Genomic DNA, 131,463 nt, shown 5'->3' with positions numbered 1-131,463 from the left:
GTTGTAGCACATGGGCTTAGTTGCTCTGAGAGATATGGGGTCTTCCCAGGCCAGGGCTCGGACCCGTGTCCCCTGCACTGGCAGGTGGATTCTTAACCACTGCGCCACCAGGGAAGTCCCCCAGCCTAATCTTGAAGACATCTGTCTTGTAGCGCTTCATCCCGTTAGGTGGCTCTAGGTGGTTTGCTGTAGGCTGCGACACAGCTGTCATCCTGGGACACTTTTCACCTCTCTCCCCCGCTCCTATTCCTGAGCCCTGTTTCCTCTTTCTTGGATTATTCCTTCATCTTATTGGAGCCTCTCCTCCAACAGCTTCCTGGGAAAGTGTGTCAGGGTGATAATTTTTTTGCGACTTCATATACCTGAAAATGGCTTTTACCCTAACTGGACTGATAGTTTGGCGAGGTACAGAATTCTAGGTTTTCAATCATCTTTCCTCAGACTTTTTCTTAAATTTCGTTATCAGTCTCTTTTGATAATAGTTTTTCAATAAACTGTATTAAGACTAATAGCATGCTTTTCCATGGAAGGCTTGCTTTTTTAAAAATTGTGCTGTAATTGACATATAACATTGTGTTAGTTTTAGGCGTACAGCATAATGATTTTTTATAAGCATATTTCCTCAGAATTTTGAAGGCATTGCTTTATTGTCTTCTAGTTTTCAATGATGTTGTTGAAAAGTCTGAAGTCACTCTGATTTCCTGTTCTTTCTTTCTATAAACTTGCAGGATCTTTGCTTTGGCTTCTGCATTCTGAAATTTCAAGATTATCTGTCTTCATATGGGTTTATTTTAATTCAATGTATTCAATGACACATGGGGCCTCCCCACCTAGAAATTTAGTTTCTTCAATTCTGGCAATTTTTCTAGAGGTTTATTTTATTTTATTTTGATAATTTCTTCCTGTCTAGTTTATTGATGTTGGATCAATCTCCTAAACGGATCCTTGAATTTTCTTTTTCTTTTTTCTTTTTTTACTGATGTATAGTTGATTTACAATGGTGTGCCAATCTCTGCTGTACAGCAAAGTGACTCAATTATACATATATATACATCTTTTTTTAAATATTCTTTTCCATTATGATCTATCCCAGGAGATTGGACATAGTTCCTTGTGCTATACAGTAGGACCTTGTTGTTTATCTATTCTAGATGTTATTGCATTTGCATCTACCAACTCCAAACTCCCAGTCCATCCCTTCCTCCCCCCACCCCGCCACCCCTCGGCAACCACAAGTCTGATCTCTATGTCTGTGAGTCTGTTTCTGTTTCGTAGATAGGTTCATTTGTGCCATATTGAATTTTCTCATTATTTTGTGTCTTTGTCATTTGTTCTACTATCCAGGAGCTTTTTTTCACCTTTACTTTCCAACGCTTCTACTGAATTTTTCATTTTCAGTACCATAGTTTTAATTTTTAAGAGATTTTTTTGTTGTTGTTCTCTGAATGTTCCTTTTACATGGTATTTTTTATTTATTTCAAGGATGAAATATCAATCTTATCTATCCTGAAATATCAATCTTATCTTATCTAACTAACAATATTAATTTTTTCTCTAAGATTTTCTTCTGCTCCTGCTTCTCCCAAGGTCATTATTTGTTTCTCTTTGTTGCTTTGGTTTCTGTCTCTTATGGTCAAAGGCTGGTGTGACCTTCAGCTCTCCATTTATATGTCAGTATCCGAAGGTCTTTCTCTTGAGCCATCGGTTAATCCAGAAAGGACTCCACCGATCATCAGTGGGGGTGTGGGAGTGGGAACAGAGGTCATAATCTTAGCTTCTAGCACTAAGAAATGTGAATGAAGGGAGAGGGGCCGCTGGAGGTTTCGCTGGCTCTGTTAAGCCCCCGCCCTCTGCTGTGTTACATCCTCTGGCCCCGAGTTCCTCTTGCTCAAGCTCTTCAGAGAGTCAGCATCACATCTTCACCCTCGACTGGAGGAGGGACCGTCATCTTGTTCAGGGTGAAGAAGGGGAGCTAAGAATCTGTTTCTTTATCAACTTAATTTTAATTAGGCAAAATACACTTAACAAAAAATTTATCATCTTAACCACCTTAACCAGCATACAGTTCAGTAGTGAAAAGTCCATTCACACTGTTGTGCAACCCATGTCAGCTTTCTACTGAGCTCCCCCATTGCTAGTTTAGGTCTTAGCTTTCTTTGGTCTGCTGTGAGTCACTTGCTGTGGTCCAGCTGCTTTTCAATTTCAAAACATTTTGTTATCATTTTCTCCTTTTTGTCTTCTTTATCCATGAGGGTTCATATCTTAAAAGAAATTTTTAAACTCTTTTTTCAGTGGGGTTTCAGGAAGCAGAAGAGGTAAAGGTGAGTGTACCTCCATACTTAGTCTCTAAATTGTGTTACTTCTGAGTGATATAATTTCTGATTATTTTTCCCCTTGTGGGTAAGCAGCTTTCAATTTTTAAAAAAGTGTTATTTCCTCAATGTAAAAATATACATGATTATGAAAAACAGTTTAGCAGTTCCTCAAAAAGTTAAACAGAGTTATTGTATCACCTAGCAATTCCACTCCCAGGTGTATACCCAAGAGAATTATAAACATATGTCCAGGGAATTCCCTGGCGGTCCAGTGGTTAGGACTCCGCATGCACTTTCACTGCCAAGGGCCCGGGTTCAATCCCTGGTCAAGAATCTAGGATCCCGCAAGCAAATAAAAAATAAAAAGAAATAAACATATGTCCACACCAAAACGTATACATGAACGTTCATTGCAGCATTATTCATAATAGCCAAAAAGTGGAAACAATTCAAATGTTCATCAGCAGATGAGTGGATAAACAAAGTGTGGTTTATCTATACAGTGGAATATCATTCAGCCATAAAAATGAAGTACTCACACACACAACACAGATGAACGCTAAAAACACTGTGCTAAGTGAAAGAATCCAGACACAAAAAGGTTATGTACTGTATGAGTCCATTTATATGAATATGCTAGAAACCACCAAACTGTACACTTCAAGATGGTGAATTTTGTGGTATAGGAATTACATCTCAATTTTTTTTTTCCGGGCCGCGCTGCGAGGCTTGTGGGATCTTAGTTCCCCGACCAGGGATCAAACCCATGCCCCCTGCAGTGGAAACGAGGAGCCCTAACCACTTACCAGGGACAAAAAAATTTAAAGTAAGAGACCTAAAAATTTAATAGGATATCAAATTCTCTTTTTGTTATGGATTGTGGAGAGGCGGAATGTGAAGATCAAGATCTACCTTGTGGGCTAAACCTCTGACGCTCACACAATATTTAACACACAGCTGGGATTGGCCATGATGCTGAGAAAGGAAGAAACTCTGGTGACAGCAGAGGAATACAGCAGCAAGATCACAAACAAATGAAAAGCCAGGATTCCGAGTCTCAACTCTGTCCCTGAGTCTTTTTTTCTTATCTGTAAAGTGAGAAGTTTGGATTAAATCCTGAGCCCTACCCAGATAAGATTTAGCAGCTCTGGGTTGAGGCCCAGAAATCTGATTTTTTAAAAGTTCCCACGTGATTCTGATGCTTGTCTAGGTTCAGAAACCTCTTTTGAGAGAATGAAGTATTCCAATGGTAAAAAAAAAAAAAAAATTATGTCAAACTGTGTATAGTCTGAGACTCTTGAACTTCAGAAATTCTTTGTATGAAAGGTCAACAGATTAAAAAGGTCAGACCCCCCGATCGTATGCTAAGTATATTTGCCAATAGGAAACTTGTAACAAATATAGTTATTCTAGAGCAGAACCAGGTATCAAGCCCATCCATTTGGGACCCTATTCGAAGCGGGTAAGTTATATATGTAGCTCATTCCCACGCTCCATTCTTTTAAGCCTCCCTGGCCTTTACCTGTCCTGTCCCCCTTTGCCTGAATACCCTTCCAATCTTTCTGGACAATTCTTATGCGCCCTCCAAGACTCAGTGCAAATTTCCTTTCCTTCAGAAAGCCTCCTTGACCTCTCTTATTGAGCTAATTCCCCATTCTGTGTGTTCCCTTAGTGTTCTGTATGCCCACCTGCCATCATTGTATATGAGCTATAACAAATTACCTCAAAACACAGTGGCTTGAAACAATTATAGTTTATTATCTCCCAGTGTCTGTGGGTCAGGAATTCAGGACATGGCTTGTCTCTGCCCCACAGTGTTTGGGGCCTCAGCTGGAAGACCAGAAGCCTGGAGGGCTGAAGTCACCTGCAGGCTTGACTGAGGCTGGAGAATTCATTTCCCAGATGGGTCATGGCCCATGGCAGGCGAGTTGGTGCTAGCTATTGGCAGAGGTCTCAGATCCTCCCTGTACGGGCCTCTCTGCAGGCTGCTTGGATGGCCCCGGATAGGGCAGCTGGCTTCCCCCAGAATGGGTGATGCACGAGACAGCAAGGAAGCCCAGAGTCTTTTATGACCCAGACTCAGAAGTCACATACTATCTTTCCATCACATTCTATCTGTTGGGAGTGAGTCCCTAAGGCTAGCAAACATTCAAGGGGAGGGGAATTAGATTCTACTTTTTGGAGGGAGGAGCATCACAGAATATGTGGACATATTTTAGGACCACCACAACCATTTTGCATTACATAATATTTAATTACATGTTTCTCTGTGGGCACCCCCATAACAGGGCTCTGACACAGGGCCTGGCACCAAGGGAGCACTCGAAAAAGATATTTAGCTATTGCTTGGATATCAGAGAATTTAATCACCCTGGTGACGGAGCAGTTGAACCTTCTCTGGCTTCTGAGAATGGACTCAAGAAACTTGGATTCAGTGGTCCAGGCTGTCTGACGTGTCCTCCAAGTGCCCTCAACACTCTCCTAGCAAATCCCTCAGGCTTGGTTAGGATATTTCAAGGTTTAGGGTGGGATATTAGTACAATGCTGTAGAGCTTAAAATATAACATACATGTTCTAGAGACACAGTAATCTCAACCTGCCCAAACTGTGTGCCTCTCTCCCAAACCTGCCGCACCCCTCGTGTCATCATTCCAGTGAAGGACACCAAAAGCCTGGGCACCATCCTGTATTCCCACCTCTGCTTTTTCCCCCACAACCACTCAGATGTTAAGTCCTACAATGAGGGGCAAGGACCCAGGGGGAAACACTCAGTTACTGCAGGGGGGTGTTTGGATCCACATGTACACTGAGTATTGTCTATGGATTGGATAAATGATATCTCATTTACACATAGTTTTAAATTTAAATAACATGTTAAAGTACAAATTCACCTTGAAGTATTCCTGAATTCAGAGCAGTCTTTGGTAATACGGATTTTTTTCCATCAACAGGTATCTTCATGGGGATCCGTGAAACTTTTTGGTGTTAAAGAGAGATCCCTAAAATTAGTTCCACAGATATACTTGTACCTGTGAAAAATGTAAATAAATTATGGAATAACCATACAATGGAATACTAGATAGCCATGAAAAAGAATGAAGAAGTGCTTTAGGAACTGATATGGAATGACCTCCAAGATATATTGTTAACTGGAAAAAGCAAGTTGCAAAAGCAGTGGGCTACAAGTTGTATACATGCCTGTAACAGCAATGGGGACTCTGGTACACATGGTTTCCCCCAGAGAAGAAAGATGGGAGCAGAGCTGTAGACCACACAGTCTGGAGATGAGGACTAAGCAGAGACATTTTTCACAATATACCCTCAGCATCTTTTGTATTTTGAATGGTGTGACCGTATTGCTTTTCCTCTTTTTTAAAAAAAATATTTATTTATTTATTTATTTGGCTGCACCGGGTCTTAGTTGCAGCATGTGGGATCTTTAGTTGTGGCATGAGGGATCCAGTTCTCTGACCAGGGATCGAACCGGGCCCCCTGCATTGGGAGCATGGAGTCTTAGCCACTGGACCACCAGGGAAGTCCCTTGCTTATTTTTCAAAACCAAATTGAATTGAAATTTTAAGAAAGGAGAGTCCTCCAAATAGGTTGGCATCGATGGATTTAGATTCCATCTCCTTAACGTCACTCACAGGCATCCAAACTTCTCTCACAGAATCCTTGAGCAGCTCCTCACTGCTTTTTGCATCAATTTCAAATTCATCAACACAGCATTCACAGCCCTTGTGATCTGGTCCTTTTCAGCTCTCTCTCTCTGCCTTCTCTTCCAAAATCTCTGGTTCAGAACTGTGAGAAATAAATGTCTGTCGTTTATAAGTCTCCCCAGTTCAAGATATCCTGTTATAACAGCACGAACAGACTAAGACACCTCCCGTTCAATCCATCTTCTAAACCACCACCATAGTTTCCTTCCTAAAACTCAGACCTAACTGTGTCACTTACTTTCTCAAAATCTTTCAGATAATCTGAAGCCAGTTTACCTCTGGTTCAGGACTGCTGGCCTCCTTCCAACTCCCCGAGGGGGCTGGGTCTCTCATACCTCCATGCCCTTGTCACGTTTCCTCTACTTGGACCCCCCTTCCTCCCCTAACCTCTGGGGGCTCATCTCCACCTACATTCCAGGAGCCAACCCATGTGTTACCTCTTCTAGGAAGTACTTCCTGCCCCCTCTCCAAGGTGAGTTAGACAACCCTTCTCATTCATTCAGCCTTCTGTAAAGATTTCTTGTCACCAGTAGGCTAGGACCCCTACTAGGTGCTGTAGGTACGGAAATTAAAAACATAGCCCTTATAGAGATTATCATACTAAGTGAAGTAAGTCAGAAAGAGAAAGGCAGATACCATATGATATCACTTATATGTGGAATCTAAAATACGGCACAAATGAACCTATCTACAAAACAGAAACAGACTCACAGACATAGAGATCAGGCTTGTGGTTGCCAAGGGGGAGGGGGGAAGGGAGAGGGATGGAGTGGGAGTCTGGGGTTGGTAGATGCAAACTATTACATTTAGAATGAATAGACAACAAGGTCCTACTGTATAGCACAGGGAACTGTATCCCATCTCCTGGTATAAACCATAATGGAAAAGAATATTAAAAAAAGGAATGTGTATATGTATATAACTGAGTCATTTTGCTGTACAGCAGAGATTGGCACACCATTGTAAATCAACTATACTTCAATAATAATAATAATAATTTTAAAAAACATCGGCCTTACTCTTAAGAAAATAGCAGATTAGTGGCAAAGTATCCATTAGGATTAAGTCAATGCCTCCTCACCAAGTTCGCAGCCCTTGGACTGGGAAGTCAACTTGAGTATGGAATTTTCAGTCTTTCAGCTGACGGAACAGTTTCTGCCCTCCTCCCCTGTCCTCCTAAGACACGGTGCTCACAGCCAGAGTCTTATCGCCTGGTAATACAGAACTCAATTGTCTCCTTTATCTCCTCTACCAGATTGTGTGCTCCAAGAGCGGGGAGTAAAATGAAAAAAAAAAAAAAAAAGTTACATGAAGGTGGCGTAATTATAACCAGGCCTTGAAGAATGGAGAGAATTTCCACCCTTGCTGTAGATGTGGAAGCAGAAGAACATTCCTACTTGAGGGAACAGGGTGAGCAGAGGAGGGATGTGCCAACATCAAAGAAGTCACGTAGCTCCCTGTGGCTGTAATGAAAGACGCGTGTGTGTGTGTGTGTGCACACACACACACTCACACACACACTCGTGCACGGTGGGGGAGGGGAGGTTGTGGGAGAGCTGCGTGAGATAAACTGGGTACAGATTACTTGAAAGATTTTGAGAAAGTGATATAGTTAGATTTGAGTTTTAGGAAGGAAACTCTGGTTTAGAAGATGGATTGAATGGGGAGGGGGTATCCCTTAAGGTCTGTCCCTTATATTATAACAGAATCCCATAGTGAGGAAATTTATTTCTCACATTTCAGGAGACTGGAAGTCCAAGATCAAGGTGCTGGCAGATTCAGTGTCAGGTGAGGGTCTGCTTCCTGGCTCGTAGACAGCTGTCTTCTCACTGTGTCCTCATAGAAGGGGCAAGGGAGTTCTCCGGGGTCTCTCTTATAAGGGAACTATCACATTGATGAGGGCTCATGCCAAAAGGGCCCACTTCCCAAAGGCCCCGTCTCCAAGTACTATCACACTGCGGGTTAGGATTTCACTGTATGAATACTGGGGGGACACGACATCCAGTCAATTGCAGGGGGAGAGGGAGGCAACAGGGAGATCTGTTAGGAGCCAGCAGGACATGATAACTAATTGAATGTGGAGAGTGAACAAGATTCTTACTGGACCAGTTCCTCTTCTCAGTCCCCACGTGCATCAAATCACCACGTGACTGTAGCACGTTCATTGCTAAGGCCTCACTCAGTCTTCCCCATCCTGGTCTCTTGCCTGGGGCAGGCTGTAAATCTTCATGATACCTTGCAGTTACACTGCTCCCAACCGCTAAAGAAAAGCAGCCTTGCTCTATTTATTTTTGTAGGTATACATCTCAATCGTTTTTAGGGTATTCACAAAGTTGGGCAACCATCAGTTTTAGAACATTTTTATAATCCCCCAAAGAAACCCCATACCCTTATCTGTCACTCCTCAATGCCCCCATCCCCTCCCAGTTCTGTACAACCACTAATTCACTTTATGTCTCTATACACTTGTTTATTCTGACATGTCATATAAATGAAATCATACAACGTGTGGTCTTTTTTGTGTCTGGCTTTTTTCTCTTAGCATAATGTTTTCAAGCATCATCCATGTGGTAGCGTGTATCAGTACTTCATTCCTTTTTATTGTCAAATAATATTTCATTGTTTGGCTGTCCCACATTTTGTTTATCCATTCATCAGTTGATGGACATCTGGATTGTTTCCACTTTTTGACTGTTGTAACTCTTTGACTAACTTCCAGACTCTTTTCCAAAGCATTTTACATTCCCATCAGCAGTGTATGAGAGTTCCAATTTCTCTACATCCATACTGATGTAGAGATACTGATACTTCTATCTTTTTTTACTATAGCCATCCTACTGGGTGTGAAATGGTATCTCATTGATTTGCAGTTTTAATTTGCATTTCCCTAATGACTAATGATGTTGAGCATGTTTTCGTGTGCTTATTGGCCATTTGTACATCTTCTTTAGGGAAATGTCTTTTCAGGTCCTTTTCCCATTTTTAATTAGGTTATTAGTCTTATTAACATTGAGTTGTAATAGTTCTTTATATATTCTAGATACAAATCTTTTATCCTTTGCAAAACATATGATTTGCAAAAATATTCTCTCATTCTATCCTGTATGTTGTCTTTTTGCCTTTTGATGATGTCCTTTGAAACACAGAAGTTTTTAATTTTGATGAAGTCTAATTTGTTTATTTTTTCTTAGGTTGTTTATGTTTGTGGTGTCATATCTAAGAAATTTTGCCAAATACAAGGTCACAAAGATTTATGCCTATATTTTCTTCTAAGAGTTTTACAGCTTTAGCTTTTACATTTCTGTCTTTGCTCCATTTCGAATTAATTTTTGTATACAGTATGAGTTAGGAGTCCAACTTCATTCTTTTCCATGTAGTTATCCAGTTGTCCCATTAGTGTTTTTTGAAAAGTCTATTCTTTCCCCATATAGTTTTCTTGGCACCCTTATCAAAAATCAATTTACCAAAAATATAAGGTTTATTTCTGGACTTTCAATTCTGTTCCATTGAACTATATGTCTAATCCTTATGTTAGTACCACATTGTATTCGTTACGGTAGCTTTGTCACAATTTTTTTTTTTTTTTTTTATGTTTTAGGCCACACCATGCAGTATGTGGGATCTTAGTTCCCCAACCAGGGATTGAACCCGTGTCCCCTGCATTGGGAGCATGGAGTCTTAACCACTGGACCGCCAGGAAAGTCCCTGTCACAATTTTTGAAATCAGAAAGTGTGAGTCTTCCAACTCTGTTCTTCTTTTCCAAGATTGTTTTGGCTCTTCTGAGTCCCTTGAATTTCCATATGAATTTTAGAATCAGTTTGTCAAATTCTGCAAAGAAGCTACCTGGAATTTTGATAGGGATTGTATTGAATCTGAAGATCAATTTGGGAAGTATTGCCATCTTAATATTAAGTCTTCCAACCCATGAATAGAGAATGTCTTTCCACTTATTTCATTCTTTTTAAAATTTCTTTCAACAATGTTTTGTAAGTTTCAGAGTATATGAAACTTACACTTCTTTTGTTAAATTTATTCCTAAGTATTTTATTCTTTTTGATGTTATTGTAAATTGAGTTGTTTTCTTAATTTCACTTTCAGACTGTTCATTGCTATTGTATATAAATAGTTCTTTATATAGTCTAGATTTTTGTTTATTGGTCTTGTATCCTGCAACCTTACTGAACTCATTTATTAGTTCTAATAGTTTTTTAGTGGATTCCTAAGGATTGTCGATATACAAGATTGTGCCATCTGTGAACAGAGATAGCTTTACTTCTTCTTTTCCAGTCTAGATGACTTTTATTTCACTTTCTTGCCCACTTGCCCTGGTTAGACCTCCAGTATAATGTTTAACAAAAGTGGTGAGACAGGACATCTTTGTTTTGTTCCTGATCTTAGGGGGAAGCATTCAGTCTTTCACTATTAAGCGTGATCCTAGCTGTAGGTTTTTTTGCAGATTTCCTTTATCAGATTGGAGAAGTTCCCTTCAATCCTAGTTTGTTTAGTGTTAATCATGAAGTTAATCAGTTAATCAGTTAATCAGTTAATCATGAAGGAGTGTTGGATTTTATGCTTTTCCTGCATCTATTGAGATGGTCATATTTTGGTTTTTGGTTTTTATCCTACTGATATGGTGTATTCCATTAATTGGTTTTTGGATGTTAAACTGATCTAGCATTCCAGAGATAAATCCCACTTAGCCATGCTGTATAATCCTTTTTATATGTTTCTGGATTTAGTTTGCTCATATTTTGTTGATGATTTTTGTGTCCATATTCATAGTGGTCTATAGTTTTCTTTTCTTTGATGTCTTTGCCTGGTTTTAGTATCAGGGTAATACTGGTCTCATGGAATGACTTGGAAAGTATCCCTTCCTATTCTATTTTTTTGAAGAGTCTGTGAATAATTGGTATTAATCCTCTTGTCTATATTGGTAGAATTCACCAGTGAGGACACAGGGACCTGGTCTTTTCTTTGTGTGTAGTTTGTTTGTTTTGTTTTGTAATTCAATCTCTTATTACAGGTCTACTGAGACACAGAAGAGACAGTAACCAGACCCCAGCCCAACCTCAGATTCTGGGTAGATTTCCAGTTCCAGCCCACCTATATCCTCACAGTATACCCAAACACTCTTTTTTTCCTAAAATTTTCAGAGTTAGCCCTATTTCTTGCAAACAAAATACCAAACTACTCTAACAAACATAGAAGTTTATTCCAGGAGTGGAGTTGCAAGCAACAGAATCTCAGAAGAGCTATGGAATCTTCTGTAGCAATACAGTGGAGAAAGAGACAGAGACGATTTCTACATCCCTGAATGGGAAGTTAGAAGTCCATAGATTAATAGAACAGTTAATGAAGTCTTGGTATTCAGATATTATGTCCACTGAAAGTAAAGCTTTGGTGGACGTTATTGCCATTCCTTTAAAGCACATTAGATCACCTAAAGTACTTTAAAAAGCATGGGTGGAGGCTTCCCTGGTGGCGCAGTCGTTGAGAATCTGCCTGCTAATGCAGCGGACACGGGTTCAAGCCCTGGTCTGGGAGGATCCCACATGCCGCGGAGTAACTAGGCCCGTGAGCCACAACTACTGAGCCTGCGTGTCTGGAGCCTGTGCTCCGCAACAAGAGAGGCCGCGATAGTGAGAGGCCCGCGCACCGCGATGAAGAGTGGCCCCTGCTTGCCACAACTAGAGAAAGCCCTCGCACAGAAACGAAGACCCAACACAGTCATAAATAAATAAATAAATAAATTTGATAAAATAGGGAGTGATTTAAAAAAAAAAAAAAAAGCATGGGTGCCTGGGCTACATCCATAGATATTCTGATTTAATTGTTCTGGGGCAGGGGCAGGGCATCAAGATTTTTCAGATCTCCCCAACTGATCCTAAAGTACATCAGAGTTTAAGAACAACAGCTTGAGAGACATTCTAAGGGAATAAGGACTGTAAGGACTGTAGGGACATTTTTCACAGCATTAGGTGATTTGAATCAAGAAGGAACAAATTTTAGACCCAGGGTACCTGGATAGAACCAGTTAACAATATTCAAGGCTATTTTGTGGCCCTATAACGAGAAACCATTTTACTATTGGAAACCACTGAAAATTAAATTTCGGTGAATTTTTATCATATTCTCCCTAAAGTGAATATTGATCATATTCTATTTTTCAGCTTGAGTGGCAGGTTTACCAGTGTTCATTTATTTTAATGCATCATAGATAATATGTGTAATATGTATTCTTTGCATATTTTCAAATATGTTATCATGAAATTTTCCTGCCAAATATTTTACAGTAAAAAAAGATATTGTAAATTGCCAAAGGACAGCGTTTGCTAAGTTCACAACTGTCCTGGGTTTCTATGGTTAAAATTAAGGTCTTGATTATCAAAGACTGAAATCCTGGCAGTTGGAATAGCAATATCTTGAGGGATGGAACTCCCCAGTCTCCTGGGCCCCTCCAAATAATTTCTACTGCATTCACCACGATTGCCAAGCAAATGTGATGAGTCACCTCTTAATGAGGAACATCTGGTCATAGGAGTTTGGAAATACTGTGAAACCAAGGATGGTGTGTAAAATCTGAGGAGGAAAAAGAGGAATTACAGGCAAAATGAATTGCAGAAATTTTCTAGGGAGTTGTTGCAGGAGTGACTATGTGGAATTGAATTCTAAGGGTTCATAATCAAGAAAGATGGAATAAAGGAGGCTAGACTATGACTTCATTCCCTTCCTGCCTCCTTCCTCCCTTTATTTCTCTGTCTCTGTCTCTGTTACCCTCCTCCCCACCCCGCCCCCATTTTCCTTCTCTTCCTACAAAGAGTTTGGCTGATGATACTTTGTTGAGCTGACTCTGAAGAGCTTGATGGTTCTTGGTACACCATCCTAGATGAAAAAAATACCAAGACTGAAGGAGAAGGAGTGACAGTATGTCACCAGTGACCTGCTGATGGCTACTTCCCTCCCTCCCCACAACACACAAACCTCGTCTTCTTCGGAAAAATTCACCACTGATGAAAACACTAATTAGTACAGCCTCTCTGTTGGGGGGGGTCAGGGTGGCGCACCAGAAAAGCCGTCCCAGCCAGGAACATGGAAGGACAGTGATTAACCACAATGAAAGCACTGAGAAAGCACCTCTTGCCTCATGGAGTCAATTTCCAAGATGCCATCTTTCCAGACACTCAAGAGAACAGAAGGATGTTTTCCAGCCTTTTCCAGTTTTCAAACTCTTCCCACGGGCAGCAACTGGCAACTTTCTCCAGGGACTGGGAGGTCCAAGAAGACAGTAGGACCATGACAGATTTATTGAGGCGTCGCCTTAGGAGCCTCTGGGGAAAGGCTTACAAAGAACCTGGAAGTCTGATGCCTGGGTGGAGGATTCGCTTTCTGTGCTGGAGACTCTTATTGATGGGCAGTCACTAAAAATGAACTCTTAATTTGCTTCATAGAACTCAATGGTTTATCATGCAGAGTGAATTCCATGCCGAGTCCCACTTGTGTGGGGTCTGCCTTTTCCATGTGTCACTTTTACAGCATCTACAGTAATGAAGCTTTCTCCCTGGGGAGAGCCAGCGTTGGGCTCTGTTTTGCATGATGCCTCCTTCTGGCCAGAAATCCCCACACTGCTAGCATCCAGGAGTCAGTGACTCAGGATCACAGGAGAAAAGAAGCATTAACAATGAACAACAGATCACTGCCTGGTTTATATTCTTAGACTATGGTGGCTGATCGCTTGATTTTACTAAGATAAACCATTAAGAGTCAAAACCATTGGAGTTTAATAAAGAGAATATATTTGCAAAAAAACAAAAAAGGGAGGCAGACTCAAAGGGAGCCAGGTGTAAAAAGCAAAGTGAGGGGCTTTCCTGGTGGTGCAGTGGTTAAGAATCCGCCTGCCAGTGCGGGGGACACGGGTTCGAGGCCTGGCGCAGGAAGATCCCACATGCCGCGGATCAACTAAGCCAGTGCGCCACAACTACTGAGCCCATGTGCCACAACTACTGAAGCCCGCGCACCTAGAGCCCATGCTCCGCAACAGGAGAAGCCACCGCAATGAGAAGCCCGTGCACCACAACGAAGAGTAGCCCCTGCTCGCCACAACTAGAGAAAGCCTGCGTGCAGCAACAAAGACCCAATGCAATCATAAATAAATAAATAAATAAATAAATAAATAAATAAATAAATAAATAAATAGCAAAGTGAGTGGACCAAGCCCGTGCACAGCAACGAAGACCCAACGCAGTCATGAATAAATAAATAAATAAATAGCAAAGTGAGCGGACCAACCAGTCTCTGTTCTCTGCTGAGGCCAGGCTGACCTTCTGCCTGTGGCCACACTCGTTGTTGATGGATTGAAATGCTCTCCTATCAGTTGGGAAATTGCAGCCTAGAGTCCCCTGATGCCTCAGCCCCATCTACCTGCCTCCAGGCCGCTGGACCTCCCTCTGATCCTGCTTCTAAAGGGTTAACACCCAGCACAGCTCTTGGCCTCCTGGAATCTATCTCCGTGCTAAAGTCAGTGTCTATTCTAATTGGCTGGTGGCCATGTGGTAACCAGCTGCTAAATATGTTGAATATCACCCCTAGCTGTGGCCACAAAAAAGGCCAAAGCCAAGTAGGTGTGGTACTTTCGGTGCAAGAAATGGCCTAACTCACTGAGTTGAGGTTTTGGCTTCTGCTTGAGGCATGGGCAGGAACAGGACAGATGGGCAGGTCTGGGTTCTGCTTGATTTGTACAGCAAAATAATTCCTTAGTTTAACAAACAAAGATGTAACTCAAGCCAGCACACTACACAGTCACATGCCTTCTGACCGTAAACATCCCTGAGTCAGTTATTGACCTAGAGCTTGGGAACCTTGGAGGAAGGCTGCTAAAGCATCATTCCATTCTCCAGGCTGGTTGGTACCAAAGGTTGACAGGACTTGAAAAATAATGGAGGGTTACCTCAAGCTTAATTAGGTGGGTACTTGATATATGATAAAAATTTTTTTTTCCTGATCTCTTTACCCATACCAGCAGAAGCTATTTCTCTTCCACTGGCAGGTAGAACAGCATATCTTCACAGGGACCTAGTCCACTTTACCAAAGAAGACCAACTACCGGGTTTGCCCAGGACTGTCTGAAAGTTCTGCATCCCAGGAAACCCCTGGGTCCCTAGCAAACAAGGATGCTTGATCACACTAATTTGCTCTTCCATGAATGTCACCTTAATCTGCTACATTGATGATATCATGCTGATTGGCCTGAGACATTACGAAGGAACAAGCATCTTTGTTGTCTTTTGAGACATGAATGTAATGGGGGTGTGAGGGAAAATTTGCAGAAATAAAAGGACCTACCACATCAGTGAAGTTCTTAGGAGGTCAAAGTATAAAGGAATCTCTCCTTCAAAATGAAGGGGCAGGGGGAGACCATGAAGGACAAGTTGCTACATTTTATACCCTTTCATCTAATAAGGAGTTTTAGAAGCAGCACATATCTCTATTTTAGCAGGGCTTTTTTTCATTGCAAGAAACAAAAGTTCACAAAGCTCAAGTAAGGGAAACATTGATGAGAGAGACGAAGTCTCCCAGATCTGAGGCTCTAGTGGGATCAGGCTTCATATAAATTGAAACCCAAGGAAGTGTGGAGTCCAGGAGAACTCTGGGAATAGGAATTTGTGGATTTTCTTCTATCCCAGATTGTTTGTGTGGCTTAGCCACTGTCTACCACTCCTGTTAGTGTTTGTCTCCTACCATCTGATTCCACATTTCTCACCTGAAGAGCCCGAGAAAGAGAATCTGATTACCTTTTCTTTTTAAAAATTTATGTTTTATGTTTAATAAAGTTTGGTGTGTACATAATTTAAAGAGTTAGATACTTCCAAAGGCTTGTTAGAAAAAAATGGAAGAATCCTTTCAACCCTTCTTTATTTCCAGCTCTTCGGAAGTAAGCACTTTTTCAGTTCTTTAGCTGATTATTTTGGTACTTGGTATTTATCTCCATATTTCCAAATAATATGGTTATATTTAGAATTCTCGATTTTTCCAGTTTTAACCATTATCTATTGACTTACCACTGTGGGACAATGAGATCTAGCTCTCTTCCATTACCCAGTCTCCACGCCCACCCACCCCCCACACACACCCACCCCCCACACACACCCCATGTCACCATGCTCCAAATATACATTTGTGATTTTAGTTAGAAAGATATTTAAGATTATAATTTTATAACTATGTAAATGCTATTCACAACTGAGCCATATGTTATAATGTTATTACTTTCCCACATGTTTTCCTTGGAGTTCACTGCCTTGGAGTTCATAATTGCCTCATCTTTTCGTTTGCCTAGTTTTCTAAGCATTTATTCCTAATTGAACCCCTGATACATAAATGTCTTCTCATTATATTCAAACATATGGAGTAGACTGTCACAGAAGTAAAGGTATGTTGCTGTGCCTGCCAGGTGAAGGTTAATTAAGGGGTCTTCTGTCAGTTTAATCTTCTTAAAGAAATCCCTACTAGAACCATCTGACCTTCTTTACTCTGGGCTGGCTGCCATTTAGGCCTGTAGCTCAGCTGTCATCTTGAAATCTCCTTTAATCAACACCCAGGGGAGTCCCTTTATCCTTCTGGTGTTGGACCCTCACTCATGGATCCCAAGTCTTCCTCCTTCTTGCTTTAGCCCTTCACTTTGGTCAGTTGACCCTCCACAGAACCCACGGATATGGAGGGCCAATTATACTATGCCATTTTATATAAGGAACTTGAGCATCATGGATTTTTGGTAGGGACGGTTCTGGACTGAATCCCCTGCAGATACTGAGGGACAACTGTATACCAGTAGCTTCTGAAAAAGAGTGCTCAGGAAATGTTCAAGACTGTGTAGCAGAGACTGCTACTTATTCCACACGTCTGTCTTCTATTTTTCCTTAGTAATAAAGTTTTTAGCTGGGCACAAGATCATCCAAAATCAAGTCTTTTTTTCTACATTTCCAGCCTCCCTTGCAGCTTCGTGTGGCCATGCGGCCAAATTCTGACCAATGGAATGTAAGCAGAAGTGTTATTCAGCAGCTTCTGAGAAACTTCCTAAAGACATAGCTGGCAAATGCCCCTTGCTCCTTCTTCATCATCCCTTTCTCCATCTGGTGGCTGGTACTCAGATGCTACCATCCTGGACCATGAGGATGAAGCCCACACTCTGGGCGTGGCAGAGTGAGGGCTGGAATGAACCTGAGTTGCTGAGAGTTTCATGGAACAGAGCCACTCTAGTGACCTGGATTTTTATGTGAGAAAGAAAGAAAATTGTAACTATTGTTTTGGGTTTTCTGTCGCTTGCATCCGAACCTTGAATTAATGAATATGCCTTTATTCCAGAGTAATTCATAATTGCAGGTTAGCTGTGTACGGAATTGCAGGTTGGAAATTATTTTCCGACAGAATTTTTAATGCATTGGTCCTTTGCCTTCTAGCTTCCAGAGTTGCTATTATAAATACTAATTTGGACCATTTGTTTGTAACCTTAGAAATATATATGTATTAAATACATATACTTAATCTCCACTATTTTCAGTTTCACAAGGATGAGCCTTGGTGAGGTTCTTGGTTTTTCTCAGTTGTGTTGGGACAATTGATAGGCCCTTTATATCTAGAAACTCATGCCCTTCTATTCTGGGAAATTTCTTAAATTTTTTCAGTTACACTTTTCCCTCTGTTTCTTTCTCTTCTCATATTTTTTCGTATTTTTAATTTCCAAAATTTCTTGTTCTCTGACTATTCTTTTTTAAAAAGCATCTTATTTTTGTTTCATGAAAGTAGTATCTTATCTCTCTAAGGATATTAATTATGGTGGGTTTTTTTGTAAAATCTTCTCTCTGCATTGTATCTGTTTCTTTCAGGTTGCTTATTTCTGTTTTTGGTTTTGTTTTTTTGTTTGTTTTTGTTTTTGTATCTATGCCTTTCATACAGGGGGTTTCCCTCAGAAATACTGGCGATCCTTAGCAGGGCACCACAGTGAGTACTAAAAGGTGACTGGCAGCTCTGTGTGCCTGGGTGGAGCTTTCTGCCTGTGGGGTTCACTGTAGGGCAATCCAGCTCAACCATTTCCATGGAGAAACTCCAAACTCAAAGTCTTTAAGTCTATTCTCTTCGGCTACTCATATTTCAGAAAATATTTCTTTTGGGCTAGTCATATTTCAAAATATACTTTTAAGCTTCTGCCTGGAGGATAAAGGCCGGCTACCAGCATTTTGGGAGCTGAGGTCAGGGGCGGAGGTGTGTTTGGTGTCCCAACATTTGGTGCACTAGCTTTCTTTAAATCCCCATATTTTCAATAAGGTACCTTCACCTTCAACTGGGCTTGGATCCCACAGTCCAGAAACCTTCTGTTTTACCTTCTCCAGGAATAAAGTTCCAGTGTTCTTTCGAGGTAGAGAAGGGGCAGTCACCTACCTGTGGGCCCTAAAGGGGAAGGGAACCTAGTTGTCTAATGTCTTTTTTTTAAATTGAGGTGAAATTCACATAACATACAACTAACCATTATAAAGTATACAATTCAGGGGCATTTAGTACATTCACAGTGTCTATCTAGTTTTAAAGCATTTTCATCAGCCCCAAAGAAAGCCTCACAGACCTTAAGCAATCACTCCTCATTCCCCTCTCCCCAGACCCAGGCAACCACCAACATGTTTTCTGTCTCTATGGATTTACCTATTCTGGATATTTCCTATAAATGGAATCATACAACTTGTGCCCTTTTGTATCTGAATTCTTTTACTTAGCATAATGTTTTTGAGATTTCTCTACACTGTCACATGTGACGGCACTTCATTCCTTTTTATGGCTGAACAATATTCCATCGTATGTATGTACCACAATTTCTTTATCCATTCAACCACTGATGGACATTTGGGTTGTTTCCACCTTTTGGCTATTGTGAATAATGCTGCTATGAACGTTTGTGTACAAGTATTTGTTTGAGTACCTGTTTTCAATCCTTTTGGGTGTATACAGGAATACCTCATTTTACCGCACTTCACAGATATGGGTTTTTTTTTTGTTTTGTTCTGTTTTGTTTTACAAATTGAAGGTTTGTGGTAACCCTGCACTGAGCAAGTCTATCTGCATCATTTTTCCAACAGCATTTGCTCACGTCATGTCTCTATGTCACAGTTTAGTAATTCTCGAAATATTTCAAGCTTTTTCATTATTATTATATCAGTTACAGTGATGTGTGATCAGTGATCTTTGATGTTACTATTGTAATTGTTTTAGGGCACCACAAACCGCGCTCATATAAGACAACAAACGTAAGCAATAAATATTGTGTGTGTTCTGACTTCTCCACTGACTGGCTATTCCCTCACCTTTCTCCCTCTTTTGGGGCCCCTCTATTCCCTAAGACAACAATATTGAAATTAGGCTAATTAATAACCCTACAATGGACTCTGAGTGCTCAAGTGAAAGGAAGAGTCACATGTCTCTCACTTTAAATCAAAAGCTAGAAATGATTAAGCTTAATGAGGAAGGCATGCTGAAAGTCAAGACAGACCAAAAGCTAGGTCTCTTGTATCAAACAGTTACCCAAGTTGTAACTGCAAAGGAAAAGTTCTGGAAGGAAATTAAAAGTGCTAGTTCAGTGAACACACGAATGATAAGAAAGCAAAACAGCCTTACTGCTGATATGGAGAAAGTTTTATGATCTGCATAGAAGATCAAACCAGCCACAACATTCCCTTAAGCCAAAGCCTAATTCAGAGCAAAGCCCCAACTCTCTTCAATTCTGTGAAGGTTGAGAAAGGCTAGGAAGCTGCAGAAGGAAAATCTGAAGCTAGCAGAGGTTGGTTCAGGACGTTGAAGGAAAAAAGTTGTCTCCATCGGCTTCCCTGGTGGCACAGTGGTTAAGAATCTGCCTGCCAATGCAGGGGACACAGGTTCGAGCCCTGGTCCGGGAAGATCCCACATGCCGCGGAGCAACTAAGCCCGTGCGCCACAACTACTGAGCCTATGCTCCGGAGCCCACAAGCCACACTACTGAGCCCACGTGCCACAACTACTAAAGCCCGCGCGCCTAGAGCCTGTGCTCCGCAACAAGAGAAGCCACTGCAGTGAGAAGCCCACGCACCACAACGAACAGTAGCCCCCACTCGCTGCGACTAGAGAAAGCCCACGTGCAGCAAAGAAGACCCAATGCAGCCAAAATAAATAAATAATAAAAATAAATAAAGAATTAGGCTAAATCTACTCTGCTCTATAAATGGAACAAAGCCTGCATGACAGCACATCTGTTTACAACATGGTTTACTGAATATTTAAGCCCACTCTTGAGAACTACTGCTCAGAAAAAAAGATTTCTTTCAAAATATTACTGCTCATGGACAATGTACCCAGTCACCCAAGAGCTCTGATGGAGATGGACCACAAGATTAATGTTTTCATGCCTGCTAACATAACATCCAGCCCATGGTTCAAGGAGTCATTTTGACTTTCAAGTCTTATTTTCTTCCCTTTGCTTTGTTTTTTTTTAAATTTTATTGACGTATAGTTGATTTACAACGTTGTGTTAGTTTCAGGGGTATAGCACAGTGATTCAGATATATATCCTCTTTTTCAGATTCTTTTCCCTTATAGGTTATTACAAAATATTGAGTATAGTTCCCTGTGCTATCCAGTAGGTCCTTGTTGGTTATTTATTTTATATATAATAGTAAAGTCTTATTATTTAAGAAATACATTTCTTAAGGTTATAGCTGTCACAGATAGTGATTCTTCTGATGGGTCTTGGCAGTCAATTGAAAACGTTCTGGAAAGGATTCACCATGAAGAACATTCATGATTCATTAGAAGAGGTCAAAATACCAACATTAACAGGAGTTTGGAAGAAGTTGATTCCAACCCTCATGGACGACTCAAGACGTCAGTGGAGGAAGCAACTGCAGATGTGGTGGAAAGAGCAAGAGAACTAGATTTAGAAGGGGAGCCTGAAGATGTGACCAAATTGCTACAATCTCATGATAAAACTTTCATGGATGCAGAGTTTTCTCTTCTGGATGAGCAAAGAAAGTGGTTTCTTGAGATGGAAACTACTCCTGGTACAGATGCTGTGAAGACTGTCGAAACGACAACAAAGGATTTAGAATATTACATAAACTTAGTTGATAAAGCAGCGGCAGGGTTTGAAAGGACTGACTCCAATTTTGAAAGAAGTTCTACTCTGGGTAAAATGCTATCAAACAGCATTGCAGGCTACAAAAAAAATCATTTGTGGAAGGAAGTGTCAATCAATGTGGCAAACGTCACTGCTGTCTTACTTTAAGTGACTGCCACGGCCACCCCAGCCTTCAGTAACCATCACCCTGATCAGTCAGCAGCCATCCACACTGAGGCAAGACCCTCCACCAGCAAAAAGATAATGACTTGCTGAGGGCCCAGATGGTGGTTAGCATTTTTAGCAATAAAGTTTGTTTGTTTTTTTAATAAATTTATTTATTTATTTATTTATTTATTTTTGGCTGTGTTGGGTCTTCGTTTCTGTGCGAGGGCTTTCTCTAGTTGCAGCGAGCGGGGGCCACTCTTCATCGCGGTGTGTGGGCCTCTCACTATCGCAGCCTCTCTTGTTGCGGAGCACAGGCTTCCGACGCGCAGGCTCAGTAGTTGTGGCTCACGGGCCCAGTTGCTCCGTGGCATGTGGGATCTTCCCAGACCAGGGCTCGAACCCGTGTCCCCTGCATTGGCAGGCAGATTCTCAACCACTGCGCCACCAGGGAAGCCCCCTAAAGTATTTTTTTTAAATGTTTCTCACCCCCTCTTTCTAAAAAAATATTTATTTATTTATTTGGCTGCACCAGGCGGGTCTTAGTTGCGGCACGTGGGATCTTTATTTGCAGCATGCAAACTCTTAGTTGTGTCATGTGGAATCTAGTTCCCTGACCAGGGATCGAACCCGGGCCCCCTGCATTGGGAGCGCAGAGTCTTAGCCACTGGACCACCAGGGAAGTCTCAGCAATAAAGTATTTTTAAATTAAAGTATATACATTGTTTTTTAGACATAATGCTATTGCACACTTAAGAGACTACAGTATAGTGTAAACATAACTTTTATATGCACTGGGAAACCAAAAAATTTGTGTGACTCACTTTACTGTGATATTCGCTTTATTTCGGTGGTCCAGAACCAAACCCACAATATCCCCAAGGTACGCCTGTACCTAGGAGTGGAACTACTGAGTCATATGGTAATTCTATATTTACCTTTGTGAGGAACTGTCAAACTGTTTTCCACAGTGGCTGCCCATCAGCAATGTACAAGGGTTCCAATTTCTACATATCCTCTCTGACAACTGTCACTTTTATTTTTCCTTTTTTTGAAAAATTATAGTCATCCTAGTGGGGGTGAAGTGGTTTTGATTTGCATTTCCTAATGACTAATGATATACTGACCATCTTTTCATGTGCTTATGGCTTTTCATATATCTTCTTTGGAGAAATGTCTAATCAAGTCCTTTGCCCATCTTTTTAATTGGGTGGTTTTTCTTTTTGTTGTTGAGTCTAATGCCTTTGTAAACTGACTTTCAATTAAATCTCACATCTTATTTTTAGTCTCTATATTAACCCCACTTCCAGAGGTACCTGCTGCCACCAGTTCCTGAAGGGTGCACTTGAAGTTGTGCCACAGCTTACTGGGGTTCTGTTTGTGGGGTTTTTTCCCATCTTATTTTCCCCCCTGTATTTCATTTTCAGTAGTTTCTATTGGTATGACTTCAAGTTCATAATCTTTTCTTCTGTAGTGTCTAGTCCACTGTTTACCCCATTCACCATACTTTTCATCTCAGACATTTTTGTCATTTCTAGAACTTAGATTTGGGCCTTTTTATATCCTCTTTATCTCCTCTTATCATGCTCATACTTTCCTCTACCTTCTTCAACATAAGATATATATATATATATATTTTTAATTTATTTATTTATTTATGGCTGTGTTGGGTCTTCATTTCTGTGCGAGGGCTTTCTCTAGTTGTGGCAAGCGGGGGCCACTCTTCATCGCGGTGCGCGGGCCTCTCACTATCGCGGCCTCTCTTGTTGCGGAGCACAGGCTCCAGACGCGCAGGCTCAGTAGTTGTGGCTCACGGGCCTAGTTGCTCCGCGGCATGTGGGATCTTCCCAGACCAGGGCTCGAACCCGTGTCCCCTGCATTGGCAGGCAGATTCTCAACCACTGCGCCGCCAGGGAAGCCCAAGATATATATTTTTAACAGCTGTTTTGCTGTCCTTGTCTACTAATTCTATCATCTGTGTCATTTCTGGGTCTGTCTCTATTGTTTGATTTTCTTGCATCACTATGGGTTGTTTTCCTGCTTTTTTGAATCACTGATTCTTTTTTTTTTTTCTTCCACGCTGCATGGCTTGTGGGACCTTAGTTCCCCGACCAGGGATCGAACCCGCACCCTTGGCAGTGAATGCGTGGAGTCCTAACCACTGGACCGCCAGAGAATTCACATCAGATTCTTTTTATATTAGATGCCAGACACTGTGAATTTTACATCTGGGTGCTGAATTTCTTTGTATTCCTTTAAATATTTTTGGCTTCTCTGTTGGGATGCAGCTAAGCTATTTGGAAATAGTTTGTAATTTTTTTTCAAGGCTTGCTTTTAAGTTTTGTCAGTGGGGACCAAAGCAGCCTTTAGTCTAGGGCTAATTTGGCTACAGTACTATTTAGCAAATACCTTTCGGAGTAATCTCAATGCCTTGTGTATTATGAGGTTTTCCATTCTGGGTGTTAGGAATGTGAAATATTCCTAGACTTGTGCGCTCTCTAGAAAGTGTTTCACCTGTTCCTTTCTGGGGGTTCATTATCCAGCCTTGAGTAGTTTCTTCATCCACATGTGATGATAAGTACTCAGCCAAAGACCCAAGAGGAACCCTCTGAAGATTTCAGGACCTCTTTCTCTGTCTCCGTGCAGCTCTCCTTCCAATACTTTGCCCTGTAAACTCAAGCTCTCTTGGCCTAAGCTCTATCTCCTCAACTCAGGGAACCCAGTGGGCTGTGTGTCAGGTCCCCCTTCTTGTACTGCAGCCTGGGAACTCTATCCAGACAGCAAGCTGGAGCAATGATAGGGCTGACCTCGTTCTTTTCCCTTTTCTCAGGTATCAATGTCCTGTGCTACCCACTGTCCAATATCTGAAAACAATTGTTTTAATACTTTGCCCTTTTTTTTTTTTTTTTTTTTTTTTTTCAATTTGGCTGCACCGCACGGCTTGAGGGATCTTAGTTCCCAGACCAGGGATTGAACCCGGACCCTCAGCAGTGAGAGTGCGGAGTCCTAACCACTGAACTGCCAGGGAATTCCCCTTTGCCCATCCTTAAGTCATTTAAAGTGGGAGGGTGAATGCAGTCCCTGTTACTCCATCATGGGCAGAGCTGAAATGTCCTTGCTTATCTCATTATGGCGGACAACGTTAAAGGCCACAGGTCATGGTATGATTTGTCTGTCTTAGGATCATGGGTCTTCCCACCTTTCCCATCAGTTGCGGTCAGTAACCCTAAGCACAAAATTCTACTGCTACAGTGGGCTGCCCACTCAGTGTGGGCCATGGGAAGACGGGGCTGATTTCCTTAGAAGAATCTGTGAGACCGGATGGGCCCATGGCCAACTTGTGTAGAGTGAGCCTGCTTAGGACTCCTTCTTTGACTCATTTACTGGTTGGCCTAAAAATATGTCCATTCGAGGGAGGAGAGGACAAAAAAGGAAGTTTTGAAACTAGTCCAGGCTGCAGAGCAAAATGCCCTTATGGCCTTGCCAACCATAGTGCTGGACATGTCTAGTCCACTGAACTTTGGCATGGCCAACAGAGCATCACAGTGGGGCTCCTGCGCGTTTGAAGCAAGATGACATTTCAGCAGATAACTATTCTCCTTTCAGGAAACATCTTCTATTGTGCTCCTGAAGTCTGGTGTAAATATCAGGGACAGAAATTTACCATGAAACCTGAACTGAGCATTGTTTATCCATCTCGCCTCAGAATGGGGCAACCCAGAGCTTTCCATAACTAAGTAGACTCCAGATTCTGAAGGCCTAAGTAAGTTACCTGAGACATTGTTTACATCTTTGTATGCTTCTCCCCTCCCCTGTCACATATGCTTTCACTTGGCCCATTTGGGAGGGAGTCCCCTATGACGAGGTAAACGAGGGTAAAAAGACTCTAGCCAGATTTACAGATGGTTCCTTGTAGTATGCTAGTACTACCTAGAAGTGAACTGGTTCAGCATTATTCAATCAAAAGCCTGTAGGAAGTTTCATTTTGAAGATGGTAGCATAAAGGCAGCATTTCCTCTCTACCTTCTTGCAACCATCCAAGAGCAATGGAGAGAATAAGAAACAAAAACACAAATTCCAATTTCAGCAAAACAATGAACTAGCTCCAGCTTCAAACCACAATTCCAATGGAATGGCTGCCAAAAGTAGTGGAGTTCTAGAGGAGGTGTGTGTGGAAGGAAGGGTAGCAAGGTCACTGCTACTGCAGATCTCAAAAAGAGCCAGGACAACACATTTCTCAAGGGTGAGGGGCATACCATGGCACGCAAAAGCCCTTGAGGGTCTGTCTCAGGTGTTTGAGATGGGGAACTGAGTAGGTCAGACAGGTGCTTCCTGGACCCAGTTTAACTCAGAGAAACAGAAGAGTTGGAGTGAATGACAATCAGACTGGCAAGTCCTGGCATGAGGCCCTCTTTCTCTCTCTCTCTCTCTCTCTCTGGGGTAGCAAGGTAAAAGAGGGACTTTACCGGACATCCCTGGTGGTCCAGTGGTTAAGACTCCGTGCTTCCACTGCAGGGGACGAGCGCTCGGATCCCTGGTCGGGGAACTAAGATCCAGCATGTCACATGGTGCAGCCAAAAAAAAAAAAAAAGGGAGAGAGAGAGAGAGACTTTACATTATGAAAAACTCTACAAGTAAGTAAACAGGGAGTTGGATGAAATCAACAGCATAATAAGGTAGGTCTGATACTATCAAACACACCTTAGTTTCAGGTACCCAGAGAAAATTCACAAAACTTGCCTATATATTAGGCTACAAAGAAAGCCTTGTTATGCTTGAAAAAATAGAACTAATACACATACGTCATTCTCTGATCACTGTGTAGTATCACTAAACATTAAGATTAAAACTAAGAGAAAAAAAATGTCCCTATCACCTGAATATGTTTTTATTGTTCTCTTTTAAAAGAACTTTTTTTTTTTTTTTTTCAGGCTGAAGGCAAAGGGAACATGAACCGGCTGGTGAAGAAGGGAGGTTATTCATACCAGCTACAGCTTTGTTGTAGAAAAGTTCTGTAGCTTCTACATATATTTCTTTAAAAGAAACTCTTGAGTCAGTAAAGAAGTACAAATCAAAATGCAGAATATTTAGAAAATAACAAAACCACAACCTTACAGAATCTATGAGATACAGCTAAAACAGTGCTTTTAAGAAAAAAATTTTTTTTTGGCCGCACCATGCAGCTTGCGGGATCGAACCTGGGCCCCCAAAGTGAAAGCGCCGAGTCCTAACCACTGGACCGCCAGGGAATTCCCTAAAACAGTGCTTATATGAAATGTTTTTAGCCTTAATTAATAAAAAATTAAAATAAAATAAGTAAGCATCCAACGCAAGAAATTAAGATCTTTAAGACGTTAACTGGTGTATGGGTCACCGTGGAGCCACGCCTCTCCATTGCCTGCTGGGCTGTGTGCCCCCTCCTCACTCTGCAGCCAGCAGTAAGCACGCCCCACCTCACATTCTGCCTATGGCCCACCTGCCAGCTCCCAGCCCTTCCCAAGGTACATCAAAGGACACTGGTAATACTTCGTGAAGACCCCTTTTAAAGCTTTACATGCTTTGCCCTAGTCCATGCTATTACGACTCCAATTAGCAAAGGAGAAGTACCAAACCACCAGAACCCAGGCAGACGGTCATAGCCAGGGCAACTACAGCTTTCTTGTAGAATTTCTTCTGACATTTCTCTCCTTAAAGAAGGAGAAAAGATATCCACTATTATTTAACTAGTTCTAGATGCTCAAACAACTAAATTACACAAGAGAAAGTAATTAGAGATTTTAAAAAATCAAAAGAAGTTAAAACTATCACTATTTGAATATCAGGTGATCTCTACCTAGAAACAATGAAGAAAATAACCGAAAAAAAAAAGTATTATAAACAGTAAGTGAAATCAGTAGGAGGTTGGATACAGTCCTGAGGCCCGAATGAAGCACGAGGTTTCTTGGGAAACCGTCAGGAATGTAGTGGCAGGTCATGTCTATCAGATCCCTTCTGTCACTGAGGGTGTGGTCATTTAAATATTCTGGAAGAAACACTTATTCTGTATTTGGGTTTTCTTTCCCAGCAGGTCATGCCTCTGACTATTTCACCAACCCTGGAATTACTGACTTTGCATAACACAGGGGGGTCCAGACAAAATGTCTCCAACCAGGAAACTCATTTCCCAGTGAGAGAAATAAGACAGTTGGCCAGCCATGGGCCATGATCATATTTCCCATCCACAAGAAGCAGCTGGTCCTATAGAACAATGAAATGGTGTTCTGAAAACAGATCTAGCAGTACCCAGGAGACTGCACCTGTGAGGCTGGGACACTTTCTTGTAGAAAATGATACGTGGAAAAAAAAGAAAATAAAAGAAAATGATATGTGATCTCACACAGTGACTGAAATGCAGTGTCAATTCTCCCTCAGCCGATATTAGAGGTTCAGAAACCAAGGGCTGGGGTCGGGGGTGGAAGGTGGCAGCTCTCACTATTACTTTGATCTCTAAAAATATTTCCTTTCCATCCCCCAAATCACTCATGTTCTGTGGATTTAACTGTCCAAGTGGGCGAGGTATTTTCGCCAGGGAACCCGATGAGGGTTCCACCTGGCCATCTGGGACTCCTCCCACGGCAGGCTAATGGCAGAAAAGGGTGTTCCCATGCTAGCTGTGCTCTGATTATACAGGGGAAATGGGGTTGTTACTCCCCGATAGGGTTTGGGAGGGGCAGAGGAGGTTGCCTCCTTGCACCGCCACACCCAGTGGCACAAATTAACCAAAAACGATCACAGCCCATATTAACGTTCTAATTTTCCTACCCCACGACTATCCTGTACACCAGGGTTTGTGGTAGCTAAGACTACCAATTTGTTCGAGGTTTCAGGATAGTAAGAAATAACCCTCGGCTAACGGGAAGTACAGGAGGAATGGGCAGCACTTGGAAACTGTGAACTCGAGAAGGAATGTTTAAAGTGGTCCGAGATGTCACAGCTGCATATCTGGATGTGACTTGGTGTCATCTTTTTTTCTGGGGGGCAGGGTGGGGGCAGCGTTTAAGTGCATTTGCGGCTGTGATAACTGGAGAGATGAAACCAAGTACACATCAGGGTGCCCAGAGCTTAGTTCTGGGCCCTCTTCTCTGTCTACATGCTGCACCTAAGCAACCTCACCCAGTCTCATGGCTTTAAATAGCTCCTGTACACTGATGACTCCTAAACCTACATTTCCACTTCTGGCCTCACCTGCAAATCCAAACTATATATCCACCTGTCTACTTGATCAACTACTTGGAGGCCTCACAAGTATCTCAAATCAACACATCCAAAGCAAAGCTACTGATTTCTGGCTATCAGCATCCCCTAACCTTCTTCTGCTACAGTCTCCTTTTTTTTTTTCAATAAATGGCACCATAAGCCACCCAGTTGCTCAAAACAAAAATCTAGAGCTGCCCTGTCCAATATGGTAGCCACTAACCACATGTAACTACTTCAATTTAAATTTTAATTAATTAAAATAAAGTAAAATAAAAATTTCAGGTTCTCAGCTTTATTAGCCACATTTCAAGTGCTCAATGGCCACACGTAGCTAGTAGCTACCATACTGGACAGTCAGATACAGAACATTTCCATCTTCACAGAGAGATCTATTGGACAGTGCTTCTCTAGAGAGGTTGCCATTGATTCCTCTTTCCCTCACCTCCCACACGTAATCCATTGACAAATCCTATGGATTTTACCTCCAAAACATTCCCTGAATCAATCCATTACTCTCCAACCTACTCCTACAACCCTAGTCTCTGCCACCATCACCTTTCACCCGGACTGCTGAACTCACTTCTTAATTGCCCTAGTTTCAATCATCCCCACTGTAACCATTTCCGCTATAGCAGACAGAATGATTTTTTTTGAAACTGAACATCAGATCATCTCTTGCTCCTGCTACAATCCTTCCAATGGTTTCTGTGGCAGAGGCTGTGGTTTTATCCTAATATCCTTTCTCCCCTTCCACTTCGGTAATAGAGCCTCTGAAGTTTAGGTGAGCACATGGAAGCCCAAAATAAAGAAAACATTTTCCAGAGTCCCTCCTTGCACTTAAGTGTGGTCATGTGACTGAATTCTGACCAGGGTGAGCCAATGAGGTTGTGTATGTCCTTAAAAAGAGCAGGTTCTTCCTGCTGCTGTAACAGACATGATGGCTGAAGCTGGAATAGACCATGAGGTGAACTTGGGAGGGGAGGTAACGCACTGTGGAGCAACAAGATAGAGGGAGTGTGGGTCCCTGACACAGTGGAGCAACCCACCAGCCCTGAAACACCTACCTAGACTTTTACATGGGAGAGAAATAAACTTCATCTTGTTTAAGCCCCAATTATGTGAGGTATTCTGTCATAGTGGGACTTAATTCTAATACAGCTTCCCATCACACTTAGAAGAAAATCCCAAATTCCTTACTAAAGTCTGGAAGGTTCTACATGATCAGGTCCCACTCCAGTATAATCCCCCCCATCCCCCCCCACACTCCCACCTGCTTTGTTCTTTGCTGCTTCCACACACCAAGCTTCCTCATGCTTTAGGGCCTTCGAACTTGCTTTTCCTTCTGCCTGGGTTGCTCCTTTTTTGTTACTCAGGTGTAAGCTTTAAATATCACTGCTTCAGAGACGGTCCCCTGACCAATCTGAAATACCCAACAAGTCACTCTCTTTTACAATACCTTACTTTGATTCTCTGCATAGAACTTATCAGAGCTGACGATTCTTTAATTTGTTTATTGTTTGCCTCTCCTACTAGAATGTAAATTCCATGAGGATAGGAATTTTGATTGGTTGGTTCACTGCTGTATTCCAAGTGTCTACAACAGTGCCTGAAACCTAGTAAACTACTCAGTAAGTGTTTGTCAAATGAATGCTCAAATACTGTTCCACGGATAGGGTGGTGGTTAAAAGCAGGGCTTCTCAAGTCAGACGTCCCAGATCAGAACCCTGGCTGGGCCACGAATCAGTCGTGTGACCTACCCAAGTTATATACCTAAGGCTCTCTGTAAAATGAGATTTCCTACAGCATAGGGTAGGAGTAAAAAATATATACATATATAGCGTTTATCAAGCACTCCCTCTCCTTCCCCCTTCCTTACTCTGAGAGCTCCCGTCTTTTCTCCCTCTCTTTGGCCCCTCACTTGGCCACTTCCCTTCGGCTTTGCGTTCCTCTCGGCACAGTCTAGCTGAAACTAGTCCTTTGAAATTTAGCGGGAATTAACATCATCCCTCAGGAGGACCAGAGCTGCGCACGCGCAGAACACCCACTCTTTCTCGTCAGCCATCTTTGCAGCCTCGACAGCCAATCAGAGTTATCGTCGGAGCCGAGTTCCGAAGACTCACCAATCAAGTGTGGGAGGCGGTCAGCCCTGGAGGCAGTGGCGAGAGGGGGCGGGAACAAGGAGAGAGCACGCACAGTTCTCGCAGTCAGGGTCTCAGCGGCCCAATCCAAGAGGCCTGAGGTCTGAAGGCAGTGGGGCGTGGCGTTGGCAGCTCCCGCAACTCAAGGCCGTCCAATGCCGGGCCAATCAGAGTGAGGAGATGGAGGAGACTAGCCAATCAGCGTGCAGGACAGGCGAAGCAGGGGGTTGAGGAGTCTCGCGCGGTTGCCGCCGGCTCCCTAGCTTCTGTCAGGGGAGCCGGGCGTGCGGGGGCGGCTGAGGAGGCGGGAAGGCGGCAGTGGTTGAAGGGGCGATTGCTGACTTGCGGGGAGGAGGTCCGAGGGGTTGAGCAGCCATGGTGATGGCAGCGAAGAAGGGCCCAGGGCCGGGTGGCGGGGTCGGCGGGGGAAAGGCGGAGGCGGAGGCGGCCTCGGAGGTGTGGTGTCGCCGGGTGCGGGAGCTGGGAGGCTGCAGCCAGGCCGGGAACCGCCACTGCTTCGAGTGCGCCCAGCGCGGGGTCACCTACGTGGATATCACCGTGGGCAGCTTCGTCTGCACCACCTGCTCCGGCCTCCTGTGAGTGGACCGGCGCGGGGGGAGGACCGGGAAGGAGCGGCGGAGAGTTGGCGTTGAGGACAGCGGGGACCCGGGGCGAAGGGACAGAGCCGAGGTCGGGGGCGGCGGGGAGGCCTGGGACGCGCCGGATGTGCCGAGAGGGTCGTCTGCTGCAGAGGTGTCACGGGGAAGGCGAAGGGTCAGGGGCGACAAGAAACGATTGGAGTCGCGATGCAGGGGAAAGGAAAGACAGCGTGAGAACTGGAGAAACTCCCTAAAGGAGGCGAGGCGATCCGAAAGTGGGGAGAATTGAAGGAAACTGGGGTCGGGTGGGGGTTAGAGATTTAAGGGGCCAGAGAATGATAGACACCTTGAAAGGGAACTTCATGTAGGTGGAGGGCAAACAGGAAAGAGGCAGAGCAAGCTAGACTCAACATGAAGGGGTACCTTTCTTCCTTCTGGCTTGTGCCCATCCTGGATTGTGAGACGGAGAAACCAATTTAAAATAGGTAAGTTAACCCAGGTTGACAGCGCAACGATAATGGCAGGTAGAGAGCCACGTTCCAGTGCTCAGGAACAGATCCTAATCTTGCAGGGCTTTAGAATGCTACCCAGAGGGAGATTTCTTACAATTCTAAGAGATGAATGCTGATGGGTTGCCCTGTTAGAGAACTTAACTTTTCCAGAGGTTTGGGGATCTGGATGAGCCATCCTTAAGTGTAATAATTTACACCTTTAAGCTCCGTGTTGCCATGGCTTGCTCCTGGTAGTAACATCTGGCGACTCTTTCTAGATTTGGGGGGAGGGGGGTTGTTGAATAATCTGCAGTGCTACCTTGGCACTGGCACTGAATTTGGTCATGCCTGAGCTAATTTAGAGCCACAGATTTCTAGCCCAGATTTCTGGTTATACAGTAAGGTTCTTTTTTCCCCCTTAGGGAATTATCTGGTTAGATGCATGACTAACATTTGATACCAAGCCTGCATGTCTATCTTTATAAGTTTATCAGGGGCTTTATTTTGACTTTTTTAGTATTAATACATTAGTTTGGTTGGTTTCATTTTTAACTAGGAGCGCTTTCCTTGTTTCTTCTTACATCTTTAGGAGCTGAGGAGGGAGTGGTATTGTTCTTGCGTGACAGATGGGAGAACAGAAGCAAAGAGAGCTTTAGTAACTTATCCAGTGCCAGATGGGGGTTGCTGTTTTCAGCATTTGTTGTTCCATATTAGGTATGATCATGGCAGACCAGAAATGAGGGTCCAGGTCTCCTCATGCAGTTTAGGATTATTTCTCTATTCCATTCTTACTTCCTTAGCCAAACTTCTATGTTTTAATCAACCTTACTTGTGTGTTGTGAGGATAGATTTGACTTTGGTCTAAGTAAAAGCCTTGTGGCTCTTGGGATAGTGGTTTAGAACACAAACAGTAATGTGTCAGAAGTTGAGATAGAGGCTCAAAGGAAGTCAAAGGATAGAGACTCGAGACTGCGACAAGTACTTTGAGGAGAATAGGAGCAAAGTTTAGGAATATTTATAGTGCAGAGTACAAAGAGAGCAGATTCCTGAAGATCCTGTTATGAAAAGGCAAATCTGATTACAGAGTCTGGAGAGAAGTCAGAGGAAGCAGGGGGATAACACTGATGGCATATCAGAGTCTAGGTCCCAGGAAGAAAATGTCAGGAAACAGTGTTAACTCATTCCCCTAGTTAGCTGCCAAGGCATGAAAGCTAAAACGCTGAATAAATGGAAAGTGCTGACATCATTATCATTATTTTATAGATCTTGGTTTAAAGTATCCCATAGACAACACGTCCCTTCTATAATGAATATCCTTCAATCAGGACAGAAGGAGGGCCAAGGGATCTGGCTCACATTAAAAACCTGGTTTCTTTTGCTGGACAAGTTAACTCCTTAAACATCAGTGCACAATTTGCAGAACTTTACCACTTCCCCCTGTGGTCATTATTGTTGAGCTCACTGGTGAAAAGTCAAACACCTCTGATCTGGACAGACAGTGGGTGGGGCTGATGATGGCCTAAGGTTGCTTAATAGAGAAGTACCTCAAGAGGCCTGTCTCTGTGGCGCATGTACTTCCAACTAGGGGCTTAGCTCCTCAGGAGCTTAAGTTCCTATAGGACCAAGTGGTGGGAGTCTACCAGCCTCCCCCTTTTTTTTTAGTTTCAAAAGATTCTCGAAAGGACATTTTTGCTTAGTATTTTGGTATAGCATTATGAGAATCACTCGGAGTGATTCTCGAGGTGGTAGACGTTAGGGAACGCATTTTGGTGGTTGGGAAATCAGAAGCTAGGCCAACCGTTTGTTAGCAGGAAGTGAGGGTAGAGTGAAGGGTCAAGAAGCTGGACCAATAAATGAAGCTGAACTGAAGGCATGTTGAGATTATAAAGAGACAAATGTCAGAAGAAACTCTACAAGAAAGCTGTAGTTGCCCTGGCTGTGACCGTCTGCCTGGGTTCTGGTGGTTTGGTACTTCTCCTTTGCTAATTGGAGTCGTAATAGCATGGACTAGGGCAAAGCATGTAAAGTTTCAAAAGGGGTCTTCACGAAGTATTACCAGTGTCCTTTGATGTACCTTGGGAAGGGCTGGGAGCTGGCAGGTGGGCCATAGGCAGAATGTGAGGTGGGGCGTGCTTACTGCTGGCTGCAGAGTGAGGAGGGGGCACACAGCCCAGCAGGCAATGGAGAGGCGTGGCTCCACGGTGACCCATACACCAGTCAACGTCTTAAATCCACATGGTTGATTGCCCACAGATTTGGATTTTGTGGTGCTAGCGAAAATCGTAGTAGTAGGCCAATATCTTGCATCAGTCAACAGTCAACAAATGTTTGTTGAGTGTCTTTGAAGCCCCAGACACCGTTTTAGGCACTGGAGATGTGGTAATGAACAAAACTGACAAAGTCCAATCTTTGTGTAGCTTGCATCCTAGGGGAGGCCTTGGACTCTAAATAAATCATGAAATATATAATTGCAGGTAGTGATGAGTGCTATGAAGTAAACTAAAGTTCAGCATGGGCTAGAGAGTGATGAGAGCTCGTATTCAGCTATGATGATGAAAAGAGAAGAAATATTCTTTCTTAAAATAAAGAGGATATTGAAGGGGAGGAAATTGAAGTATCATACTTCACACCATAGCCAGAGAAAGGAGACAGAAGCTTGGCTTTCTTTTGAAAGCCAGTTTTCTGTTGAGTGTGTTACAAATATGTCAACCACTTAGGGGGCTGGAGTGTTCTGGGGCAGTGAGCAGAATTGCCAGGGTTCCCATCTGGCTGGATTGACTGATAATAACAAAGTTGACTGTTCCAGCCAAAGTTGAATTTCCCAAGATCTGAAGAAAAATTGAGATTTTAATAGTGGTGGGGAGGGGGTATGGCTCTGCCTTTAGCTCTGCATGTGCGAGCTCATTCTTGCTGTCTTTTTCAATGAGAATTTTTTTCTCAGCTCGAGCACAAACCCACAGTGTTGGTGTGAGGGCCTGAGAGAGAGGCTGCTAATTTCTGCCGTTTCTAAATTTACATACATGCTGCCACAGTGGTAGGTCCCAAATTTGACCTAGTTTTATTCATTTGGTTTTCTTCCAATACCTAATTTCCTTAACCTGGATAGAGATCCTTTTACTCTCCGCAATCTATTCATGCGCTTGTCTGTTCAGTTATACTTCTAACTCTTCGACTAGAAGACGAATCTGCCATTTGAAGCTAGGGCGGGTAAAAATTGCCACTGAAAAGGACTTCTTTCCAAAGCAGTGCCTCAGTGTTCCTTCTTGTTCTGGTTTGCTTGGATGCCTCAATGGATGAACCGCTTTTCTTTAAAAAGGAAATAGATGGCGAGGCCTGAGATCTCATTGGCATCCAGGCTAGGCACTATCTTTGACACCCAGTTTTTCAGCCAAGTACGTGACATGCTCCCCTGACCTGTCTGTTTGAGTCTATCCTTTAATCCTTCATCTTTCAGGTCTCAGTAGTGGCTATTTGTCTTTTCTACTTCTTTACAACTTTACTCTGACAGTGGGATTAAGTCAGGATTGAGGTGGACGGAGCCCTGGACTGGATGTCAAGAGATGTGCTTGACAGCTCTTTATTTGTGACACGTTGCTACCCTCCTGGTGCCTTAGTTTCCCTGTCTGGCTCGCTAGTAGCTGTTCCTAACTGAAATGCTTTTATCTCCATGGAAGGAAAGGTATAGTATGTTGTTCAGTAATTCAGTACTTTTCCATCTGTCTGGGCTGGAGAGGTAGACGTATGCCTTGCCCTTATTTTAGTCCTGTCCCTCCATCCCCTCGCACCTCACCTTTCTTTTTTAAAAAAATTATTTTATTTTTGGCTGCGTTGGGTCTTTGTTGCTGCGCGTGGGCTTTCTGTAGTTGCGGCGAGAGGGGGCTACTCTTCGTTGCGGCACGCAAGCTTCTTGTTATGGAGCACGGGCTCTAGGCGCATGGGCTTCAGTAGTTGAGGCACGAGGGCTCAGTAGTTGTGGCTCGTGGGCTCTAGAGCACAGGCTCAGTAGTTGTGGCACATGGGCTTAGTTGCACCATGGCACGTGGGATCTTCCCGGACCAGGGATCAAACCTGTCTCCCCTGCATTGGCAGGTGGATTCTTAACCACTGTGCTACCAGGGAAGTCCGCACCTCTCCTTTCATATTCACTTCTGCCAGGCAGAGATGGACAGAGTCTCTAAAATTACAGATTTAGGCATTTTATTGTATAGGGCCCTCGGACAACTTGAAAAGCTCCTAAGAAAATAATAAATTACCAAAGGGGTGAGAAGAAAGGGGGCAAAATGTGAGAGGATTGAGATTGAGCCTGAAGAGGAAGGTAGCTGGTAGTATCAGGATTCCACGTGTCTCTACATGAGGGCAGCTGTTTATTATTGTCACTGAGGAAGAACTTCAGGAAATGGGTCGAAGCAGGGGACTTTCAGTTAGGAAGGAATTCCCTAAAATTAGTGAAATTGACCCTGGAGCAGGGTAATGGGGAGCCTTCCTAAGAGGGACTCTTCTTGGTAATGTTTGGGTCCAAGATAAGTGCTAACCTGGTTTAGCTGAACCCTGCTCAGAGGCAGAGGAATGGAATCCCAGGGGCAAAGAAACACAATCTAGGGTGTATGAATTTGAACACAAATATTCAGAGGTCAGGAATGCCCGAGTCCAAATCTGGCACAAATGAAGGAACTTGGGTGCTGGGTGGAACTGTTTTTTTCCACTGTTGACCTGGCAGAACCCTTCTTATCTGAGCAGCTGAGCAGGTTTGAGGCTTCTGTGAAGCAAGATAGAAGCAAAACATGGGCCAGTTTGAGGGTGATGACCACAGAGAAACAAAAGATGTGGTATTTGCAGAAATAGTAGTATGCTTAATAGAAGCAAAGGGAGGGGAGCGAGGCAAAGAGGGAGGATTGGGCAGACTTTAGGATCTCTGCAAGTCGCTTCACTTGCCAAGTAATTCAGAGTGCTTCAGAGAGTGAGTCAGAGTACTTCAAGTGCCATTTAGGTGCCCTGTGAAAAAGAAACTGAAGTAGAAAAAGACATTATGACTGGGCTGAAGGCTTGAGCCCTAGTAATGTACTTGCCTTCAACTAGAAAAACTTGCCCTACTCTGGGCAAATACCTTTATCTCTATTTCCCCAGCTCCTCCTGGTTAGAAATAATAGAATAGATTTGCTGTGATAAGCAAAGAGCAGTGCCTCCTTCGAGCTCTCACTTCTTCTTGTTTTGGGGAGAACCTGAGAGTTATGTTGGGGAGACTGGCTGCAAGTTGGGGAGTTGGGTCTGTTTAATTCCAGGCCAGTGATTCCCATCTGGCCCAGTGCATGACCCTGCTTTGTACCCAGTAACACACAACACTCCTAGACCATTTGATTTCGGCTCCTGGAAGGAGAGGGGCTCTCATTTCTAAATTGCTTCTCTCGGCCAGCAGTGGCCTCTCTATGATTCAGAGACAAACGCTCTGACTCATAGGCCGTGTAACTAGGCCCTCTTCCTGGGCTGCAGTGTTGCCTTGTAGACTCTCCCTGCCCCCAAACCGTGGCTCTGGTTATACATGATCCAGTCTACAGACATCAAGGTCAGAGCAGTGCTTTTTGTACTGTGCTATGGAAACATCCTGTTCCACCAGATTCATTTGGCCCAAAGCACCTAAATCACTTCTTTTCTTTGCCTTTCCTTTATTCTATCTCCACCCCGCCTCAAAACCCCTCCAGTCCAAGCTCAGCCAGAGGAAGTTCTGTTGCTCTAAGCATCCCCTCTAGACTGATGAGAGGGTCAAGTTCCCCGCCCCCCCACCCCTCCCAAGGAAGCACACCTCCCTGTTTACACTTTGCTAACAGTTCCTGGTTGTCCTGTCAGGAAGTGCCAATGACCTTTTTGTGATAGGCTTAGAATCTGTTTTTCTAGTGTAAACATAATACATTTTACTTTTCCCATGACCATTTCTCTTCACTCACTGCTGCATCCTGGTGCCACATCCTCCCCCATCTGACTGTGTGCGCCTGCTGCATTGCGAAGTACCCTCTCCGGGCTCCTTGGCTCTTTCTTGGAAGCAAGTGATAGAGGACTAGGTCCTATAATTTTTGCATCCCCCACAGTGCCAACCACAATGCCTTGTGTTTTATTTAGCAAAGTAAATATTTGTCAGCGGGAGGTGATAGGGCGGCCCGGGATCATAGGAACAGAGGGGTCTGCTCTGGCTAGACCTCGGAAAGGCCTGGCATTCCCAGGGGGAAGGGCGCAGTGGTTAAGGCGAGAAAGGGCAAGGGAAAGAGTAGCAAAGTGGGATGTCTGGACTGCGGGATGTCTGGACTTCAGGAACAAAACAGAACCAAGCCACAGGTAGGAGAGGCTTTAGGAGAGAAAACTGGAATCTCTGAAATGCAATCAGAAGAGAGTCTTCAGGTCAAATCAGGTTTAAGAGCTATGGTTTGACACCGAGTTACAAAGCCTGGCTTTTGGTTTTCCTGGCTCTCATCTTTCCTCAAGGCGTCCGTCCTCTGATATTGCTTATCTTTTAAAGGGGTATTTTGAGACCCATCCAAGTCTAGTAGCAGAATTGCTGAAAACGCCCCCAGTTGTAGCCTCCAGTGTCCTTCCTGTCCTTGGTTAGAATCCCATAATCGGTAACTTGTCCAAAAGAGCAGCTGCCCTTCACTGTTTACCTTGTACTCTGTCTTCTGTCCATTCTCCCCGCCCAGGCTGCCTTCACTTATGCTAACCCACGCACTGCCGTTCTGCCAGGCTCGCCCGGGCACCTGTATTCAGTGTGTGCACCTGTTAAGCCTGGATGTGTGCTTTCTCCACCTTTCCCTAAGATTTCCATCTGGTAAATTTTGTTCGCTTTCCTGAGGGCGTCAGCCAGGACCGTATTCTAGAGTTACTTTTATTTTCACGTTTTGCTTTGCCCATTTTTTCCAGGGGAGTGAAAACCAGAAGACGCCTTACCAGTTGAGACTGTCTTTCTTGCATGTGCCCGTGGTCTTTCACTCCTGGCCCCAGGATCTAATTTATTTGTTTTGGTTCAGCCAGTTGTGTTTTCATGGGATGAGGGCCATAGGTTCAGACTAGAGTAAAACTGAAGGTAAGGAAAGGGGAACCTCTGAAAGCCCGCCTGGCTTGGCCCTAGGCTCCCGTTAGAGCACTCTGGAGGGCAGCTGAGTGGGGGCGAGGAAGCCTTCTCAGCTGTAATCTCCACAGGGCATCTGTGGGCAGAGCTGGACTCCCAGGGAGTTAACAGAACACACAGAGCTGGCACAAAAGCATCCCTACAGGGTATATGTTCCTGACTCATGCCCGTCTCATACTCATGATTGAACCTGACTTCCTCCTGCTTCTTTGAAAGATCTAGAAGTGAGAGAAAGTCTGGAATACTTCTTTTCCCAGAGATCACTTCCTAAAAAGAGGGGCCCGCTCCATCCCTCCACCACACCGCCCTCCTGTGTAGTCAAGAGGAGGAGCTGCCAGCCTAAGGACTCTTGTCTCCAGATCTTATCCGTGTTGGTATTATCTGGGATAGTCACAGGCCTTCATCTTTGCTTTCCCTCATGCGTGAGGGATTTGTGTCTCCATGGGCTCTGGGACCCTGAGGATGTGCTATAGGTCTCAAACAATGATGAGGCAGGAAACGGGAAGTGGCCCCTCAGCCTGAACACTCAGCTGCTGTGGTCTGAGCCGAGGTAGAGGAGGCTTCTGGATGGGCAGGCTCTACCTTCCTCTCCAGAATGACTGGAGTTCCCTGTCTCTCATGAGAAGCGTCCAGAACATTCTTGCCTCCCTTCTTTCCTTGAATTAGGAAGTAGCTTTAGTCAGAGAGTTTCATGTACGTGTGGTTTTATCCTTTCCCCCTCCCTCTCCTTCCATAAACAGACCTGCAGTGCTAGTGGCATTCTACTTCTCTTTTTTTCTATTTGTCTCCCACAGAAGAGGCCTGAACCCCCCTCATCGTGTCAAGTCCATCTCCATGACAACTTTCACTGAGCCTGAAGTAGTGTTCCTGCAATCCCGCGGAAACGAGGTGAGCCGTGAGCCACCCCAGACGGAAGGGTTCCAGGCTGCAATTGCCCTGTCTGTCGGCGGAGCGTTGCCTCAAGAGTATAGAAAAGCCCTACAGTTTTCTTTTTTGTTCGAGTTTCCCTTATTTTTTAGTACGTAAGGTATCTTAACTTATGTCCAGGTGTACATTTACGGAATCTTAGTTATAAAATTTGGGGTTGGTCCAGGCCCCTTGTTGGAAGAATCAGGGGAAGGAGCAAACTCTCTGTCGGGGGTGGCCCCTGGGCACTCGAGGGGGGAAGTGCTCCACAGTGATGAGCGTTCAGGGTTGACTGGGCCGGGCCCTCTGGGCAAGAGCCCCTGGAGCCAGCTCTGCTGACTGGAGCCTCGGCAACCGGGTCTAAGCCGTGTCATTTACTTGAAAGTGAGTTAAACCCCTTCTCCAGCTAAATCTGCTGGTGGGAAGATGCCAGCCTTGGTGTCAGCAGTACCTCTAGCTTATGGGTGATGGACTTACTTGGAGGGTGCGAACAAGGGCCTCTAGGGGGTGTTCTGGAAGCCACAGTTCTGAAAATTGCTCCTGACCCCACCCCCATCCAAATTTAGTCCCCCTTAGTTCTCATGGCCCTCTGTTTTCTTTCACAAGATGTGTCACAGTGTGTCATTATAAATGTATTTTTATTTATCTAAGGCATGACCTCCCCGTTAGATGATCCACTTTGCAAGAACAGGCATCATGTCTGTTTTGTAGGTGCACCCGGGTCCTCACATCGTGTCCGTGCACGATAAATGTCTATTGATGAATGAGCTGGAAATGGTATGACTCCCATTTCACGCTTTCTGCCCCATTTCCTCTGTCACCTGACTTCATTCCTTTAGGTTTGCAGGAAGATTTGGCTGGGTCTTTTCGATGCTCGGACATCTTTAATACCAGATTCCAGGGATCCTCAGAAGGTGAAGGAGTTTCTCCAGGAAAAATATGAGAAGAAGAGATGGTAAGGAGGAGGAGAGAGATTGCTCCGGAGATGTGTGTCCAAGACACACTTCATCGTACCGTCCAGTTTCCAGAGCTGAACTGGGGCTTCTCTCAAAGGCTAGACAAGGTTTGAGTCTGTTCCCCTCAGATTCAGTTAGGGCCGAATTCTGACTTCAAAATAATAAAGGTACAGGAAAGAACAACTTGCTCTTGGTCACTAACCTTGCAGATTTGATGTCCCCTCTTTTGGGGAGACAGTAGACTGGTTGGAGGGGAGAGCTAGGGCCCCCACTAGGGAGTTTGGGTACATTTTTATAGCTCAGCTGATCTCATTTATGGAGAGAGGTGGCTGGGAGCACATGTCCTCTAGCTTCATGCTTTTAACCCGTGATTCATATGTCCCCTGTTTTCCTGCTGAGGAAACAGCATCTCTGTCCTCTCTTGCCTTTTCTCTCCCCAGGTGTCACTTCCTATTGTTCGATTTCTGGGGCGGGGGAGGGTGTGCACGGTTGGGGGTAACTCTGGGGTGGAGAAGAGAATTCAGGGAGCAAGGAGACTGGTGTGGATAAAACAGAATTTTGGAGTCCCTTCGGTGGGGTGGGGGGTGTCCTCGGGATAAAGAAGATACATCCGGAGTAGAGACCACATCCACTGGAGTGGAAGGGGATTTGATCAGAAGGCGCAGCAGCTGGCAGGATAGATCGTGAGCGCTTAGAAGCTGAGGTGGCAGAGAAGGAGGAACCTGAAGACACTCCCAGGAGATAAAAGGGGGCCCTTGAGTAGGAAGTTGGAAAATAGGATCACCTGTTGCTCAGCATGATTGCAGGTGTTATTACTTGAAACCCAGATGGTTTGATGTGTCAGAAAGAGGAGGGAGAGATGAGGGGAAGACCGGCACAAGCCAGAGCCAACTGAACATCCCTGCAGGAAAAAAATGAGCATCTGACAGTAAAGGGGAAGCTAAAGTTAGCCAGAACTTTGCTAAGTTGCTAAATTCCCTTTAGTTCAAAAAAGAGAATCAGTAGGGAAAGTGAGAAAGGACTTTGACTGCTGTAACCTTTGTTTTCTCAAGCACCTAAGCTGAGCAAGGTCCAAGATTTCACCCCTATCCTCTTAGCCTAACTATTCTTTCTCCAAGGTATGTCCCCCCAGACCAAGTCAAAGGGCCCACTTATACCAAAGGCGGCGCCTCCACCCCCGTCCAGGGCTCCATTCCAGAAGGGAAGCCCTCGCGGACACTTCTGGGGGATCCTGTGCCGTCTCTCTCGGCTGCTGCCTCCACCTCCAGCCAGGTAACTCTCAGATGTGCCCTGCAACTTATTTTGGGATTTGGGAGACAGGGCTATCAGTTTCCTAAATCCAATCCCCTGAACTTAGCAGATGACGGTCCAAGAGGTGTGAGCAGGTTCTCAGCCCTGCTGTTCCCATGTCTTTCATCTCTCACCTTGGATCTGTATGTTTTGGAAGAAAGACCCCAACAGGAAGTGGTATTTAGGGAAGTCAGAGTATCAACTTCAAACGTGACCATTCCTCCAAGGAAAAACGGGGGCCAGGACACTGCTTCAGGCGCCTGGGAAAGATGAGGAGGGGCTGTTGGGTGACCTCCCTGTGTATCTCAGGGTTGCCTTGACTAACGTGCTCTAAAATATGTGGTTCCGGGAGCTGCTGCACTGAGAGGACAGAGGAATTAGGGATGAGAAGGGCTCAGGCACCTTCTGCCCGGGAACCCTCTCGGTTGAGGGTAGTTTCTGCCTCTCTTCTCTCTCCACTTTCCTATCTGGGGGCAGCCCGGGGAGCCATGCAAGGGCCTGGGTCATGGCTGGGATTCCGAGTGCTATATGTACTGCCTTCTCCTCCAAGTCTGTCAGTCAGTCTCAGCCCCGGACGTCCCAGCCCCGGAGCTCTCAGCCACCTCCCCCCTCCTCGGTCAAGAAAGCCAGTACTGACCTGCTGGCCGACATCGGCGGAGACCCCTTTGCTGCTCCCCAGGTGGCACCAGCTTTTGCTGCATTCCCAGCCTTTGGGGGTAAGTGGGACTTGGGAAGAGAACCTTCCTACAACATACGTCCCCATCACACAAGGAATTCACTCAGCCCTAGCTCTCTGCACAGGAATGAACGTGATGGTAATTCTGAAGTATCACGGCTGGGAGGGTGGGGGTCAGATGAGTACAGCTGGGATTACAGCCGGGATTAGTTTTGGGAGTTTGACCAGAAAGCATGGCAGTTGGGGGCTCCCAGCCCTCCCTCTTAGAGCACTGGAAAGAGCCTTTTTCTTAGTTTCTCTCTCTGCTAAAATGGGGCAAGGGGATTGTCACAGGTTCCACTTCCCCTGCCTTCTTCCCGAAGGTCAGCAGTAGCCAGTAGAGGGTGGAACAAAGTGATTATCTAGTTTCCCTTTTTCCTTTTTAAAGCCCTTCCCCCCAGCAAAATCTTTTTCCATGATTCCTCCCAAACTAGGCCCTGACAAAAATGTTAATGCCTCACGGAGTAAGGATAAAAAATGGGGAGTGAACTTGGAGGCCTCTGAGATGCCCTTTCCCCCTGCATGTGTCTGGCTCTCTGCCTCAGGCTCCTGCCAACTCCCTCTGAAGAGGACCCTGCAGGAAGGCAGATGTCCCATTGAGCGGCCCTTGGCCTTCAGAACTAGTCCGCGTGATAGGGATTACATATACATCATATATAAACATAACCTTTATATTCTCTCCACCTATAGGCCAGACGCCTTCCCATGGGGGCTTTGCCAACTTCGATGCCTTTGGCAGTAGCCCTGGCTCTTCTGCATTTGGAAGCATGCCTCCAGCCGGCCAAGCCCCGTTCCAGGCCCAGCCAGCACCCCCAGGTAAGCTCCGCCCCTCTGGCTTCCTTGCTTGCAACTGTGGCCCACTGTCCACATCCATACATCACCCTGCATTCACATCCGCACCCACCCAAAGTACCGCACAAAGAGGAGAAGCTCCAGGAAAGGAGGAGAGGAGTCTGATGAGGGTCTTGTCAGGAAGAAGGGGCTCTGTTCTCTTTCTTCATGTAAGGAAATGGCTAAAACTGCACCAGGACTTGTGCAGGCTGTGCACTAGGAGGTCGCTGACTGGGAAGTAATGGAGACCCGAGTCCTAGAAAACATGAGAAGGGACATGACCTTTCCCCGAGAGGGCCCCCAGGGCAAGGGCTGGGTCAGCGTCCTAGGTGGTCTCCAGAAGTCCTCAGGCATCCCTCTTAGAGCAGAAGCCTGCCAACTCTGCGTCGTGTTGTTCTGTGGGATGGAAGGAGAGTCTGAAGGCCCCTAAAGCACTCGGTCCCTCCCGAAGCTCCCAGACATCAATCAGGCTTCAGAGCTTTCGGGCCGCCTCCTTCCTTTGGACATCCTGCACACAGGAGGGCAGCCGGAGCGCTGTGAGGACAGATGTCTGGGGACGGCCAGTGACTGACACTCTCTCTCTCCTCCCAACCTACCTGCCCTTTCCCTGCCCCACCCTCACTGCCAGCCAGTCGGATGTTACCTGGAAGTCACAGCTTCGGTAAGTTATCCCTCCCACTGCAGAGCCGACCCGAGGCAGAAGCCTCTGTCTCGGGTCCTCTGACCCTAGAGTTTTGAGGTCTGGAAGGAACCCCTCAAATTTAGCCTTTAACAAAGGAGGCAGTTAGCAGTTTCCCTAGTCATGCAGCCCACAGCCCAGCAGAGCCCAGCCCACAGCGCAGACTTCCTGACTCTCTGCTCTGCCCACAGCGCCCCCGCCTCCCACTGTTGCTCTTGTCTTTAATTTTTTGCATGGAACAAGAAGAAACATTTTATACTGACGGAAGTTAAAATTCATGACAGAGTTCTCACATCGTGGAGTTAAAGTAACTGACAGAGTAGCCTTGAAATCCATAAAGCAAAAACTATTAGACAGAAAGAAAATCTGATAAACCAACAGATGGAGACTATAATTGATTCTCTCACAAGATTCATAGGTGGAGTAGATAGACAAGGAGGGAAGAGAGTTGACCATTTGAGGAACACTTTAACAAGTTTGACCTAAGAAGTATAAGTAGAACTTTGTAATAAAAATACAGAATATATATTTTTTTCAAACATATAACCCTTTTATAATTTGACCATGTGCTGGGAAACAAAATCTCCATAAATTCTAACAAGGAGAAATTGCATAGGTCATGTTATTCTATATGGTAAAAGATGTCCTAAAAAATGTCCCCACACAATGTTTCATGTCCTTAAAGGCATGAAGCAGATAAGGAGAAGATACTTACTTACAACATGGAAAACAGACAAAAAGCTAATAACCATAATGTGCCTTTTTAAACTCCTATTAATAAGAAAGACTAGAATAATTGACAAGGGATAGAAGCAGATAATACCCAGAAAAGACATGAAAATGTCCTCAACCTAACTAATCAGGGAAAACACAAATTAGAATAAGATAGTAATTTCGCACATTATATTCACAAAATTTTTAAAGATTAATAATGGCCAGTATTGTGTGGGGAAATAGGCCCTTTTGTATGCTCTTGGCAAACATGTATACTGGTACCCGAATATTCAATTTAGCAAGAGGGAACTATTCCCAGGAATGGGATCTGGAAAGGAAACAGCCTATTACAAGGTGGTTATAAATTGGTTGGTTCAGAAATGCATTCCTAGCGCAACTGATTAGTTTAAAGAGAGTGCTTAAAGTGCCAGGCTTTAAAGGAGAGAAGGGAGGCGTCAGCCCTGGAGCCATCCCAGGCTGAACCCAGGATGGACCGTTTGTCCAGTGTCTGCTCATCTCGAGAAGCAGACAGCCCACGGCCGGACCCAGAGCCCACCAGCGCTGACGGTGCTTGGGGAACACCCCCGTATCATCTCCATGAGGAAAGAAAGATCTCTGTTTTGCAGCTGAGGAAACTGGCTCAGCTTGGCCAAAATCAAATGTGTGATCAGTGGCAGATCCCATTCATTCCCAGCCACACCATGACCACGAGGGTGTTTCTGTGAGTGTGAACTGAGGAACCACTGGGGAGGAAGTAGGAAGATTTGGGTGAGAGGTGGATGTCTCTTCTGACAAGGCTGGTTGTATTGTCATATATCTGAGGGGGAGTATGGAGAAGGGGGGTTTCTGAAAGTGCACTTTCCCCTGAAACTGTTAGAAGGCAAGTCTACTAACCCAGCCGTGGGGAGTGAGGCTCTGGCAGTGGACAGGAAGCAAAGGAGCACAGGCATTGGGAGCGTCGGCCTCCTTTCCGAGGACGCGCGCTCCGTGCAGGGAGCCCAGCCGCCTGAGCCAGGGCCGGCTCTGCCCTCTAGCGCCGGCCAGGAGGCATGCAGCACTCTCTCCCCAGCCTCGGCGGAGAGCCTGGTCCTCACTGAGGGGCGCACCCTGACCCAAGGGCCCAGAGCAAGACCGAGGAGTCGGACCCCAGTGAGGACGGGGAGCTGTGTCCGCTGGGAAAGTCCACGTACCTCGAGTCCGTCGGGCAAAGCAAAGGCCCGGGGTCTGAGAAGCCGAAGATCCACCACTGCCCTGGTGGCTTCCCAGCCTTCCTCACAGCCTGTGGGTGGGAGAGGACTGAAGACCAGGGCTCGCAGTGGCTACAGCCTAGCACTGTCCCTCAGGAAAGCCCAGGGCTTGGGGAGGGAGAGGGGCTGAGGAGAGCACTGTCGCCTGAGTGCTGGCTCTCAAGAAGCAGCCCATCCCTGGAACCTCGCAGGCAGGCCCTGGGCACTCGGCTTCTACTCAGTTCCCTGTTGCTGAATATTTAGGATGTTCCAGTCTTCTGCTGTTAAACAGCGCTGCAGTTAATAACCCTGCTTCGGCATATTGGAAAGTTATATCTGTAAGGAAATTCTTGGCAGTGGAATTGGTCTAGCGGGGACCCAGTTGATAACAGAAATAAGCAAAAATACATCACTATAAATATGTCAAGTGCTAGGAAGGAAAAGAACAAGGTGCTAGGAGAGGAAAACCAGGATCAAACACTGGGGTCAGGAAGGCCCATGGAAGACATGGTTCTGTTAAGCCTGCAGGGTGAGTAGGAGTTAGCAGGCCAAGGCCATGGGCAAGGCCGCTTGTTCAAGGCAGCGTGGAAAGGCCAGAGCTGAGGGCTGTGGGTCGGGCCCTTTCCACTCATGCTTACCATCTGAGCCAGCCATCCTGTGTTTCCTTTGAGACCTTGTCTTGCTTCTCTGACCCTGGAAGTAGTATCTTACATCATAGGTATGATAATACCTCACATTTGTGTTATGCTTTATAGATTTCAAAACACTTTATCTCAGAGGGCCTTTATAGCCACCCTACAGGGGGCGGGGCTGGGGAGCAAGAACAAAAGTGGGCTCCGGAGAGTGAGTGAGATGGTTTGCTGACGTCACAGCGGTAGCAGGTGGCAGAGCCACAACTGGAATCCAGTTCTTCTCCCTCTGCCTGTTCAGCTGTTCATTCAGCAAACCCTTCTGGAGCACGGTCAGGAGGCGGGTGCTATGTAAAGCGTGTTTCCCTTCAGTAACAAAGAGTCTTCCAGCACTCAGAAGAATCAAGCTTTTCCCCATTTGTAGCCTCATTTTACCCTCACTGTAGCCCAGAGTAGTTGGCAGGACCCCACACTACAAATGAGACTTAGACACTCAGATAGAGAGGCTTTCTTAAAATGACAGGGCCTCAGGCCTCTTCCTGTGAGACCAGGTTGCTGATTGGACCCTAACCCTAACTCGCCCCAGGGCTGTCCTGTAAACTTCCCCTGTGAGGCTCTTCCTTGTTGACCATGAAGACCAGGGAGGGCAGGAGAGCCCTGCTGTCGGCCCTGCCCCGTGGGCAGTGCGTCCCAGCCCTGATCTGAGGTCGTGGTGTCAGGGGGCTCCCGAGAGGGGAGCAGGCAGCTCAATGGGAGTGGGAAGGGTGCTGGTGAGGCCGGAGATTTATGCTCAGCACCTCCAGTGCCATCTCCGCGTTCCCCGAGTCACCCAAGTGTCCCTGAGCCTTTCTGCCCTTCACAGCTCCTCCCCCACCCCTCTACCTGCCCCTTCATATGATTTATTCATAAATGGAAATGCTGGTTTAGGCAAAAGACAGACATTTCCATCTCTTAAGGAAAAAATGGGAAGTGTAAGCCAAACTAGAGCAGGAGGGACGGTGACCTGGACGAGGAGGAAGAACTGCTTTTCTCTCTGCGGTGGCGGTTTTGAGCGCTAGGGAGATTGAGAAGGGCTGAGTCTCACGTTGCCTAGAATTCTCGGTGGGAGACAAACCCTCCTGAACTGGGCGATCCGATCCGGGGGAAGAACGGGCTGCCTCAGAGGACCCCCCGTTGGTGCCATCCCTCCCCTCCCCCTCCACTGCACCCCTGCCTCCATCTCTCCTCCTGCCCTTTCCGTCCTGTCTCATGCCAGCACCCCCTGTTTTACATCCTGTGCCTGCCCAGGGAGCAGCCAGGGGACTCCATTTGCTGCCTCTCCTCTGGCACCTGCCAGTCAGCCCAACAGCCTTGCAGATATGGGCAGCCTCCTGGGACCCGGGGCATCAGCTGGAGGCATCCCTAGCAGGTAGGTCCAATGTTGGGGAGCTTGCCATCGGGCAGGAGAGCCGGCCAAGAAAGCCTGGCCTTGCTTATACCAGCCCACTTGGCTCCTCCCGTCCGGCAGGACAGAGTTTGCCATCTTCTAGTCCCTTGCCCAGCTTACCTCCTTGGTGCTAGATGATGTGCATGCCGACTTTTCTCCCCGTATCACAGCATCTTCAGGATGGCCAGCCAGGTCCCCACGCTCCAGTCGGCCACCACTGGCGGAGGCGGCAGCACAGGGCTCTCCTTTGGAGGTGAGTCTTGCGTGTAGAGACCCAGGGAGGGGATCTAAGGCCAAGAGGAAATTGGGGACTCTGGAGGGAGGGGGGAGTGGGGAGAGACGCACACCAGGATTTAGAGGAATGCTCAGTTATCACGATATTAACCAAATGAGAAAAAAATAACCAGCTCTTCATCTCCCCTCTACCCCATTCCACCCTGAGCAGCCTTCAACCCTTTCACCACACCTGCTGCTCACGCCCAGCTGCCTTCCACCAACCCTTTCCAGCCCAATGGCTTGGCCACAGGTAAGCCTCCCAGACTGTCCCCTGGCCCTGACTCTCCCTCGAGTCATCAGCCGAGGCCAGACCGGTTTAATTTCCAGTCCACCTAGTGGGCAAAAACTAGAGGTCCCCAAGTCACCGAATCAGAATTTCGGAGTTAGAAAAAACAGGCTGCCACTTCCCTGAGCCAGTTCTGAAGGGTTAATGCTGACTGGTGGTGGTGGTGATTCTTTTTTCTCCAACCCTCAGTTTCCCTCTGGGAGCCCAGCCTCCTTCCCTTCCGTGTCCCATCTGAAACCATGGCCCTGTTCCCTGCCCTCCTCAGCTGGAGTCCTGTGGTCTCCTGCCCCTCCCCAGCCGCTGCCTCTGCTTTTCTCTCTGCAAACTCACACTCATGCCCCCCTTCGTTTTTTTTTTTTGTTGTTTTTTTTGTTTTGTTTTTTGTTTTTTGGTTGTTCTCTAAAACCTTCAGGCCGGGAAGAGAGAGTACTATTCGCTACCAAGCTGACCCACGTGGCAGGCCCAACGCTTAAGGCTTTACATCCGTTATTTAATTTTCACAGCAGTCCGAGGAGATAGGCATGGTTCCCGTTTTAGAGATGAGAGAACTGAGGCAGAGAGGGCTGGTAATTTGCTTTGATTTATGCAGTTTAAGAGGTGGCAGAAAGCTGACCCCATGATCATAACTACCCTGCTGTCCAAGCCACAGGCCACAGGCCGGAGAGGGCAGGGTTGGCAGGACGCTTGGATGCTGAAGGGTTTCGTGCTCATTTCGGGTACTTCCACTGGGTACCTCTGGGTAGCGAAAAACTATATCCCATTTCTGTGTCTTGGAGGGACTTAGGAAGAACTGTTCTCCAGCCTACCTTCCAGAACCTCACCTACCTCATGTCCCTCCCTCCCTCCACAGGGCCAGGCTTTGGGATGAGCGGTGCTGGGCCTGGCTTCCCCCAGACAGTGCCACCCACCGGGGCTTTTTCCAGCCCCTTCCCCCCACCGCTCTTCCCCCCACCGACCTCAGTGACTCAGCAGCAGAATGGTAAGGGATTCAGACCACGCCCTCCCTTCTTACCCCATTCCCACCCCCAGGGACTCTGCTCTGTGTGTGTGTGTGTGAGTATTAGAAATATGTATTAGGGAGCCAGACATCTGAGCTAGTTCCCTTTTGGACCAGCAGGGGGAGACCAGGGAAGCAACAGACCTGCCTGTGTCCTCTGACTGTTCCACTGGTTTCTTCCCGACTTTGGGGAGGCCCCCGCTGGCTGCCCACCTTGGGATGTAACTGGGCCTGCCCTGCAGGGAGGCGGGCGAGCTGGGCAGCACCAGCCCCGAGGGGCAGGGCTCCCGTCAGCTGAGTTTTTGCTCTTCCTGCCAGGCTCTTCCTTCGGAGACCAGGGATCCGCCAAGCTGGGGCAGAGGCCACTGAGCCAGCCAGCTGGGATCTCCACCAACCCCTTCATGGTGAGTGGCGGGTGCAGGGCCCGGGCCTGGTGTGGGTGTGGCCTTTCACTCTGGGGGTTGGGACAGAATCCTTCCAGGAGAAGAGGGCAATGTGGGGCAGAACCACGCCCCTTCCTCGTGAAACTGCCTTGGCCCAGCCAGGGATGAGTGGGCTAGTTAAGGGGCCTCTGCGCTCCCCGCCCCTCCGCTTGCCTCCTAGCTCCCTCATTTTCCCTCTTCCCTCAGCACAGTAATTTTGAGGGAGAAAGGAATCCTGAGCTGCATTTCTTCTGTGGCCTCCAGCTTTTCCTCCCTAATCTAACAATTTGTGGTGATTGTTTCTTTCCAGACTGGATCCTCATCAAGCCCGTTTGCCTGCAACCCTCCGAACACCAACCCATTCTTGTAGCACTGTGTCCGGGGGGCTGCTCTCTGGGGCCCCTCTACTCCCCGGAGCTCCGATGACCACTTGCCTGTGGCATTTTTGCGGGTCTGAGACCAGATGGGTCTTGTTTCGCAGGGTAGGGGTCTGGGGATGGTGGAGGTGCTGATGCTTTGCTTGGGGCTTGCAGATAAAAGGGCAGCTTCCCGGGTCAGCCACCCCGAGGCTTCCTCCTTCCTCCTCCAGCCCCGACCCAGGCAGGGGGCCCGGGAGGTGAGCTGGCAGAGCCTGGCCTAGAGGAGCCTTGGTGTTTTATTTTTCAAATTACTAATTATGATGACAAGAGTCCTCCTCTCCTGCCCCCAGCGCTCCCTTCGCTCCGAACCCTGTGGGCAGAGGAAGCTGGGGCACAGGCTGAGCTGTGCTCCTTGTGGGAACAACTCCCCAGTGCCCCGCTGTCCAACACTGATCTCCTCAGGGGCGGAAGCGCAGTGGGGAAAGCAGGGCGGAGGTGGGGATGAGGCGTGCATGGTGTTGCCGTGGGATGGTGATCAGACAGGACGAGGAGGCCCTTGGGGGCCAGAGTGCCCTTGGTGCCCTGGCTTGGGACGGCACCCCTTTCTCCATGTTTTTGCTTCCCCAGCTCCCTCAGGATGAATAGTTTTACCTACATACTTATACATGCCCAACTTCCGTCAAGCACTTTAGTTAGCTGTGGTGTCATGTTTGGATACCAGTGTTTTATATTTATACATAGAGAATTTTCTAATATAGCCTATTATATATATATCTATATATATGCATACACACACGTATCCAGATGCAGCCATTCTTCCTCTCCCAGACAGCTCTTTCACACGGGGAATGGGATGAATCCCTATCTGTGCCTCGCAAAGCCGGCGCTCCAGGGGATGGTGGGGAAGGAGGCACACGTCTCGACCACCCTGAGCCTGGGCTTTTCCAGAGAAAGGCTTTGTGCAATTGGCTTTTCTTTTTCCTTTCTTTTTTCCACGTGCCTCCCCAGCTCTTCCCCCCCCGGCCCCAGATCTCTGCACCAAAGCTGTTGCAGGCAATGTTGGAAAAGAACTGCATTTGAAAGAAAAAAAATGGCTCTCGTGGTCTTGCTTTGGGCCAGCTTGAGGGGCCTCATGTCAGTCAACGTGACTGCTTGGGTCGGTGCCCATGCTGCTGTTCGCCAAGGACAGAGCCAGTCCCTGTCTGAACTGGAGTCCAGTCTTAGCAGTGGAGGGAGCGGGGGAGGGGGTGCAGAGGAGGAGCCGGCGTGGGGGTCGGGCAGGGCCTAGTCAGTCCGGCTCTCCCAGGTCAGCTGCCTCCTCAGCCCCTCGCCAGACCCTTGCCGCCTGGGGATGTTGTGTCAACAGTGTCTAGGCTGTGTGTGTGGTAACAAGACAGCCGGCTTGGGTTAGACACCTCACCTGGGGGAGGAGAGGCCCCGGACTCAGCCCTGCTGTGAGCGCTCTCCCTTTCCTACCGCTGCCTGGGAACTCTGGCCCTTCAGTTGTCCCTTCTTGGGATTTCTGAGTCTTTCCACCCAATGACCTTTAACAACCTGACAGCAAGGAGAGGCGGGGAGAGTCTTATCACTGATTTACTTTGAGGATTTTTCTGTAAATACCTTCAGCTGCTGCTCTTTGCCCAGCCAGGCGTGGCCTCCCCACCTTCCCAGGGCTCAGTCCCCATCCTGTCTTGTGTCTGTGTTCCCGTTCTCCAGCCTCTACCCTCCTTCCATCTCCTGGTGGCGCTCCCAGGGTGGACCACCATCTTTTTCTTCCCTGGGTATTCTCCTCTGTCACCCTTGATTATCTCTCTGTCTCTTCCCCATTCTCTGCTCAGAGCCAGGGACGGGAGGGAAGCTGGAATCTTCTGGTGGAGAAGGAGGGGGAGGAGGAGCGTTCTTTTTCCCCGGCTCCCCGGCGCCTCCTTTCCTAACCAAAAACACTGAGGTTTGGAGGTGAGATTTAAAGGACCAGGAGCTGCAGTGCTTCTTACTGTTTGAGTCACACTGCCGCTGTTTCCCAGGGATCTCCTTAACTGCGCAGTGCCTGGGCGCAGGACCTCCCTGCAGTCCCCACTCCACGCTTCCCAGTCACTCTGTCTGACATGGACCCCCGCCAGTTCACTGGCCAGGGCAGGATGACCAGTCAGAGAAGTTACGACGGGTCAGCGTCCAACTCCAGGGCAGAAAAATCAAGAGTTTGCAGGGCGTAGGCCGAGACCGGGATTGCAGCTGCCTGTCTCGGTGTGGAACAGCCTAGTGCTGCCTCCACCCGGCACCCTCTCTCCAGGCAGGCAGCAAAGATGGAAGAGTCCCTGGCCTCAGGAAATGTCTAAATGACTGCGCTGTGTTCCCCCGCCCCATCGCCCAGGGCCTCCCTGCAGGCCCTACCTGGTGGTTACAAATCTGGACCCACACCATGGGGCTGGAAGGACTCACCCAGACTGCCACCAGGCTTCTGACCGAGTGCTTATGTCCCCCTGGCCAATGCTGTGGCAGTGCTCTGCAGGCAACAGTCCTCTGGCTTGACCCCAGCCTTCAGCAGGTCACCGGCGGCTGCCTCTGCAGGTGAGGAAGCAGGAGCCAGTGCCCAGGACCTTTGTCAAGCTCTCCAATGGAGGAAGGGGGTGGCGCTGTCCCTGCATCCCCCTCCAGAGGAGTGAGAACCTGGACGGAGGAGAGAGGGGCACACGGGAAGAGCCTGGCCCTAGTGCCCCAGCCTCCTCCCTGGGGGCTCCCCTTTGGTAACAGGAGTCTTCCATAGGCACTTAGAATGTGGAGAGCCCATCCCACTGCTGCCCTGCGCCTGGCAGCGGGATGCACAGGTGGACCCCCTCAGGTTGGGGGAGGTGTTCTCACCCAACAGAGATGAAGTTCTGTTACTTCCTGTCCCGGGGGAGCAACATGAGTTACCAGGGCAACAGGCTCAAATCAATCTTGTCTGGGTAGAGCCAAGGGCAATGTTGTTGCCAGGGCAACTGATTAAGTCAGTCGTTCGGCTCCAGGCTTTTCCTGGTACCCAGCAGGCTAAATCACCTGGCATTGATTACCAACCCACTCGACCACGTTTGCTTGCCCAGGGCCCAGGTGCTCCGATCCCTGCTGCTTCCTGTTTTATCTTTACTCAGCACTTAGCGGTTCAATGACACAAGGCAGTCTGGAGCTGGTCTCTGTGACAGCGGCTGTGATTTCACAAGGACTGGGGCGCTCCAAGGTGGACTAGTTGGTGGGGAGCAGGAAGGAGCAGATATGAAGAGACCCTCCCGTGGGTAGCTTCAAATCAAACCTGGGGAGTAAGGCTGCAGGCAGGAGCACAGCAGGTATGTGGCCCCCATGGGTGCCCTGCTCCTCAAGGCAGCACCAAAACTAGGAAGGGGAAAGGCCTGCAGATGTGTTTTGTGTCCCTGCCACTTCTCCATGGCGCATATGTCGAGGCCACACTGGAGGCTATGACCTTGAATATACTCCTGGTGTCCACTTCAGGATCTCTCACATACCTGCCTCTCCCTGGCCAACACCCATCAACGGTGGAGGCTGCCGCTGGCCCGCGTGCACCACCTGAGCTGCCGCCACCTCTCTGGCACCTTGGAGAGGCTTTGGCTGACCTGGGTGGGGCGGGGGGTGAGGGCACCTGGAGCAGAACCTGGGCACTGCTGCCTGCTGGCCAGATGCCCATCCTCATGATGCCAGGTGGTGCCCTGCATCACACTTTCAGCATGACCCTTAAAGGGTGTTCAAGAATCTGAGCCTTCCTGCACACCGCACTGTTGGCTTATCCAGTATTCCAGCTCATAGACCAAACCCTTCCTCCCACGCCTGGGAAGTGGAGGAGCCGGGGTGGGAAGCCCAGCCCTCCCTACTCAGGCTTTCCTGGCCCTTGGACTAGCCGGAGAAAAAGAACCAGGTGGCCTTGCTTTAGTACTCCTGGTACAGCTCCTAACGCACCTGAAGGCACTCCTCCCCAAATACCGTCTTTAATAGGGGCCACAGCTGCCCTCTCCCAAACCCTCAGCTCCCCCACTGTAGGTATCCTACTTGCCATGACAGTGAAATCATAAGGTCCTCTAAGGCCCCCCACCCATGTGTCAACTACCGGTTTGTCTCGCAGAGTGTGCACTGACCGGCGCCATCGCCCCCAACGTGAGTCGGTGGTCCTTGGAAGGATCAGAAGTGGGGTGTAAAAATGTCTGAATCCCAACCCCATTTCAAGCCTCCCGGGATGCAAAGGGTACCTCCACCAGTGCCGAGAGTCTGCACTTCTGTGATCAGAGCCTTCAGCTGGGCAGGGTTATTTTTGAACAGAGGTGGTGAGGAGGGGCTGAGGGCAATGGTGCAGCAAGAAGGCAGTGCCCCTGAGAGATGGTCTCTCCCTTCACTGGCTCTCCTTCAGTGCCACTTGACTGGAACCCTGGTGGGTATGGTCTGTGCACAGGGACCGATCCAGAAGTTAACTTACCCCAAGACACCTCCTATGGCCCCAACCCCGCAGAGAAACTGAACCTCCAGCTCCTCCAAGATCAGCATAGGCCAGTGCTCCGTAGCCCTGGCTCCTGGGATTACTTGGGAAGGCAGAGAACAGAGCCATTCCTGGGTGGGAAGAGGGGACACCATTCCGAGTGGGGAGCGGCGGAAGCCGGAAGGGGGTGCCGCTGTAAGGGTGGCCCGGCTCAGCGGCCCGCTCACCTCCAGGGCTGCAGACGCCGCCAGCGCGGTCACCACAGACGTGGCTCCACGCACACTCGCCTCACCTCGCCGCTTTCTCGGCCGGCCGGCCGGCCGGCAGCTCAGACCAGTAGAGACGCCGCCCCACCCCCGCCCCTGCAAAAGCCCAGTCCCAGGACACGGGGTGGGGTGAGGCGGAGGCCGCCGCTCCTGGATTTCCCCACTCACATTCCACTCGCACCGCCCGGCGTCCGGCTCCGGGGCGCGCGAGGGTTAACCTTGCGGGGGTGGGGACTTTGGCGCGATCCGCGCTGGGAGGGAGGGGAGAGGACAGGAGACGAGGCGACAGGAGGCGCAGGGGTCAAGCCTCAGAGTCTGTCGGAGCCTCGGGTGTCTCAGGCCACCGGGCAGCCACTGGGGCACACGCTAAGGACCCCCTGCCCCAAACTTCAAGTCGGGAGCGGGGGGAGAGACGCTGGGCATCAAGACGGGTGGTCGCCTGTCAGGATGCCGCCCCCCTCCCCGGGGACCGCTACGTCTACCCCACCTCTGCCGTCCCAGCCCCTGCTCCGGACACTTTACTGCTTTGGGTCCGGGATGAAGCCCGGAGACCCCACGACGACCCCGGAGTTCGAGTCAGCCGACGTGGCCCTGGGTCCGCCGCGGCCCTGGGCCTGCCCGGCTGACGTGCGGCTCTGCGGCCACCTGCGGAAGCAGAAGTCCCAGCGCCGCCGCTTCTTTGTGCTCCGCGCCTATCCGCAGCGCCTCGAGTGTTACGAGAGCGAGAAGAAGTTCCGCGCCGGCCGAGCGCCGCCCAAGTTCAGCGTGAGCCTGGAGGGCGCGTGCACCATCAGTAAGCGCGTGGACGCGCGTCAGCGACACCTGATCGTCCTCTACACGCGCGACCGCAGCCTGGGCGTGGCGGCGGCCAGCGAGGCGGAGCAGCAGGCGTGGTACAGCGCCCTGCTCCAGGCGCGCGCCGCCGCCGCCGGTGAGGCCCGAGCCCCGGGCTGCCTGAGACTGAGCTGGCGGGGGTGGGGGGAGGGGCGGGGGGCCGGGGGCGCGGGGGGAGGGGGATGATCGTGGATTTGGTTTATCCGTAGTCTGTCCCTTCCCCAGGTCTCCGAAATCAAGTCCAAACGTGAAGGGTTTACACGTTTTCAGTCCCCGGGCCACAGTGACTCCAGCATGCCGGCCAGGGAGCCCCTGTGACCAGACCATTGTCTCTCCAGGTCCCGACTCCCACGAGGACCCCGGGGCCTGGATCCTCGCTCCGTTTCAGGACGTCTGGCCCGTGACGCTGCGGCCCAAGGGGCTGGGGCGGGCACGAGGCCTGGGCAGCGGCGGCTACTGCCTATGCCTGGGTTCCGGGGTACTGAGCCTGCTGCGGAAGCCCGGGGGCAGAAGCTCCGGGGCCTCCCGGGCATCTCCGCCGCCGGCCCTGCGCTTGTCCCTGCTCAGCGTGCGCCGCTGTGGCCATGCCGACGCTTTCTTCTTCCTGGAGCTTGGCCGCTCAGCACCCACGGGTCCCGGGGAGCTGTGGCTACAGGCGCCCGATGCCGTCGTGGCCCAAAGCATTCACGAGACTGTCCTGGCCGCCATGAAGCGAATCGGGGACAGTGGTGCCGGTGGCAGGGCTGAGCCACTGCCAAGAAAGCCCCCGACGAGCGCCTCCACACCCTCTGTCCCCCAATCTTATGAGACCCCAGCCTCTGCGGCCCAATCAAGCGGCCTGTACCGTCGGGGGCGCCTGAGTGAGAGAAGCGAGCAAGCAACCCTCAAGACCCTGGCCAGGCTGGGGGCGGCAGCCTCACACCCCGAGGGGTTGGCGCGGGGCGGGGTCTACATAACCAAGGGAGCCGGGAGTGACTACGAGCCCATGGGGGGCGGCCAAGCCAGCGGCTACGTGGTGATGGCGCCCCCGGGCCTTCCTGCCTCCGCCAAAGCCGCTTCCCGCCAGCCGCTCCAGGACGGAGGGGTCACTGAATATGTGTCCATGAGCCTCTGTGCACCACGGTCCTTTTCCTCGAGCTTCTTGCCTCTTCCCTACAGGCCTGGGGCCAGGGAGCCTGGAGCCGGGCTCCAAGGCCCTCGCCTCGGCGTGGGAGACGACTGGGGACCGGCAGGGGCTCAGCGCTGCTTGCAGCCACTGTCAGAGTTAGCCGGGGAGTACGTGTGCACGGCCGCCGACTACATAGGAATGGGCACTGACATCCCCGAGCCCCCGGACGGCGGCCTCAACTACATCGACCTGGACCTGGTCCCTCCCCTGGAGGTGCGAGGCGACGCCCCCGGGGCCAGGCACCGCCCACACAGCTACGCACACATCGAGTTCCAGAACCTCGGGCAGGCCCCGGTGAGGAGACCCCCGTGGCCCCTGGGTATAGCTGATGGATGGACAGACAGATGGGGGTGGAGGAAGAAAAAAAAGGGCAAAGTTAAGAATGCCTTCCCGCCCACCCCCCTGAACCCCACAAACCCCTTCCGCCCGATGGAGAGGCTCTACAGCCCAGATGTCCCCTAGGACGTGTGACCAGCAGAAGCGCTGAGCTGCCCCTTACGACGGGCTGCCCACTCCGCCCCTTCCAACTGTGGCGCCTGGGAAGTCTTCGGGAGGAGGTTCCCCAAGAAGTTGGATTCTTTTAAGGGAGAAAATTCTAGAACTCTTCCCCCCTTAAGACAAAACAAAACCCCTACAAATTTCTGGACCTTCTCAGCCAAAGCCCTGAGCCTCTGTTTCCCCACAGAGTTCCTGCAGCATCGCTCCAGAGTCTCAAGTCAGCCTTGGCTCCCCACCCTGCCTCCAACGATGACGACGATGAAGACAGAGATCTGCCCCTCCCCACCCCCACACACACCTGCTGTGCTTGCCTGGGGTCGGCTTAACTCCTGGGACCCCAGAGCAAGAAGGATGAGAGCAACAGGTATCTTACACTAGTGCCCTCCCAAAGTGATGACACCCCCTACCCCCTACTTTACCTCTCCCAACACCAGCTATGTGCTCACACAATTCTCCTTCTCCCCGGCCTGGCAGAACTGATGGAGTCCTTGCTTCTAATACACTTAATTAGTCTAGGAGACTATACTGTGCACCCCACCCCCATTAAAGTTTCCCTGCTGGGTCAGCCTGGAAAAGTCTTAAGTCCATGGATTCCCCTGCCCGACTGTAGAGGGAATGAGTAACAAGAATCTGAGGGGAGAGCAGCCAAAGCCGTGGTGGAAGAAGAGACCCCATCCCTGCCTCCACGCCCCACTCTGCTATCTGCCACAAGGAGCCTGTTCGCAAACCAATACTGTTTTATTGTCAACAGAACCTGCCTGGGGAAGTAGGGGGCCCACTCTCCCCAAGAGGGGCTATGGACCTTGGCTGTCTGGGGCCCGTGGGAGAGATGGGTCCGTGCAGTGAGAACAGCTCTGGCCACCACTGGCACCTGGGTGGTCAGAGGCAGGGTCTGGGGGGCCAGCAGGGGGCATGGGAGCCCCCGGGGAGCTGGGTCTTGGCTCCCCCTGGCTCATCTGCAGGAGGCCAGTGAGGGCGATCAGCTCAGGCCCACTGAGCCAGGCGGTGGAGCAGCCAGAGGATGGAGTGGGGAGGACCCTGGGAGACATGACTGGGGGTGGGAGCAGCAGCTTCAGAGAGCCCATCACCTGAGGAGAGAGGAGAGGCAAGTGGCTCCTCCCAAGCCCTGCGTGAAGGCTGGGGTGAGGCCAGGGCAGGAAGAGTGCTCACCTGCTGACGGGCCTGAGACACGTACAGGGGAGCACGCTGCCCACGGGGCAGCAGAGGGTCAGAAAGAAAGACATCTTCACAGCACATCACCGGGAACCCTGGGGAGGAGAAGTTGCTAGGGTGGCAAGCGCCGCACTGGTTCTCTGCGGAGCCTGAGGGGACCAAAGGCCGTACCTGCATCCCTGGGCGCCTGCTCTCCACTCTGATGCCCTGCTAGACTGGGCCTGAGGCCTCTGCCTGAGGCTGCCTCGTACAGAGGGCAGAATGAGGGATGGCGCAAGGTCCGGCCTGAGAACGAGGTGCCTGACTCACGGCTGAGCCCCTGTGGAGGGACAGGAAAGACTCCTGGAGCTTCAGCCGCCTCCCAAGGCATCCCTGCCCCACCCGAGGCTGGTGCCACAGGTACCCCCAACTCACCCACACCAGCGGAGGTCCCGGTTTAGCCTCACAGTTGGGGTTCCGTGGCGCCAGCAGGGTCATCCTTGACGGGGCCACCTCCCAGGTCATCTCGGGGGAGAGGGGAACTGGGGGGCGGGGTTGGACTTGAAGAGATTAAAATCGGCTCAGGAGTCGGTAAAAGGGTCTTGGGGGTAAAGACAGCAAGACCCTGTACCTACCTGGGGTTCCCGGGGACCGCTCGGCAGCCAGGCCTGGGGGCGGCCGAGGCAGCAGCTGCTCTTTCCGGGCCCAGGAAGGCCTTCGGGACCAGGGCTGAGGACTGGGAGAGGGCGGTACTGAGATGCTTCGGTCACAGCCTCCCGCAATCACCTCCCCGCTCCAAGTCTGAATACTTCCAAGGCAGGGCCAAGGGTGCCCGGTGCGGGGAGACTGATCATACCCTTTCTTCGCTAGGGACAACTGAGATCTTCTCACACTGTGGGCCCCCGTCGGGTTTCGCCCAAGTGCCGCCGGCAGAGCCCACCTGTCCTGTGGGGTTGTTCTTGGCTCCCGCAGCGCTTCCTCTCCAGAGTCCCAGGCCTGGCCGGGGTCGCTGCCCGCCGAGGGGCCTTGTTTCTCGGGCGCCTGCTCCTCGCCCGCGCCCCACCGCCGGGGGGTCCAGGGCAACATGCCGCGTCCAGGGGGAGGGCAGGTCAGGGCCCCGCGCCGCACGCCGGGTCCCTCCTGGCTCCCACTCGGGCGCAGCCTCCCTCAGTGGCCCGCGCTGCCCTGCGCGCCCAGCTTGCGGCCCACCTCGCAGGGCTTCGCGGCGCAGGCGTCCAGCGCGTTTCCGGGCCACGTGGCGCACGGTCCCGCCGGGATCCCGCGAGCGCCCCCTAGCGGCGCGGACGGCGGGGCCGCACGAAAGGGTGAAAACGGCCAGAGGGAACTGGGGCGCCCAGACGTGGAGGCTACCCCGTCCCCGGCACGCAGCGCTCTCGTTCGCAGACACACACACACACACACACACACACCCCTGAGGGGCAACCTAGAGGGCTTCCGGCTTCCATTTATTGCACGTGACACAACACCCAGCCCCCAGTCTCCCATCCCAGACCCTCGACCACGCCCAGAGGCGGCCTCGCGCCTTGCTGGGCCAGCCTGCTTCCAAGCTCCCAGGCAGACAGGTGCCCGAGGCACAGGGCCAGGCCCGAGGCCGCCCTCACCAGTCCTCGCTAGAGAGCAGAGCCCAGGCGTGGCTGTCTTCTCTGTTTCTGGGGTTCCCGCCGGGTCGGGCCCCTGCACCCTGACCTCAACCCCTAAGGCCGTTCCAGCAGTGCATGGATGACAGCAGCGATGTAGGGGAGGCCCCTTCCCGGGGCCCCCTCCTCTTCCAGGATGTGGTGGGGCTGGCACAGGGACTCCTAGGGGGAGGGGCCCAGATTAAGTTCCCCTTGTCACCTCCTCCTTTCAGCTGTAGGGTGGGAAACCACCCTAAAGGAGCCTGGGCAAAGGGAGCTGACAGGATGTAGCAGGCAAAGGTCAAGGGCACCCTGGACGTGGCTTGTGGACAAATGAGATGCAAGGAAGCTGCCAGAGGATAACAGAAGGGAGATGACACAGGGGGCCGCGACTCAGAGGAAAGGACAGACCTGCCATTTCCAGAGGGAAATGTTGGAGTAGGCAAGCTGGCACATAGAGCCCAGGGGACACAGCCAGGGATGGGCCCCCGGCACAGCAGGAGCAGACGCAAACACACACACACACACACACACACACACACACACACACACACACACACACACAGGCAGCCACGGTCTGTACAATTTATACAAGAGACGGAGACCCAGCCTGGGCCCCTGCATCCCCTACAAATATAGAGTTCTCTCTACAAAATATAGATAATTTAGCCCCCTATAGCAGCTGGGGGGGGGGGATGGTGCAAGAAGGAAGGTTAAGACCTACCCTCTAGGGAAGCAGAGGGCAGGGCAGGGAGAGGACTTAAAAGGCACCATCAGCACTGAGAGGGGAGGGGCTACAGGAGGGTGGCCAGAGGCTGGGGGCCCAGGGTCTGGGGGCACCAGAGTGGGGCCTCTGAGGTCAGTGTTTATGAGGGGAGGGGGGTTCACTAGTGTCTTTGGTAGGGGCTGAAGGCACCACCGGTGGGGAAGGGGGTTTGCACAGGAGTCTTATAAATAGAAGTAGGGCAAGGGGGTAGGGGTAGGGGTGACTTCAGGTCCTAGGAACCCAGGAGCCGAGTGTAGACGACACAGAGCAGCAGCATGAGGACCATGTAGAAGAGGATGAAGCCTCCCAGACCAGAGGGGGGCCAGAGGGGCGGGGGGGACCTGCCCCCCGCCCGCTTCACAGCCTCCAGGGTGGTCCACAGCCCCTGGGCAGTGCCCTGGAGGAGATCCGAGGGCGAGCACAGGTCAGCCTGGGAAGGGAGAGTAGGACAGATGGACAAGGACAAAGGACAAAAGACGTCAGCAGCAGCAGCAGCAAGACAATCCTTCCCACCCCCTGCCCTCACGTGCCAGGGCCAGAGCCACGCCAACATGCAGAGTGCAGGGAAGGGAGACATGCAGAGTGCAGGGAAGGGAGGCATGCAGGGGAGACATGCGGGACAGGGGCTGGCGGATGTGCTTCCTGCTGAGGAGCAGACACCCCCCCGTGAATGGAACCCTGCCATCCATGCAGGCTGCCCCACTGAGCCCAGGACACTGCACCCTTTGTAGGAGAGACCAGCCCTGGGCCCCTGAGGACACACCCCCATACCTCAGGAACCCCCATTTTTCGACAAGCTTCTAAGAAACTCTCCACATTCTTCCGAGACTTGAGGGCACTGAGTTTTGGCTGGGGGTGGGTAAGAAAGGAAAAAGAGAGTAAGGGGGAGGCCCCAGGAGTCCCCATCCCAACCCCTACTTCCTGCCTGGGCCCCAACTGACCACAGCAGGTGAGGGCACGTGAATGAAGGGCACGGAGCGGGGCCGCAGCTGGTTGGCCAGCTGACAGAGGATGACCCCACTGGCTAGAGCCTCTGCCAGGTCCTCGGGCAGGGGCCGCTGCAGCTGGGACTCAAGCACCTGGGAGGCAGGGGAAGGAGGGGGAGAAGTCAGGGTCTCCAGGGGAGGTACCAGGGTAGGCAAAGAGGCTGTTGAGGGAAGCCGGGAACCTCCAGGCGCCATGCGGAGCCCAGGCTCCACCCACGCAGATCCCACCTCTTATACCTGGCGCAGCTGAGCCATCACCTCCTTTTCGTCCAGAAGCTGGGGGGATCGCCGAGGTCTCAAGACAGAGTCCGGTGAGGAAGGGCCTGGAGACAGAGGAGGGTGTGGGGCCGCCTCCACTACGCACCATCGACTTTGTAGCCGGGTCGCAGGGTCTGGCACCCACATCGCCTGCCTCTGCGCTTATGGGATTTTCAACACAATGGGACAACTGACCAGAGAACTCCCAGGCCCGAAGGGACAGCCCCAGCGCCGGGGTTAGTGCTGGATTAGCACCGGGTTAGTACTGGGGAGGAGGGAAGACCCACCTGAGCTGCTCTGAGAGGAAGAACGGAAGAGGAAGCTGTTTGGTCTCTGAATGGAGCTGAGCGGCCGGGCTGCAGGTGCGCTCGCTGGGGGCCGGGGCCGGGGGCAGGAGAAGCATCCCTCAGTGTCCTACTCCTCCTCCTCAGGCCACCAGGTCTCAACCCCCCCCACCACCACCTACACAGGCCCGCACCCTCCTCCCAGCGCCGCCGTCCCACCTGGTCCCGCCGTAGGAAGGGGCTCCTGGGCGGTGGAGGCGGGGGTGGGAGCACCCTGCCCCCCCGGAGCTCCCAGCTGGGTGGCACTGGACTTGGGCGTGCCGCTGCGGAGAGACAGAAGGGGAATCGGGGGGATGCTCAGGGGAAGGGGGCGCAGGGCGGGGACCGAGGGAGGCGGAGTCCAGGAGGACACATACTTGTAGGTGGCCTGAGCGGACGAGGCGGCAGCACCCCCGCCAGGAGCCCTGACCCCCAGCTTCGGAAAACTAGAAAATGAAGGTGTGGGGTCAGCAGTGCCAGGCGGGGCTCCGCCAACCCCGAGAGGCAGGGAAGCTCAGGAGGCCTCACCGCCAGGGCAGCTGCTCCCACGCCCACACCTGTCCTTCCTTGGGGAACCCCACACGCCACTCTGCTGCTGCTGCCGCCGCTCGCGCTCCTGCCACAGCTGCAAGGTGTCTGGGCGCCGCCTCTCCTCCCCTGACGGCTCCTCCCGCCTGCGGGGCAGAGGCAGGATGACAGGTGGAGCAGGTCCGGAGGAGAGGGCAGAGGGCGGCGCGATGGAGTACAGGGAGGAGGCGCCGCCTCAGGTGGCTCCGGGTACCTGCTGCTTGGTGCCCTCTCCCCATCCCCTGCCACAGGGCTCGATTCTGGTGGCCGCTGCTCCTGAAGAAAGAACAGCAGAGGGGCTGAGGGGGTTCCCCGAGCCTGCACTGGCTCCCCTCCTCCAGCTCTCTCATGGTAGATGGACAGGCGACGCGGGCTCCCCTCACCTCGCCAGCACCTCGCTCTTCGTCCTCCCCAGGGACGTGGCTGTCGATGAAGTCAACCTGCTCAGGGTCTCCGTCAGCTGGAGAGAGCAGTGCGCATCAGCGAGCCAATGGGGGCGCTTAGGCCCTCGTCCATGCCCCCCTGGCCCCTAGCCCGTGACCCCACTACACACCAGAGCCATCCTCCCTCCGCTCCCTGGGTCCCCGAGGCTCCCGGGCCAGCTCTGAGATCCGGAACGACAACTCGGAAAATTCATCTGTTGACTGTAAATGCAGAAATGCAGATAGGAGACAGCCTCTCTGGAGTCGCGGGGCCCATGGGGTTCAGGGCCTCAGGCTCTGCTGCTGAGCCAGACCTTCCCCGCGAGAGATACTCGGGCGAGCGAAGGAAGAGGACTCCAGCCATCACCGGTCACTCTGAGCTTTAGAGGTAGCAGGCGAAGGGCCCCGGCTCAGAGGTTCTCCCCTGGGCCTGAGATCCCCCATGATCCTTGGAAAGGAGGCCCTTACCTCATTTCCAGACCACCTCTTGCTGCCACTGTCAACGCTGTGGAAGCCTGAGTCCAGCCCTCCGTCATACCGACGTCCCGGAAACAAGTCCTCAGCGGGGCTGGGGCCAGCCAGGGAGAGCTGGTCAGCCCCATTCTGGGCAGCAACCCCGTCAGCCGCCCTCTGGAAACCATGGGGTCCCTGGTGCTAGGAAGGGGTTTAAGTATCCAGGGGCTTCCTTCCTTCCCACTTGGAACTTACCAGGGGCTGAAACTCGGGGGGCGGGAAGGGGCCAGGTCCCCCAGTGCAGACCCCCCGCGCCGCCCAGCCTCTGTTGACAAATACTTGAAGATGTGAAGTTTCCCCTTCAGGCAGATCTAGGTGTGGAGGCGCATGGGGGGTAGTTAGGGGAAGAGAGGGGGGCCTCCCAGATCCTGCTTGGCTACCAAAGGGACCTATGCCCCCAACTCCTGCCCATTCTCGGGCCCGTCCTCACCTGGGCAGGCGGGCTTTGCAGGGGGTTGCTGTCCAGCAAAATGACCTGCAGGTGCCTGAGGCGGCAGAAGGAGACCGGGATGCGGGAGACACGGTTACAGGAGAAATCCAGGCGGACAAGAGGAAGGTCTCCCAGCTCTGGGGGTGGGTGAGGGAAGAGTTAGAAGCATGCCCCGGGGCGGGGCCTTGTGCTCACTTCCGCTGCCCCCTGCTCTGGCTGGTGGGTCACCCCTGGGGCCACCGCCTCTGCCCTGGTTGGCTGAGGGCGCTCCCCAGGAACCACCTCCCTGCTCCTCTTCCCGCTCAGACCAACTTCAGCTGCTGCCCACCCCACATGCTTCCCTCGTCTTCTCCTCCCACCCCACCGCCGCTTCCTCCTTCTCAAGTGTCCATCACAGGGCCCAAACCAAACTGTGCCACCGCGTTGCTCAAAAGCCTTCCAGGATCTGCAGCCGGGGCTGCTGCGGGTGAGCGGGCTGCACCCTGCACAAAGGCACGGGGAGAGGGGGCTGCGACCGTACAGCGCTCCACTAGCCAAGCCCTGGCCCACCCACAGGAGAGGGTACCCTTCTCCACTTCTCAGAAAGGCACAGCTGGATTAGTGGTGCCCCGGGACACAGAATAAGAATAAAAATCACTGCTCTGAAAAATTCACGCCAAGCTGGCAGGTAATCCCCGTTGTCAGTGTGACATGCTAGCTCAGAAGTGTTTCCTGCCGCTATCGAGGTTCGTCCGCTAAACTGCATCGTCGCTGTGTCCCAGAACACGGGCATTGGCAAGAACGGGGACCTGCCCTGGCCCCCGCTCAGGAATGAATACAGGTATTTCCAAAGAATGACCACAACCTCTTCAGTAGAAGGTAAACAGAATTCGGTGATTATGGGTAGGAAAACATGGTTCTCCATTCCAGAGAAGAATCGACCTTTAAAGGGCAGAATTAATATAGTTCTCAGTAGAGAACTCAAGGAACCTCCACAGGGAGCTCATTTTCTTGCCAGAAGTCTGGATGAAGCCTTAAAACTTATTGAGCAACCAGAATCAACAAATAAAGTGGACATGGTCTGGACAGTGGGAGGCAGTTCTGTTTATAAGGAAGCCATGAACAAGCCAGGCCATCTTAGACTATTTGTGACAAGGATCATGCAGGAATTTGAAAGTGACACATTTTTTTCCAGAAATTGATTTGGAAAAATATAAACTTATCCCAGAATATCCAGGTGTTCCTTCTGATGTCCAGGAGGAGAAAGGCATTAAGTACAAATTTGAAGTATATGAAAAAAACAATTAATGTGAAAGTGTTTTCTGATCTATTTCAAGCCTCCTCCTCCCCCCGAAAAAATTATGTATTTTTTGTTGTAGAGACTTTTGTTGACTTTAGATCTATGGATAATTATTTCTAAGCAAAGTACTTTTATTCCCCATTAATCTTAACTAGACTGTATCAGATACCATTTGTGAAACATTTCTTGCTGTAACTTCCTGAATTCCCATCAAGAGTCAAGAATAGGTGACCAGCACTTGCCTAGGGCGGAATATCTACCAAGACAGCCCAAAGTGGGAGAGTGCCCTGGCAGCATGAGTTGAAACCAGAGCCTATAGAGCTAGGAGCTAGGCAGATGGGTCCAAGGTCAGAAATGGATTATAAACAGAAGAGCTAGCATTCAGTTATTAAAATTAGATCAAAAGAGGGACTGTGAATTACTTTATATGACACTTCTGACAAAAATTCTCTTCACTCAGACCAGGAGTCAATAAGTTGAAAAATCCAGGATATTCCTCAGGGATAGTAAAGAGGCAGGTACAAGACTACCATTTCGGTGGTTAAAGGAGAAGGTCTGAGACCTTAAAAAACTTTGTTTCTGATCTTCAGTGAGATCGCGTGGGGTGTTCCAATGATAGAACAAGAACTGGCTGCTCTTTACAAAAAAGAATAATCTAAAATCAAGCATAATGGCTAAAATTAAAAATTCCAAGAGGTAATAAATTGAGAATGAATATTGCTAGAAACCAAAAATTAGCAAGTCAGAAACTAAACTTCACAGAATTAAAAAATGAAAATTAAAACATGTTTTACCCAACACGTTAGCAAAGATTTAGATTAAGTATCCAAAAAAAAAAATAGCATTTTCTGCCTTATAAATTGGTACAACCTTTTTAGAGTGTAAGTTAGCAACATCAATTAAAATTCAAAATATTCTGGGTTTGGACCCAGAACTTCCACTTCTAGAAATTAATCCTGAACAAAGATATGGACCCAAGAGTATCTGTTGCAACTTTTTTTTTCAAACTTGGAAACAGCCCAAATGTTGATTAATAAGAAATAACTAACCAATATGTCTATAAAATGTAACCTCTACAGCAGTTAAAAAGAATGAAGTACTGACAGGAAAATGCCAAAAATTGCTAAGTAAAAGAAGCAAATTGTGTATAATACTCAAAATGTTTAATAAATGTTCATGTGTGGGAAAAAGAAAAAAAAAAAAGAAAAAAATCACTGCTCTCTGGTCAAGCACCGTTCCCTGGTTAAGGAGTTCATGATCTGGCTCCGCCCATGTCTCGCACCTCGCTGCCCACCCTCACACCGTATCAGACAACCCTCCACCCCCTTTGCTCTGGGCCTCTCCACATGCTGTCTGCTCAGGTAGGAGAACCCCATTTTTCTGTCCATGCATCTTTCAAGGTTCAGCTCAAGGGTCATTTCTTCTATGAAATCTTTCTAAACACTAGGTTGGAATTTATTGCTCCTTCCTCTGGGCCCCCAGGGCATTTTGCTGGGGTCTCTTTTATGGCCCAGAGAGAGCCCTGATCAAATCCTTATTTGTACCCCTACTGTCTTAGAAGGAAAGAAGGAGTTGGGGGGAGCCTAGAGAAAATGGATGGCCACCTTACTCCCCTCTCTTGTTCTTCAAAACCATGGGTAGCATGGCCCCAGCCTTCCCACCTAGCCCTGGCTTGCCTTTCTAACCACATCTGTGCTGGACCTCCGTGTTTTACACACAGGGTTGCTTCTGCCTGGGTTGCAGAAGGATGGAGAACTCTCCTTCAAAGGTCAGCTCCTGCTGCACCTCTGGGCTGACTGAGGTCCCCCAGGTCCCTGCGCAGAGCCACACGGCTCCCTCTAGCCCCTGCAGCGCTAAGTTTCCTGTTCTAGCGCCTCCCTCTGCTTGTCTCTCCCCATTAAGCCATTAAATCTTAAGAGTTGGCCCCAGATCTGAGTGACATCACTCACATCTACCTGGTCCCCACCTAAAACACAGGCAACCCACACACACAACAATGCTGGCTGAATAAAGGAAGGTGTGCCTGCTTTGGAGCAAAGGCTATCAAGTGTCCGGTACATCACAATTAGCTCATTAAAATGGGGTTGCCTGAGCTCCAGCTCACTGGTTCAGAATCTCTGGGGAGGCAGCACAGGACCTCACCTGACTCAGGTTTTGAGAGCTTCGTGGGCGCTAAGTGGTGACACTGGGTGACCTTGAGGGCTCCTCTTGACCGTGAAATTCTACAGGGTGCCGATGCACTCACCACTCCCCTTCCTGTACCTTTCCCCACATTTGTCAAGTACAGCTAATAACCCATGCCTTGCCAGCCTCAGAGGGTTGCTGGTCAAGAGCAGAAAATAATTTACAGTGTGTCTCATACATTGCAAAACCCTGGGCAACTAAGGCATTATTTTTCCTTGAAGATTCCCTGTCTGTGACTCCTCCAAGGTAGATACACACACACACACACACACACACACACACACACACACACACACACACACACACACACACACACACACACACACACACACACACACCCTCACACCCCTCCAGTTCTTCCTTTTCCTCACCGTCAGGCAGGGTGCTGAGCTGGTTCCTCCGCACATTGAGATCCCGCAGGGAAGGGAGGCCACACAGCTCCGCGGGGAGAGACTGCAACTCATTGCTGCTCGCATCCTAGAACGAGGAAAGAAGTAGGGAAGGAGCCACTGACCCGGAGCGTCAGAAACTACCTCCCGGACCTGGCCGCCTGCTTTAGTCTTGGCTTTTCCCCTAGGGCGCATCCCTCCTTTCCCTGCCCTCCCCCGCCCCCCAAAGGCCCCTAGTGCCTGGCTCATCGGTCCCTCTTGTCACCCTGCTCCCCATCCTCACGAGCTGTCGCAGGCTTGCCAGGGCGCTGATGTCGGGAGGTAGGGCCCCCAGTTTATTGTTGCTGACAATGAGCACTCGCAGGGGCAGCTGGCAGATGTAGGGCGGCAGCGATGACAGCTGGTTTCGGCTGTGGGAGGGAGGAGGGCAGTGGGCTCACCCTCCAGGCATGGCCTCCCAGCGTCGCTGTCCTTTCAGGGTCACCGGGAGGGTCACTCAGGGTGCCATTCACTGGTACTTGGGGCCGAGAAGGACCACCCCCTACCCTCCGGTGGCCCTGCCTCCCTACCTGAGGTTGAGGTAGGTGAGAGCTGTGAGATTCCCCAAGGCTGGGTTCAGGCACCTCAGACAATTGTGGTAGAGGCTCAGACCCTCCAGGGACACCAGCTGGCACGCTGCCTCTGGCACCTCGGGGAACCGGTTCCGGGACAGGTCTAGGGGAAGCAAGTGTCAGGAGAGAGCTTGCAAAGACACAGCCCTGGACAGGAAGACCTTGAACTTCCCCAGAGCCAAGGAATTAGACCTATAAACCTGGACCCTCTAGAGCGAGAAGAAAGCCTTCCGTAACCTGGAGCCCATTCCAAGCATAGCCAGAGCGGCAAAGGGAAGGCAAAGGCCTTGGGGTCACTGGGCTGGAGAAGCCTAGACTTGGGGGAGGGGGGCGAGCCATGAACACCATCTTCAAACACACAAATGCAGGGCTATTCTGTAAGAGTGGCTAGATTCTGTAACTCTTGTGGTTCCTGTTGTTCTGTGATGCCTGGAGAGGTGGAAGGCAAAGGTCATAGGAGAAGGCTGGTGCTCCAAAGGAACTAGCAAGGTGATGGGCTGGGAGGTTCAAGGTAAGAATATGAACAACCCCTGGGGGACACGACCGAGAAAGCTCATCCCTCCTAGGCGCCCTGTCTCCCAACCTCTACCTATTTTCCACCAAGGGTTATTATAGCCTGGCTCTAGAGACCTGACACTGGCCACCAGTTTTTCACCAGCCCCTGGGATCAGCAAGCCAGGCCCAAGGGACTATGAAGTTACAGATTGCCAAGGACCTGGAGGGAAAGGCAAGTGGACCAAGCCGGAGGCGGGAGGTGGAGCCCCAGGCACACCGTCTTCAGAGCTGGCCTCCTTCCTGCTTCTACTTCCTCTCTCGCCGATCCCGGACTTCAGACCAGCTCCTCTACCTCGAGTCTTGGGCACGGGCGAGGAGTGGAGAGGGTGGAAAGGACGGGAGAGTCTACTACCATCCTTTTCTCTCAACCAGTGGCTTGCTAGACCAGCGCGAGGAGCCCGGCACGGGGCTTCTGCCTGGCTGGAGGCCCTCACTGCTTAGACGGCTACAAGCCCGGCTTTGTGCTCCCTCTGCGCAGCCGGTACTGCGAGGGGCCCAGGGCCTGCTGGGGAAGTCCCAGGGGACAGAACTTCGGGGAGCTTCTTAGAGGGCCCTCTCCACGGAGGGGCAAGCAAAAGCCGAGGGGAGGGGAAGCTGGGGTATATCCCCCAAGGAAATGAGTCTTGTGACAGGAAATGAAGTAGAAATAACCTGTCAGGTTCTGTCTCTGGGCCCTGTGTTTACCAGGGCAGACGACAGCCTGACGCCCCAGGAACCCTCTCTGCTCCCAACCCTGGCGTGCACAGAAAAAACACCTGTCACAGGAGAAGACAGTTGCAGAGAGGGTGGGAGGATGAGATGCAGTCCTCCCGCCCTCCCCCCCCACCTGCCCGCTTTCTCTGCATCCACAAATGTGTGTGCCGCACGCGCACGTGGATGAGGGGGGTGGAGGGCAGGTTCCGATGGGGCGAGCCAGGGAGCAGGGGCAGAAGCTCAGAGCGGGCGGAAGGGAGCGGAGCGGGGCTGGAGGAGCAGCGCACAGGAGGCACAGGATGTGGTCTGTGAAAGAATGAGCTGCACTTCTCTTTTGTGAGAGCAGCCCTTCCCCCCACCTCAGGATTCATCCTACTATCAGGGCCCCGGGACCGAGTCCAAGGGACATCAGGGACCTGCGCCACAGCACACGCGCAAGGAAAACGCTGGTTCAGAAAGAGCTGCGGAAGCAGGAGGAGAGGTTCCACATGATTCAGTCAGCAGAGCTTGAAGTTTTTAGTCTGTCAGGGTTGAAGGGCGAGGAAGTGTGGAGAGCAGGGTATGGGCAACAGACTGGGTTCCTGTCACTTCCTCTTTCCACCCCAAGCTACAGGCACCCTGCTTGGGGAGAGGGGCCGGAGGAGAGAGTTCTGGACGAGAGCGACCCACCTGGCCTAGAACTTGGGCCCTGAAAGGACTGAGGATTCCTGTGTGGAGAGCAGGGTAGAGAGGGGTTCTCAGGAAGCTGGGATTGTCCCGCTTTCCCAGGAGAACGGGCTTCACCCTGAGCCGGAATGCTGGGGGAGGAGGCGGAGAGGGGGTGGGAGCTGGGAGGGGGCCCGGGAGTTCTTGGGAGTTCTCCCCAGGCGTCCACTCACACAGACAGAGCCCTAAGGAAGTAAAGAATAACATTTGGTCTTTGTCAAAAAACAAGCAAGGGGGAGGGGAAAGGGAACAGACGGCAAGTGTCACACAGCTGCTGAGGTCAATCTGGAGCTGGGGGGTTAGGCGGCTCGGGGAGACTGAGAGGGACAGCAGTGGCTCCCGGGTGCCCTGAACTCACTGGCCGCAGAGTGGGCGAGTGAGTTTACCTAGCAACCCAAGACAAGTGGAGTGGTTTCAACTGGTTCTCTCCAGAACAGTCGAGGAAAGAGTGTGTGTCGGTGCCCACTAGGGTGTTTGCAGGTGAGCAGACACCTGCTGGGGGGCAATGCAGTCCCAGGGCACTGTCATCAGGGGGGCAACTCTCATCCAGCCCCAAGTCCCACCCTGGGCTCGGCTGGGGTGGGGCTTTGGGAATGCAGTCCTCCACCCCTCTCCCAATCCCCACCCCCCAGCTGCCAGCCCAAGGTCAGAGTTTGCCTCCTGAGCAGCTGAGGCCTGACTCACTTGTCACAGTGGAGTCCCTGCACCCTACCATCAACAGACACCAGGGTGGAGGGAGCATGATTAGAGGAATCCTATGGGTGGGGGACTAGGAAGGACAGTTGGACCGTCTCTAGCTTCCCAGCACTCCTAGCTGGGAGATAAGATTTCCTTCCTTTCAGCAACTGCCTCAAGTCCCTCCCCCCTGGGGAAAGCAGAAACTGAAATGGGAATTCTAGGGTCTCTGTGAGATCACAGGCTCCACAGTGATCTCACACACGCAAGAAGGAGGAGGAGTCGCAGATAAAGGAGTCAGGGATAATAGGAGGAAGAGCTCGCGGAGAAAAGAGTTGGGGGAGGTGGGAGATTTGCTTTTTTCCCACAGGCTGGCCGGGGGAAGAGTGGAGAGTCAGCGGCCTTAGGGGGCGGGACTACAAGCAAAGGAAACAGAAACTTGGGGCTGTCAGGGGCAAACGCATGGAAGCGGGGGGCCTGGGGCTGCTCTTATCTTGGTGGAACAGGGGAAAGAGTTGGAGACGAAGTGGAGAAAGAGAAAGGAGTCATTGGGCGGGCTCGTGGGGGCTGCTTTATGGAACGATCAGAACTGAGGTTGAAGAGGTCACGCAAATGAGCCAAGCAGGTGAGGGCCAGGACCATTCTACAGGTGAGCAGATATGCAAATAAAGAGAAGAAGGGCGGGGTAGGGGGGGCGCTCACGACGCTCGGCCAGAGACTTTTGAGTGTTCCGTGCAAACGAGAAAAGCGCTCATTGTCTAGTAGTTCTTAAAGTGGGGAGGGGGTGAGCAGACTTATGCAAATCAGCAGAATCTAGAACTCCGACGGCCAGGTGATGGGGCGGGCCAGATTCTAGGGCCCAGGAAGAAACAAGCGAGGGGCGGGGCTATGCAAATGAGGGTCCCGGCCGGGCTCGGAGCCGGGTGCACTCACCAGCCTGGGTGATGTCTGACAGGTCGTAGCTGCGGGCCGCGCCCCGGGGGAAGTGCTTCAAACGCCGGTTAGACAGGTTCAGGGTCCCGGTGGCCACGGCCTCCTCTAGGGCCCGCTCTGCACTGCGGCTCCCGGGCAGACCCGGAGACCCTGGAACGGAGGTCGTGGTCGCCGCCTCCTCACCCCCGGCGGCGAGAGAGGCCGCTACCGCCGCCGCCATCCGCTCCCGGCGGCTCCCGCTGCCTGACTGACGGGACCGGCAGTCCCTCCTTGCCCCTCCCCCTCCTCGGAGCCGCCGTAGTCGCTTCCAGGGGGAGGAAGCGGGCTCAGGGACCCGACGGACCAATCGGGATCCCGAGACTCGTCGGAAGTGGCTAATCAGAACCCGCCGGCGGGGTGGAAACTCCGGCGCTGGAGTGAGGCGAGAGAAGGGAGGGGGACTAGAATAGAGTGCTCGCCAACGGCCTACTCTCCAGGCCGGCCCGCCCCGCGCAACCGCATCCAATCACAAATCTCAGGAGTGGAGATGGAGCCAATCAGGTCCAATCAGGAGGAGGGGACGTCGGCCCTCCACTAGAAGGGCTAGAGGCCGAGAAACGCAGACCCTGGTCCTCTTCCAACGAAAACCAATCGCAAGCCAGATACAGGCGAGTGACGGTCAAGAAGGCCAATTAGACCCTCCGGAGGGAACCTGGCCCGGCCTCTTCTCTGAGGGACGGCTCTACCTACGAATACCATGGGCGAGAAGTTGGTCCCTTCGCTAAGGAGGAGGCGGGTGAGTTAGAACTTTGAGGTTGAGGTAAAGAATGTGAGTGCGGCACGCTGGGCTGGCTGGAAGCAGTGCAGGGACTGCAGTAGTGTGTGCGAGCTGGACGTGTTAGGGAGCGAGCCAGCTTTGAGGGCGCCAGGGTGACCGTGGGGATGGGGGGAGCGGGAGGCAAGGTGATGCCTGAGGCTAGTGTACAGGGGGTCGTTGCAGCCGAAGGGACCGTGGATGCCATTCTGGCTGCGGAGACCGAGGCCCCGCGACAATCTCCGGAGTCCGGGCGGACCGGTGGCTTCCCAGGGGCTGGAGAGGCCCAGCTCAACTCCTCGAGGGAGGGTTAAGGGAGACCGGGAAAGCCTCGAAAATACCGCCCGGCCTACACCCCTGCCCAAAGGAGCGCGCCTGGGCAAGAATTGTGATGATCAGACCTGGGGGGTTAGTCTAGAAGGGACCGCCTCACCTAGAAGAAGTCCTCCGTTTTACAGATGAGGAAACTGAGGCGGAGGGAAGTCGATGAGCTGTCAAGAGCAAACAGCGGGTTACTGACAGCTCGCACTAGAAGCCAGGCTTCCCCCTGCATCAGCTTTTGCGGTGGACTTTTTTCTGTTTGTACCCTATTCTTTGCCTCCCGAGGTGAAATGGAGTGGATCAACGGGACCCAGTTACAAGAGGAAGCTGCAGATACTTGTTCCGTCTGCTGAGAGATCTTAGTATCCTGTTAGGTGGCATAAGGACCTAATATAATCCACTTCATTGGTTAATAGTTGCCAAGCCACAAATAGCTGAAGGTTCTTTCCCATAAGTCACATCTCACACGTTGACATTCCGAGACATTTATCGAATTTTTAAAGTTCCATCCTACGTGTCCCAAACGAGCTGTTTACTAGTCCTTCTGAATAAGGGAGTTTGATTGGATGGTTGACCGTCTTTTAGCTAACACAGAAAACAGATGAGTCTATAATACGATGCAGCTGAGGGCTGTTGTCCAGGCCTGGATTCCTCAGAGTTCCTGGGAGAGCCAGCTACTCCTTGGATGGATTGGTGTAGATCCTCTGCCCCTACGTGGACAGACACAGCCCCAGCTCCTGCTGTTTCTCATCCGTGTCATCCCCCTCCCCCCATAAGAGTAAGTTAATAGCTTAGACTCCGGGAGATAACCTAAGCTTTCAGAGTAAATCCATCCCTTTCTTCCACCTTAAGAGGTTGCCCTTCATACATGCAGTCATGTTACTGTCCCAGGAAAGCAGTCTGCTTTTGGATGTGTTTTTCCTGAGTCTGTGCTCAGCTGTGCCCACTTTCATGTGATGCCTGCTTTCATGAGATAGATGGTCTAATTAGCAGGGTCACCTTGCCCCCTCACCTGTCAAACTGAGTTTATACTGTTTTTTTTTTTTTTTTTTTTTTTTTGAGTTTATATCCTTGAGCTACAAATCCCCTGGAGGCTCTGGCCTGCCGAGATGTGAAGAATTCACCAGTGTTTCTCTACACTTAGTGCTAAAAGGGTATCAAGTGGAAAAACCTCCTACTACTCCCTGAAAGTAAAGGCCTCGTCTACCAGTAGTTCACACTTTATTGCTCCTGTCCTGTGCATATCCCATGAGCCACTGGGTGGCTAGAACTGGGCTAGAACCAAGGAGCTAAGAGAGAAAATCCCGGGCAAGGTTGGGGGAAATAGGTCACAGTGGCTGGGTGGTGAGGTCACAGAGAGGTTTGTCTGACCCAGACTCCATGGGGGTGGGGCCTAGGAGGCAAAGGGGCCCCAGAGGTTCCCCAAGCCCAGGCAGGGGCCATGGTATGGGAAAAGCAGCAGGGACAAAGGCCAGGGAGCTGAGTACAAGGGGCCAAGGGGCCCGGAGAGATGAGGGCAGGAGCAGGGAGGGGGCAGTCAGAATGGTGAGGAGAAGCCGGAGACGGAAGCTGCAAAAAGTCACCGGGCTCTGCAGACTGGAGGAGGGGCTCAGGGTGAGGGGGCAGGAGGCGAAGCAAGGGAAGGGCAGCAAGATGGCAGCCAGAGATCAGGGGAGGGGTTATGTGGAGAAGTTGGACAGGGAACAAGGCAGACAGGGAAGGGTAAACCCACAGACCTAGAGAGAAAGATGGGAGGATTTGACAGCCCAGAGCCCCCAAGGTAGTGGTTAATAAGTAGTTAACAGAAGGAAGGCATGACCCTCATGGAACCCCTGTGCACCCAATTCTCCTTGAGTAGGTGAAGCGGAGCTGCCCTTCATGTGGCCCAGAGCCTGGGGGTGAAGAGAAGAAGAGGAGAGGAAAACCTACATCTGTTCAGTTGTTCCCCCCAGAGCTGGTGAGTCCTTGGGGGGGCAGGTTGGTGCTGAGAATAAAGGACTGGGGGCCGCTGAGGGGGCCCCATGACCCCTGCTTTCCCCCTCCTGCCCCCACAGGTGGACCACATCATCTCATTCCTCCCAGTCAGAGATGTAGTCTCTCTAGGCCAGACCTGCCACTACCTCCACGAAGTGTGTGACTCTGAGGGCGTGTGGAGACGCATGTGTCACCGGCTCAGTCCTCGCCTTCGAAAGCAGGGTTCTGGGGTCCGGCCCTGGAAGAGAGCTGCGATTCTGAACTGTACACCTTCCCGGGAACTTCTAGTTCTCTCTGCTTCTGTCCTACCTTATTCTGGGATCCCTCCTGCCCCATAAAGTTGCCTGATGACCTCAGTATTCCCAGCCAACCTTCCAGGGCCCCTTTCTCTGGAAGAAACTTGTTAGATTTAAACATACTCCAACAAGGACTTACTCCAAGTCTCTAGAGCTGCTCTCGGACAGACATTGTCACCCAGAGCCCCCATTCCTAGCATCCCTGCCAAGTTGCCCACCATATTCAAGCTCTTCCAAATCTTACCTTGAGACATCCTCCTCTCCCAAAACCTGGAGTTTTCCCTCCTCTAAACCAGGATTTTTCAACCTTGTCACTATTAAAACTTTGAGCCAAATAATTCTTTGCAGGGGGCAGGTGCTGTCCTTTGCATGGTAGGATGTTTAGCAACATCCCTGGCCTCTACCCACTAGATGCCAGTAGCACCTCCCCCAGTTCTGACAGCCAATGTCCCCGAGGGACAAAAATCACCCCCAGGTTGAGAAATATGCTCTAATCCCCTCCCTTCCCAGGGAGCCCCTATCCAATAACTTCATCTCACACAACGGAGATGAAGGGAGATGCAGATAGCAGATCCAGAGCTAGGGGTGTGGAAGGGTTACTGGCCTTTCCCAGTCATTCCTTTTCACACCTCTTTCTGCTTTTCTATGCATTCTTATATTTCCTTTGATGTCTCTGATGCAAGTTTGGACCAAAGAAGTGCTCACTTAGAAGCATGTGTGTAGCCCTGGGCTGAGGTGGGGCAGAGAACTTTAGTTCAGACATGGGGCATAATTTCAGGTATCTTCTGAGCTTTCCACGTGCCCTTTGGAAGGGGTCTTTCCCCAGGCCTGGGGATGGGGAGGAGCTAAACACCCATCCATTGAGAAATCTTGCTTGCCCACGCTCTGTTTCATGTCCCTTGTGCCTCCCCGACCCCTTAAACCTCCCTCTCCTTCCCTTCTGCAGACACGAAGGGCCTGTATTTCCAGGCATTTGGGGGCCGCCGCCGCTGTCTCAGCAAGACTGTAGCCCCTGTGCTGGCCCATGGCTACCGCCGCTTCTTGCCCACCAAGGACCACATCTTCATTCTTGACTACACGGGGACCCTCTTCTTCCTCAAAAATGCCCTGGTCTCCTCCACCCTTGGCCAGATCCAGTGGAAGCGGGCCTGCCGCTATGTTTTGTTGTGTCGCGGAGCCAAGGATGTGAGTACCAGGACCCCGGCAGCTGAGACCCCACCTCTTTTCCGGGAACGCAGGGCCCACACCAGTCCTGAGGCGGCGGCATCAGGACAGCCGCCCTCCGATACCAGGAACTGGAAACCAAGTTCGCTTTTCCCAGCCCTGGACCCAAGTATCTCATCTCCCACCCCAGGATCCAGCTGCCCCAGCCTCATCCCACTGCAAGGCTGGAGATCCCAGACACCTTCGTCTTTTCCTACAGTTTGCCTCGGACCCGAGAGGTGACACAGTTTACCGTAAATACCTCTACGTGTTGGCCACTCGGGAGCAGCCGGAAGTGGTGGGCACAACCCACAGCCAGTCCTGTGACTGTGTCGAGGTCTACCTGCAGTCCAACGGGCAGCGGGTCTTCAAGATGACCTTCCACCACTCCATGAGCTTCAAACAGATTGTGCTGGTTGGTCAGGAGACCCAGCGGGCCCTGCTGCTCCTCACAGGTGAGGCTTAGAGCAGTGGTTTGCAAATTGTTTCCTGCAGCTTCTTCAGGACCCGCGGCAGCGGGTGGGGAAGGAGGCCTCTCACACTGGCCTCTGCATGCCACCTCGTCCTGGTCTCAAACCAAATAGCGCTGCTTTGGTCTGTCTGTCTCCTAGTCTAGGATTCTGCATAATGTGTCAGAGGAATAAAGGGCCCTGCTGCAAAAAAAAAGTGGTTTGGAACCCACCCATCAGTAAATGCCTGACTTTTTTGTTTTGTTTTGTTTTGTTTGTCCTTGCCTCTCGGCTTATGGGATCTCAGTTCCCAGACCAGGGATTGAACCTGGGGCCACAGCAGTGAAAGCTCCGAGTCCTAACCACTGGACCGCCAGAGAGCTCCACTGATTTTTAAAATTCTAATCTCCCCAACCTCCATGCCAGGCACTGTACTTTATATGCCAAACTGCCCCTGTTTTCTGTGTTCACTATACGTGACCACACTCCCAAGCCCCCAAGCCTGAGATCTTCTGGACTTCTTCTTTTTGTTTTGGCCTCACCACGCAGCTTGTGGGGTCTTAGTTCCCCAACCAGGGATCGAACCCAGGCCCCCTGCAGTGGAAGCTTTGGACCGCCAGGGAATTCCCCCCTTCTGAACTTCTTAATGCTAGGCAGGGCCCTGAATCCCCAGACATCATTCTTCCCAACACTCAAATTGGATTCCACCAAATCCAACCGCTTGGTTTTCTCTGCACTCATCCCTCACACTGAAGAGCTCCCCTGGTTGATTTTCGGTGGTGAAGGCTGGAGGCTGGGGTACTTGAGGTCACTGCCCCCTTATTTCATCTCTACCCTTTTCCTTCCAGCCCCACTCTAGGGCAGCAGATGTCTCATCCTGTATGGCTTAGGGAGTCTCTTGGGAAGTGAATGTGGTTATTGGCGGGTCCCCTCCCCAACACGGTTGTCTGCCTCCCCGCCCCCTCCCCCAGAGGAAGGAAAGATCTACTCTTTGGTAGTGAATGAAACCCAGCTGGACCAGCCACGCTCCTATACAGTTCAGCTGGCCTTGAGGAAGGTGTCCCGTTGCCTCCCTCACCTGCGTGTGGCCTGCATGGCTTCCAACCAGAGCAGTACTCTCTACATTACGGGTAAGAACCACCTCCCTTCTTCTCCAGACCCCAGCCTTGGACAGACCTTCCAGATACAGAACCCTCCCTTATCCTTATTCCAGCTCTGTGGGGGACCCGTAGAGCATTTCTAGTGGGCGTGAGACTCCCCAGATCTTACATCTTTCATCCCGGGTAGGGCCCGATCCCTAGGAAATGGGTGCCCAAAGCTGCTGAGCTGAGGGCTCCCAACCCCCCAGACCAGGGGGGAGTGTATTTTGAGGTGCATACCCCAGGGGTGTATCGTGATCTCTTTGGGACCCTTCAAGCCTTTGACTCCACGGACCAGCAGATGCCGCTTGCGCTCTCACTGCCTGCCAAGGTAGGATCCTGGAGGGGTGGGGCAGACCAGAGGGGGCGGGAGCAGGAATCAGATGATTGATCAGGGAGGGACAAGGGACCCAGGGAGAGGGGTGACATAGAGGGCAAGACCAAAAGCGATCAGCTGGGTGTGGCAGGTTAGCAGTTGTGAGATTCTGGAGCTCAGAGTTCCCCTGGAGACAACTGAAGGCCCACTTCTCCTTTCTACCTTACCTCCTAGGTCCTATTCTGTGCTCTTGGCTACAATCACCTTGGCCTGGTGGATGAATTTGGCCGAATCTTTATGCAGGGAAATAACAGATATGGGCAGCTGGGAACCGGGGACAAAATGGACCGAGGGGAACCCACACAGGTGAGATTGCTTCCCAGCTACTCTCATCTTGCCCCCCTTCCTCTAATTCCCTGACCCCTGGATCTCTCCACATCTCTAATTTCCGTAGAATCCACTTTCTACTCCCTAGGATGTTAAGCCAACCAGTTTGTAATGCCTGTGCTACTGTATCTCACCCGGGGTTGGCACCACGAGGTGCATTCTGTGTGGCTCGTGCTATAAATGCAGTAGGAGTTTAGTGAAGCAGGGAGACCTGGGTGGGCTGAAGTAACTCCAAGAGGTGAGATGTAAGCAGGGCCTAGTGGGTTAGATAGGATTCAGGTGGGTACAGGGAAAGGCATCCTATGTAATGGGGATGGGGACGAAGCTTGCACATCCCTGGGACGGTGGAAGGCCCGGCCTGACTAGAGCAGGGTGTGTTTTGGAACTCGGTAGCTACGAGGTGGTATAGGTGTTTGCGAGCCTACAGAAGTATCGATTTGGGAAAGAGCCACTGCGGGTTCTGGAGCAGGAGAGGACAACCCCCTGGATGATGGAGAACGGGTCACGTGGCCAGAGGGCACAGTGAGAGGCCCACCGGGAGGCTGCTGAATGACACCAGCGTTTGAGACAAGGGACTGGGGCTGGTACAGTGGCAGCGGGAACAGAGAGGAATGGAGACGTGAGGTGTTGTGAAAGAAGATGAACAGCCTCTGGAAACTGACTAGATATGAGGACAGTGGGGTAGGACAAAGGTGGCTCTGGCAATAGACGGTATCACCAGTAAACATGCCAGTGGGCGAGGAATGCTGGTTTGAGGAGAGAATGTGAATTTAGGCTTTTTCTTTGTAGTGAGAGTAAAACACTAAAGTAGAAATGTCTAGCTCGATTCCAAGTTGGAACAAGGTTGAAATGACAAAAGTAGAGACAGAGGGGCAAAGCTGGGTGGTTGCCACGATTGTGGGTGGAGGGACTGAAAGAGCTATCTCTGAGAGAGACACACCCTCAAATGCCACATCTCACAGGCCACGGGCACAGAAAGTTTTACCCAGGAGGGGGTGATTAATGGTGACAGTGATAGTGTAGGAATATGCTCCCTGACATGGAAGGATGGCTATGCCATACTTTTCAGTGAAAAAAAAAAAAAAAAAGAAAAGAAATTCGTGAAATGGTTTACACAGCACAATCCCATTTTGGTTTAAAAATATACAACTTGCGTGTATAGATTTGCTGAGGCAACAGTGAGGAAGAATATCCAGCAAGATGCTAATAGTGGGTGGTGGGGCTTCCAGTGATTTTTAAATGAATTTTTGCTTGCCAATATTTTATAATTGTCCTGTAATGGCCGTGAAATTACTTATCTATGTCTTCAAAAGTAAAGCGCTCACAGTCTCAGGAGCAAGCGTGCAGGAGAGGCCCTGGGATTTGGCTGCTGGGAGGTCCAGTGACTTTGGAGAGAAGTCGTAGCGTAGTGGGGAGAGAAGCCAGATCACAGAGGGTTCAGGCGAGACTGGCTGTGGTGAGACCAAGAATGCGGTCCACTTCAGATTGATCACGTAGCCAGTCCTACTGCCTAAAAGACAGAGGTAGGAAGCAGCAGGAATCAGGTGGAAATGCTTTTCCAAAACAGAGTGGCCATTTTGAAAGATAAAGATATGACAGACGGAAAATGCTAGAGACGGAAGGAAGGACGGACTCAGTGGGAGGCAGGTCCTTCCAGGGGCCTAACCTGGAATTGCACAGGGACAGGGAGGAAGGCTCTTCCTCCCCCGAGGCTGGAAGGCAGGCCTGGGGGGTGAGACCAGGGAGCAGAAAGCAGGCCCTGGCCTCAGGCAAGAGGCCTGTTTCCAGGGAGCCCAGAGGAGGAACCAACAGCCATGCTAGCGCCCCTGTGGTCAGACTGGAGCTGCAGGAGAACCAAGGAGGAGTGATAGCTGCCCGTCTGCAGTCGGCAGGGAGGGCCTCCTTGGGGAGGGGGAGGGTACTCTGGGGCCCACCTCCTCCCTCCGCTAGCTTCCCTAGGGGAAGCTGTCACCCTTCTCCAACCCGGCCCCACCCCACCGTGCCTTGGTGTTCCCCACTTAGGGACCCTGCCCTGTGTTCTCAGGTACATTATCCGCAGCGCCCCGTCGCCCTGTGGTGTGGCCTCAACCACTCCCTGGTGCTGAGCCAGGGCTCAGACTTCAGCAAGGAGCTGCTGGGCTGTGGATGTGGGGCCGGAGGCCGCCTGCCAGGCTGGCCTAAGGGAAGTGCCTCCTTCGTTAAGCTCCACATCAAGGTCAGAGCAGGGTCCGGGGAGCGGGCAGCCAGGGAGGGCCAGAGCAGTAGAGCCCACAGGACTGTAGCTGGGGCTCCCACAGGGACCCAGGGACCCCGTGTCCCAGCACCACCCACCTCCCTTTCCTGCCACGTACCATGGCTCCTGGCTCTCTCCCTGAGCTGCCCCTGCTGGCCCGCTCCGACCTCACACAACCCTGGGGCTCAGCCAGCCAGCTCACTTGCTGGCTCAGGGCTGGTCTGAGCAGGAGGAACGCAACAGCTGGGGCTTCCTGGGAACCGCTTCCTGGGGCCCCACTCAGCCCCTCCCGCTCTGTCTCTCCTCCAAGGTCCCTTTGTGTGCCTGCTCCCTCTGTTCTACCAGGGAGTGCCTCTACGTGCTGTCCAGCCATGACATCGAGCACCATCCCGCCTACCGGGACCTACCAGCCAGCAGGGTGGCGGGGACCCCCGAGCCCAGCCTGGGGGCCGGAGCAGCCCAGGACCCTGGGGGGGCGGTGGCCCGGGCCTGTGAGCAGTACCTCAGCCAGATCCACAGTTGCCCCACGTTGCAGGACCGCATGGAAAAGATGAAGGAGGTCGTGGGCTGGATGCCCTTGATGGCTGCACAGAAGGATTTCTTCTGGGAGGCCCTGGACATGCTGCAGAGGGCTGCTGGAGGGGTTGGCCAAGGCCCCCCAACACCTGACAGCTGACCCCCCTCTCCTGGTCTCACCCCTGGAGGGAGGGTCTGGCCCTGGGCCAGGGGCTAAGGAGAGGTGGAATGACAGCAATGAATGCTGTGTGTGTGTGCGTGGGGAGGGGGATGCAGTGGGCTAGGGCCTGCTAGACATGCCAGGGTGGGCCAGGAACTGTTTTGTAAAATGTTCAGGGGGCTGCCCAGGAGGGGCCCCCAACCTGACTATCATGGACAAAAGATTTGATGGACAAATAGAATAAAGGCTGAAGTGAGGCCCGGTTTGTAACCCTGGGGCCTGGGAGGAACGTGGGGTGGGCAGGCAGAGTGGACGCAGCTCTGGCTGTCAGTTGCTGCAGAGCTGACAGCACCTGGATCCTTCAGCTTCCTTCTCCCGCCAACGCCAAGACCTGATGCCTACTTGGTTCCCCCACTTGGATCCTCTGTCCATCAGACTGAGGAAGGGGCTTCCTCTGACTTCAGGATGCTTCCTACCCATTTCCCTTCATCCCTGTGAAGCCAACCACCCCCACCCCAACCCCGCCCCTGCTCTCCTCCTCCTGTTTCCCTTCCAGATCTGATCTCACATGTTGTCCTTTCCCTTACTTTCTACTCCATCCTCCTCTTCCTCAATAAGGAAGACACTCCCTTTACCCACATAGCATGCCTCCCTGCCCCCATCCATACCTCCAAATATTTGGGAGAAGATGGGTGAGCAGACTTCTTCCTCTGTGGCCTAGTCTGGCCTGGGTATGGAGAGGACAGTAGACATTTGAAGTGGAAAATAAACTGGAGCAGGGGTGGTCAGGAAGTGGGTAAGTGATTAGAGGTTGGGAGTCCAGGGGAGGACTTCCTCTGGGTGCTGAGGAAGCAGGAATGGGGAGGATCACGGGTGGGCTGGAGAGTCCTCAGGAAGGACCCGAGGCTGTGTTGGAAGGATGCTCGGGCACTGGACAGAGTGGGCTTCCAGGTGACATTACTGGACTGCCTGGTCCAGTAATGCTCCCTCTGCCCTTCATTGCTCCACCCCCGCTCCCACACTGGGTCAGTATTTATGTGTCCTGGACCTAGAGAGGCCCCTGGAATCGCCACTGTCCCGGCTCTTCTCTCCCTGTCCCGCCTTCCCCGCCGCCCGCCCCACTGGCCAGTCCCCACGCCCACACGCCCAAGGCTGCCTCATCTGGCACTGATTATCCCCGCTGCTGCTGCTGCCGCTGCCGCTGCTACACTCAGCTGCTGCCTCTGTCTTGAGGACCCCAGCGCCTCTCCCTCGGGCCATGCTGCCTACTACCACAGCCTCCCTCTTGGGGCCCCTCCTCACTGCCTGGGCTCTGCTGCTGCCTTTCACCCAGGGCCAGAGCCCCAACTACACCAGGTAGGTCTCTCGGCACCTTCCAGATGGCTTGAGTGAACTTCAGATCCCTGATTCCTGGGGGGCTATGCCTGTGGATCTTGTAGATTCTTTTGCTAACACACCCCCCCCACCAGATCTCCCACAGCCCTCACCCTTCCCTGGCCCCCAAGTCCTCCTTCCCTGCTGCAAGACCACTGTCTCCTGCGGGTCACCACTGCTCCCCACTCCTCCACCCTCCGTCCTCTGCCCTTCAAGTCTCCCCACCTATCCAGACCCTTGGCCCGCCATGGAACCTGAGAGCACCAAGACCTTGAACTTGCCTGGTAGCTGGACATCTGGATTCCAGGAGGGAATTAGAGACTGTGGGGGGAAGAGGGGGCTGCAAGTGGGAGATGTGGGAGTCAGTCACCGCAGTAGTTAGCTGGAGCCGGAGCAGGGCAAAGGTTGGGAGCGCAGGGCCCTGGCCGCTACTTCTCCCTCATCTCCCCGCCCCCTCACCCCCCCCACCTCGAGGCTGTGTCCACATCTGGAAGTAGTTAGGCCGCTCCAGGCCCTGACTGCCAGGCAGGGCCAGGGGGGAGAATGACGGAGGGGAGCCGAGGAGGATTCCGGGAATTCCTGCTGGGGTGGGGGTGGGGACTCTGAGGGGCTGGAGGGACAGCCAAGTTGCTGGTCCCACTTTTTCCTGATTCTCTGCTGGAGTATTTCCCACCCCAGTCCCGTCCCGGCTGGCTGAGGCCGCCTCGGATCCTTTGGGCCTCCCTCCCTCATCCCCCTGGCTGCCCTCCTTGGCGCCCCCATGCTCATTGCCCTACCCCAGTCCCTGCACTACTCCCCCACCTAGGCCTGACCTCTCTTCTGTTCTCCAGACCTGTGTTCCTGTGTGGAGGGGATGTGACTGGGGAGTCGGGTTACCTGGCAAGCGAGGGTTTCCCTAACCTCTACCCCGCCAATAAGGAGTGCGTCTGGACGATAACGGTGAGAAGGCCCCTCTGGCCGCCGTCCCCTTGTCCAAGTCTCCCCGAGGCCTGGGTCCAGGCAGCCAGAAGCCAGACCGCTAAGGGAACCCCCCTCCCGGCATGCCCCGCCGCTTCTCCCTGGGGAAGTCCCAGCCCCCTCCCCTCTGGTCACTGACAGCATCAGGTGCCCACAGTAACACGTGGCAAGCATCCTCACACCTTAACTCCGTGCCTGCTTCTCCATTCCCAGCTTCATCCCCATCCCCTCTGGTCTCTCCACAGACCTCAGGTCTTGTCCCCTGCACAAGCCACAAGCCCTCTGCTCTGCATCCTGATGGGGCCCCCTCTGCTTCAGGCCCAGTTTCTGTAGGAAATGCTTGGGGAAAAAGAGGGGCCCTGTGCCTGGTTGTGTCCGGCCTGACTTTGCAGGTCCCCGACCCTGTCCCCACCATCAGGTCCCTGAGGGCCAGACTGTGTCCCTCTCCTTCCGAGTCTTTGACCTGGAGCTGCACCCCTCCTGCCGTTATGACGCTCTGGAGGTCTTTGCCGGGCCTGGAACCTCAGGCCAGCGGCTCGGACGCTTCTGCGGGACCTTCCGGCCAGTGCCCTTAGTCGCCCCCGGCAACCAGGTGACCCTGAGGATGACATCGGACGAGGGCACGGGAGGACGAGGCTTCCTGCTCTGGTACAGCGGGCGGGCCACCTCAGGCACTGGTGAGACCTCCCTCACCTCCGCCGTCCCCCTCTCCTGGCCCCGCCCCCGGCGCAGGCCCCACCCTAGCCTTAACCTCCACCCCAAGAGCCTGGGACCCCCATTATCTCCCTTACCCTTTTCCCTCACTAACCGCCCCTTCAGTCCCTCCTCCCCATCTTCTCTCCCCCCCTTCCCGCTCCCACCCACCCCCTCTTCCAGGCCCCCGCCCAGGCGCGAGGCGGAAATGGGTCACCGACCCGCGGGTGGAATGGGCGGCCTGGGGTTACTGGGACGGTGAGTAACTGCCCGCCCCCGTCCGCAATCGGGCTCCCTCAGACGGGCGCGAGGGGGCACCCCCGGGCTGGGGGATTAGGTTCCCCCGACCCGGAGCCCCCTACACCCAGCCCGGGGGCTCCCGATTGCGGTCCCATCACCCCCTCCTGGCGGCAGAAGTCTCCCCTAAAACGTTTAAGGAGGGACCTCCCCAAGGGGGCCTCGGGGCTGTGCCCCAATTTGAGAGCACCCTCACAACATGGGGACTCTCCAGCTGCGACGGGGACTTTTCTGCCGGGCCGGGGAGATGGGATCTTCCAGGGGAAGAGGAGCGATGTGGCCTCGCGATGTGGCTTCGCGATGTGGCCTCGGGTCAGGGGGAGGGGCAAGAAGGGAGCGTGTCCAGTCAATTCCTCCTCCCCCTACCACCGCCCGCCTGGGTGCCCGGCGGTCCAAGACTTTACCCCCCCGCGGTCCAAGACCTCCCGGAGCCCCGCTCCTCCGAGCCCCATCTCTGCTAACCTACCCCCCTTCTTCCTCCCTCTCTTCTCGCCCCATCATCCCGAGACCCAGACATCTGAGCTTTCTGCACGGGCTCCCAGCCTAGAGCTCTCCTCCAGCTGACCGAGGGTCTCCACCGCCCCCCACCCCCACTCCTCTCTCCCCTCCCCAGAGCACCAATTTTGCGGGGGGCGGCTGGAGAAGGCCCAGGGAACCCTGACCACGCCCAACTGGCCCGAGTCCGATTACCCCCCGGGCATCAGCTGTTCCTGGCACATCATCGCGCCCCCGGACCAGGTACTGACCCCCTGCCCGGGCTGCCCTCGGGGACCCAGGCGGCGTCCTCCAGTATGCAGCCTGCAAAGATTTATTGAACATCTACAATGTCCCGAGCACTGAGCTTGCCATGGTGGGGAGCAAAAACAGACCCAGACCTGCTTGCACCCAAACAAAAAATATCAAATTACGACTGTGACGAACCTTACGAGAGCGAGGTACCCGATGCTGATATATACACTGATTGGCGCGCGCACGCGTGCGTGTGTGCGTGTGTGTGTGTGTGTGTGTGTGTGTGGTGGCGGTGGAGGTGGATTCTGGGTCTGTTCCTGGAGAATGAGCCAGGACTTGACCTTGCGGACTACGGCGACCGAGGCCACTGCGGAGCCCCCGTGGATGTGTGTGCTCCTCCGAGCTGTGGTGTGAATGCATTAAGAGGGGGGCTGGAGGGCACGCGGGAGGTGAGCGAGGAGGCCGCGGCGAGCGTCCCGGAGGCGGCGGCCGGGCGGAGGAGGTGAGAGGCGAGAGCTCCGCTCCCTCGGCTGCCCGGGGTCCCGCCGCGCAGCCTCCGCCTCTGCCCCGCCGCCAGGTGATCTCACTGACCTTCGGGAAGTTTGACCTGGAGCCCGACTCCTACTGCCGCTACGATTCGGTCAGCGTGTTCAACGGCGCCGTGAGCGACGACGCCAAGCGGCTGGGGAAGTTCTGCGGCGACACAGCCCCGGGGTGAGGGGGCGGCACCTGGGTGGGTGACGGCGTCCGGGCGTCTCCGCCGCGCCTGGTGCGGGAGCGGGGGGACAGCGCTGCTGGTGGGAGGGGCGGGGTTGAGCTGAAGCCGCAGGAGGAGAACCTGCCGGCCCCAAACGGGTGGGCGGAGCGGGTAGCGGCCCAGGCAGAAAACGAGGCTTGACGCCAGGCCTGGGGTCCGTGGATGGAGAGGCGAGTGGGGCTTGCGAAATCGGGAAGCTAACGCAGACAACCGAGGGGCAGAGGTGAAAAGGCCGCCGGCCTGGGTAGGGGGCAGCATGCGCCGCCCGCCTGACACCTCCCCCAATGCCCCGCGCCCGCAGTCCCATCTCCTCCGAAGGGAACGAGCTCCTCGTCCAGTTCGTCTCGGACCTCAGCGTCACGGCCGACGGCTTCTCGGCCTCCTACAGGACCCTGCCGCGGGGCGCCACCGAAGGAGGGCCAGCCCGGAGCCCGGGGGAGGACGCCCGGCCGAGTCCCCCGCTCCTCGGCCCGGGCCCCAAGCCCGGAGCCGGGCCCAAAGTCAAGTCCGAAGTCCCACCTGAGGAGAAACCGAAGGCCGCGCCTAAGGCAGAGGCAACTCCGGTGGGCCCCGGTGAGTCTGGAAAGGCAGAGGAAGCGGACGCAGACTGATGGGAGTTGTATCCGAGTTCCTTACTGCGCTCATTCATTCATTCAATACAGCACCCACGGGTGCCACCTCTGTGCTAATGGCTGGTACTGGGTGCTGGGACACGAAGCCGGATAGAGCTCTGAACAAGTTCAAAGCAATGAGGCTTTTGTGGGGAAAGTGGTCCTTCCTACCTGCTGGGTAGGTTACTCTCCACAAACAGTGCCCCCCTCCCCCCCCCCCCACCAGATGCATCCAGTGTCTCCTGCCCAAAACAGTGCCGGCGGACAGGCACCTTGCAGAGCCACTTCTGTAACAGCGACCTGGGTAAGCAGCCCCATCCCCCAGCTCTGCCCTTCCAGCTCCGCTAACCTCCCCTCCTGTCCCCAAAGGCCCCCTCCTTCTGGTTCCAGCCCTGCCATGGCCTCCTGTCTCCTCACCTCTCCCTCTCTCTCCCACAGTGGTGACGGGAATGATGAAGTCCATGGTTCGGGGCCCAGGGGAGGGCCTCACAGTAACTGTCAATCTCACTGGTGTTTACAAAACCGGAGGCCTGGACCTGCCCTCTCCCCCCACTGACACCTCCCTGAAGTTTTATGTGCCCTGCAAGCAGTGCCCCCCCATGAAGAAAGGTAACAGAGATGTGGGAAAATGTAGAGGGGGACTTAGCCTCATGAAAATGATGGAGGCAGTAGAATCTGAGGGACTGGGATGAGGGGGTATATCTATAAGGTCTCAGTTACACAAACTCTCAATCCCTTCCTCCTCTTCCCTAGGAATCAGTTATCTGCTGATGGGCCAGGTGGAAGAAAACAGAGGTCCGATCCTTCCTCCAGAGAGCTTCGTGGTTCTCTACCGGCCCACCCAGCACCAGATCCTCACCAACCTCAGCAAGAGGTGCCCCTCCAAGACTGTTCAGGCTGCTGGATCCCAAGCCTGAGCCCAGGCCAGCCTCCGGACACTGGCCCTATGGACCCCTTTCTTATCCAAATAAATGTTTCTAGACTTGAGGAAGGGGTCACATCTCCATTTGTATGGTTTTGGTGCTCCTCTCGGGGATTTGTTTTTATTCATTCATTAAACTCAACAGTTACTATACAGAAGAATGTAAGTCGAATCTTGTCACCCCTTTGCTCAAAATTCTCAACACACACAGAAAATGGTAACTATGTGGAGGTGATGGATATGTAAATTAGCTTGATTGTGGTGATCTTTTCACAATGTCTACATATATCAAAACATCAAGTTGTACACCTTAAATATATACAATTTTTATATGTCAAAGATATCTCAATAAAGCTGTTTAAAAAAAAGAAATTAAGGGAATTCCCTGGCGGTCCAGCACTTTCCCTGCTGAAGGCCGGGGTTCAATCCCTGGTTGGGGAACTAAGATCCTGCAAGCTGCCTGGGGCAGCCAAAAAGAAAAAAAAAAAGAAGGAATTAAAACAACTCTTCCATAGTTTCCCATCAGTCTCAGCATAAAATCCGAAGTCCTACTGTGGGCTCTAAGGCTCTAGGTGATCTGTGTCCTCCCTCCCACTTCATCTCATCTCTGAATATTGTCTCCCTTACAATCTCTTCCATCACACTGGCTCCTTGGCCATTTCTAGTACACACCTGCTTCCGGGCTTTGTCTGCTGTTCCCTCTATCCGGAATTCTCTTCCACAGACATCTCCTGGCTCACTGCCTAACTTCAGTCAGATCTCAGCTCAGAAGTTCATCCAAGTCACTCATTCATTTGGGCATTCCAAATGGCAGGCACTGTTTTCGGTGCTGAAAATACAACAAAACAAAGTCGCTGCTCTTGTGGACAGGAGAGTGAATTCTACCTGAGCAGAGATAAACTACAATAAACATGATGTCAAGTAACTCTAGGAGTGCTCTGAAGAAAACAAAAGCATGATAAGAGGACAGGCAAAGGGAGATTCTACATTTGATAGGGTGCTTAGAGAAGGCTTTCAGGTAACTTTGTTTTGCTCCGCTGCTAACCAAATGCGTGAGATTCTTCACCTTGTCGAGGCTGTTTCCTCGTCTGTAAGGGGAGTTGAAGATTCTGAATACTGATTCCCTCTGCAAATATGAGTGATTTCAAATATGAGTTACGTGCAGGAAGGAATCAAGAGAAGTGCCCCGGGCTACGAACCGAGTCCATCTGGGAGCAACCTCCAACTCGTACTACAGAAAACGGCTTTCGTTGCTGCGGAAGCATCTAGGAGAACCTGGGACTGAAGTGGAGAAAGAGGGTTCCCTCGTGGGATGTGATTCTAGTGATTTGGACGGCCTCAGAGTGGGGAGAAAGGAACAAAGCCTGACGCCCATCCTCGCCCGGGCCCCTCCCCCCGACCTCGCCGCCCGACCTATTCCAGGATTAGCGTTCTAGCCAGAGACGCTCGTAAAGTTTTACGTCACTGGGATCAAGCCAATCACCTCTTTAGGCGCACCAATCGGGGTATACTTAGAGCTGAAACGAGGCCGTCCTGGCCAATGACAGAGGCCGTACGGCGGAAGAGCAGAAATGGTCTGCCGGGAAGATGGCAGCCCTGGTCCGGCCACAGGTTGATTGGCAGGTGCTGTGACCAGAGGTGAGCTTCGTAGCGCGAGCGGCCGTTCGGAGGCGGAAGCCTGAAGAAGCGCGGGCCAGAGCTCAGGGAGGGATCGGAGGCACAGATACAGGTCTCGGGAGAGCAGGAGACGGAAAGGGCAACTCCGGAAGAGGGCGCGGCGGCCAGCGGAATTGGGCCGAAGAGAGGAGCGGGTGCCCTGGGAGGCCCGGAAGGGGCGGGGCGGGGCGGGGCTTATGGAGATCGGGAACTGGGGCTGAAGACTAGGGCCAGGGCTGGGAGCCGGGAGGGGCTGGGTTTACGGGGTGGGCGTGACCCTCGAGGTAGGGCTTGGGGGCGGGGCCTAAAGGGACGTAAGGCACAGCTGTGGAGAGGAAGGGTTTGGGGGGCCTGCGCCTGGCCTGCGGGGCCCTCATCTAGCGGGATTCCGAGGCGGCGGCGGCATCAGTCCAGGCCCTGCCCTACGATCTCATCCCGTTCCCTTTCGCCCCTCTCGCCCCTCGGCTTTATACTCCAGGCCCTGTCCCCTGAGCTCTGCCCTCGGATGTTCCACCGCCCAGAGCTTGCATGCGCCGTGGGGCGCCCCAGGACCAGGAGCTGGTGGGTCCGGGGGCTCCTGGGCGGGGGTCCCGGGGCGCCCCTCCTCCCTCGGGACCTGTTGTCCCGGTCCTCGTCTTTCCCCCGGATCTAGTATTCAGGGCGGACCAGCGGAGTGGATCTCGGCAGCTGCTGACCCTCTATAACCCCACGGGAGCAGCGCTTCGCTTCCGAGGTGATGGGGATGGGCGCTTCGTGCTAGGGATTGGGGGCTGGCGGTAGAACATTGGGGAGCTGGGTGGGCTGGAGCAGTCAGATGAGTATGGTCGGATGTCCAGCCCTGGGGTAGAAGGCAGGGGGGACTCCATGGGCAGGGCTTGTGCAGGTTGTCTGAGGCAATAGTCGGTCTCTGTCTGTGTGCCTTTTCCCCTCAGTCCTGTGCACAGCACCTGCCAAATACACAGTGTTTGACGCGGAAGGATATGTGAAGCCTCAGTCCTGCATTGACATGTGAGTTGAGAGGGTGGGGAGGCTTATGAAAGCCAGGGGTCGCTGCCACCTTTCTCTGATTTACTGTGCCATGGCTTAAGCCTCAGACCAGGTCCTCTTCAACCTGTTTACCCCACCCTCTGTCTGTGTCCCTAAGGGAAAGTTTCCTGGGAGGGTGGGGCCTGGATCCTCTTGGATCACTGCCCCTCACTGCCCCTCAATGGGCCGCTCTCCTTTCTTGGGACCAGTGTGATTCGCCACGTGGCCCCCAATCCCAGCCACTATGACGTCCAGGACCGCTTCCGCATTGAGCTGTCTGAGGAGGGAACAGACGGCCGAGTGGTGGGGCGCAAGGACATCACCTCGGTTCTGAGGGCCCCAGCGTACCCCCTTGAGCTTCAGGGACAGCCTGACCCAACGCCGCACCCAGAGCCTCCTTCCTGGACAGCACCACCCACGGCTCAGCACTTCCCAGAGAGTGAGTTTAGGGATGGGTATTCTTGAGTTCTGTAAAGAGGGAGGACCTAGCATGACCCTAGAGATGAGCTCAATTGGAGTTGAAGAGGTCTTCCGGTTCAGTCTTTTTTTTTTTTTTTTTTTTTCGTTTTGGCTGTGCCTGGTGGCTTGCAGGATCTTAGTTCCCCAACCAGGGATCAAATCCAGGGTCCTGGCAGTGAAAGAGTGGAGTCCTAACCACTGGACCGCCAGGGAATTCCCTTCCGTTTCAGTCTTTTGCTTTTTGGTGGAAACATTTCTAGGAGTTGAGATTTTATATCAGGTTAGGGAAAAAGCAGACTTTGCAGTTTCCTTGGTTTCTGGCCTCCACTTAAAGAGAAAAATTCTTCCTTTAGCTCTGACTTCAGTACTTCCCATCATGTGTCAGCTCAGTTCAGTTCAATAAGAAACCGGGGGCTTCCCTGGTGGCAGTGGTTGAGAATCCGCCTACCAATGCAGGGGCCACGGGTTCGATCCCTTATCCGGGAAGATTCCCACACGCCACGGAGCAACTAAGCCCGTGCGCCACAACTACTGAGCCTGTGCTCTAGAGCCCGCGAACCACAGCTACTGAGCCCACGTGCCACAACTACTGAAGCGCGCGCACCTAGAGCCCGTGCTTCGCAACAAGAGAAGCCACCGCAATGAGTAGCCCCCGCTCACCGCAACTAGAGAAAGCCCTCACACAGCAACAAAGACCCGACGCAGCCAAAAATAAATAAATTTATAAAAAATAAATAATAAGAAACCGGGTTGAGCAATTATGTACCAAGTTGTGGGAGACAGAGGTCCCTGCCTGGCACACAGATACACAGGAGCCCGTAATCAAGGCAGAGTTGAGGAGAGAAAACGAATGATGAGGGACCAGAGGGGAGAGGGTTTCCTGAGGCTGTGGGGACGAAGGCTCCAAGGAGGAGAGGACACTTCCGGTGTCCAGCAGAAAGTGGGTACACCTTCCATCTTCAGCCTCCTCCCTGGAGGGCGTTGGGCTGGGCAGGAGTGGAGGCTAGAGCTCCTGATGGGCCTTGTTTCCCAGACCCCCTCCCGCACCTGGCCACCAGCTCCTTCCTCCTCTTCTTGCTGATGGGCACAGTCTCTGTGGCCTTCCTGCTGCTGCCGCTGCAGGATGAACTTGGCAGCCAGCTGCCCCAAATCCTTCACGTCTCCCTGGGACAGAAGTTGGTGGCAGCCTACGTCTTGGGTGAGCACGGTGGTGGTAGGGGATCCGGGCCCAGAGAGAGGGGAGTGGGGGCTGGAAAGAGGGCGTACAGAGCCGGCGGGCTACACATATGACCTTGCTCTTCCTCCCCTCTCCAGGCCTCCTGACCATGGTGTTCCTCCGGACCTGAGCTCCCTGCTCAACCTCCACGCCCCCTCCCCGGGCAGGGACGTGGACCTGGACGTGGACGTGAGACAGCCACTGTGATGCTCATAACCTTGCCTCAACTCCTACTTCCTTCTTCCTGCCCGTCCCCGTCCCCCCAAAACCCAGGGATTTGTATTCATTTTCCAAGCTGAATAAAATAAATTTGTAAAATTGAACTGAGAAATGTAAGGAACATGCCCCTTTCTTCCCACTTCTTTCCTCCAGTTCCCCCTACTCCCAGGGGACCTCGAACATCGGGGAGCGAAGAGACCCAGTGAGGATTTAGAAGACCCTGGTCTGAGGCCTGGTGCTGCACCGAAAAAAACTGTGTGACCTTGAGCAAGTCATTTAATTTCTCTGAGCTTCAGTTTCTGCCTCTAAAATGAGGGAATTGGGAAAGTTGATTCTTAAGATCCCCCTTAGCCCTAACCTAGGGATAGGATCCCACCCCGAAGCCAACATACCTTAAGCTAAAAAGAAACAAACCCCAATACCACCTACTCCCACCTGCTGTAGAACTCAGGTCCCGCCATCTTGAGCCATCAGAGCCTCTTGCCAGGGTTGCCTGGGGGCTTCCCCCCAACCTCCACCCCCAGAATCCTCTTCTGCCTTTTTGTCCCTTTACCTGCCTTTATTTTGTCTCTTCCTTTGACCTCAACCCCTGTGGGTCAGAAACACCAAGGTCTCTGACAAGATGGGGACAGATGGCACTGCCTGCCGTAACCTCAGCCTAACCAGGCAGGAGAAGTTAAGGCAAAGGAAAAGAATAGGCTCCCTGAAAGGCAGGCTTCCAGCCCTCCTTCAGATGTAAGGCGAGAGGGGAGGAAAGGAAGAAGGGAAGCCAATGACACTGGCAGTTTGTTGATGGGGAACAAAAATTAGCAAGATAACGTTAAGACAGACTCAGTCTGTTATGCTGCTGGAAGGTTATCAGTTGTTCCAGCTTTACTTTGGGGGCCTTGGGAGCTGCCCCTCTTCCCTGGGGACCTTGCCCTTCCCACACCCAGAACTGGCCCCGGCGACATGTGAGCCTGATCCTGTGCAGAGAATGGCAGCCTGTGTCTAGGTTGTGAGGAGGGCTCTCCCCGCAGCCCAGCAAACCCCTCACAAAACCATCCACACTGGGCTGTCTGTGCCCAGGACCCCACAAGGCATCTGAGGTATCGCACATTAATGATCTTGCGGATATCTGCTGGGAAAAGGCCTTGCTGCCAGGGGGATCAGGAGGCTTCCTGAGACAAAGCTATGAAGGGCAGCTACAGGGGTGGGAGGGGCTTGGGTCACAGACATTTTTTAAAGTAAATTTCTTAGAAAACAAGACTGAGCTGGCAGTAATTGGAGTGGGTGGGTGTTAGTTTCCTGTGGCTGCTGTAACAGGTTATCACAAACTAGTGGCTTAAAACAACATAAATTAATTCTCTTATGGTTTTGGGGGTCCGAACTCCAAAATAAGTCTTCTGGGGATGAAATCAAGGTGTCAGCAGGGCTGGTTCCTTCTGGAGGCACCTGGGGAGGATGTTCCTTGACTTTTCCAGTTTCTAAAGGCCATCTGCATTCCTTGCGTGTTGACCCCTTCCTCCATCTTTAAAGCCAAGAGTGGAAATAACAAATGATCACTGTTTTAAGTCACTAAAAAAAAAAAAAAAAAAAAAAAAAAAAGCCAGGAGTGTAGCATCTTCAAATCTCTGACTCTGACCCTTTGCTTCTGTTGTCACATCTCCCTTCTCTATCTCTGATCCTCCTGCCTCCTTTAATAAGTACCCTGAGGACTTCCCTGGTGGCGCAGTGGTTAAGAATCTGCCTGCCAATGCAGGGTTCGAGCCCTGGTCCGGGAAGATCTCACATGCCGCGGAGCAAGTAAGCCCGTGCGCCACAACTACTGAGCCTGCGCTCTAGAGCCCGTGAGCCACAACTACTGAGCCCACGCGCCACAACTACTGAAGCCCATGCGCCTAGAGCCTGTGCTCCACAACAAAGAGAACCAACCGCAATGAGAAGCCCGCGCACTGCAACGAAGAGTAGCCCCCGCTCGCCGCAAGTAGAGAAAGCCTGCACACAGCAACGAAGACTCAACGCAGCCAAAAATAAATAAATAAATAATAAAAATAAGGACCCTGGTGGTTACGTCTCCCACCCCCACCCCCAGCATAATCACCCTGTGTCACTTTGCTAAGGCTGCCACAGACTTGGTGGCTTAAAAAACAAATTAATTTTATCACAGTTCTGGAGGCTGGTGTCCAAGACAAGCCGCCGACAGGTTTGGTTTTTCCTGAAGCCTCTCTCCTTGGCTTGCAGGTGGCACCCTTCTCACTGTGTCCTCACATGGTCTTTCCCCTGTGCACGCACATCCCTGGTGTCTCTCTGTGCATCCAATTTCCTCTTCTTATAAGGACGTCAGTCAGATTGGATTAGGCCCATTCTGATGGCCTCATTTTAACTTAATCACTTCTTTTTTTTTTTTTATTTTTAATTTTGGCTGCGTTGGGTCTTTGTTGCTGCGTGCGGGCTTTCTCTAGTTGCGGCGAGCGGGGGCTACTCTTCGTTGCGGTGCGCGGTCTTCTCATTGCGGTGGCTTCTCTTGCTGCGGAGCACAGGCTCTAGGCGTGCAGGCTTCAGTAGTTGCAGCATGCGGGCTCAGTAGTTGTGGCACGCAGGCCCTAGAGCACATGGGCTTCAGTAGTTGTGGTGCGTGGGCTCAGTAGTTGTGGCGCATGGGCTTAGTTGCTCCGCAGCATGTGGGATCTTCCTGGACCAGGGCTCGAACACGTGTCCCCTGCATCGGCAGCCGCTGAGCCACCAGGGAAGTCCTTTAATCACCTTTTTAAAGGCCCTATCTCCAAACACAAACACATTCTGAGGTACTAGAGGTTAGGGTTTCAACATATGAATTTGGGGGGAAACAATTCAGCCCCAAACACTCCCCATCTCAAGATCCCTGACTTAATCACATCTGCAAAGCCCTTTTTGTCGTGTAAGGTAACGTTCATTCACAGATTCTGGGGATTAGGATGTGGACATCTTTGTCCAGAACTTTATTCTGTCTACTACAGGGAGCAAATGGACAAGGTGGAGAAGGGCTGAGAAACGACTTTGGGAAATTTGTTCTGGACAGTATGTCAGGGAAGTAAGGCGTTGAGGAGGCTTCTGACCCCAAGTCCAGGCTCCTGAGAACCCACCAAGTCAGACTCAGTGAGGTAAGGAGGAAGCAGTTTCATCTTGGAACCCAGGAGCATCCCAAGCCATAAACTAAGAAGCCTTCACTTCCCAGCATCTGAGGAGCAGGCTAGGACCTCTCACGCCATACTGGGAGCAAGAGAGGACCAGGAGCCTGAGAGGCAGACCCTAGGATTTACGCAGCTGACGGGAAGAACAAGGGCCATAGCCTCCTGAGACCATGATTAAAGGTAAAGTGGTGCCAGCAGCACCTGTAATTCCCTGCTCTCCTGCAGCTTCCACCTCAGTGGACAACAATTGGCCAAAGGGGACCCAGGAGGGGAGAGAGGTCCCAGGCTGGGCTAATATAATGGCTGTGTAATCACTGCAGTCTCACAGGGCTCTGTGCTCCAAATGGGGCCCTGTGCTTGGGGGTTAGTGCTCTGCAGTCTCTATCTTGAAATTCTTAATGATTTCACCTCTGAACTTATGTTTTGGAAGTGCAGCCCGATGAGACAGTGGAGCATGTGCTGGGGGTCCTGCCTCCCCTCGATGGGTTCTCACCTGTTGGCTCCCTGCCCCCACCCAACCACAGCTGCCACCCTCCTTCCCCAGTAGGGACCTGGGCGCAGGCACACGGAGGGTCCGGGTCTGGGTCTGGGTCAGGGTTGGGCACATGTGCTATCTGTAGCAAGTCATGGGGCAGAACCCTGCGTGCCTATGGGGATCTGCCCCAGAGTATTTCCTTGTCTCAGGGATCTGGACATTAAATAACAACTTAAAAACCACCATGAAAGGTTGAGAGACTGTGGAAGAAAGAAAAAAGCTTTGTTCTTGCTTTAAAAAAAAAAAATTTTTTTTTTTGTCTGCGCCTTATAACATGCGGGATCTTATTGAACCCACGCCCCCTGAACTGGGAGCGCAAAGTCTTAAGCACTGGACCACCAGGGAAATCTTGCTTTTTGGACAAGAGGCCTCACATTTTCATTTCGTACCAGGCCTTGCAAATTATGTAGCCGTCCCTGGTCCCAGGAGAAGGTGCAGAGCCAGCCCCCCACCCGTGGTGGTCTTTGGAGAAGGGCCCTCCTTATTTCCTCAGGCAGTTTCCTTAGTTCCTTAGGTAAAAGGGACAGCTCTTTTCCCCATGGAGACAGCATTCCCACTTGCATCCTCTCTGGCCCCTTCTGCCCAACCCTTCCCTAGCTCTCAAGGGAGGGATGACTGGGTGAGGTGAGGGTGAGGAAGACGCATAAAAGTGCCTGTAATCAACGGATGCCACAGGTGGTTTATTGAGGTTCAAACCCCAGCCCCTCCCGCTGCAGGACACAGGTTGGCCATAAAGTTGTGGTCCCAGCGGATCTTTGCCGCCAAGAAGGCTGGGCAGGTCCCAGGGCCTAGGAAACCTTCCAGAGTGGTCTCTAGCTGTAGTGGGGTGGACCCTGCTCCTGCAGAGGAAGGGGCTGTGATTGAGAGAGCAGACGCCGCTCCCTGATTAGCTGACAGTATGACCATCCCGTTACGGAAGGCACTGCTCACCTACTCCTACGTTGCAGGGCCTGGGGTGTGTGGGTGTCTGCGTCGGCGTCATTGCTGCGGCCCTTGGAGGTACGGTAAGGGCTAAAAATGAGTCAGCAACGGGAGGTGGTGCACAGGCATCTCGGTCACCCAGAGATCACCCGAGAGGAGAGCAGGCGCCCTTGGCAGGGGGCAGGGGCATGTGCCCCGCCCCCACCAGCCCACGGGCCTCACAAGTTGTTATCGATGTTCCAGACGTCCCCGCTCAGCGCGTTGGCTGCCCCCTGCAGCGTCCAGGTGAGCAGGGCCAGCTGGCGCCGGAAGCGGCTCTCCTGGAAGCCCAGGCCCCGCGCCACCTGGGCCTCCTCCCCAAGGGCCCCGGGGCCACTCGAGCGCAGCAGCCGCACGTGGTCCAGCAGGGCACCCAGCGTGTGGTCTCCGCGACCCAGGAAGATGTGGCGGAACGGTGAGTCGGCCGCCGACACGTACTGGGACAGGAAGTAGAACTCCACCTGCGCCGAGAAGGGGATCAGGTTGGAGCCCGGACAGCAGTTCCAGACCAACCTTGGGGCCTCATGCGCGCTTAATAAATATTGTTGAGCAGCTTGTTTAAGTCCCACCTCCCTTCGGCTACCCAATCAGGAATGGTCGTTCTGTGACGTCATCAGTAGTCAGGTAGGATGCGTCCTCCCACTGTGTTTTGGGTTGGATCCCTTTCTTTCTACCCCTTGAGCTTCAAAGCCTGCATCTTTCTTCCTCACGCATTCACTTCCCCGCCCAAAGCCTCAAAGAACCGCGTATCGTCCTGCTGTTCCTCACCTCCCCATACCCCAGTCATTCCTGCTCGCCTGCGTGAATGCCCACAACCCAGAGTCAAACGACAAGGGGACAGGCCAGCCCTAATGAAGTGCCTGACTCTGGGTCCTCACCCTCTTGACTCAGATGCTGTCGGTCTCTCCTGAGATGGCTGCGCTCCTAGCCCAGTTCTCCCACCTCTCCGGTTCCTTCTGCTCCCACCTGTGGGCAGCCCCAGGGTTCGACCTCTACTTTCTCCTCTTCTCATTACCTACAATCCAATGGTTTTCAACCCTGGCTGCACATTAGAATCACTTGAGGAAGATTTTAAAATTACCATTGCATGGGTGCCACCCCAGCAGAATCAGAATCTCTAGGGGTGGTCTCACACACTCATGTCTTCTTAAGTCCTCCACCTTTCACTCAGAGAGCTCATCCACGCCCCTGGCTTCAACTGGGACCTCATGGGGACAATTGCCAAGTCTACTCCACAAATCATCGCCTGGAATCCTGTCCCCCAGTCTGCTGGATCTCCCCACTGGGGTAGGGGGTACCCAGCCACAGCCTCACACACATGTGGACACCAACTTCTTCCAAAACCTGACCTGCGCACCCAATTTCCCTCATGAGCACCATGGCATAACCCAGGTGCCAGGCTCTCAACCTCAAAGGTGAATAAGAGTTGGGGACACAGGGTCAGACTTTGGTTTCCAGTTTCTCTTTGGGGTCAGACTGCCTGGTCCTTAATTTCAGCTTCACCACTTACTGTGTGATTTTGAATAAGTCGCTTAGCCTCTCTGAGCCTCAGTTACTGTGTACAATACTAGCAAACTCACAGGATTTGGCAGAGTCCTATGGGAGAAAGTGAAGTAAAGCCTTAGCACATGATAGCCCTCAATAAATGGCAGCTGCTATTATTATTCTCCTCCTCTTCCCTCAACACCCAGTCTGTCCATTTTTCCTTCCAAATGTCTCACATCAGTTCAATCCCCTCATCCAACCAGAGCTCAGCTATCACTAACTTCGTTCCCTCTTCAAGCCATTTACACTCTGGCCAAGTATTTCCTAAAATTCCACTTTGCCCACATCGCTGGCCTGCTCAAAAACCTTCCAAATTTCCTTGATGCCCAGACCCCCAAAACCCAAACATCCTTTATTTTTTGCCTTGACGTGTGGCATGCGGGGATCTTAGTTCCCTGACCAGGGATCGAACCCGTGCCCCCTGCAGTGGAAGCGAGGAGTCTTAACCACTGCACCACCAGGGAAGTCCCAGAACCCAAACTTCTTATACTGGCATTCAAGTCTCCCCATAGTTGATCCCTAACCCACTCCCCTCCGCTCCTCCACAGGGCTTCTGTTCTGGCTCTGCTGGTCTACACACTACTCCCGAGGAAAGCCAGGCCTGTTTCACTGCCATGCCCTTATTCTTGGTGTCTCCATCCTGAAACATGCTCTTTTTGCACCAGCCCAAGTTCTGTCTGTTCCTCAAGACCCACATTATAGTCTAAAGCAGGGGTCAGCAAACATTTTTTGGAAAAAGCCAGATCGTAACTATTTTAGGCTTTGCAGGCCACACTGTTTCTGTTGCAACTACTCAACTTTGCTGCTGTAGCACACAAGCAGCCACACACAATAGGAAAATCAACAAGCATGGCTGTGTTAAAATAAAACTTCATTTATGAAAACAGGTGGCAAGCCAAATTTGGCCTGCTGGCTAGTTTACCAACCCCTGGTTTAGAACCACAAAGTTCCCTGGGTCTGGCCCAGCCCTGTTTGAGGTTCTGAAGCCCTGCATCTTTTACTCTCCAGCCCTGAGTCTGAATCGTGTCCCTTACACACAGATGCCCTTTATCCCTTGGGGGGCACATTGCAACTTCAGGGGTAGGGTGAGGGGGGGTGTCTTTTTTGTGTCTGTAGAGTCTGGCACAGCGGGGGTTAAAGCAAGATCTGTGAATGAGAATGAATCGCCCATTCCAGGACAAAGGAGCCAGGACCAAAGAGCAAGATGGGTGGGTTTGCGAACAGAAAGACGGTATGAGTGATGCCAAGTGAAACAGGCAGGGACACAACAGGAAAAAGGAGGAGGGAGAAAGAACAAGACCTTGCAAGGGCCAGACATATCATCCCCAAACCGCGCATGTGTACACTGCGGGGTCCCGGTTCACCCCACACTCACTGAGGATGGCCCTGCTTATCATTTTGCCCTATAGACTTTTCCCCTCGCCTACAGTCCCTACCCACCCATTTCCAGAGATCAAAGGGCTGCAGGGTTGAGTTCTTGGGGTAAGGAAATGGAAGGAAGAGGATGGGTTGGAACTGGAGCTGGGGTGCAGGTTGCAAAGTATTCAAAGCTAAGCAGGAGGGAATAATAATCCTGTATAACTTTCACATGACACCTCCTCCAGGCAGCCTTTCTGGGTTTCATCCATCTCACCAGAAGTAAGACAGCTCTCTACGCTCTGAATTGTTTACACCATTTGCACCTCCCAAGCCATAATCCTGTGCCTCTTAGACCTTGGACCACCGTGGACATGCTTCTTCTCTCCAGAAGGGAGAGGAGGCGGTGGGGAACCGGAGGGGGCGCGGTTGTCCCAGTTCTGCCATGCGGTGGCCGGGCGACTGTGGCTAAGGGGCTGACCCTCCCTGTCTCATCACTTTGCGGGCCCGCCTCTGTGGTCCCTCCAGCTTGGCGGGTCTGTGAGCAAAGCACTGTGAGTCCAGGACTGGGAACGCCCCGAGGACAGGGACAAATGAAAGCGGAACGAGGGGAGGACAGCGCACTGGCGCAGGGCCGAGAGGAGGGGCCCCACGCCGCCGGAAGAAGGCGGGGCGGCGCCGCCGGCGGCGGCCGGGCTGGGCGGGGCCTCACCCGCATAATGCGCACGTTGTACATGCGCGTCAGTCTCTCGTCGCTCTCCTCCGAGCTGTAGATCTCCTTCCGCAGCTTCTCGGCCGCCCGGATGTAGTCCCCCCGTGCCGAGTACACCCACTGGAGGGTCAGCCCGCGGGCCTGAGGGCGAAGGCGCGGGCTGGGGCCGGCGGCAGGGGCCATGACCCTGGCCTAGGGTGGGGGTCCAGGTGCTGGGGGACGGAGCTGGGACCCCGGGCCTGGCAGGAGTGGGGAGGTATAGGGGGACAGAACGCTGGGGGCAGAATGAAGGGAGAGAGAAGACCTGTGCGGTTGGGCGGGTACCAGCCGGGTCCTAGGGGCTTAGTGACTGGGGCAGGAGTAAAGGGGCCAGGTTGCCAGAGGGGACCTAGACCAAGGGGAGAGGGGCCAGATCCCCTGGCCCGGGCAGCACTTTAATGGGATATAGCACCCCCCACCGCCAGAAGCCGGGAGCAGGTTTGGCGTCTTGGACCTTGAGGTCCCCAGAGAACTCATTGAGGCTGCCGATGTGCCTGAGGACCACATCCCCATAGCGGCCGAAGTCGAGGGGCAGCAGGTGATCGTGGCTGAGCCGGATAAGGAGCTGCCCGGCGAGCTGGGCCACAGCCTGGGCCACGGCAGGCAGGCGGCCCCGCAGTACCCTGTGCAGGTTCTCATAGGTGTCGTCCTTCGTGTGCAGGAACGGGTACACCGGGCCATCCTGCCGGGACAGGGCGGAGGCTGGCGCGCGGGCACGGTGCGAACAGGCCCAGGGGCTGCTGCTCTGGGGCGGGGCCCGGAAGTCTCACCTCCATGAAGGAGAACTCAACGGCAGGGACCCCCGCGAAGGCCGTGAAGGAATAGGCACTGCTGTCCATGGGTAGCGGCCGGATCCTGGGGATGGGCAGGTGGGAGCGCTGTGTGGGTTCAGGCTCTCCGCACATATCCCCCCCCCAGCTCTCTTCCCTCCCCTCCCTGCCCAGCTTACACCTCAGCTTCCCAGCTGTGATTGTTGAACACCACCTGCTCGAAGAGGGTCTGGCCACTGCGGTTAGGAGAGTCCACCTGGGCGCAGGGTGGGGGGCACCAGTCAGGCTCTGGCGGCCACCAGCTTCCCTTCATCCCCCACTCCTGGCCGGGCTCTTGCCTGCTTTAGGATGTTCTCGATGAGGCTGATCAGAAGGGGGCTGGCTTTGGCGTGGAACTTGTCATCCCCTGCGGAGAGGGATGCCGGGCTCAAGGCTTGGCCCGGAGGGCAGGGTGCACCAGAGGGGGCCCAGGTGGTGGCACTGCCCCCGCTCACCCAGCACTGCGTTGTCCAGGCTCACATAGACTACGGCTTTGAGGTGCAGCACGCTGAGGTAGCCCTGTGGGTGAGGGGTGTGGAGTATGAAATCCCCCTGCCTCTCCCCACTGCCTGACTACCTGCCCAGGACCCCAGGTTACCTCCAGCCACTCCATGGAGCCCACACTCCCAAAGTCACCACCATCCCAGCTGATGAAGAGAAGACTTCTGCGGGGCCGGAAGCCTGGGGGCAGTGGGGGGGGGGGGAAGGAGGGAGGATGGGCTTGGCTGGGGGCCAGGCAAAGACCCACCTCTTTGTCTTCCTCTGTCCTGGTCCCCTGGGGTCTCTCCTTCCCTCCCATCAAGCCCCCATCCCAGCCCATCTCACCTGGGTCTACCCTGACTCAGCTGTATCAGTGAGGGGGATTGCTTCCATAGCGAATCTCCTGCTTAATCTTCACTCAGACATGGACTATTAGTACTTTCATGTTTAAATGAGGAAATGGAGGTGAAGTGACTTGCCCAGGGCCACACAGCCAGGACGTGGAGGAGCCAGGTTTGGAGCCCAGGTCTCAGTGGCCACCCTCCTGCCTGTGCTCCTAACTGCCTCTCTGCCCTGTCCTAGCTCAGACCACAGCCCCAGCTGCCCGGCCCAGGCCCAGGCCCTGACCTTACCATTGCTCACCATGGAGGAAAAGGTCCGCACCAGCTCCAGCAGTATGGCGGTCCCCACAGCGGACTTGGCTGCTCCTGGGCCCCATGCATCCCTCTGGGCCCCAATGACAACATAGTGATCTGGGGGAGGGGATGTTGGGGCCCACCTCTTACATGGGCAGAACCCAGAGGCTTCTCCCTCGACCCTGGGAGGATCCATTTCTCCAGGACCCTCGCATCTCTGCAGCCCCTGCCCTGCAATCCCTGCTGCCCCTAAAGAGAGTTCCTCTCCTCCCCTTGGCCCTTCCTGGGTGGGCTGCTCTTTCATCACGTTGCCTGGGGTCATTCTGGGCTCCATTACCTCCCTGATTGGGGTGCCCCTCTGTTCACCAAGTCCTGACAGGTTTTAAATCTCTCTCTAACCCTTCCCACTCCCACTCCCACCACCAGCATCCTCATCGGAGCCTCATCACAGCCCTCCCTGTGCCTCTTCCTTCAGCGCTTCTAGGTACCACACTCTGGCTCAGGAACCCACTTTGGTTCCCCACTGTTATCCACAACAAGTTATGCTTGAAAGGCTCATCTATCTAGTCTGACCTCCCTTTCATGCTGTAACATCACCCAACTTACGCTTGCTCACCTCTGGTGCCAGGGACCTCACTACTGTGCAGAACTGCCCATTCTGTCTCTGGACAGCTTCAACCGTGAGATCTCCTCACTGCCACCCCCCTCAGCCCCAGCCCATCCCCAACTTGCCAGCCTCCCCCCCTGCTAACCCCAGCTCCCCCGCTGCAGGGTGTGGGTGATGCTGGATAAGCAAGCACACCTGGCTCTGAGCGGCCCTCGATGCAGCCAAAGATGTTGCTGATGGGGGTGGAGGCCCTGTGGTTGTTGACCCCTAGGTGCAGGCCTGGCCCAGGGCCCAGGCGATAAGGGGAGACTGGGAGGTGCCCCTGCCATTCCTGGGGGGCCACAGGGCCTTCAAGCTTCCTGGGGAAGGGGTAGAGCAGAAAGGGTTAGAAGTGGCAGAGAGTCCGAGGCTATAGAAGAGCCCAAAGCCCCCGCTTCACTCTTTCTCTCCCTCCCACCCTCTGGCTCCAGCTCTCTGCATCTGTACTCTGCCTGAGGGGCCAGTGCAGCCAGGGCTGCCTTGGACAGTTGTGCAGGTTGTGTCCTGCTCAAGAGTGCCCAGCAGAGGTGGGTGTGATATCCAGCTGGAGCTCCACTCACCAAATGGCAAGAGGCCGTGCCCACCCAGAAGAAACACCTTGTTCTAGTTCACCCAAAGGCACGTTATGGGCTAGCTGCAGCCTACCTCTCCCTGCCTCCTCCCCTCCTGGTCCCCACGTGGTCCCCACCTCAGTAGGAGGGAGGCAGTGTCCGCGCTGATGGGCTGGGCTGGGATGATAGGGAGGCCCGAGGACTGGACCGGAGGGAACTGGGTTTGATTGAAGGAAGGGAAGCCAGGTGTGTAGGGGTCTCCCGTTCCCAGGTGCACCTGTGGGGAGAGGGTTGCCCACGCTGAAACTGTGAGCCGGGCTCCCCAGAATAGGGCGCCAGCCTCATCCTAGGCAGGCTGTGCAGCCCTGGGACCACAGGAAGGCACTACTGGCTCCCCGAGACTCACATGTCCATACACAGCCCGGTGGCTGGACAGGCTGAGCTTGTGTGGGCCCTGGGAGAAGTCTGCCGGGTCCGGGTATATGAGCACTCCTTGGGCCCCAAAGTCCTGGGCACTGGCCACCTGGGGAAGGGAGGTGGCTAAAGGACCCCTTCTCCCAGAGAAAACGGATTTATAAAGGCTGAAGGAGCAAGTAAAAGTGGAATGGCACGGCCTCCGATCTGCAGCTGTGGATCCACAGAGAGGCTGTGGGCACCTCCTGGACCTCGCCTTCTGCCCTCCCGCAGTGCCTCGGCAGCCCCCAAACCTCACTGTACCCCACATTCCCTCCCGTTTCTGTTCCCCACCCCAACCTCCTGATTTTGTTCCCTGCCAACAGTTTCTTACGACCCATTTTGTTCTTCCCTTTCTCTCTCTGACCGCCTCCTAGACGCTGCCTATTTGCCGCCATCCGATCCCCGGACTCCCCAGCCGGCACCCTCCCCGCTCCGCCCCAACCCGCACCCAGGGACCCTCACCTTCTGGGCAAAGTTGATCACCCCCAAGCGCACCAGCAGGAGGCGCCCCTTCGGCTCCACGCCCCGGGCCCGCAGGTCCTGCAGGTCCTCCGGCCGCCCGTAGTGGGCGTACACCAGCTCTCCCTGGGGAGGGGAGGATGGGAAGGACGGTGAGGCGCGTCCCTGCTCCACCAGCGGGGAAAGGGCGCGCTGCCCCATCCTGGGGACCGGCACGAGGCGCTCACCGTGGCGTTGCCCGTGGCGCTGTAGGGGCAGTAAACGTCCGGGTCCTCCAGTGGCAGCTGCTCCCCGTGCTTCCCGGCGGCATCCACCCAGTGGAGGGCGTTGGGGTGAGCCCTGAGGAGCGGGGGTGGTGAGCGTCCCACCCACAGGCCGCCCACCCCTCCTCGCCCCCCACCCCCACCCCCTGCACTCACGGGTCCGGGAACTGCAGCCCCACGTAGTGCGTGTCCATCCACACGTGGTCCAGCTTCTGGCGCAAGAGCACCGCGCGGAGGTCCCGAACCAGGGCTGCCATCCCGGCCGAGCCGGCTACCCTTTCCCGAAGGCTGGTTTGCCTGCGCAGGGAGAGGGGGCATTGGGGTGCGGGAGGAGAGAGGGGCAGGGACTTCTGGGTACCTGGAGGAGAGGGCGGGAGTGGGGGAAGGATGCCAGAGGTGTGGGGTGGCCCCAGCCCCAGGCAGTGAGGAGCTCTTAAGGCTCTCCTGCCATCACTACCAGGGTTACGCTGGAGGGTCTCCAGGGCCTCCTTCTGCTTAAACCTCAGCTTCTGATAGCCAGGGGTCCTGTCCACCATCCCTTAGGTTCTTCACAGGTCAGGCCAAAGTCACCAATCTACCTACTGTCCCCTCCACACATACACACACTGGCCTGTGCTTTGCCCCAGGCATGAAAACACTTTTCTTCCAAAGGGCTATCTGGGCAGAGGTGAGGGGCCCTGCATCTCTCTCATCCTCCAGCTGGGCCTGATGGAGACACCTTACACCAAGGTTGCCGGTGGAATCTGGGGTCACTTGTCTGGTTGGAGACCTCACCTTGTCTTCTTCCATAGTCACCACCTAACTAGCCAGCCTGCTGTCCCTGGAACTCTCCCTGATCTTCCATCTCACCTGTGCCAGCATGGCCCCTGCATGGCCTCGCTCTCAACCAGCTCCACCTGTGCTCTTTCCATGGCAAACAAACTTCCCCCCTCAGCATCATCACCGAATACCCCTTCTACCTTTTGCCTCGGCAGAAACCTGGCTGTCCCTTGGGAGGCCAGGTCTCCTTCAGGACATGTGAAAAAGGCAGCTCAGGCTCTCATACCACCGAGGCCCAGAGAGGAGGTGTGCTTCTGGCTCCTCTGTTCACATTTCTGACCACGAAACTCTCTTCCTTCAAAGGCCGTGCCATCCAGCAGTCCCACCCTCTGTCCTTCCTCACTGCTGTTATCTTCTAGCCAATTGGTCACTTATCCACTTTCAGTGAAGACTTTGGCATCTGGCCAGCTACTTCCCTGGCCACATCCTGGATCTTGTCCCCAGAACGCCACCTCTGGAATACTGATCCAATTTACTGAACACCTACTAAGCGCTAGGCATGGTGGTAGGTGCTGGAGACTCCAAGATAAATAGGACACAGTTTATCATGTAAATCTTAAAAGTTCCAGAATCTCACTCTCTGACCGGAGCTTTTCAGGTTGGAACTCACTCCCTTAGGCTCACTATACCTGTTCTTCAACCCCATGGAGCACGCCACACTGTCCAATTTCTCCACGTCTATCAGCTCCTCCCTGGTTTCCCTTCCTTCCCCATCCAACCTAGAGTCATACATCACCTCATTGCCCGCTCCCTCTCACTGCTCCCGTCTTGCCTCCCTGCCCTTTGATGGCATCCACGGTGCCACACCCCACCTCCCTAGATCTGTCAAACCATCCACTTGCTCAGGCTGTACCCAGACTACTAAGTGTTGCTCAACGGAAAAAACAACAACAACAACAAAAAACACCATGCATGTAGGGACTTCCCTGGTGGCGCAGTGGTTGGGAATCCACCTGCCAGTGCAAGGGACATGGGTTCAAGCCCTGGTCCAGGAGGATCCCACATGCCGCAGAGCAACTGAGCCCACGCGCCACAGCTACTGAGCCCACATGCCACAACTACTGAAGCCCATGTGCCTAGAGCCCGTGCTCCACAACAAGAGAAGCCACTGCAATGAGAAGCCTGCGCACCACAACGAAGAGTAGCCCCCACTCGCTGCAACTAGAGAAAGCCCGCGCGCAGCAACGAAGACCCAACGCAGCCAAAAATAAATAAATTAATTAATTAAAAAACCAAACCAAAACAAAAAAACATGCATGTTGTTGATGCCACAGATTCAAGCAAAATGGATCCAGCAGTGTATCAACAAATAATAATACACTTCGATCAAGTTTATGTTCATCTCATGAAGACAAGGAAATCTGTTAATACAAATGACTACATAAACGTTAAAGAAGAAAAATCATGTGATCATCTCAATACATTCTGGAAAAATATTTGAAAAAAAAATTGATTCTTGTTCCTCCTTTCCTGATCATTAAAAAAAAAGTCTCAGTAAGTTAGGAATAGAAGGAAACTTCCTTAATTTGCTTTTAAAAACCTTACTGGGGGAATTCCCTGGCGGTCACTGCCAAGAGCCCGGGTTCAAAAAAAAAAAAAAAAAAAGCGACAGTGACAAAGTATTAGAAAAACATTCCTATGAAAGTTAGGAACTAGGCAAGGATATTTACTATCTCATTACCTAAATTCACGTCCTCTCCAATGCAATAAGAAATGAAAAAGACATAAAAGATATATGCATTGGAAAAGAAGCTACGCATCTCTCACTAAATATAGATTATATAATTTTCTACTTAGGAAACCCAGGAAAATCCACTGAAAAAATGATTCCTGACCTCTTCTCTGGACCTACCCGGGCAGCTCCGTCCCAGTAGGAAAAGGTGACCTCAGCAGGACAAAAGAAACGCTGGCCTGCTCACGCTGGGCTGGCAGACCCCACAGATTGGGGGATGGTCTTTGCCCACAAATGCATTTGCTTCTTTTTCTGATTCCCTAAGTCCCCCCTTCTCAGAGCCCCCAAGAGCTCCCCACTGCCACGGGTCAAAATCCAAGCTCCTCAATGTGGCACTCAAGACTTTTCTGGGTCTGTCCCACTTCATATGTGGATGCTGGACCCCTCTGTGCTCATTCAGTCAGCTCCCTCAGCTTCCAAATGTGTCATCTGCTGCCCTCCCTCCCCTCAGCTCCAAATGCCTGCTATCCTTCCCAGGACCACTGAACAGGGAGGCCAGGGCAGCAGGTGGAAGGACTCAGGGTCCCGGGTGAAGAGGAAGGGAGGCTGAGTCTGAGGGCCTGGAATGGGACCGGCTGATCCTCACCTGATGGTATCTTCCAGACGCCCCTCCCCCAGGTGCCGCAGAAACATGGCCTGGAGGTCGCTCCAGTACAATGTGCCCTGGTGGGAGTCCGGGCCCAGCTCATGGTTCACGTCCTCGCTGACCACCATCACGTCATCCCCACACGCCTGGCAGGACCCCCGGAAGACCACGTAGCCCAGGAGGAAGGCTGGTGGGTGGCAAGATGGAGATTCTCCTTGTGCCCCTCCCTGGACCCCAGATCTCCCCCCCAGCCCAGACCCTCCACTGGGGGTGGGGATGACTCTCACCCCCAGTGAAGATCAGTAGGGCTGTCAGGACCAGGTAGGGGGCGGCTCTTCGTCCGGCTGCTGCCCAGAGTCTGGGGTTTTGCCGAGCTGGTCGAGAGCCCAGGGGCTCGGGGCCCCTCAGCTCCATGGGGAAGATGTGGGCCGGTAGCTCGGTCCCCTCCTCCCTTTCTTCCTCTTCCTCCTCCAGGGGCCCCTGCTGGGTGCCCTCCACACGCTTGTAGATGGTCTGAGAGGGTCCTGGGGACAACCTTTGCTGTAGGGGCGTGGTGGACATGAAATCGGGGAAGGAGGCCTGGAGGATGGGGAGGAATCTGGCAATAACAGGGTCAGTGACTTTGGGGTGCCATGAGCACAAGGCAGGGGAGAGGGTCCCAAGAGGCACGCTGGAGGGGAGAGTAGGAGGTGGGAAGGGGAGGGGCCAGCCTTGGGGTTTGGGAGGGGACTGAGGACCTGGAGAGAAGGCCTAAGGGTCTCCCAACCCCACTCTATCTTACCGCTCTCTGGAGTAGACCCCAAAGCCGCTCCATGCTCGTGCCCCCTCCTGAGCCCTGCAGTCTGTCCCCCACCCCCAGTGATAAACCGTTTGTGGGAGCCCCAAGAGGCCCCTTATCAGCCCTGGCAGGCAGCCTGAGCCCAGGCCCTTCTCTGCCTCCCCCCGTCCCAGGGTGGGGGCACAGTCCGGGCTTCAGGTCAGCCTTCCAGACACGGCTCCCAGCCCAGGCTAGAGGATGAGGGGCTGTGCCCTCCCCTGCCAATCCCTCCGCAGTCCCACTCCTGCCCTCTTCTTGCAAAACAATCAATTTTTTGGCCTTGGGGCAGACTTTGGCCTCTAGTTCCCGTCAAGGCTGGGGGAGGAGGGCTGATGGCTGGGGAAGGCGGAGATATGGATGCCCCCTCCACCCTCCTGCTTCCTCCCCTCCCAATGTCCTTGGGGACTCCTTCGTAAGCTCCCCACCATGAACACCTCTGCCCCTTCCTCATCTGGCTTGCAGGCTCCCCAATACCCAAGCCCTGTATGTAACACATTAGCTGCCCTCCCAGTGGAATCCCTAGCTGAAGGGGCCACAGTGGTGTGACCTGGGGTTTGGCCTGGCCATGTGGGTGTCTGTCCCATTGGAATCAGGCTGCAAGGGGGGTCCAGGCTCCTGCTGGCTGCTGGGGAGGGAGGTGCATGGGTGGGAGCACATGGTCAGGCAGGACCGGTGAGTGCTCCAGGATGGGGATCCTGCCTGGAGTCAGGGATCTGTGGATCAAGGCCCACCAGGCATCAGTGGAAAGAGTCCTGGCCAAGGCATGGGCAGAGCTGGGTAACGTTGGACAAGTCATGGTCCTCCCTGGGCACCTGCGCCTCTTTGGTTACCAAAGGACTTGGACCACACGGATTTCTATCTCTTTGGGGTCTGGGGACCTCAGAACACAGGCACAAACTGCTAAGTTTTACCTGCAGTTTCAGGCAGGGGGCAAGGAGCTCTGGAATGGAAGGGCTCAAGGGCCCGGTGTCGGGGTCTTCCTGGGAGACCTCAGTTCCTACCCGAGTTGGGAGACAAGTTCTGAGCTGCTGGGGCGTACCGGTGCCACATTCCCTGTCCCACTCTTGTCACCGCCTAGCGCCCCGGAAAAGACAGCGCAGTCCCGTCTCACCTGAGCTGTGGGTCCAGGGGTGCTTAAGTGCGGCCTCCCGGGAGGCCCGAGGCCCCGCCCACCCAAGGTCCCACCTCCGGCCCCGCCTCTGGGGCGGCTCCTCGGCTCCGCCCCGCCCCTACCGCCGCATCCTCTCTCCTGCTCCCACTTCCCGCGGTAGCTCAGCTCCTCGCTGGGAGCCTAATTGAGCGACTTTCCCGGGTTCTCGCTGCGTGATCCTCCCTGGATTGCGGCCCCTTTGAAACCTGAGGCATCCGTGGCTCCTACGGCTCTGCCCCCGCCCGCAGACCTTGCCCTGGCGTCCACCGTGCGATTCCGAATGGGTATAGGTGTGGTCCTCCCTTCTCCTCTCTCCAGACCCCTGCCCCCACTGCCCACCCCCAAAGAGGCCAACTTTTTTTTTTTTTCTTAAAACATTTTTACTCCTTTCAACCCAGAAACGTCACAATCTAAGAGGACGAGTGGGGAAGGGAAGAAAAGCGGGCGCTGGGAGCGTTGGGGGCTTCGATCTGCGCTGGCGGAGCGGAGGTGGGGGAAACCATCTCCTTGCTTTCGCGTTCCCTCCCCCACCGCTGCAGGCGGGCCTGTGGATGGGGAGCGGGCGCCCTCAGGGGCACTTCCGCTCCACACACTGCTTCCCGCCCTCCTCATATTCCTGCTTGGAGATCCACATTTGCTGGAAAGTGCCCTGGGTCGAGGGGGCGACATCGGCGGTCAGGGAGGCCCTGGAGAGAGGGAGAAGCGCCTCCCCACACTCCTCCCGCGCAGGCTCGACCCCTCGGAACCGCCTCCTCTCAAGCCCAAAGCCCTCCCGCAGCCACCAACTTGCCCCATCTTCCTGTCCCCTCCTTCGTATTCAGAGGGCGAATGCCCGCTTCATATCGTTCAATCCACGATTCATTCATTCAACAAGTATTTATTGAGCACCAGTCTGCCCGGGGCCCAGGGCTGTTCTCGAGCTGGGAGGTGGAGCTTACAGCCCCAGGCCAGCCAACCGGCGCCCCAACACTCCACATCCCTTCTCCACCAGATACCCTATCACTCCATCAGGCCTTCCAAACACGCCAAGTCGCCCTCCTTCCCAAGAAAAATCTTTCCTCCTCCCTCCCCACCATTCCGACACCACCTAACATCAGGATATTAGGATGTCATCACTTTGGCGCCCCACCTCCACCCTCCCGCTGAAACAAGCGCCTTGAGGGTCTCCAGCCATGGCATTTCAGACTGCACCCTCTCTGTGGTTGTCCTGCCTCTGCCTGAAAGTTAGTGTGTGTGTCCCTGCTTCTGTCCCTTGGCGTGTCCAGGAAGAACACGCCTTCCTGGACCAGGTCATTCCCCTCCCTTCTGCTCACGTGCCAAAGCCCCACCCTTCCCACCATCTCTGGTTTCCAGTGCGAATCTCCGCGCTGAGTTCCAGACCCAAATACAGTAAGCCCCCTACATACCAACGAGTTTCCTTCTGAGAGCATGTTCTTAAGTCCAATTTGTTCCTAAGTCTAACAAAGTTAGCCTAGGTACCCAACTAACACAATCGGCTATATAGTACTGTACTTTAATAGGTTTATAATACTTTTCCCACAAGTATATTATGTCTGCTGAAATAAATATAGATACTAGGGATCCAAAGAAATCATAAAGACCACACATAATACTGAACGCAGTTTTAACAAATGTGGTCACAGTGAAGTAACTGGATTAAAAAGATGGTATCTGATTTTTATCTATCATTCCAATATCTATAATATCTAATGTACATTCCTATTCAAAATTCTTCAGAGTGAAATTATTTTATGGGCTTGAAATGTAAGTTTTAAAGAAATATTTTATTCTAAGGTTGCATATTCTAAGAAGTTCTGCACTAGTACCAATGAAATGAACACTTCTATTTTTTACTAGTACTGTACTACTGTACTCTATACAGTACTGTACAGTAAAGTACACAAAAGCACAATCACTTGTGGAGGATACACGCATGTGACAATGTACGCCAGACACGTGAACTATGTGATTGGACATGCGAACGCACATTCGCATCTTTGAAAGTTTGAAACCCGAAGGTTCATAAGTAGGGGACTTACTGTAGTCAGCTGTCTTTGGACACCTCCTCCTCAGTGTCCCCTGGGACCTCACCCTCAACATGTCCACAGCTGTGTTCACTATCTTCGCCCACACCTGCCCCAAACCTGCTTCTCTGGTCTTTCTCACCTTCTACAGTTGCCCTGTCCAAATCCAGTGGCCATTCGCTACATGGAACACTTGAAATGGAGCTATTGAGCACTTGAAATGTGGCTAGCCTGAAATGAGATATGCTCCACATGTCGAATATATACCGGATACGGAAGACTAAATCCAGAGAAAAGAATGTAGAACAATTTCATATTTATATTGGTGACATATTGAAATGATAATACTTTGGATATATTGGATTAAATACGATATATTCTTAAAACTTAATTTCACATGTTTCTTTGGACTCTTTTTAAATATGGCTACTAAAAAATTTTAAATGACATATGTGGCTCACATTACATTCCTCTTGGACAGAACTGCCAGGAGCTAGCATCCTGGGCCTCGTCCTTGACCCCGTTCCCTCTTACCTCGCGTGTCCAAACAGTGTCCACATTCTGTCAGTCAGACCTCTGATAAGCTTTCAATTCCACCCCCTGATATCCGCTCCGCCGTCAAACGCAGGTCACAGTGGAGACCACAGCAGCCCTCTCCACTCTCTGCTCTGCAGCCCAGGTGAGCTCACTCAACTCAGATCTCAACGCATCTGCCCACTGCCTTTGGCCTTGCCTGGCTCCCCCCAGGAGCCAAGCACCCTCTCTCCCACTTTGCCTCATAAGTTCTTACTCACTCTTTCATCTCAGCTTGAGTGCCCCTTAAGAGGCCCTTCCTGACCCCTGAACGAGATCAAGTCTTCCTTTGAAGGAACACCCCACACTTTGTGATGACCTCCTGTTTAATTGTCTCGGCTTCCAGACTGTTCCCATGCACAGAGGCGGGGACTAGGTCGGGCTGTCTGTCCACTTCAGGTGCACAGGAGGCCCTCAACAACTGTGTGACTGACACACGCTCAGCCCTGAGCTAACTTCAGGGGTTCAGTCTCCTGTCACTCTGACCATTGTTTCTGTCTCCTTGGGGGCACCCACTCTAGTGGATATCCTCCTTGTCCTGTCATGGCCCTGCTGTCCCCCTCTGTGTGGCTGACACCTGCCCCCCCAGATGCAGTTTGCATCTTCACCTCTCGCTCAGCGTCTTGCCTCTATCCCAGCAGCTGGTCCAGACTGAACTCCCCACCTACCGCCCCAGAACCAACCTGCCAGCCTCCTTCTGTTTGCCCCTTGCTCACCACCCCATCCCCACTGCTACCCATTCCATGACTCCAGGACAATAGGAAGAACCTCCTGGCAAGGTCCCCTCACATCCAGCTCATACCCTGATCCCCAAAGACTCATGTCTGACATAACCTTCCCAAACGTGCCTGTGGCCGTCACATCACCTTGCCCCAAACCTTCAGGGTCTCACCCTGGCACATAAGACCACCACAATCTCATCCCAGCCAACCTCTGCGGCTTCCTGTCCTCCACTCCTTGATTTGTGTCCTGATGTAGGATCCACCTTTCTGGGAGCACTGACTGCCCTTTCATAAATGTTTGTTGAATGAATGAATGAGGAGGCAGGCAAGGCGATGGGGGCTGTCTGGATCTGCCCTTCCCCACATTCAGCGCTAGGCCAGGCCCCTCCCCTCTCACCAGTGAGGCCAGGATGGAGCCCCCGATCCAGGGGCTGAACTTGCGCTCCATGGTGCTGTTGCTGGCGATGAGCTTCAGTCTCATGCTCTGGGGAGAAACAGGGGCTGTGGGAAGCAGACACCTGGCTTCTGGGAAGGGACAGGGCTGGGGGTAGGGAAGACTGGGAAGCCACAGCAGGAAGGGGCCACTCTGGTAGCCAGAACGTTTGCTTGATGTGTGGGAAGGAGGAAGGACTTGGTCCTGAAGGGCTGAGCCAGGACTGGAGTCCAGCGCCCTGGCCAGGGGTGGGTTCCTACCGGTGGAGTCTTCTGGGAAAGCTCTCGATTGAGCCTGTCAGTGAAGCCCTGGAGCAGCGTGTTCCCACCAGTGACAATGACACTGCCGTACAGGCCCTGAGAGCAGGGAGGAGGAGTGAGCAGTCACGGGACAGCCCCTCCCTCCCCCCCGCTTCTCCTGGGCCCCTCTGCCAAGACTCAGGCTTGGGCCTCACCGGGCGAATGTCAATGTCGCACATGCCGATGCTGGTGGTTACCACGTGGCCCACACCTAACATGGTGTTCCCCGAAAGGCCCTGCAGAGAAAGGTGACTGGGCTTTGGGCCCTCTGTCCCCTCTTCCAGACCTCTGTGATCCTTCCCAGCTTCTCCCACACCCCAGGATCCAGGGCCCTCCACCCAGCCCCACCTTGACATTGGAGGGATCAAACAGGCCCTCAGGGATGCGGAGTCGCTCCGCACCATAGTCTGTGTTGTAGCCATTGGGCATCTCGTAGTGCACTGTGGGCATCTGCGCAGCCACCCTGGCCAGGAAGGAGCAAGACTCTGCTTGGGGGTGCTCCCAGAAGGCCAGTGGTCCCCCCTGAGCTCCAGGCCTGCCCCCTTCCCCACCCCACCCCGCCAGCCATGAGCTGCACTTACTGCTCGTCATAGGGAGAGTCTGAGACCTGCAGCACGGAGGCCTGGAAGTCCTGGATCACCTCCTGAGAACCCAGGGAGGTGGTGAGGGCTGGGTTCCCACCTCAGGCCCCACCGCACCCCGCCTGCAGGGCCTCTGTCCCTCCCCGCTGCTCATGGCAGGGGACTAGGAGATGGGGGGGCGGGGCTTTTGGGGGTTTCTCCAGCGCCTCACATTGCACATGTAGTTATGCCAGGACTTGGAAACCTGGGGTAACTTCTCCTTCTTCTTCCAGTTTGGGGGGGCGCCCTCCCGTACGGGCTCCTGTGGGGACACAGCCTGTGAGCACCCCTCCCCATCCCACACTGGCCCAGCCCACCCTGACCGCACTGCCAGCTCTGCAGCTAACGGGCACTGGGTTCTCTGCTCTGTTGCCCAGAAAAGGTGTTTCTCCCCCTTCCCTGTTAGAGGAGAGAGAACGGGGAGAGCCCATCCCCACAGATGCCATGTGTGCAGTGGGTACAGCTGATCTGAAAGGCTTTGGTCAGAGAAGATTGAGGGCCTGGGGAATCCAGTAGGTGCCAGACCTTAAGGAAACAGCCTTTTATGGATCCATGTTCCACGTGGGGGTCCCTTGCATACAGTGTCTCATTTAACACTCGCGGCAGCCCTACGTGCTGTTATTCCATTTTACAGGGGAGGAAACTGAGGCTTGGGAGCTTCAGTCTCATGCTCTAGGTCACACAGCTCTTCTGTGGCAGAAGCAGACCTTGAACCTGGGTCTACTGGACACCAGAACCCACCACACTGACCCTCACATACACATCCTGCTAGCAGTTGGCTGTGGGACCTCGGCCATATCCCTCAGCCTGTCCAGATCTCTGACGCCTCAATTGCAAATTGAGGCCTGAGGGTCCTTCTGGGGCCTGGTTGCTCCCCACCCTGATATCTGATGGGTCAGTAGGTCGACAGTCATAGGGTCAGTGCCCAGGACATCCCAGAGGCTCCACCTTGGCTGCGATCATGTAGGGCGGGATGATGTCAATTGCCATTTCCTGGAAGAGCTCTCGGCACTGCATGGAGATGAAGTCCCCTGCCAGGGGTGACTTGACAATGCCTGGAAAGGACGGGTTGTCAGGGCCTGGTCCCTCAAGGCGCCCCCGACCCCTGCCGAGGCCCCACCTTGCTGCAGGACGTAGCCATCGTGCACTGGAATGGCCGTGGTGTGGGTGGCCCCACTGTCCAGCACCAGACCTGTGGAGCGTCCATTTGCAAAGCTGGTGTGGGATGGGTAGGTCAAAGAGACAGCAGCAGCAAGAGGGGGCTGGGACCCGAGTCTGGCCTAGTCACTCTCTTCTTTCCTGGATCCAGCCCATTCCCAGTCTGCAAATCTCTCCTTCTAGTTTGTGACCCATCTGTTAGAGAAAGGCAGCTGAGACCCTTGTCACTTTTTTCTTGTCTGAATCACACTCTCTTCCTCTATTCCTTCCTTTTGAGCTCCCAGCCTCTCTTTAGGTTTAGTTCTATGTCCCATGGGCTCTCTGAAATTAGGGGCTATATCGTTCCACTGCCTAGCATAGGGTTCAATGCAAGGCAGATCCTTAAATAAAATAAATGCTGATTGGCTGCTTGGGAAGGGAACAAACACGTCAGTGTCATATACCCTTCCCTCCTCCCTCCAGCCCCAGCCCCTGCTGCCTACCTGTCCCTACTCTCAATGCTCAGCCTGATCCAAGGAATGGGAAAGGGTCGCTGAGCTGGCCACTCCAAGGTCCAAGGCACTTAGCCCCCATCCAGGATATTACTCTCCATAGAATCAGGCCCAGCCTCCAGCTCAGCACGCCACACACCCCACCCTGACCCTCCACTCTGGCAGAGTAGCTTAACCCAGTGGATACGCAGTAAGCACAGCCGTCTTGCACAAGAAGAAGGCAGGAATGTTGTACTGCTCGAACATCAGCTCTGTCAGCTTCTCCCGCTTGGCCCGTGTGTTCCACTGAGGAGAAAGTGCAAGAGGGGAAGATTCAGGACGGGAAAGGCACCGATCCACGTACACACCCCCCACCCCAACACGTGTCTTGCGCTGAGGACAGAGGTCAGGTCCCCTGACCCTCATAGATCTTTAGAATGTGAGAACTATAAAGAACTTTAAAGATCACAATTCAAACTCAACTGAAGAAAACAAAACTCAGAGAGGGAAACTGGCCAAGATCACACAGAAAGCTCTTGGTCGAGCTGGGTCTAGAGTCACAGTCTCTTGACTCGTAGCCCAGTGCTCTTGATTGTGCAATACACACTTCAGCCCCACTACCCCCAGCCGCCAGTACATCCCTCTTCCTCACTCTAATCATCTCAGAGGCAAGAAAGCTGAGGAAGAAGATTTCTGGGTAAAAATGTTGGATTGAATACAAACATCTACTTTTATTCCCTCCCAAGATCCCAGCAAAACTATAATAGAGGGGGAATTAATTTAAAAAACAACAACAAAAAAAACCAAACTCACAAAAGCCAACAGGCACATACAAAGATGCTCAATATTTTTAGCCATTAGGGAAATGCAAATCAAAAGCACAATGAGATTCCACTTCACACCCACTAGGGTGGTGATAATAATTTAAAAACAAGACAAAACGAAAAAACAGAAAATAACAAGTGTTGGAAAGGATGTGGAGAAATCAGAACCCTTGTCCATTGCTGTTGGGAAGGTTACATGGCTCAGCTGTAGAAAATGATTGGCAGTTCCTCAAAAAATTAACATAGAATTATCACATGCCCCAGCAATTTCACTCCTAGTTATATACCCAATGGAATTGCAAACAGGTACTCAAACTCAAGCTGCCCACAGCAGCACTATTCACAAGAGCCAAGGTGGAAATAACTCAAATGTCCATCAGCAGATAAATGGAAAAACAAATTGTGGTATATCCATACAATGGAATAGCACTCAGTCAGCTACAACATAAATGAGCCTCGAAAACATTACGCTAAGTGAAATGATACAGACATAAAAAGTCACATACTGTATGATTCCATTTATATGAATGATCCAGAATAGATATATCCATAGAGACAGAAAGTCAATTGATGGTTGCCAAGGGCTGGGGGCAGGGGGAGTGGAGAGAAGCTGCTAAATGAAAATGGGTTTTCTTTGGGGGTGATGAAAATGTTTTGAAACTAGATAGAGGTGATGGTTGCAGAACATTGTGAATGTATTAAATGCCACTGAATTTTTAACTTAAAAAAGGTTAATTTTATGTCATGTGAATTTTTCCTGAGAGAGAGACAGAGAGGCATAAACCCTTAAAGGTTGAGAAGAATAAGAAATGAGAAAAGAGCAACAAATTTTTGAAGGTTGGAAATCAGTTAGGTGAGCAGTAACTGACTTAACAGATTCAAGAATGCTGACTCCTAAACTGGTAGTGGAAAAAGCCAACAACAGCCTGTGTTAAATGGCAGAATCCTCACAGGGATTGGGAATTGGTAGTTCTGAACTTCCAGGAACTTCCAGGTACCTCTGGAAGTGTAAGGAAAGGGGAAATAAAATAAGATTGTTTAAAGCTATTCAAGTAACAGATCCCTAAACTCTCATCCTAATTCCATGTCACTAGGCTATTGCCCACTCCAACCTCAGCAGAAGAGTGGAAGTTTATTCTCTGGAGAGAGTAAAACTGAGGGTCTCTGAACTGGTGGGACACTTGTCACTGTTGGGAGTGAGGACACTATACTTAAAAGAGGGGAATTAAGTGATGCCATGCATATTGAATGCTGATAACATCAGCCCTATTTGCTCACTTGGCTTCCAGAAAGGGGTTGGGCAGTCCTGTCTTCAGGTTGGAAGTCTTCCCTGTGAGTTACATCAAAGATCTAAAAATGCAACATCCCAGTCAGACCATCCTATAACAAAGACTGCAGTCAGCAAGTCCCCCTTCCCAATCAGCTTTTTAGTCCCCCATTCCTAAACATATGCAGACAACCAAGGATTTGTGGAAATCTGAGAAAAACCTAGGAAATGAGATAAAGACTCCCAAGAAAGGGCAGGGAAAAAAAGCAACTTGGAAGAACAATAATTATACAAGGAGATGAAAACTTCCAAAGACAAAACTAATAATATCCCTATGAGATAACAAATAATATTGCACCCATGAAATAAGAATAGGATGCTTTAAAAAGTAACATTCATGGAATAATAAAGACCTCCCGGGAAATAAAAATACAGGAGCAGGAATGAATTAAAAACTCAATAGAAGAGTTGAAAAACAAATTGAGGGAATATCTTGGAAATTAGAGGAAAAAGATAAAGAGATGGAAAACATAACAGAAAAGATGAGAACATTAGGAGACCAGTTCAGGAGGTACAAAATCCAAATAATAGGATTTCTCAAAAGAGAGAACAGAGAAAATTGAAAATAATAAATCATCAAGTAAGTAAATTGTTTTCACTGAGTTGAAAGACATAGGTTTCCAAAATAAAGCGACACATTGAGTGTCCAGAGCCATAGACAAAAATAAACCAATATAATATTGTGAAATTGTAAAACACTGAGGACAAAGTGAAAATTTTATAAACTCTAAGAAAGAAAAATAAGTTACACCAAAGGATCAGGAAATAAATGTTTTTGGCCTTCTTGATGGTAACAGTAGATGCCAGAAGACATTGGAGAAGTGCCTTCAAGATTCCAAAGAAAAATGATTTCCAGCCTGGAGTGTTATACCTAGCTAAACTATCAATCCAAGGTTAGACATGCAAGGTCTCAAAAATGTTACTTCTTATGACCTTTCTACGGCAGTTAGTGGACGATGTGCCCCATGAAAACAAGGAAGAAAATCAAGAAAAGGAGTCATGTGATACAGGAAACAGGACTTCTAATACAGGAGAGGGGCAAAGTGTTTCCTTAAGATGATGGTGAAGGGAGATGTCAGGATGATAGCTACATCTTCTGCATAGAAGGTAACTAGTCCAAAGCAGAGCAGGTCAGTGGGCTCCTGAAGAGATTTCTTGAAGAAGAAATTGATAGAACACCTTAAGGAATTAATGTCTTGAGAAAAGATATAGATAACTGATGAACAATTTAGGGCCACATTATTAAGTAGATACAAAAACTAAGGAAAACAGAACCAAGACAATTTTCAGTGCTAGAGAAAACAAAAAGTTGCACAGGAAAGGAAAATAAACCACAGTTTATTGCTGGTTCAGGCCTGATTAGCATACATAATAATAAGAGTGTAATTACTGAATATTGATCTTAAAAAACAATTAAAACCCTAAACTACAACTGTACTTTAGGTAAGAAATAAGAAATGTGTGTGGTATGGGCTGGGGAGGAAAGAGAGCCAAATGCTCATTTTCTATAGTGGGAAATCCACAGATAATGTTTAAAGCTAAAAAATTCACAATCAGCTATTTAAGTGTGATATTTAGAGATATAAAAGGTAATGGCAGGACTTCCTGGTGGTCCAGTGGTAAAGAATCTGCCTTACAATGCAGGGCACATGGGTTCGATCCCAGGTCTTGGAACTAAGATCCCACATGCTGCAGGGCAACTAAGCCCACGCGCCTCAGCTAGAGAGCTCATGTGCCCTGGAGCCTGCATGCCACAACGAGAGAGAGAAAATACGCACGCCACAACTAGAGAGAACCTGCGTGCCACAACGAAGAGCCCGCGCCGCAATGAAAGATCCAGCATGCCGCAACTAAGATCCGACGCAGCCAAAAAAATAAATAAAAAAAATAAACAGGGGCTTCCCTGATGGCGCAGTTGTCAAGAATCCGCCTGCCAATGCAGGGGACACGGGTTCGAGCCCTGGTCCGGGAAGATCCCACATGCCGCGGAGGAACTAAGCCCGTGCGCCACAACTACTGAGCCTGCACTCTAGAGCCCGCGAGCCACAACTACGGAGCCCACGCGCCTAGAGCCTACGCTCTGCAACAAGAGAAGCCACCGCAAGAAGCCTGCGCACCGCAACAGAGAGTAGCCCTCACTCACTGCAACTAGAGAAAGCCTGCGCGCAGCAACAAAGACCCAATGCAGCCAAAAATAAATAAATAAATAAATAAATAAATTTATTAAGAAATAATAATAAATAAATATTTTTTAAAGAAGGTAATAGCTAGTGGGAAGCAACTGCATAGCACAGGGAGATCAGCTCTGTGCTTTGTGACCACCTAGAGGGGTGGGATAGGGAGGGTGGGAGGGAGGGAGATGCAAGAGGGAAGAGATATGGGAACACATGTGTATGTATAACTGATACGCTTTGTTATAAAGCAGAAACTAACACACCATTGTAAAGCAATTATACTCCAATAAAGATGTTAAAAAAAAAAGGTAATAGCAAAAAAGAAAAAAAAAAAGCTAAAAGAGAGAAGAGCAACTGCCTCTGGAAAAGGGGCAATAGAAGGAGGAGGCTATGAATGGCATTTTTTTTCTTAACATACTTTATAAAACAAATTGATTCTTTACATGTATATATAATATTGACAAAGAATTTAAGTTAAAAGGTCATAAAAGGACTTGGGGTGGTGGGGCAGTGTATAAGGTTGACTGGGGGAAGGGCAAGTGGATAGAGCTGGAGGAGAGAGGGAGGCATGGAGACTAAACCAGGCAGGAAGGAAAGTGGCTGAAGATGATGGAGTTGGAAGGAAAGTTTGAAAAGCGAAGTGGAATGAGTGATGGCTTGAGGAGAGAGGTGAATGGTGGGCCCCAGGGCTTGACTAGCAGCTGGATGAGGCACTTACCGGGGCCTCGGACATGAGCACTGGGTGCAGATTTGGCTCAGACTTGACGTGTTTGCTGTAGGTGTGATCCAGGATCGCACGGAAGCACTCCCAGTCCTCGACTGGGGCCAGGAGACCAGTGGAGAGATGAGGGTGGGCGGGCAGGAGTCCAGGGACAGGAAGGAAAGGAAGGAGGGAAGGAAAATCCGGGGGAGGGGAAATAAGACAAGCTCCAGCAGAAGTCCCCCCTTCCCAGGAATCTGGTGGCCCCTGGTTAGGAACCAGGCAGCTGTGGGAAGAAGTGAGGGCATCCCTGGGACTTGGGTCGCTGCAAGGAAGACTCTGTGGATGTGGGGTGCTGTGCCCCAGGTTGTTGGGTGTGGGCTCTGAGTCTGTGTCAGGAGGCAGTGGGTGGGGGCCCCGTACTCATGCCATTCTTGAGGGGTGACATGACCTCCGCTCCATCCCGAGGCACGTGGAGGGCATTGGTGTCGATGTGAAAGATCTTCCCTTTCTTCTCCTTCTCCCCCTCCAACTCCAGCCCGCCCCCCTCCTCCGCGGCCAGCAGCCCCACCGTGGTGGGGAAGTCAGCCTGGAGGGGGGCATGGGCGGAGAGAAATCAATCTCTTGCCCGGTTCCAGGCCCATGGCAGGGCCCTCAGCCCACCCCTGGGTTTACTCCCGCATTCCCACTCAGCAAAGCTTCTCTCTGGGCTCCGAGAGCCCTGGATCACCGGGAAGCCTGGAGGGGAGCCCTAGGTTTTGGGGAGGGGGCTGGAAGGCTCACCTTGGGGCAGTCCTCCCCAGCGTACCCAGCGCGGACTGAGAAGGAGCCAATGTCAAAGACCAGCGCCCCCACCTCATCTGTGCGGGGAGACAGACTTGTGAGGGGATCTCTCCCAAACTGTCTCCTCTTGGATTGTTCCGAAAGGAGGTCAGGGCAGAGCCACCTTCAACGCCGGACGGTGCGGGTGGGAGCTCGGCCAACAGTTTAGGGTCCTGGGAGTGAGGGTCAAGACTCCAAAGTCCCTTTCTGCTCAGTGGCCGTTTTCAGGCCACTCTCCTTGCTGGGCTGGGGGCCGGGCGGTGGTGGGTTGAATGGTAGAGAGGTTGGGCCCGGTGCGCGCGAACGTCCGGGGGCGGGGGTCGAAGGTGGGAGTGGCGCAGGACGCAAACCAGGGGCTAGACCTGCTCGAGCGCCGAGGTGCCAGGCCCCAGGGTGCCCAGAGCTTGGGTCTCGCGGGTTCGGGGCGCTGGGATTCGGGCGAGGCCGCGCCAGGCTGGAGAGCCCGAAGCCCGGGGCTCGCTCACCTCCGCCGTAGACGCCCCCGCTCATAGTGCCCTCTCGGCGCTGCTCGCGGCCCGTGGGCGGCGGCGGGATCAGCACCGAGGCTGCCGGACAGCTCCCGGGACCCCGGGCGGGGCGGGGCTCGGGGCGGCCAATCGGGAGGCCAGGCTCCCCGCCCCCAACGGCGCCGCCGATAGGCTGAGAAGCCAGACAATAACCCGGCAGGGGGCCGCTGCTTTAAAGAGGCAGACACCTCAACCTTAGGCGCCGGGGAGGGGATTAGCAAGCACCTCGAGGCCGGCCCTAATGGATAGGCTGGCAGAGAGCAGGAGCGCGCAAGAGATGGAGACCTTGTCCATTCGGAGACTGTAGGGTGACTGACGGGGCCCCTGCTCCCTTACTTTTTAAAATGGGGTCTAGGAAAGGGCGCCGTAGTCTCCGAGACGCGTCCATTCTCAGGCTCCTGAGCGAGGTTCTGCCATACCCAGGACTGAATGAAATCACTGGGAGAGGGAGGAAAGGGAAGGAGAGGGAGAGGTACAGGAAGGGGTTGTCTCCATTTTCTCCCTGTTGCTTGCCACCGTTGTCTTTCTGATGGTCCCTCTTTTCCTCGCTGGTCCTCTGGTGCCTGGGCCTTATACATACACACGTGTATGCACATGTACACACGTTCACACATGGCGCTCAGCTAACCCAGCTTTAGCTTCCTTTCCCTCTCCCTCTCTTTTCATCTGTTCTTCTCAGGAGTTATTTATCAAGCAAGTAGATTTTCCCCTCATAGGCTCCTAGGTCCTTCTTGGCTCCTGGCATGAGGCCATCTCCACAGCAGTTTTGAAAGAGAAGGCGAAGGAGTGGCTCTGACAGCCTGGCTCAGCTAAGAGACTCTTATGTGAGCATATGGGTAGGTGTGTGCCTGTATGTATGTGAGTGTGTCAGCATTCGTGTGCATATGCATATGTGCATGTGTTGGGGGCCCTCCCACCTACTTGTTTAGGGGTGGGGGGCAATAAGACCAGAGATAGCATTGGAAGAGGGTTCTGTGTGATGGCCGGCCCAATGCCCCTGAAGGTTCTCAGCTCATCAGATACTCATTCTGTAAGGGACTCCACCCTTCCTCAGCCAAAGGACAGATGGTTTGAGCTGGCTCATCCGTTACCCACTGGCGACAGTGGCATTTCACATGCCCAGGGTTGGTTCTGAGCCCAGTCCTGGCTCCCCAGACTGGAGGCTTCGGTGGGAGGGGTGAGCTGATTCAGGAGTCGGGAAACAGAAATGTCCCAGAGTGAGCCTAGGTCAGTCATTGTCCTCTATAAATTGAGGCCTGGATGAATTGCAACAGCCCCTTCACCTCTCAGCGCCTCATTTCTTCATCTTTCAAAATGCTGAGGTGAGAATTAAAGGAGAACACTGGAGGGGAAAGTGATTCTATTCATGGTCTGCACCTCTCCTTTTTGTTGACATTGAATGATGTTGCTTCACTTCCCTTGTTAATTCACCTTGTCAATTCCCACTATCCCCTCCCCCATCCCAGTCAGGATCTCAGATTCAGAAACTACCCCAGTCAGGGGAAACCTTACTGATCATGGATACAACTCCTAGATTTTATAGGGATTTCCCCAGATAGAGGCAGGGCCCTGTCTTGAGTCACACAGCCCACTGGGGTGGAGCCAGGACGAGAACTCACATCTCGCATCAGCCAGTTGACAGGTGACCTTGTTTCATAACACCTGTGTCCCTCTGCAAGCTTCACTGTCCCCATTTGTAGAACAGCTGGTGGTGAGGACTCAGTCTGATGCCAGAATCAAGTTCCTGGCTGAGAGCTGGGCACACAGGGCTATTCAGCAAACACTGGGTCTTAAGAAAATCCCTAGGGCATTTTTGAGGCTTTAATATTATTATCCATTTATTCATAAAAATCTGTAGTCTATCTGGTAAAATGATTTTTCCTCTCATGGTTGGTGGAAAAGCGAAAGTCAGCGAACTACCGACTAGACTTGATTTACCGCCCAGTCAACTGTGGCCAATTTCCATTTGTCATAGGATCTGACATGATATTCTATTGCATGATGGAAGTGGTTAAGGTAAAGTTTATTAATATATTTCATTCATCCATTCATTGATTCAACAAATATCTTTTATGCCTACGGTGTGCCAGGCATTGTACAAGGTATGGGAATACTAAGGTGCATAAGATATATTCCTGCTCTCAAGGAGTCTTGGTGCAGTGGGGAGCTCAGACATGCATGAAAGTGGGGTGAAATGGAGGCCCAGAGGAGGGAGGGGCTACCTGTCTCTGAGAGTCCAGGGAGGCTTCTAAAAGTGAAGTTTGAATTGTGAAGGATAAATAGGGGTCACTGGTGAACAAGGTGGGAAAGGTGTTCCGCCCAGAGAACAGGGTAAGCAAAGGTCCATACGTGGAAATAGGAGAGTTGGAGATGAGCTGGTGGCAGAGACCAGCGTCAGGGGAAGATGAAACTAGAAAAATAGTCAAAGACTGACTTGTTTATGCCTGAACCCTGTTTTTACTTAGCAAACACAAAGCATCTGCTATGTGCCAGGCACTGTTATAAATGCTTTACAAATATTAAGTAATTTAGTCCTCATAATGACCCGATCATCATCCCCATTTTGCAAGGGAAACAGAGGCATGGAGAGGTAAATGACTGGCCCAAGTTCACTCAGCTGGTAAGGGACAGCTGAGATTTGAACTGTGGCATGTGAAGAGTATTGGTCCTGGGGAAAATGTTGCCATACTTCTATTCATTTCATAGATGTTCTCCAGGTGCCTGATAGGCACTGGGAATAAAATGGCTCATATAACTTGATGTGACTCTCACTGAGTTTAATGTCTATTTTAGAAGATGGATGATTAAATAGTTAGCTCAATAAAGTCATCTGGAGGTTCTCACATTGGCCAAACCTGAGCACCTGGTAATGACATTGAAGGTGGTAGGACTATGACCCCCAGACCCCACACCTTGGATAGGATTTGGCATCTTGTTTGGGTCTATTCATTGCTTGGTGAGCTCTCACCCAGACCTCTTCCAGACAAGCCAAGTGCCCTGGCTTCCCAGGGAGCCCCTAGTGCAGGTGGCAAGTGCCCAGAAAGAAAGTCCAGTAAACACTGCAACAGGCATGGAGCCAGCACTGCAGTGGGGCACAAACAATGATGTGGTTAGGGAGGCAATATTTAAACTAAGACTGAGAAAATGAAAAATTTCCCAGCTTACAGGAAGTAGAATTGGAATGGGGGGTGGAAGGCATTCTTAATAGAGGGGAAAAGACCCAGCCTCTGTGTCTTGCAAAGAAGTTTGGCCCCTCTCATGGAGTCAGTGGGAAACTACTGCATGGCTTTGAACAGCAAAGTTATACGATCCAACTTGCATTTTAGAAAGATACCTTCTGGCAGCTATTTGGTAGGTTGATTAGAGAAGGACTATCCTGAAAGGCCAGGAAATAGGCAAGAACCAAGGTAATAGCAGCTGGCATACAGTAGAACGGATAGATTTAAGCAATATTGGAGAGGTAGTACTGACAAGATGTATTCACTGATGACATAGACTGCTAGCCTTACATCAATAGCCATCTCCCTCCTTTCTTTTTTTGAAAAATAAATTTATTTATTTTTGGCTGCGTTGGGTCTTTGTTGCTGCGCGTGGGCTTTCTCTAGTTGCGGCGAGCGGGGGCTACTCTTCATTGTGGTGCGCGGACTTCTGATTGCAGTGGCTTCTCTTACTGTGGAGCACGGGCCCTAGGCGCGTAGGCTTCAGTAGTTGTGGCTCGCAGGTTCTACAGCGCAGGCTCAGTAGTTGCAGCGCACAGCCTTAGTTGCTCCGCGGCATGTGGGATCTTCCCGGACCAGGGCTTGAACCCGTGTCCCCTGCGTTGGCAGGTGGATTCTTAACCACTGTGCCACCAGGGAAGTCCCCCTTCTTTCTTCCTTTTTTTTTTTTTTTTGAAATAAATTTATTTATTTATTTATTTTTAGCTGTGTTGGGTCTTCATTTCTGTGCGAGGGCTTTCTCTAGTTGCAGAGAGCGGGGGCCACTCTTCATCGCGGTGCGCGGGCCTCTCACTATCGCGGCCTCTCTTGTTGCGGAGCACAGGCTCCAGACGCGCAGGCTCAGCAGTTGTGGCTCACGGGCCCAGTTGCTCCGTGGCATGTGGGATCTTCCCAGACCAGGGCTCGAACCCGTGTCCCCTGCATTGGCAGGCAGATTCTCAACCACTGCGCCACCAGGGAAGCCCCCCCCCCCCCACCTTCTTTCTTTATGAGCAATGTTTTAACTGGGTATATGGCTACAGACTACATTTCCCAGGCTTCCTTGCATCTGGCCAACTTCTGAATAGAAGTTAGTGGTGTCCTTAAACAGGAAAGAACTCGTGCTTCCATGCCATCCCCCTTCCCAAGAGTTGGATTCAGATACAATAATGGGAAATGCCTGGGCCACATTGGACACAGAGATGGAAGCCACAGGTTGAGGATGGCTGAGATGCCCCACAGTCCTGGAGGATCTATTCTGGGGTTGTCACTTAAGCCACTGAATTTTGGGGACTCTTTGTTCTAGCAGCTTGGACTATAGCCTAACTAACTGACCATCTTTTGGATATGGGGAATGAGGGGGTGAGAAGCTCCTGGGCAGATGGTGGTGCTGTTAACTGGGCCAAGAGATTCAGAGGAGAGGTAGGGTTGGGTAGGGTGGGGTGGGGTGGAAGAGGATTACTTTAGTTTTGAATATGTTGAATGTGAGACATCTGTAAACAGTGATGTGCAGTCACTGTTTTAACAATCAACTCTTCGGGGAAGGGGAATTTCGATCTGAAGCATTTGCTGACTTCCATGGTGTAAATACTCTCACCACAACGATTACAAGTTACTACTATCAACATGACATCATTGAACAAGGAGTTGGGAAGAGAGGTATACAGTGGCCTCTTGTGAGCTGATCCAAGCTAGCACGAGCTGACTCCAGTGCACCACTGTCCATGAACATCCAGGTGGAGATGTTCAGTCTGCAGGTGGACGGACACCAAGCCTGCACGTGGAGACAGAGATCTGAGAGTGATGAGCAATTAAGGGGTGATGAAAGTCCCAGTAGTGATTGGAGTCACCAGTGAATAACATGGAGAGTGAGAAGAGGAGCCTGAAGCTGGGATCCTGAGAAAATCAACGTTTACAGAGTGTCCTGAAGAGGAGAAGCCTGAGAAAGAACAGTCAGAGGGAGGAGGAAGTGTCCCATGACCCACCAGGGCCAGGTTTTCCACATGTGCGCCAGGGCTTCTGCCTTCTCAGAGAGATTGGTCATCCTCTGGTCATCCCCTACCTGTCTCTATCTTCACCTCTCTCTCTTCTCTGTCCTTCTCATTATTATCTTTTTTTATTTTTTATTTTTATAAACAAGGTTTTTATTTTTTTTAATAAATTTATTTATTTATTTTTGGCTGCATTGGGTCTTTGTTGCTGCGCGCGGGCTTTCTCTAGTTGTGGCGAGTGGGAGCTACCCTTCGTTGTGGTGCGCGGGCTTCTCATTGCGGTGGCTTCTCTTGTTGCGGAGCACAGGCTCTAGGTGCGCGGGCTCAGCAGTTGTGGCTTGTGGGCTCTAGAGCACAGGCTCAGTAGTTGTGGCACACGGGTTTAGTTGCTCCATGGCATGTGGGATCTTCCCGGAACAGGGCTTGAACCCGTGTCCCCTGCATTGGCAGGCAGATTCTTAACCACTGTGCCACCAGGGAAGCCCTTCTCGTTATTATCTAAACAAGCTCCAGGAGCTCCCATCAAAACACAAATTTCTTGACTCCACATTCTCCTCCCATTGCCGCCCCACCTTTCTATACCCCCTCCCAGCCAAGATTCCCAAAGCCTTGGCCACCTTGGTCGTCTCCTCCGCCTCATTTCTCACTCGCCCTCAGCCCACTGCAAGCAAAGCATCCATTGCAAATGCTCCAGACCAAGCCAGCAGCAGCCTCCATGGTAGTCAATCCTATGCCCACTTCCCAGTCCAGCCTTGTTTCACCTCTCTGCAGCATTCAGCACAGTTTACCATTCCTTTTTTGGAACAGAATTTTCCAAAAATTCTGTTGGGTTCCAGAATTCCACGTTCTCCTGATTTTCTTCTTAGCTCTCTGGCTTCTCCTTTGGCAGCCTGTTCTCCTCTGCCTGACCTTTAAATGTTGGAGTTCCTCAGGGCTTGGTCTTAGGCCATCTTGTCTTTTCCCTGAAACTCTTTATGATTTCATCTGCTCTAAAATGCCACTCATTCTCAAGGCTCTATTCCAACCCAGACTCCTGCTGAGCCCCAGACCTGCTGCGACAGCCACTACTGAGCATTCTGCCTTGCACCTCTCCTAGGCACCTCAAGCCTAACACGCCCCAACTTAAAACTCTTGATCTTCTTCCCCAAATATATCCCCTTCCAACTGCTCTGCTCTCAGTAAATGGCACTTCCAAGCCTCTAGTACTAACAGTTATTTCCATGGTTGTCTACCATCTGTCCCTGTAGATTGTAAGCTCCCTGCAGGCAGAGGAGGGTGCACAAATTCAAGGTTGTATCACCAGGGCCTAAGACAGTGCCTGATACATCTTTGGGACTCAATAAATATTTGCTGATTGAGTTAAAACAAGGAAGCATGTGAGCACAGAACCCAAGTGAGAGGAAGCAGTGTCAGATACCCTATAGATATTAACAAAATTGGGTCCTAGTCATCGGCTGCTAGTTTTCTAAATGACTTTAGGGAAGTCACTTCACCCATCTGTAGACTGAAACTGAAGTAAGTATAAGGTCCCTTCCAAATTCTAATTGACATCTCTTATCTACTGCTAATATGTCACTGAATTGGTGAGTGCACATACATGGAATTTGTGCTTAAGTAAGAATGACTTTTTTTCTTATTTTCTTTAAAAATTGGTGCTGTGACGGGAATTCCCTGGCGGTCCAGTGGGTTAGGACTCAGTGCTTTCACTGCTGGGCCCCGGGTTTAATCCCTGGTTGAGGAACTAAGATCTGCACCCCCCGCCCCAAAATTGGTGCTTTGAAAACTATTTGTGATGCCTTTAACAGAGGTTACATGAAAAGTGTTTTGATACTTTTACTTTTAAATTTCATGAGGACTCGAAGGCTATTCATTGACTTGAACTTACCAAAACATTTCCACAGTCTGTGGGGATCTCATAACAATCCAAGGTGACTTGCAGGGCAGTTAGCTATCAACAGTCTCATTTTGTAAATGTGGAAACTGAGGCTTATACTTACATTCTCATCCCTTTACAGGGATGGTCCAGGGGTTCATCAAGAGGCTAGCACTGCACACAGTAAAGTCGATAAAGCTGCCCTGGTTCATATCTTAACTCTGCAGCCCTAGGAATCTCTTTCCACTACTATAAAATGGGAACAGTGCCAGTACTTAACTTCATAATATTGTCGTGAGCATTAAATAAGTATGGAAATCAATAAATATGAGTTGTTATTACGGTGTCATGCAGCCCTGTAAAGAGTTCTACAAAAGCCCACTGGGCAACGTGGGGACACTGCCTGGGCA

At 51.8% G+C, this 131,463-nt stretch overlaps 9 protein-coding genes, 1 long non-coding RNA gene and 1 pseudogene across 22 annotated transcripts; 6 read left to right on the top strand and 5 right to left on the bottom strand.

Moving 5' to 3' along the window:
• The first annotated feature begins 30,928 nt into the window (after positions 1 to 30,928).
• On the top strand, positions 30,929 to 51,705 carry AGFG2 (ArfGAP with FG repeats 2). Of its 3 annotated transcripts, none has more exons than XM_068565468.1 (13): positions 30,930 to 31,297; positions 39,697 to 39,790; positions 40,648 to 40,763; positions 41,883 to 42,036; positions 42,605 to 42,770; positions 43,460 to 43,585; positions 44,229 to 44,261; positions 48,136 to 48,256; positions 48,445 to 48,527; positions 48,720 to 48,800; positions 49,687 to 49,815; positions 50,152 to 50,237; positions 50,566 to 51,705. In XM_068565468.1, the coding sequence occupies exons 1-13, from the start codon at positions 31,077 to 31,079 to the stop codon at positions 50,623 to 50,625; spliced, it is 1,470 nt and encodes a 489-aa protein (XP_068421569.1). In that variant the 5' UTR covers positions 30,930 to 31,076; the 3' UTR covers positions 50,626 to 51,705. The 3 variants fall into 3 exon arrangements, with proteins under 3 accessions (XP_068421570.1, XP_068421569.1, XP_068421571.1); XM_068565470.1 differs by lacking the exon at positions 30,930 to 31,297 and adding an exon at positions 31,621 to 31,785; XM_068565469.1 differs by lacking the exon at positions 44,229 to 44,261 and having other exon boundaries at positions 30,929 to 31,297.
• A 3,905-nt stretch (positions 51,706 to 55,610) lies between these two features.
• Positions 55,611 to 58,399, top strand: LOC137749713 (insulin receptor substrate 1-like). The gene is made up of 3 exons (XM_068523920.1): positions 55,611 to 56,267; positions 56,509 to 57,632; positions 58,024 to 58,399. Exons 1-3 carry the CDS (start codon positions 55,784 to 55,786, stop codon positions 58,087 to 58,089), a joined length of 1,674 nt encoding a protein of 557 aa, XP_068380021.1. The 5' UTR covers positions 55,611 to 55,783; the 3' UTR covers positions 58,090 to 58,399.
• Positions 58,400 to 58,555: 156 nt separating this feature from the next.
• On the bottom strand, positions 58,556 to 60,339 carry SAP25 (Sin3A associated protein 25). Of its 5 annotated transcripts, none has more exons than XM_068525280.1 (6): positions 59,845 to 60,339; positions 59,624 to 59,724; positions 59,424 to 59,548; positions 59,181 to 59,328; positions 59,007 to 59,104; positions 58,556 to 58,924 (listed from the first exon to the last, which is right to left on the bottom strand). In XM_068525280.1, exons 1-6 carry the CDS (start codon positions 60,072 to 60,074, stop codon positions 58,631 to 58,633), a joined length of 996 nt encoding a protein of 331 aa, XP_068381381.1. In that variant the 5' UTR covers positions 60,075 to 60,339; the 3' UTR covers positions 58,556 to 58,630. The 5 variants fall into 5 exon arrangements, with proteins under 5 accessions (XP_068381381.1, XP_068381382.1, XP_068381383.1 ...); XM_068525281.1 differs by having other exon boundaries at positions 59,929 to 60,339; XM_068525282.1 differs by having other exon boundaries at positions 59,424 to 59,530; positions 59,929 to 60,339.
• A 94-nt stretch (positions 60,340 to 60,433) lies between these two features.
• On the bottom strand, positions 60,434 to 73,954 carry LRCH4 (leucine rich repeats and calponin homology domain containing 4). 2 transcript variants are annotated; one of them, XM_068525273.1, is made up of 18 exons: positions 72,915 to 73,954; positions 69,312 to 69,456; positions 69,026 to 69,152; positions 68,725 to 68,830; positions 64,891 to 65,027; positions 64,656 to 64,771; positions 64,416 to 64,515; positions 64,079 to 64,169; positions 63,909 to 63,985; positions 63,740 to 63,801; positions 63,516 to 63,632; positions 63,336 to 63,404; positions 63,139 to 63,242; positions 62,923 to 63,006; positions 62,615 to 62,700; positions 62,333 to 62,470; positions 62,163 to 62,240; positions 60,434 to 60,808 (listed from the first exon to the last, which is right to left on the bottom strand). In XM_068525273.1, the coding sequence occupies exons 1-18, from the start codon at positions 73,132 to 73,134 to the stop codon at positions 60,704 to 60,706; spliced, it is 1,962 nt and encodes a 653-aa protein (XP_068381374.1). In that variant the 5' UTR covers positions 73,135 to 73,954; the 3' UTR covers positions 60,434 to 60,703. The 2 variants fall into 2 exon arrangements, with proteins under 2 accessions (XP_068381374.1, XP_068381373.1); XM_068525272.1 differs by lacking the exon at positions 60,434 to 60,808 and adding an exon at positions 61,197 to 61,821.
• Positions 65,621 to 66,187, top strand: LOC137750762 (dihydrofolate reductase pseudogene; annotated as a pseudogene).
• FBXO24 (F-box protein 24) lies at positions 73,312 to 83,912 on the top strand. Of its 3 annotated transcripts, XM_068525274.1 has the most exons (11): positions 73,312 to 73,689; positions 75,887 to 75,985; positions 76,083 to 76,266; positions 77,245 to 77,483; positions 77,722 to 77,956; positions 78,922 to 79,080; positions 79,299 to 79,420; positions 79,640 to 79,771; positions 81,837 to 82,007; positions 82,336 to 83,497; positions 83,831 to 83,912. In XM_068525274.1, exons 1-10 carry the CDS (start codon positions 73,651 to 73,653, stop codon positions 82,699 to 82,701), a joined length of 1,746 nt encoding a protein of 581 aa, XP_068381375.1. In that variant the 5' UTR covers positions 73,312 to 73,650; the 3' UTR covers positions 82,702 to 83,497; positions 83,831 to 83,912. The 3 variants fall into 3 exon arrangements, with proteins under 3 accessions (XP_068381375.1, XP_068381376.1, XP_068381377.1); XM_068525275.1 differs by lacking the exon at positions 81,837 to 82,007; XM_068525276.1 differs by lacking the exon at positions 83,831 to 83,912 and having other exon boundaries at positions 82,371 to 82,473.
• On the top strand, positions 83,866 to 89,106 carry PCOLCE (procollagen C-endopeptidase enhancer). The gene is made up of 9 exons (XM_068525277.1): positions 83,866 to 84,057; positions 84,906 to 85,014; positions 85,451 to 85,709; positions 86,636 to 86,760; positions 87,329 to 87,465; positions 87,810 to 88,081; positions 88,346 to 88,423; positions 88,558 to 88,728; positions 88,873 to 89,106. The coding sequence occupies exons 1-9, from the start codon at positions 83,960 to 83,962 to the stop codon at positions 89,034 to 89,036; spliced, it is 1,413 nt and encodes a 470-aa protein (XP_068381378.1). The 5' UTR covers positions 83,866 to 83,959; the 3' UTR covers positions 89,037 to 89,106.
• A 168-nt stretch (positions 89,107 to 89,274) lies between these two features.
• On the bottom strand, positions 89,275 to 90,861 carry LOC137750763 (uncharacterized). Its single transcript, XR_011070554.1, has 3 exons — positions 90,525 to 90,861; positions 89,714 to 89,870; positions 89,275 to 89,501 (listed from the first exon to the last, which is right to left on the bottom strand). It is a non-coding gene; the product is annotated as an uncharacterized lncRNA (long non-coding RNA).
• Positions 90,593 to 93,721, top strand: MOSPD3 (motile sperm domain containing 3). 4 transcript variants are annotated; one of them, XM_068525284.1, is made up of 6 exons: positions 90,593 to 90,679; positions 91,176 to 91,430; positions 91,630 to 91,705; positions 91,933 to 92,162; positions 93,216 to 93,380; positions 93,497 to 93,721. In XM_068525284.1, the coding sequence occupies exons 2-6, from the start codon at positions 91,226 to 91,228 to the stop codon at positions 93,526 to 93,528; spliced, it is 708 nt and encodes a 235-aa protein (XP_068381385.1). In that variant the 5' UTR covers positions 90,593 to 90,679; positions 91,176 to 91,225; the 3' UTR covers positions 93,529 to 93,721. The 4 variants fall into 4 exon arrangements, with proteins under 4 accessions (XP_068381385.1, XP_068381387.1, XP_068381386.1 ...); XM_068525286.1 differs by lacking the exon at positions 90,593 to 90,679 and adding an exon at positions 90,692 to 90,770; XM_068525285.1 differs by lacking the exon at positions 90,593 to 90,679 and adding an exon at positions 90,764 to 90,852.
• A 4,253-nt stretch (positions 93,722 to 97,974) lies between these two features.
• TFR2 (transferrin receptor 2) lies at positions 97,975 to 110,166 on the bottom strand. Its single transcript, XM_068566075.1, has 18 exons — positions 110,134 to 110,166; positions 109,640 to 109,892; positions 109,353 to 109,539; positions 106,372 to 106,512; positions 106,180 to 106,291; positions 105,956 to 106,078; positions 105,444 to 105,560; positions 105,175 to 105,314; positions 104,643 to 104,806; positions 103,838 to 103,957; positions 103,324 to 103,406; positions 103,181 to 103,244; positions 103,025 to 103,092; positions 102,866 to 102,942; positions 102,687 to 102,771; positions 102,371 to 102,598; positions 101,878 to 102,018; positions 97,975 to 98,725 (listed from the first exon to the last, which is right to left on the bottom strand). Exons 1-18 carry the CDS (start codon positions 110,164 to 110,166, stop codon positions 98,444 to 98,446), a joined length of 2,418 nt encoding a protein of 805 aa, XP_068422176.1. The 3' UTR covers positions 97,975 to 98,443.
• A 1,721-nt stretch (positions 110,167 to 111,887) lies between these two features.
• ACTL6B (actin like 6B) lies at positions 111,888 to 123,975 on the bottom strand. Its single transcript, XM_068524269.1, has 14 exons — positions 123,951 to 123,975; positions 123,427 to 123,503; positions 123,067 to 123,232; positions 122,662 to 122,762; positions 117,827 to 117,924; positions 117,111 to 117,205; positions 116,939 to 117,045; positions 116,163 to 116,252; positions 115,952 to 116,013; positions 115,719 to 115,833; positions 115,526 to 115,606; positions 115,332 to 115,427; positions 115,036 to 115,122; positions 111,888 to 111,968 (listed from the first exon to the last, which is right to left on the bottom strand). Exons 1-14 carry the CDS (start codon positions 123,973 to 123,975, stop codon positions 111,888 to 111,890), a joined length of 1,281 nt encoding a protein of 426 aa, XP_068380370.1.
• Between the last annotated feature and the right edge of the window lie 7,488 nt (positions 123,976 to 131,463).

This window comes from Eschrichtius robustus, chromosome 16, assembly GCF_028021215.1.
Source record: "Eschrichtius robustus isolate mEscRob2 chromosome 16, mEscRob2.pri, whole genome shotgun sequence".
Lineage (NCBI taxonomy): Eukaryota > Metazoa > Chordata > Mammalia > Artiodactyla > Eschrichtiidae > Eschrichtius > Eschrichtius robustus.
The sequence above is the reverse complement of the archived record's forward strand: the minus strand, read 5'-3'. Positions and strand labels throughout refer to the sequence as shown.

Coding starts and splice junctions, on each gene's coding strand:
- TFR2 (XM_068566075.1), bottom strand. CDS start 110,166: ATGGAGCGGCTTTGGGGTCTACTCCAGAGAGCG. Junction 105,561..105,955: donor TGATCAACTTTGCCCAGAAG/GTGAGGGTCCCT, acceptor TCCCTTCCCCAG/GTGGCCAGTGCCCAGGACTT. Junction 103,093..103,180: donor CCTGGACAACGCAGTGCTGG/GTGAGCGGGGGC, acceptor CCCTCTCCGCAG/GGGATGACAAGTTCCACGCC.
- PCOLCE (XM_068525277.1), top strand. CDS start 83,960: ATGCTGCCTACTACCACAGCCTCCCTCTTGGGGCCCCTCCTCACTGCC. Junction 86,761..87,328: donor TCATCGCGCCCCCGGACCAG/GTACTGACCCCC, acceptor CCCCGCCGCCAG/GTGATCTCACTGACCTTCGG. Junction 87,466..87,809: donor TGCGGCGACACAGCCCCGGG/GTGAGGGGGCGG, acceptor CCGCGCCCGCAG/TCCCATCTCCTCCGAAGGGA.
- LRCH4 (XM_068525272.1), bottom strand. CDS start 73,134: ATGGCGGCGGCGGTAGCGGCCTCTCTCGCCGCCGGGGGTGAGGAGGCG. Junction 68,831..69,025: donor TGGCAAGCCTGCGACAGCTC/GTGAGGATGGGG, acceptor TCCTCGTTCTAG/GATGCGAGCAGCAATGAGTT. Junction 64,772..64,890: donor TGCAAAGCCCGCCTGCCCAG/GTGAGGACGGGC, acceptor CTCCACACCTAG/ATCTGCCTGAAGGGGAAACT.
- LOC137749713 (XM_068523920.1), top strand. CDS start 55,784: ATGCCGCCCCCCTCCCCGGGGACCGCTACGTCTACCCCACCTCTGCCG. Junction 56,268..56,508: donor GGCGCGCGCCGCCGCCGCCG/GTGAGGCCCGAG, acceptor TTGTCTCTCCAG/GTCCCGACTCCCACGAGGAC. Junction 57,633..58,023: donor AGAACCTCGGGCAGGCCCCG/GTGAGGAGACCC, acceptor GTTTCCCCACAG/AGTTCCTGCAGCATCGCTCC.
- FBXO24 (XM_068525274.1), top strand. CDS start 73,651: ATGGGCGAGAAGTTGGTCCCTTCGCTAAGGAGGAGGCGG. Junction 76,267..77,244: donor GAGAGCTGCGATTCTGAACT/GTACACCTTCCC, acceptor TCCCTTCTGCAG/ACACGAAGGGCCTGTATTTC. Junction 79,772..81,836: donor ACCGAGGGGAACCCACACAG/GTGAGATTGCTT, acceptor CTGTGTTCTCAG/GTACATTATCCGCAGCGCCC.
- ACTL6B (XM_068524269.1), bottom strand. CDS start 123,975: ATGAGCGGGGGCGTCTACGGCGGAG. Junction 123,233..123,426: donor CTGGGGAGGACTGCCCCAAG/GTGAGCCTTCCA, acceptor GCCCCCCTCCAG/GCTGACTTCCCCACCACGGT. Junction 115,607..115,718: donor TTGATCCCTCCAATGTCAAG/GTGGGGCTGGGT, acceptor CTTTCTCTGCAG/GGCCTTTCGGGGAACACCAT.
- SAP25 (XM_068525278.1), bottom strand. CDS start 60,074: ATGTTGCCCTGGACCCCCCGGCGGTGGGGCGCGGGCGAGGAGCAGGCG. Junction 59,105..59,180: donor GCAGGCGCCCAGGGATGCAG/GTACGGCCTTTG, acceptor TCTCCTCCCCAG/GGTTCCCGGTGATGTGCTGT. Junction 58,925..59,006: donor TGTCTCAGGCCCGTCAGCAG/GTGAGCACTCTT, acceptor CTCTCTCCTCAG/GTGATGGGCTCTCTGAAGCT.
- MOSPD3 (XM_068525284.1), top strand. CDS start 91,226: ATGCGCCGTGGGGCGCCCCAGGACCAGGAGCTGGTGGGTCCGGGGGCT. Junction 91,431..91,629: donor AGCAGCGCTTCGCTTCCGAG/GTGATGGGGATG, acceptor TTTTCCCCTCAG/TCCTGTGCACAGCACCTGCC. Junction 93,381..93,496: donor GGTGGCAGCCTACGTCTTGG/GTGAGCACGGTG, acceptor TCCCCTCTCCAG/GCCTCCTGACCATGGTGTTC.
- AGFG2 (XM_068565468.1), top strand. CDS start 31,077: ATGGTGATGGCAGCGAAGAAGGGCCCAGGGCCGGGTGGCGGGGTCGGC. Junction 42,771..43,459: donor TGCATTCCCAGCCTTTGGGG/GTAAGTGGGACT, acceptor CTCCACCTATAG/GCCAGACGCCTTCCCATGGG. Junction 48,528..48,719: donor CACAGGGCTCTCCTTTGGAG/GTGAGTCTTGCG, acceptor CACCCTGAGCAG/CCTTCAACCCTTTCACCACA.